Source organism: Emys orbicularis, chromosome 9 (assembly GCF_028017835.1).
Source record: "Emys orbicularis isolate rEmyOrb1 chromosome 9, rEmyOrb1.hap1, whole genome shotgun sequence".
Taxonomy (NCBI): domain Eukaryota; kingdom Metazoa; phylum Chordata; order Testudines; family Emydidae; genus Emys; species Emys orbicularis.
The window spans coordinates 60,810,669-60,932,564 of record NC_088691.1 but is presented as its reverse complement, the minus strand read 5'-3'; the positions used below and the strand labels follow the sequence as shown (position 1 = coordinate 60,932,564).

Here is a 121,896-nt window from a genome sequence, read left to right as displayed (position 1 = left end):
GGACCAGCAGGGGGAGTGGGCAGCTCCGTGTGCTGCATCTTCGCCCCACCACCAGCCTTGCACACCCAGCTCCATCGTCGGCCACTGGACCCCCATTCACCGCTGGTGGGCAAGTGGCTGGCAAGCAGGGATCCAGCCAGCAGCAGGACCCATCAGTACTGATGCAGGGGGCGGGGAGACAGAAAATACAGGACAATTTGCCTGTTTTTAAGAAAAAGTCGGGACATCTGCAGGAGGGCTTTAAAATGGGACTTTCCCTTTAAAAATGGGACATCTGGTCACCCTATCACATTGGGGGGGAGGGAGGGGAATTTCCCAGAATAGCTTCAATCAAAGAGTTGGCAACCCTAGACCACACCAGGGGAATTGCTCAACCTTACCTGGGAACTAAGCAATGCCCACCAGACGTGCCTGGACTTGTGTTCTCCAACCATGGACTAAGGATATAAAATAGAACACGGGCCCCACGCTGGGCCTTTCTCCTTCCCCCACCTATGCTGCAAACAACAAAGACAGTCAAAAGACTGAAGACTCCAACAGAGGAGACTGGCCCAGGTTTAAGGGATAAACCTGTATATTAAGGACTGCAATATCCAGTAGGGTGAGAAAAACTGCTTAATCTAGATGTTGCCCAGTCTAATAGGGTTGAGAGTTTAGACTGCGTGCTTATATTTTCTTTTCTTTTGGTAACTAACTCTGACTTTTTGCCTATCACTTATAGTCACTTCAAATCTATCTTTTGTAATCAATAAACTTCTTTTACTGTTTATCTTTACTAGTGAGTTTGCCTGAAGTGTGTGGTAAATCTGCTCAGGTTTGCAAAGGCTGGTGTATATTCACTTTCTATCGATGAAGTGGTGAACCAGTTAATAAATTTGCACTGCTCGTCTTGAGCTGTGCAAGATGGTATGTTCCTGAGGTACAAGGCTGGGGGCTGGGAGGATTTAGCTAGTGCCTTTCTCTGTGTGATTCATGAGTAGCTCTGGGAGCATTCATGCAAGCTAGCTGGGTGTGGGGCTCCACATGCGGTTGTGCTGAGTGATCACAGCTCCTGGAGGGGGTTGCTGCTTGTCACTAGCAAGACATTGTGAGAGACAGCCCAGGCTGGAGAGAGTTAAGGGGGCACAGCAGTCCCACAGTCCCAGGCTGTACCCTGGGGATCCTGTCACAAGATAAACTAAGGGTTTCATCTGATATGGTAAATTTTCTATTCCTAAAGTTTCACTGCACACCTATGCATCACTGATTTGACCTCTTCGGATATCCACTTAGAAATAGATTATTGCTTCCTAAAATGAGGTTCCTGTCCTGTTAGCCTTTAACTATATGATTTTATAGTACATAGATACTTGAACCTAGCCCTATAAGTGTCAGAATTTTACAGCCTTGTATTTGATATAGTGTGGTGAACTACAATGATTGAGTATATCACTACAAAAGATTCTGTATCATAAATTGTAGCATGATATTATGGCCTGTAGCCACTTATTACATAAAATGTTAAATTCTAAAAAAGACCAAATTACATCCCTGATGTAATCCATCAGCTTCAGTGGAGTTGCATCAGGGATGTAATTTACAGTCACTAACAAGCCCTAAATCATGTAAACTGCTGCATACAAAGTATAATACATTACGTGTTTAGATCTGGTTCATAGGCAAGTATCAAAAATATAAAATGCAAACAAGTTACGTATACTATGAATAAAAAACCTATTCTTAAATATTTCACTGAAACACATTGTAAATTAGGAAAGGATAGAAGGCAGTCCAAAGATGAAAGAAAAAAGTGGTGGGCTAATGGCTATATTATTAATTTTACTATTCCATTTCCAGTGATCTCTATGGCAGAAGTGGTTCTTTTTATAGTGTAGCATGTCAGCAAAGACCCTGGATTAACAAGAAATGGCTCTTATTGTATTGCCCAGCTATTATTTATTCTCCATATTATTTCATGCATATTATCATAGTTATAAATCATATAACAGTGTAACTACAGATTATAGCCAACCTAACATGGCAAGGAAGCAGTAATAGTGAATGAGGACGGATGGAAGCACTCACTCCTCCTTACACTGATGTCTGGGATTGTTTGCATTTTGGTGCCGATTGAGTGTTAGGGGAGAGGGATGCAAGGGGGAGAGGGGGTCCTATTGATTAAAATCGGGGTTAAAGCTTGAGGGGATCTTTTTGCGGGGGTTGGTGATGGTGACTCGGAGACGGCGCTGCAAAGAAAGGGCAGGCGGGCACTCCTGGCAGATACTGAGGATGCAGCAGGGTGGTTTCCCTTGCCCTCGGCAGACACAGCGGGCTGGGGAGTCAATGGGAGGGTGGAGAGAAGGGGGGCTGCAGAGCTCCCTGGCAGCCGCGGCAGGCAGGGATCACGTGTGCGGGCTGTCAGCCCGAGCCGGGGGTGGGGGCACTCAGCGGGGCTGGAAGGGGAGGGGCTGACACTACTCACCAGGCCGGCTGGGAGCGCACCGCAGCGGGCGAGCGCTGCCCGCCGCCCAGCCCGCTCCATGGCGTGGCCCTGCATCAGCCGCGTGTGCTGCCTGGCCCGCTTCTGGAGCCAGCTGGACAAGTCCGACCTCTCGGTGCCGCTCACCATCCACAGCTACTCCGACATCGAGGAGCCCGAGGAGGGGGCGAGCCCGGCGCGGGGCGGCCCCCGGCTGGGCGCGGCGGCGGACGGCCGCTCCCGGGCAGGCGGCGGACAGCTGTCGTCCGGGCCCCCGCCCTCGCAGGACAGCCTGGCCATCAAGCGGTCGTGGAAGCGGGGGAGCCACAAGCGGGGCCCGGCGGCGCCCCCCGACAGCCAGCCCTTCGCCGCCGAGACCCAATACCGGCAGGACTTCCGCGCCTGGCCCCTGCAGAAGCGAGACGCCTACCTCTGGGCCGGCGAGGGCAGGAGAGACGGGTCCCCCGCCCCGCCCAGGTCCGTGTACGTCCTGCCCGCCGGGGACAGCGACCAGCGGCCAGAGGCCAGCAGCAGGCTGAGCTGCTCCCCGCCCGGCGCTGCCAACACCACCTCCTACAGGTAAGCTGGGGCGGGGCCAGTGTTCCGGGGGCTCCCTCCCGCCCCACACCCCCCCCCCCCCGGCAAGGGGGCTGCAGAGCGGCTGTCGGGGAAACATGGGGGTCCGGAGAGTTTTCCAAGGTGGCCGGGGATTTAGGGTGCCCGGCTTGAAACACCTAAGAGATGCTGTTCAGAAAGAGCTGATGATCATTACAGGGTGGCTCAAATCCGGCATCCGGAATCTCTAGTTGCTCTTGGAAATGTGGCCCTGAAAAATCTCAGGTGTTAGTAATCTCCCCTCACCTTCTTCCAGGCTTTGCCAGCCCTATCGGTGCTGGAACAGGGTGCTGGGGGTGCAGCACCACCCCCTGGCTTGAAGTGGTTTCCATCATATACAGGGTTTACACTGTGGTTTAATGGCTCTCAGCACCCCCCACTATAAAAATTGTTCTGGCACCCCGGCCAGCCCTGTATTTATTTATTTATTTTGCAGTGCTAATGAGCACTGTCCTGAGGCAGTACAGTATGTGTAGTACGATTATCCATAACTGGAAGTCAAGTCACTGTGCGTATTTGATTTTGGCTTTTGCCAAAGAATAACAGGAGTAAAAAAAGCACTAGTATAAACAGACGCAGAACTCATAATGCCAACTACAATTGCAATACCGTAAGTGCTGTACTGTAAAATACAATACGACAGTGAGCATAACCAGGACCCATAGGTACCATCAACAAAATGGTTACACTGAACTACGTTAGGATTATGACATCAACAAATGTTGGAATTGTTTAACCCCTGGGGCACTGCATTTACTGTGAATTTGGGGGCCACATGCTGTATCCCCAAAACATTTGTGAAACATGAATGTAATTGGCATACGTCTAAAAGGTGATATTTAAACTGTTAATATTTAAGCCAGGAAAGTTCACAATTATTTAAAATGATGTCACAAACCACCTATATTTACATGATTTTAAATGATTGTTTTATTTTGTTTTATTTTCCTTTTGTCTTTCCTGAATTATTATAAACATTTATTTACTGGAACAAGAGATGAAACTGGCTACTTCTGAGTTCTGTTCTACTCTGGAGTTCTCCCTCCATGTCTATCCCTGGGTATATGAGCCTTTAAAAATAATGTAGGTTATTAAATAATGTACCAAGTTCACTAGAATGGCGCTGAGGAACTGTTTCATGGCCTCGAATAATCACACATATGGCAGTTTTTAAACATGCCTTTTAGGTATATTGATAGAGCAATTAATCTTATTATAACTGGGTAACAGGTATTTATACATTTTTCACTATGTGTTATTTACCCACCAGACATATCGCATTCTGTTACAACCGATTAGATAAATATGCCATTAAATGCCTTTAAGACAAAAATATTTGAATCCCTTGGAGTGATTATAGTCCAGCATGTGCATTTATATTGGTTACCTTATCACTCCATACTCTGGAGAGCTGTCACAATATAGATGTGGATATAAAAAAATTGTCTTTAAAAAAAACTGTGCAGCAGTTGACCTTAATCATGCATCTTTTCTCGCTTATTAAAAACAGCAAAAAGCCTAGCACATAATATAGAAAAAAGGCCCTGTAAAATGACAATTGTTAATAGACAAAGGCAATTTGAAACAGAACAAAAAGTACCTTAGACCAGCAAACACTATAAAATGACATAGGCAAGGTTGACCAATTAGAAACTCATCCATCTTTAATTTCTGTTTTTTAAAATATGTTTCTGGTTATTCTATCAGACCCCAAAACCAAGGGAATAGTAAGCACTCATTACAATCACAGATTTTGCATTGTGTTTCCAGTTGTCAGTGCATTTGTACCTTTCACACCATCCTTCCATCTGACTGCTTCATTCTTGTGCAGGGCCCTCAAATAACATCCTCCAAATGCAGAAAAGTGTGTACATTTTAAGACTCAGTAGGTAGACAGGGAGCAAGGGGGATAGACCAACCTGCAAACCAAAACAGCAATATTATAAGAAATCCATGTCTAGGAACTTCATAACAGCCGCAGTGATAGAGCACACTGCCCCAAAGCCACAGCCTCTTACTGTAGTAGTTGCATCAGTATGAAAACCTGTGAAATGTTTAAGCAGTTCTAGGGTTATCCACTAGAGATCAAATGGTACAAACAGACCTACCCATACATTAACCAGCACATTTGTTTACCAATATAGTCCTACAGCAAGTTTATATATCCTCTTATTAGTTTTACTCAGGGAAACACTGCTCAGCCTCCATCCTGCTACAATAATTTTCCCTATCTTCTCCAATTGTCATCTGCATAACAACTGATCACATTTTAAAGCCACTAGGTATAAAACATTCAGATCATATTAAAGATAGCTAAGTGCTTTCGAAGATAAATTATAGGAGTCACAGTAAATGACAGTAGGAGAGAGAATGAATGGTTGCTTGACAGCAGAAAGTTTACTAGTTTATGAATGTCTGGTTTTTAAAGCTAACAGGATTGGGCTTCATTAGCTTGGATGGGTTAATGACTAGTGGTCTAGTCTGATTGTTATACTCTGACTGGGGCAGTGCTTTTTATCAGTGATTGGTTGTAAAACCATGGGTGAAGCATGTCCAATCCATAGACAAATACACCTCTACCCCGATATAACGCTGTCCTCGGGAGCCAAAAAATCTTACCGCGTTATAGGTGAAACCGCGTTATATCGAACTTGCTTTGATCCGCCGGAGTGCGCAGCCCCGCCCCCCCGGAGCACTGCTTTACCGCGTTATATCCGAATTCGTGTTATATTGGGTTGCGTTATATCGGGATAGAGGTGTAGTGGAATCTCCTTCAAGCTTTGAAATACACCCCTTTTCTCCCAGTCAGGAGAGTCTGCATGGAATAGAGCAGGGGTGGTCAAACTTACTGGCACTCTGAGCCACGTACGACAATGTTCAGATGTCTGAGAGAGGGGGCACACCTGCCGGGAGCTGGGGTTAGGGACTTCAGCCCCACTCCTGTTGAAGCCTTGAGCCCCAGCAGGTGCGCCCCGCAAGGCTGAAACCCTGAGATCCCCCTCCCCGCTGGACAGAAGCCCCTACCCCACCACCTCACTGCAAGGCAGAGGTCCTGAGCAGCCCCCTCCCAATCTGGTAGGGTGGAGAATGGGGGGGGGGACCAGGGGAAGGGCTTGCAGGCTGCACTTTAACCATAAAAAAGCCGCATGTGGCTCGCAAGCCACATTTTGGCTACCCCTGGAATAGAGGAACCCCTCTGCCGTACTGCCCATCCCCTGATGCTAGGTTATTTTCACCACCATGACTCTCCAGCCTCCTACACCACATACTTTTTATAGTCGTTTGAGGGCAGCTTGGTGGCCTTTTAACTCCTTCCCCTCTATTGTCTTCAGGGCATGGCTGGCAAGCCTCATTCCCAACTCCTGACCTCCAAGATGGTCAGGTGGTCTCCTGCATTTTCTTCTTTTAGGGAGGACGATAAAGTCAGGCTTGCTCCATCTTAGTTCATAGGGTTAATTTTCATGGCAGCACTCCTCACCTGTTCCTCCAACCTGCTATAGTGGATCCAGCCTCCTGCTGGCTGCTCTTACTTTACTGCGTTTTGTAGGCTCTGCCCAGGGAAGCCTGCCTAGCAGCTCATCCCAGTGGGTGAGGTTTCCTCTAGGCTACAGGAAGCCGATGACACTAGTGTTTTCGTAGTGAAGTATGAATGGCTCTGCCGTAGCGACTGTGGGCTGAGTCAGAACAAATTCCTTGCTTCTGCTGAATGGGGAAGCAGCTCGGTGACCTGGTCACCTGATGAAGACTCACCTTGTGGATTAGATGGCACTGGACCTTATCTTCCCCCAAAGAGTTCAGGAAAGGTGAGTATTTCCTGCCCAAACATAGACAATGGGAGTGAGGGGGAACTGAGGATCACTAGGCCACCCATAGAAGAGGGGAAATGATGGGAAGAGCCAAGGATTGGAGGAGCCAGGGGAGAGTACAGGCCTGGCGTGGGAGGGATCAAAGGAGAGCCACTGACACCTCACAGGGAGGGGATTCTCTTTCCTGCTTGCCCAGGGAAATGGAGAGAAGAGGACTTTCTTCCTAGGCTTGGGGTGGGGTTTGTCTCTTGTCTCGTATTTGAAGGATGGGTTCCTGGCCAGGGTCTCTCTCTCCTCCTCGGCTTTGAAGATCGGGGTCTCTGAGCAAAGTTCTTCTCTCTCCTTCAGGGGCTGGGAATCTCAGACAGGAATAATCCCACTTCTCCCCCGCTCAGAGAATAGGGTCCCTTTCCATAGGTCTCTTCTTTCTCCTCTTCCCCCCAACCCACAGTGAACACTGTTTTGAATCATCCCCATCATAGATGCTCTAGCACAACTCGGTACCAAACCAGGTCAAACTGAAACAGACTTCACAAGGTGAGCACAGATGGCTGCTGTAAAGTGAACAAGACAAAGTCAGTAACCAGCAACCATATTGCCATTGGGAGTGACTGTCAGCTCTCAGAAGCTGAAGGCAGCTGGCTGGGCCTGCTCAGTATTGAGAGAGAAGCCCTCCCAAGGAAAGAAAAGTTGATTTGAACAGATACTGTAGAAGAGTTCAGATTCAGCTTGTTTTATTCCCTGTAGTCAGTGTGCCCTGCATTTTCTGGTTGGTTTATTATTGTAAATTTTGAAATTTTAGTTATTTTTGAAGAGTCTGAAACTTTGGCTTCACATTTCAAAGGGACTTGTGGAATTTTCACTGTAGATAAGTTTTCATACTTTTTTCAAATATATGACAATAAACTTTCAGTAAATATGAAATATTCTAAGGTTTGTTTTGTTTGCACCAGGCTGATGCTACTATTTCATCTCTTGAGGAACTTCACTCGGCAAATTCTGCTTCCATGTCTCTCCCCACATTTTTAGGAGCTCTTACTGAGTACAGAAGGAAATTCAGCACCATACCAACACAGGCTGTATTCTTTTCCTTACAGTATGAACCAAGTCATCCTGACCTACTATTTTGCAGAACAAATCAACCAATGGAAACAATGATCAATGGAAAGGCCCAATCCAACTCAGACTGACTTCTGTGAGAGTCTTTCCATTGACTTCAGTTGGAGCTGGATTAGGTCCCAAATGAACTCAAAATCAAATTGAACTTCCAGCATGTAGCTCAAGCCAGATCAATATAAACCACACAAAAAGGCAGGAGTGGGACATGCTCCAAGTTTTGAAAAGATCTTTGTGGCTACCTCATCCTATTAGTTTTAACAGAGATAAAAGACAGGCGGGATCTACTCTTTCCACTGTTCCCCAGAGGTGACTTCCAGTTTAAAGAGGGTCCTTATTGTCACAGTAAAAGTACTTCCCCACTGGCATTAAATCCACATTGACACAGTGGAGTCTTTCACACATCAGTTATTTTGTAATGTGGCATTTTGATTGCATTTTACAGGCATTTAAAGCAATGTGAATTTATTGTTTAGCTCCACAGTGTCCTGCAATGACAGAGGTTAGCAGCAGGAATGATTTGGAGTTTCAGGATTCTACCCAATATACGCATTACATTAGTCAGGTACTGGACTTCCCTCATCTTTTTAGTTTGGAAGTAACTCTCTATGTTGGGGAGGCCATGTGGTCCAGTGCCTAAGCTGTTGGCCTAGGAATCAGGAGACAAGAGTTCTAGTCCCAGTCCCAGCTTTGCTGTATGACCTTGGGCAAGTCATTTTGCCTCTCTGTGTCTGTTCCCCATGTCATCTATTTAGATTATAAACTCTTTGGAGCAGGGATTATCTCCATGTAAGTATAGTAACGAGCACATGGAGCTTCTTGGTGATACTGGAAGACAAATAATAATCCACAGAAATCATGGGAACTAAATGTTCCATCATCCTGGAGTTGGTACTTATCCGCAAACTAGCATCACAGAGAAGACTCATGCATGGGAGGGCAGGGCTGTGTGGGATCCCAGTATCAGCATGTACTTGTTGCCTATGTAAAGTGACCAGCATTGAGCAGGAACTGCCTTTTAATTTTTATATTTTTATCTTGGGAGAAAACAGAAATTATATGCAGAGAAGTAGAGTAATGAAAGCCTAAGCCTGATGCACTAATCACACATACATCAGGAATGTCAGAGTTAAAGGCCCCTCGGGTATCTGAACCCCTGCCTTCTAGTGTGGGAGTATTTCGAGTATTCTGTCGCCGCATGGTCACACAGAACAGAGCAACGTGACAAGCTCTTCAGCAAATGGGATGGAATGGAATGAGGAGGAAGGGCTTTTCTCTGTAACTATGGATGCATGGGGGATAGCATATTGTTTTACTGACTATGCTATTCCCCTGCATTTGAATACTGCTCCTGCAGTATGGTGTAAACAAGGTGAACTGTGGGGGCTGTTTCATGTTAAATAGAACATTTTCTTTTAAGTGGAAAAACACACACTGTGTGATCAAGACTGATACCTGAGAAGCAGCATTAATGTAGCTGGGGGGGGGGGGGATTTTAGCCTGATCCAGCAATACACATAAGAATATGAATAGTTCCATTATAATCAATGTTTAAAGTTGGCTTTACTTGCTTAAGTCCTCTGTTGGATGGGGCCATTAATACTAATAGCACAAAAGTGAGGGCTTCAAAGATGCAAGCTTTCAGGTGCTCTGTTGCAAGGGTTCTCAGACTGTGATCTGGAAAACCTTCCCAGCAGTCCAGGTGCACAGGATTTCAGATCACAGCAAGGCGCTGGGAGGGCAGATGGCCACAAGAGGATCTTTCTGTTACAAAGTGGTCTGCAGCGTGGAAAGGTTGGAGAACTGGATTCTATTGCATGCTGTTGGGAGGAACAGATCCCTTCCCCATTCTACACACAAAACTATGGCCTGGATTAGCCATGGGGGGATAAAAGAACCATTACAGAAACCAAACAGCAGGGGTCATCCACCCACATAGTCCTTTCATACAATCCACTGAGAGAGGTAATGTAGCTCCCCAGCAGCTAAATCCACATGCTGATCCAACAATGAATTCAAGGAAACTACCTGGTAACCCATGGGATGATGCTGTTGTGATAAAGGTAACCCTTCTCAACCACTTCTATATAACATACTTACATGGCCCCAGTTACCATAGTGTCTGAGTGCCTCACAATACCCCTGTGAAGGTGCTCAGATAGTACAGCTATGAGTGCGGTATAAGAACCTCTATGGAATAGATAGGGAAGTGCTATTATCCCCATTTTACAGATGGGAACTGAGACACAGTGAGGTTAAGTGACATGATCTAGGTCACAAAGGATGTCTGTGGCTACCCAGGGACTTGAACTCAGGTCTCCTGAGTGTTAGGCTAGTGCCTCAGCCACTGGACCATCCTTCCTTTATTGCCATCCACTTTTCTCTTCCTCCCACTATCGTCTTTCTCTGCTATTCCTTTTCCTTCTTTCCCTTCACCTCTCCTTCTTCCCACCTCCCTTATCACTCCTCCTTTCTCTCTAGCCAACCTCCCTTCCTTAGGGTTAGATTTCTTTGAAGATTGCAGCTCTACGCTACAACCACTAGAGGGCACCATGATATTTCTTACTGGAGCTGGACTGACATTCTATCCAGCAGAGGGCAGCGTTTAAGATGCTACCCAGAGTCCCAGCATATTATAGGTGGGTTTGCTACCACCGCCAGGGCCGGCTTTAGGCCAGTTCAACCAATTCCCCTGAATCGGGCCCCACGCCTAAGAGGGCCCTGTGCCCAAGCCCCGGTACGGCATCCCGGCAAGAGCCGGTGCGCCGTACCGGGGTGGCCCGGCTTCCCCAGGGAGCAATTTAAAGGGCCCAGGCCCTTTTAATTGCCACCAGACCCCCACTGCTGGAGCCCTGGGGTAGGGCTGCGGGACTCTGGGGGCTATTTAAAAAATCTGGGGCTCTCACTGCCTCTACCGCCCCGGCCCTTTAAATAGCCGCCGGAGCCCCCCTGCTTCCCCAGGGCTCCCATGGCTATTTAAAGGGCCGGGGCGGTAGAAGCAGGGGAGCCCTGGGCCCTTTAAATAGTCCCCAGAGCCCTGGGATAGTGGGGGGCTCGGGGGCTATTTAAAGGGCTGGGGCTCCAGCTGCCTCTGCTGCCCACAGCCAGCCCCTGTCTCCAACCAGCCCTGCACCTCCTGCCTGCAGCCAGCCCCTGCTGCACCCCCTGCCCTACCTCCAGCCCCGCACCCCCTGTCCGCACCAGCCCTGCACCCCCTGTCCTGCCCGCACCAGCCCCGCCCCCCGCCCTGCCTGCAGCCAGCCCTGCACCCCCTGCCCACAGCCAGCCTCTGCCACATCCTCTACCCTGTCTCCAGCCAACCCCTGCTGCACCCCCCTGCGGCCCTGCCCGAAGCCAGCCAGCCCCACACACCCCCTGCCCGCACCAGCCTTGCACCCCCTGCCCTGCCTGCAGCCAGCCCCGCACCCCCTGCCCTGTCTCCAGCCAACCCCTGCCGCACCCCCCCTGCCTGAAGCCAGCCAGTCCCGCACTCCTCTGTCTCCAGCCCTGCCAACCCCTGCCGCACCCGCCTGCGGCCCTGCCTGAAGCCAGCCAGCCCGCCGGCCCCACACACCCCTGTCTTCAGTCAGCCCCGCACCCCTTGCCCTGCCTGCAGCCAGACCCTGCCTCCAGTCAGCCCCATGTCCACTGGTGCCCTGCAGTTCCCAGGGCAGTAACCCTGCACACCTGCTTCAATGAGGGGGGCAGGGAGCAGCTGGGACCCACACATGTGCACACCACTAGGGTGACCAGACAGCAAGTGTGAAAAATCGGGACGGGGGTGGGGGGTAATAGGATCCTATATAAGAAAAAGATCCAAAACTCGGGACTGTCCCTATAAAATTGGGACATCTGGTCGCCCTAGCACACCCCCAGGGAGTGGCGGGGACCCACACGTGAAACGGAGCTCATTAATAACCGATCAACAGCATATATGACGCAATGTACATAATATATAATTTTATTATTTATATAGTTATGGAAAGTAAATAATACATGGAAGAAATGACAGGTTTTTTTTTTTTTTTTTTTTGTTAGTCATCCCTGCCAGGGCCCCGCCGAAAATGTTCGAATTGGGCCCCGCACTTCCTAAAGCCGGCCCTGACCACTGCCTATTATTAAGGTTGCCTGATACCTCCCATTATCCGACACTGTTTTCAGTTGCTTATACCTTGGTTATGGTTGCCAGAGTTTAACCATTTGGGCTGAAATTTTCCATGCTGGGTTTCTGCCTCTGGCTGATTTTTTTTTTTTTTTTTTGGAATGTGTTAGCCAAACTGGTTCAGCCATTTCTGAGAATGAGGCTAGGGGTAAATACATTGTTTTTTCAATGTTACAAACATTCTGGCAACCTTTTCTTTGGAAAGTGCTAATGCCCCAATGCTTTGGAACAGGGACTTGAAATTAGGCAGGGAGATGGTCTTTTTTTGTCAGGGATGTGCTTTTTGCCAACCCTGTGAAAATCTGCCCACATTTGGCCCAGTTATAAGCCTTTGAAAAACTGAAGTTCACACATGCTTAGTAGAGAATTGCTAGAGTTTAGCAGCTGAAATCTCTGAAGATTCCCTCCTCTCTGAGCATGCTCCAGCCTCTCATAACTCCTAGGTGTGATCAGACTGCACATAGAGTGACTGAGCATGCTCCAGCCTAGGGCTGGAGGGGCGAAGCCAGATGTTCACTGCAATAGCTGCTTCTATTTACTCCAGGCTGGGGTGGGGCTGGGCATTAGAACTGAGAGCAGGGAGCCTGATCCCACATGCTGTCAATAACCCGCGGCTGACATCCTAGCAGTGTGGAGGAGGAAGCCATCTGAATTAAATGCAGAGGGGACAAAAGCTAGACCTAGGTAGTTGTAAGGCCGACGGGGGGAGTAGATTGGAACAAGGAGCATGAGGGCGGAGGCTGGCACGGGGGGTGGAGACTGGGACTGGGAGTCAGGGGGCTGAGACCAATTGTCTGGGTGAGCGGACTAGATCTGGGAGCAGGGGAGGGGAAGACTGGGACTGGCAGGGCAAGAAGACTGAGAACCAGTGGGGCAGAAGGGACAGGAGACAGATCTGACAAGGAACTGGGATGTGGGGGAAGATCTGGGATTATCTGGGCAAAGAAACTGGGGCAAGGTGCTGAGAGAAATGTGGACACTGAGATTGGTTGAGAGCCTCGGGAATGAATGGAGATGGGGAATGTGGATGTGGACAGGTGATTGGAAGCCAGCGAGAGAAAAAGAGACAGATCAGGGAGCAGAGGAAGGACCTGGGACTGGCTTGGCAAAGAGACTGGGGATGAGATGGGGGTTGGGCTGCAGGGACCTGGGAATGGCTAGGCAATAAGATTGGGAGCAGGAGATGGGGGTTCCAGATTTGGCCCATGGTCTGCCTGTTGACTACCCCGATCTCCTGTATATCACAGGCAACCCACACCACCCAGTAGCTGCACATTAAACCCAACAGCCAAAATGAGACCTGTGTTACAGCCCACAGGAGACTAGACTATTATGTGCCCCAGGGAGAGAACAGGAGGGACCGAGGTATATCAGAGCCCCCCACAAAGGCAGGGAAGTGATTAAGTGAGCTATAGCCAGATAATCCTGGCAAATGACCTGCACTCCGTGCTGCAGAAGGCGGCAAAAAAACCCTAAGGTCACTGCCAATCTGTCCTAGGGAAATATTCCAGGTCAACCCCACATAGGATGATCAGTTAGATCCTGACTATGTGAACAAGAACCAGCCAATCAAGCACCTGAGAGAGAGAATGCTTGGTGCCACTTCAGAGTACTGGCCCACTCTGCCCAATGTCCTATGTCCAGCCTGATGCTTCAGAGGAAGAAGATTTAAAAAACACTTCCTGGGTATATAGCGTGTGGTGGGAGGGACATCCCTTTCTGACCCCGGTAGGGTGACCAAATGTCCCAATTTTATAGGGACAGTTCCGATATTTGGGGCTTTTTCTTATATAGGGTCCTATTACCCCCCACCACCTGTCCTGATTTTTCACACTTGCTGTCTGGTCACCCTAGACCCCGGCAGGCGCCCAGCTAAAACCCTGAAGCATGAGCTTTTAGGAACATAAGACATAAACCAGAAGTGAGCCCTAGGCTTCTGAGCCCTGCCCCCACCATCACAAGCAACTTTGTCATACAATCCCACTCAAACTTTTGAGTGTTCAACTTTGCAATCTTAATAATGTTCTTTTAACATAGGTTTTTATGTGTGTAATTAAGAGAGATTTTGGCAAGTCCCTTTGAATTTTACAGGTATTTGAATTAGCCTTGATAGGAGAGCATGTTAGCAAGTCTATAGTTTAGGAGTGCTCCTGGATTTCAGCAGCGGTAAGGAGTAACACTTTCTATCATCACCAATGGGCTAGGAGACTGCGTCCAATCCTGACAGACAACAACCTGACCTCAGTTATACATGCCTTTGTCCACCTCCTGTCTGTACTGTAGCAATGCAGTGTACCTGGACGTGAAACCGTCAGCCTTTAGGAAATGCCAACTAATACAGAATGTTGCAGCACGTCTCCTAAGCAACGCAGGCTACTGCCAGCACATCAATCCCATCCTCTGCTCTCTACACTGGCTCCCCACAGAGCGGAAGATCTTGGTCCTTATCTTCAAGATGCTCAATGGCCTGAAGCCAGCATATCACAAAGATCACCTAAGCTCCAGGGTGAAGACCATGGTCGCAGCTGTGCTGCTTAGGCACAATGGAATTTCCTATTTCTACCATAAGGCAAAGCTCATCTGAGCAGAAAACGGAGCTCTCTCGGGGACCAGTCTGAGACTGTGGAATTAACTCCCCCCACCAGACATGAAGGACCATCACAGACCTCGCCGTCTTCCACTCTAAGTGCAAGGCGCACTTCTTTAACCTGCTGTTGCTAATATAAACACAGACCAGTGTGTACATTTAAAAAACAAAAACAACCCCCTACACAATTCTTCCTCTGGGGAGAAGATGAGAGAGAATGAACCACAGGTGACAGATGCTAATCATGTCACTTAATGCTCTGCTGGAAGGCACTCAGATATTACATTGATGAGGCAGGGTAAGATCCTATGCAGAAGAGAACAGACATATTGCAACTATTTGAGTGTCACATTCTCCCATCTGGTATGATCTTTTCTCTTTATTCCTTAGTTGAGCAATGCTAATTTTAATGCGACATTTGTGAATGACACCGGTAAATTATTCATGCCAAGTAACCAGTGAAACAAGAACAGTGTACCTGGCATACTACTGAAAACAAATGTAAACTGTGAATGGTGTGATAGGAATGTAATGTGTCAAATCTATGCTTCAGATGCTACAGAAAAGCAATGTTAAAAAAAGACAACCCCAACATTACAATAATAGAATCCATGCATAAAATATTTCAACGTTTTGTATTTACTTTTTTTTAAACCACCAGTAATATTAAAAATGCTCTGCTCCCAAAAAGAGTGAAAACAAAAATAGACTTAACATATAGTTTTCACAGCATCAGTTTGTAAACCTTCAGGCAGTACATACAGTAGAGGATTAAAATACAGACATTGGCACTGTGTCTAAAAGCAGATGTGTAATTATAAATATCTAACATAGTATTTCAGTGGATTATTATACCTGATAAAGAAATTCCGTGATGCCCTACATTTTGAGCAAATGGTAGAACCTTCCTATGTATCTCACAGATAAAGCCTGTTTATTATTTCAAAAACATATGGTGAAATCTTGCAGACTGTTTACTAAAAGTGCACTGGTATGCAGCCACTTCCCAGGGTGACTTTGCTGTGTCAGCTAGTGTTAAAAATTCTGTTGCATGGCCACTAAATACACTGCTCACAAAGACAAGAAGGGATAATGAGCTATGCAGCAGGTATAGAAGTTGGCAGGTTCTCATCCTGGGAAATCCCTAAATGTGGGGGTTATTGAGTTTTCATTTGGCTTCATAACGGTCATCTCTTCCTTACTCGGTTCTCAAATCATTCCGAGTCCAACACGCAGCACTGAATTTCCAGTATGACACAGCTCCAAATCCCTGTTAGAATTATGCCCTGGCTGAGTCCTGCTATTCCTTGTGCCAGCAGGCCAGGTTAAGTGAAATGGGATTTGCCAGGTGAGAAAGGTGACAGCTTAGCCTTGGTGACAGCTGACTTCCAAAACTGCCCAGGACACAGTGAAACTAGCTACTAATAATACCACTTCTTTGTGGGCTACAGACCGCCTGCTTCCTAGCAGCATTAATGGCCAATCTTGCCTACACATAGGGCCATTCTGACAGCATATACTGTTCTACTGGATATGGAAGGGTTTGGACCAGATAAGTAAGAGGGCCTAATCTAAGCCAAATATAGAAATACCAATGCAGAGATGATTTCACTCATCACTGTGCTATATATCACCCCATCTCCCACCCCCCCATCAGAACTTCATGACAGTAATAGGGGAAAAACTCAAATCCCTTTTTCCAAAAGCAACCACCCCTCTCACACGGGCTATATAGAAGGTCTACTAGGTGTTAGCACCATAGTCCTATGACTCAAGCTGTGCTTGTTCTATCCAGTAGGTGGCAGTGGTACGCACTAACCAGTTTATTGAAATATTTCTAATCAGGCTTAAAATTGGAATTCACACCAACCCTTATGTAACTACAACAGTTTCTATTTACATTATATACTCTAGATCCCTCTCCGCTAGCCTATCTTATTGCCCTTTCAATCACCAGAGCGAGGTCAGTCTGTCCCAGAACAGAAGGATTCTATTTGAGGTTTCCTCCCTGGATGTAGGCCTTAGTCCATAGAGGGTCTTTCACCCCTTCAAAGTGTATTCAGGGCTCCCTCCACAGGCACCTCATGTCCTAACACATCATGACAGTACTAGATGAGTCTTGCAGATTCCCTTCTCACAATGTGTGCTAACCAAATTAAAGGATGAAGGGAGGGATAATTGTGACAGATCTACAATCTGTCCAGAGCTCCTGTTGGATAACCATTTGGAAAAACACCAGACTGGTCTCCTGAAACTCCTTTGCGGAACAACCCTTAATTTCACTTCCTGACAGCAATTCAGATGTCAAGGAATGGCAGGGAGGCTGTGTTACATTTTACAGGTGAATCCAATTATTTTAAATCCTTCCATCAACTCAAGAGCCAGTTTTCTATCCCTAAACGCAAGTTTTTAGCAATGCCTACAAATACGGTGTTGGGTCATTTCCATTTATATACCTCACCCTTACTCCAAAACAACAGAGAGTAAAACTACTGATGTTAAAGCTGCTTCAATTCTAAGGCCCAGATCCTCAGAGGTATTTAGGTGCCTAATTCCCATTGAAATCAATGGAAGTTGGGCACCTAAATGAGGATCTGTGCTTAAGTTACTGTCTCTGACACTGCTTCCTGCCTCCCCCATTATTGCTGTCACCGGTGTTTACTTTGCAGGTCTGGCTGGTGGTAGCCCCAGAAAGGTTGACACTTTATTAGAAAATACATTTCAGAGCCTATAGGTGATGAGCTGCACTTTATGCAGAATGCTGCACCCAGCAAAATTAGATAGTGCAACCATTATTTTGGTATTTGTGAATGGCTTGTTTGCCATGGCCCACTATCAGGGATTCTGGTAGTGTATGGTAGTGGGTTAAACACAAAAGAGTGAAGTGACAACACAGAATCAGCCTAACTTGGAGAGCACACACAATACAGGGACTGCTTTCACTACCTCCTTTCAAAAGCAGATGGCCAAGTAACCATTTAATGGCCATCCTCCTTGTAGAGCCTAACTAAAGCAGGTCAACAATTTTCAAATATATTTAAAAAAGGAAAGGAAAGGAAAGGGAAGGGTGCTTCAAAAAGTGTGTGCAAAATGTCCTTCCTTTTTTCCAACCAGCTCTAATCCTAGCTATGGAGGGTTCCTGGGAGCTGAGCATGCACTGTATGTTATACCCATTCCCCTACCCTTTGTGTGGTGTGTCTATTTCGATTGTAAACTCTTGGGGCAGGGACTGTCTACTAGTCTGTGATGGTGCAGTGCCAAGCACAATGAGTTGGGTCCCAGGCACTACTGTAATAAACATGACTATTAATAATATCCCTACGGATCACAAGAGATCACCTACCAGGATGTCAGTGTTTCCAGTTTAACTTAGAAAAAAAAAAAAACACTAACAGACTAGAGGCTGCAGAGAGTGTATGTCAACTGTCATATTGCAGTGGCTTAGCCAGTAGCTTTCTGCTCTCTTGAGTGTGTCAATCAAACTTTGCTTGAGGAGAGGGTGACCAGATGTCCCGATTTTATAGGGACAGTCCCGATTTTTGGGTCTTTTTCTTATATAGGCTCCTATTACTCCCCACCCCTGTCCCGATTTTTCACATTTGCTGTCTGGTCACCCTACTTGAGGAAACCCTGGTCTGGATTTGCAATCATTCATGCTAGATCAGGTAGTTCTACCGCAGGATAGCTCAGATAATTAGATGCAGGGCCAGCTCTAACTTTTTTGCTGCCCCAAGCAAAAAAAAAAAAAAGAGTGCCGCCCCCCGAAACACCCTTCCTGAGTGCCGTGCCGCCGAAACACCCCCCCAGCGTCGCGCTGCCAAAACATCCCCCCCAGCACTGCGCCGCCCCGCCGAAACAGCCCCCCCCAGCGCCACGCCGCCGAAACAGCCCCCCGAGCGCCACGCCGCTGAAACACCCCCACCCCCGAGTGCTGCGCCGCCGAAACAAAAACAACCCACCCCCCCGAGCGCCGCCCGGCCGAAACAAAAACAACAACAAAAAAAGCCTCGAGCGCCGCCCCGCCGAACCAAACAAAAAAACCCCCGAGCGCCCCCTGCCACCCCAAGATTGGCTGCCCCTTACAAGGTGCCACCCCAAGCACGTACTTGGTCGGCTGGTGCCTGGAACTGGCCCTGATTAGATGTACCAATGAGACAAGAATAGGCTTGGCAGAATTTGATTTTTATTTTTTATAGTTTTGATGGATAATATCCATGGGGTTTTTTTCTAAGCATTTTTTATTTGTATTGATTTAACAATTTTGTGACATTATGGGTTTTAAGAATTTTTTTCTGAGTTTTATCTGATTTAAATGTTCACAGTTGTGGCAAATTATGTGGGTGTCAGACAAATATTTAATAACAGTAGATGTTGATTCTAAAAGTTAAAGCTTTATAACCATTAAAATATAAATTGTCAACATCACATATCAAAATATACAAGGTAAATACCCTCAAATGAAATGCTAATAAGTTCTCAAGCAGCATTTTTTTACTTTGCCGTTCTGTAAATTTTTATCATCATCTATGGAAATATTTTTTCATTGATTTGTGTGCATACAGTGAAATCTACATTTAATGACATATTTACCAATAAAATCTAATCTTTCCAAGCCTAGACATGAGCTACTCTTTTGCAGTACAGTGAAACCAATTATTTTGCAGTACAGGGGAACCAGTTTATCATTGTCACTACACAAGCTTCTATTTCCTGTTTAGCTGACTGGTATAACAGGTGGCTGCATAGTGGAGAGACATAGATGGGGAAGAACAGACAGGCAAGCAGTGCGAATTAACTTTTATTTTCTTAGCACTGAAGCAAAAGATTCAGATTTAAAGAACAGGAGTAAATGAAAACTCCTCAGCAATTCTCCTCTATTTGTTCCACATTCACCATCAAGCCAGGGCCGGCTCTAGCTTTTTTGCCGTCCCAAGCGGCGGGAAAAAAAGAAAAAGCTGATTGAGCTGCCGCCGAAAGCGGAGCGATTGACCTGCCGCCGAAGCGCCGCCGAGGACTAGAAGTGGAGCGATTGAGTTGCTGCCGAAGTGCCGCCGAAGAAGAAGAAGAGAGGGACCGAAGGACCTGCCACCAAATTGCCACCGCAGACCAGGACGTGCCACCCCAGTAACGTGCGGAGTGCTGCCTCAGGCACCTGCTTCCTTCACTGGTGCCTAGAGCCGGCCCTGCATCAGGCAAAACTATTATTTTATTTCCTAGATATGGTGCTTTCCTAGCACTTGCCTTGTTCTTTTATATACTGTAGCGGAACATTTCCAGTCACTGAAACAGACTGATCACATGCGTTTCATGCAGCTGGGCCTGTCAGTAGGTGGGCTGTTAAAGCATTGCACTCAGCTTGGTTTCAAACAGGACACTGCCATCTTGAAATCTAACCTAATGCAAAAAATAAATGACAAAGGTACAACACCTGCTCACCCAAAGCACCCTGCTAATTGGTGTCTTTTTACATCCACATTTGCCTATTTTTAAAAATGTATTTCTTTTTCCTGTTTCTCTGGGGAAAACCCATAAGTACAACTACAGGGGGGAAAAAACCCACACATAGCTTTATCAATTGCACAAAGTAAATAAACTGAGAAAAGATAGAAACAATATTTGTACTTAGTCTCTCAGTTCTTCTAATCAGAGTGAATATTTAGTTGTGTTTTAACCTGCATTGACTGACAGGACAGTAATCGCTAGCACACAAACGTTTGTTTCTCATCGTGTTTACCCCTAGGCTGCACAACTAGTAACAAATGTGTGACCTGGAAGCTGAAAGTCAGACAGAATTTACTTTAAAAGGCAGCCAGGGAGGGAATGAGGGAGGGAATTTTTGGATCAACCACTGTTTGGGACTGGGCCATCTTAAAGCCAGTTGGACCTGTAAGAGAGATTCACCCAGGTCTCATGAAGACCTTTCCCATCAATGTGAGCAAAGGACATAGTCTGAAAATCCTGGTTCTAATTACAGAGGAAAACCCCTCTGGAGTCCGATAAGTGTCTGAGCAATAGAAAAGTGCCAGGCATGGGATAGTTATTCTATTTTTTTGCTCACCTTTCTGATTTGATGGATGAAAACAGAATGTTGCCCAGACACCATCACATTTTTTGCTCCTCGGACATTGGCTTAGGTGTACAGACTGAGCGGCAAGTTATTTGGTTTCCAGCCAAACTAAGGATACCACGATGCAAAGCCATACTTCTTCAGAGATGCCAAATCAGCAGATGATTTATTATAAAGTAATGAGACAAACTCGATCCTGGAAAGAGGAGTCTCAGATACTTATTCAAAGCTGGGAATACACTGAGCCCCTTTTCTCTTCTATGGTGTAATGATGGCATAGGACCATCATTAGGATAGATAGGTTAAGAATCAATGCAATCTGTATCCTTAAGGCAAGTCAGCCTTATGTGAGACAACAGGTTCAAGTACTTGGAAACTATTATGACATAATTAATGGTTAAGTAAGATCCCATTGGTACTTTGCCCAGTATGTCCTCCCCTCTGGCTACAAAGCTGTACAGAGCTTGAATTCAGCTAGCCATTCACAAATGTTTGAGATTCCCTAGGTTCTGTTTTGTTGTGGCTGTTCTTGGCTAATAGCATTTGTTTACGATACATATTTAAGCCTTCTATAGGGGACCTCTCCAGAGGTAACAAAGCACCAAATACAGACCAACAACAGTCTAAGGCCTGGTCTACACTGGGGGGGGATCGATCTAAGTTATATACGTGAATAACGTAGCTGAAGTTGACGTACTTAGATCGACTTACCGTGGAGTCTTCACCACGGTGAGTCGACTGCTGCCGCTCCCCCATCGACTCCACCTGCGCCTCTCACGGTGGTGGAGTACAGGAGTCAACGGGAGAGTGCTCGGGGATCGATTTATCGTGTCTAGACTAAACGCAATAAATCGATCCCCGCTGGATCAATCGCTGCCCGCCGATCCAGCGGGTAGTGTAGACATACCCTAACAGGAGAACAGGCCAGCCCAAACACACAGCCAGATATCATCGAAATATCTGCCACCAGGACAGTCCTGTTAAGTAACTGGTGCTAAGGCTGTGGAAAAGGGGTGGAGTGGGTAATAGGTGCTAAAACAAGGCAAAAGCCCAAAATCCAGTCATCAAGACCAGACCAGTTGAAATAGATGACATATGCAGTGCACACTAAACTCGGGCTCTGACTCAGGTTTGAGCCCAAGCCCCAGTTCCATCCACACACAAATCAGTCTGACTCAGGTCAGCATGCACGCAGGACCCGGGTCCTAGGACCTTACTAGGGGGGTTGGTCAGAGCTTGAGTCTGTACCCAAGTCAGAAGGTTTGTGTAGTGCAGCATGGATGCATTAGCATGGCTGTGAGACATGGGTCCAGCAATTGGAAGCCTAAGTTTACAAGACAGTGTGGACACTCAAGCACGGGTTTGGAAACAGAGATTCCACAGACCTAGGTATGCCTTCCCTGGGTGCTGGTCCTGAACAGACTTAAGAACTCATTGCAGAGTTACCTCATCTGAATAACCGCCAGGCAATGAAATGTAGGATAGCAAAGCACTGAAGTATCTTGGGCCCTAGGGCTTTATAGCATGCTGAGATTAGGAAAACATGCAGTGTTTTAAGACTGTGTCTAGATTTAAAAGTGTAGTGTAGACCAGGCAGTGTATATTTTAATCATATGCTTAGCTGAGCAAGATAAATCTACACATTCTAAAAACACACCTTTAAATCCTAATCTAGACAAAGCTTTAGCAACACATTTTAACTATCAGTATTTTAAACAGCATTTCCCAACTAATATCAAAAGGGTAGTCATGTTGAAAAAAAGGAGTTGGCTGGTTGTGATGAAACCTAGGCTCCCTGCTAAAACACAGTCTATTCTCCAAGTCCAGACACAGCTTAAGACTCTGAACTGTAGCCTTTGCTGCAGTAGCAGTTAGCGTAGTTTTTGCTTATGACTGTTGTATTGATTTTGATAGAATAAATGGGCCCAGAGAGTCCATGACCATGTCATTGTACAACTTTAAATAGTTCAGCAAGGCTCAGGGTGTTGAGTACAGACATCTTGGCCTGCTTAATATCATGGCAAAAACCACTAAAAAATCCATGCCAAACTTTGGCAATGTATTGATCAGGATACGCAGGACACACAAGGCAAGGGGTGATGAGCAGAATAGTCCATCCTCACATTATTTTATTCACCAATCAGGCTTAATTTATGACCCGCCAATTTTTGGTCCACTGATTTCCAGTTTCCCACTCCTTTGTTTACCAGGCACAATCTCAGCACAGTCCATGAGTTATATTAGTAGCCCTTTTTGTTTGGGCTAATTCAGTCTGTGTCCATACCTTTTCCCATCACTGTTCATTGTTATGTAGTGTTCCAATCACCTATAAACCGTTAGCTGCCTTTCCACAGTTAGACGCACAATTGGGACAGGCCAGCGATCTCCCATTATTACAGCAGGGGACACACAGCAGACTCCCTTAATCCTATCCCAAACAAGCAGACACATTTGGCTACTTCTGCAGCCTCCAGAATGGCCTGAGAGCACTAGTTAACCCTGTGATAAAGGTGCAGAGGACCATGGTGGAGGGCCAAGTTACTGGATAAGCCAGACACTGATAGCCATTTTTGAACACGGTTGATCACTGCAAGCAAGGTAGGGCAGCCTCTGCACCCATCTTACCAAACACAGCCATACTCCAGGCTCACACAATCTCTTCCTTGCTCTCCTTCAGTCTTAATGAGCCGAGCTTTCCAACCTCTCAGCCGCATGAAAATATCAGCTGAAGCATCAGATAGTCCATAATGGGGCAAAGAGGAGGTGCAGCTCTGACACATGAATAGGTAGAACACTGCACACTGGCAGATGTGACTGCAGCCAAGAGGGGTAAAACCAGATAAAGAAACATTAAGAAAATCATTCACTGAAAGCAAGTGAAACGCCATGGGGCGGAGGTCTAGAATCAAGATGCTCAGGGCATGAAAAACAGCTTTCTGTCCAGGAGGAAATCAGCAAGCAGCTCTAAAAGGGAGTGTGAAAGCTCCAGCAAGTAGGTGCAGGATGAAACTAGTGCAGTCAGAGCTAGTCCGTCTAGGCTGTTCTATACCCTTCATTGAGCATCAGCTTTCTAAGGAATACAGCATGCAGAGCTGGCTTCAGAGTCGACTTTTATTAGGTGTTGGAGTAAAAACGGACTTAGCAGACTGGTTTGATTTAACTGTGTTGGAAATTATAAGGAGGGTGACCAGATAGCAAGTGTGAAAAATCAGGACAGAGGGGAGTCTTATATAAGACAAAGCCCCTAATTTTGAGACATCTGGTCACCCTAATTATAAGCAAGCAGTTCCCAAACTTGCCTTTTGTATTTATTTGCTCTCACACTGAGCCGAGGTCCCTGCTGTCTGAACACTGCATTAATTCTGTATTCTGGGTCCTTCTGTTTTTACCAACTCGTTTCAGGCAGGAGTATCGTCCATGGACTGGAGCCAAGCCGTCAAAGCCCATAAAGACAAAGCAAGGCTTCATTATTCCAGAAGATCATTTTGTGCAAGAGACTAGCTACAGGGCAGATTTTAAGGTAATTCTACTTTTTTACAAACCCTGGAGGCCTTTTGAAGAGACCCCAAAGAAAATTCCATACCCCTTACATATTACCAATGCATTGTGGTTAGAAACCAAACCATGACTTGAGCAAATGCTCTTCCCTCAATACACATCAGTCACCTCTTGTTTTCAGAGAGACCTGGCAGAGGGTCTTCATAACTTTTAATTCAATGCTAAGGACAAGATTTTAAACTACATAGGAGTCAGGAAGTTCAAAATTATGGTTCCCACAGTAATCTTGACTCAGACATCTTCTTGGTCCGAAGTATTGTGTTACTGTATACAATCAATTTAATACCATCTGTAAATGTGCAGTGTGGTCAAATTATGCTAACAATGATGTTAATTGTGTTATTTGTTAATGTTAGGGGTTGCTGTGAAGCACATCTAACTTTGAACCTCCTGATTTGTGCATTTCAAATTTCAACCCTAACATTAACACTGCATTGTGTGCACAAACCTATGTTTGTAGGTATGCATGAGAGTGACTGTGGACACTGGGGCCACCACCAAAAGAATAAATAAATAAATAATAGAACTGAGCATCTATCGACAGAGATAGAGACTTCACTCTCCAGCAATATCAAGATACCTGTTCTAAGCAGGGAGTAAATATGCAGAGAAGCTGGGATCCTAGAAGTGTTAGATTCCCTGAGCATTTTCATCCTGTTTATAAGACACTGTACTGTGTTATATAACAAGCTTAAGCTTCCTTGCCGACAAAGCAATTCCAAGGGATGCTGAAAAACCTACAAGCAAACATTCTCTCTCTGTTCAGGACTTTTCCTAAGTCTCTCCTTAAATGTGCAAGGCAAACAGCATCCCACCAACTGAGAACGGATTACATGTGAGCAATACCCTACCCTGCAGCCTTCTGCAATGCTGTAGCTGCAAAGCTGGCCACAAGCTGCACCATCGACCTTGAACAGTAGGTGGACATGGTCTAACAGGCAAGACAGCCTCAACACTGCTGCAAGGCAAAACCACGCCGTCAACTTCCCTCTCTCCCGTTTGCTCTGAGGGGTATAGGAAGGTTTCCTCTGGTTTCTGTGGTGCAGCAAAATGGGAAGGACCAGTGATGCAGACTTATTAAAATGATACATTTTAAGGCTGGAATCCCTTCCATCTCACAGATGGGAGAAGATGAAGTTACTTTTTTCCTGTTCACCAAAAAGTCCTCCCTCCATGAAGCCTTGAGCTTAGAGAAGCCCCAACAACTAGAACTAGAATTAAAAGCCAAGGAGCTTGGAAAAAGAAATTTCAAACTTCAAAAATCTGCTCTGTGTTTTATTTCTGTAGGAGGCCTAGATCCATATTTCATCCATCGCTGTCGCATTCAAATACAACCAGCATTGGCCATAAACTTGAGACACTGGCCATACAGCAACAGCATGTAGAGAAATCTAAACCTGGCAGAGGTGGTAGGGGTGCCAAGAAGCAGTGCGGCAGGGTTTACATCTATGTCTGCTCTTCTGCTGAGTCCCCTGGCACGGTGGCATTTGATCATCTTAAACACAAAGTGGACCCAAGCAGATCTCTGTACGGCTCTCTCTCCCTTTCCGCCATTTGAGGAAGGGTTATTTGGGAAGCTAGGTGAAGAAATGGCTGGTGCAACGTTGCAGAATCCAGCCCTGGCCACAGAATTGCTCTCCAGCTTTGATTAAAAGTAAATAAAGACATATGTTTCTAGCCCTAATCATTGCAAAGAAAGCCTTCCAACTGTGAACCCAATTAAATAACTGCAGTAGGGTCTCCCTGGTGGTGACTGTCCCATTCATCTCCAGGGGATGTTAACTTAGAAATCAAATGGGGGCAATTTAAATGTCAACACTTAACCATTTCACTGCGGATTATTTTAACAGGAACATACGGCTAATGTGCTTATCCTTTAATCGCAAATTGCCTTCCCCTTCCCCTTTCTGAGCCGCCTAAACTTCCAGCTTGCTTCAGACAATCCCTGCAGTGCAGTTATATGTTTGCAGTACAAAATTCTGTAGCACATTGAAAATGACAAATGTAGGAACAGCATAAAATTGAATTTAATATCAAGTCCACACAAGGGACACGGTACTGCTTGCATTATTCATTTTCATATTTAATTCAAGAGCAGCCTCCAGCCCTTTAAAAACTTACTTGAAGCTGCCACTGAATCTCCAGTCTGTTGCACTGGGGTACTGCAGAATGAACAGGCATTTCAGCAGAATTTAGGTCAAATTGGACATGGGAGTACAAGGAGCCTGGACTACAGAATCTGTCAGAATAGCAGGCAAATGGTACCACAGGAAGAAATGTCATCACAAGGGGCTGTGCTATCAATGATTGAGGGGAAAAGAGAAGAAAGCATTACAGCTGAGCGCCACAGACTGTTGATTTTCCCTAGCAAGAGCTTAGCAAGGGAGAAGAGAAGAGAACAGTGCACAATACGAAGGCTAAGATTTTCAAAGCCACCTGGAGGATTTGGACTTCCAGTTTCCACTAATTAGCTGATTCCATATCCTGATTCTTGCTGAATTAGACCACCTGGTGCTTTGCTGAGAACCGGATTGAAGCTGAAACAATTTACTAACTCCCAAAACATTTCATGGGAAGTTGAGCAGGCTTGAAAATATCTCAGCCTAAAATGTCAAATAAAGTTGTGTTAGCGTCAGTCCTGTTCTCAGCAAAGTACAAAGTGTTTCAATACAGCCAAACTTTTTTTGGAAGGGAGAAGAAATGTCTGGGATGTGGTATCAGCAGTAGGACTCAAAGAGATTAAAGAAGAGCGAAAACAAGTGGATGTGGAATCCACAAAGAACTCTCCAAATGAATATCAGAGTAGTTTGCCTTGTTTGAGTCTTTCATAAACCAGAGTTAAAACTCATGGTGTGTTTGAATATTAAACTTTGGCCACAGCTTGTGTGATCCTCACCAGACATTATTACAAGAGTTGACATTCTTATGGAATGCAAAGATAAAGGGTCATAAGTTGCTGAACTGGAGAATTCTGGGCCTGCTGAAAGAGGAAAGAGATGGACAGAGACAGCAGACTTGTAGAGGGGAGAAAAGACCAGTTAGAATCTCCCTGCCTGCAAGCATAGGTTATAATACTCAAACAGAGCACAGAGCTGACCAAAATGTTGCAGTGAAACAAAAAAGAACTTCCAGTGCTTCCACGTGACCTATGATGCCATGGGATGCCGTGGAAGAGACCAGTTACAGACTCAAAACAGCACTTACTCCAGTCATAGGCGCCAACTGCATGGGTGCTCCAGGAAAAAAATTAGCGGGTGCTTAATACCCACCGGCAGTCAACTCCCCTCTCCCCCAGTGCCTCTCGCCCGCCGGCGGCTACGCTGATCAACTCCCTCTCCCCCATCCCCAGCGCCTCCTGCCTCCTGCAATGAGCTGTTCCACAGCATGCAGGAGGCGCTGGGAGGGAGGAGGAGGAGCGGGGCTGGGGCACACTCGGGGAAAGGGGTGGAGAAGGGGTGGGGGTGGGGCCTTGGGGGAAGGGGCAGAGCGGGGATGGGGTCGAGGGTGGAGCAGGAACAGGGTCAAGGGCAGAGCGGGGACAGGAAAAGGCGGGACGGGCTGGGGGCTTAGAGGAAGGGGAGGAGTGGGGGCAGGGCCTGGGACGGGGGGGGGGGGTGAGCCCCCCCGGATAGAGGGGAAGTCAGCATCAATAACTTCAGTTATTGATCTGAGGCAAAGATAAAATCTGAAACACATATGCATAGAGAGAAACCACCAAAGGCACAAAATATTGGCAGTAATGGCCCTGTCTCCCAGAACAGCAGAGTACAGAGGCTTTTCTATCATACCCAGCAAAGCAAACAGCATTACTGTGAGGAAAGCAATAGATTGGCATGAAGATGCTGCTTGGAAACAGCTAGATCAGACAGAGTGAAGATACATTTTGAAGTCACTCGTGTTTACTCAGCCATAGTAGACCTTTAAAAACCATTCAGGCTTTTCCTTTTTCCCAAGCCCCTGCTTGGTTACACGTGTGTGATTAGGTAACATAAGAACAGCCATACGGGGTCAAACCAATGGGTACATCTAGTCTAGTGGCTTGTGCCAGATGCTTCAGAAAGAATTAACAGAACAAGGCAATTATTGAGTGATTCATCCCATCATCCAGTCCCAGCTTCTGGCAGTCAGAGGCTTAGGGACACCCAGAGAATGGGGTTGCGTCCCTGACCATCTTGGCTAACAGTTATAGAATCACAGAAGATTAGGGTTGGAAGAGACCTCAGGAGTTCATCTAGTCCAATCCCCTGCTCAAAACAGGACCAACCCCAACTAAATCATTGATGGCCCTATCCTCCATGAACTTGTCTAGCTCCTTTTTGAACCCAGTTATACTTTTGACCTTCACAATATCTCCTAGCAATGAGTTCCACAAGTTGTTTTACAATAACCTGTACGTAGGATTTAGCTAGGGTTTTCCAGCTGTTGATCTCCACAGTGGCTTTGTTTGTGATATTATTCTGTTCACCAACATTTAAGACTCATCCCCAGAGGAATGCGGGGGGAAAAAAACAGATCAATAGCTAATTTCCTTTTTTCCCATATCCTGTTCTTATGGCCTTGCTCCTCTTCCTCACTCCTCCAGCAGTACTGTTAGAGTAATTAGGACCAAACAAAACTTACATAGTTATGCTTGAGGCCAGCTATCTTCTGAAGCCTGGGCAAAAGACACAAGTAAAGACAATTCCATTTAAATTCAGTTAGTCTCTTATTATGCTAAGAGAGAGGCTCTTCAGCTACCCTGCGTCAGTAGGTACCATCTGTTCACCACAGTGCTACACTTAGGGTGAAATCCTGGCTCCATTGAAGTCAATAGGAATTTTGCTCTGGAGTCATCTCTGCCATCTCTCTCACAGTCCCTACTTGAAGAGCATACAGAATATTCAGTATAGTTAACTTTTCTTCCTGAATGCTGCATGTGTGTGCCCAGATTGCAATACATACAGTACACTTGCTATTCCATAAAGCACTGAGCTCAGACATTTTTAGAGAGGTTTCTTGTTTGTGTCCTCCAAGCAGTTCAGACTTTGCACCATGCAGATCTCTCCTCCAGTCTCTTACTTTAATCAATCACTAGTCCAGTGGTGTCTTTGCTTTTATGTTTGTGTGAAACAAATGTTAGCAAGGATTTGTGAAAGGGTCAGCAGTTCACTCTGTGCACATTGGCTGGGAATCCATTAGCAACCTGCCAGCAAGAATCACTCAAAGATGCTTGTCTTGCTATTGTAGACAGCGCCTCCAGTCCTACCTGCACCTTAACCTTTAACTGTGTTGAAGGACCCAGTTACAACGAAGCAGCCCATCCAAACTGTTCTGGTCTTGCAGTGTGGATTGAACAAATTTTTTACAGTGCCCTGGAACTGTGCTATAAAAATGGTTCAGTCTCATCTACAGTTCCAGACCAACCTGTGTCAGGGGACTATTGTATGACACTGTCCTCCGACGTGTTTTATTTTACAGGAGAGGAGACCAGAGACATTTGGGCCAAGAACCCACATGATTACTGTACCCAGAAGTGGCGCTAATGCATATTATTTCCCCCTTTAGATTCCAGAAGCGAAGACCAAGTTTTCCCCCAACCCTTCTGCGGTTTTCCAGGCTCCTTCCCGTATCCTCAACGTGTGAACTTGGATCCGGTTCACGTCCAGGCATCTTAAATGTGGGTTGTTTGTAAAAATGTCCTGCTATGCAACTTTCATGCAGGGTGTTAAGATCAAAGAGACAATATCAAAAGTAGCTGCAGTGAGTAATGATATATACATAATATCTGTGAATACACAAATCGCAAAGCACTTGATTTGGAACTGGCAAAACAGACTGCAAGGGATGACCTAGTTTTTGTAGAACCAGGCTCATTACTATGCCAGCTGGTATCACATTAAGAGATTGACTTTGGGCAGCAAAGACAGTATTGCAGATAATGCCCCTACACTTAGCTGCATGGGCGGGGGGGGGGGGGGGGGGGGAGGGGGATCACAAACGGAAATAACTAAAACTAAAGCCAGTGCTATCTAACAGACCCGTCTACAGTAGGTCAGTGAAAGAGCTGGTGAATGACCCAAGCTGACTTTTGAACTTGTTTTTATTTTTTTTAAAGTTTGAAATAAACAAGCAAGCATCTCACACATACACTGAAATACTACACCAAACAGTGTAGCATCCATGACTGGCATTGATTTCAGTGGTGTTTTAGAAGTCTTTTGGCATGATGATACTCTTTTAAAAAAAAAAATCAGACAAAAAGTCACTGGGGCTTCATGGCTGAAAGCTGAATATTTCAAAGTTGGAAAGCCACCTTAGGTGGAGTTTGAATTTCTGAAGAATAAACAATAGCATGAGAGAGAATCAAGAAAGTCCTGACAAACAACGCCTCAACTTGGCTCTTGGCTGACAGCAAACTCACTAGGTCAGCTCAGATAACTACTGTGGATTGTATGGGTCAGAAACTAAAATGTTTATGGATGTAATTTGTAATGGTCATGCTTAAGGTGTATGTATATAGCGTACATGGATTTTGCATAATGGAATCTGAAGATTCTTTAATAAAAGGATATGCTTAGACTTTTATTAAATGTTAATTCTTTGCTTATGCAAGATGAAAAATATATTGCCTTGAAAATCTTGAATTATTGCCTGTATATTGGTAATGCTAGTGCTAAAAATAACCAGAGATGAATGTTACATGGATACTCTATTTTAAAAAAAAGTAGAATGTAAGTCATACCTTCATTTTTAAAGATGGACCATTTTAAATTTAATTATTCTAAAGATTACCTTTTTTAAAAGATAACTGATGTGGATTTAACTTTTACTCATTCTGTTTTAATAAACCATTTCCTAGTGCTCGTTCATCTAGATTGTGATAAACGTAGAGTTTTTATCTAAGGGGTTTATGCAATATAATTAATCTATTTCTAATTTAACATTTTTCCTAATTTTCTTCTGAAAATGTCACACAGAAAAAAGTTATAGTTTGTGTGTTAGAAATTTGTCTATTAGAATGAAAGGAATTGTTACCCTCAAACTTGAACAGTAATCAGTTATTCATTCATCTGTAATGAAAGTGACTTTGATAAAATGGGAAGTTACAGAAATTTTCTCTTAACCTTTTCCCAGCTCAAGTCAAAGGCTGGTTTAATGATCCTTTGGACTATACAAACACACTCACATTGCCAATCATCTCCGTAAGAGCGATTCTTGAACTGGGGGCTGGTGGACTATATTTGAAATTTACCTAGAAGGTACAATGCATTATATAGGGATTTAAGGGAGCCACTTCCATTAAACCTGGTACGATTGAGCCACTAAGACTCAACCATGAGTAAAGATAATATGCCCATTAATGTGGGTTTCTTTGGGATGGGGGATGAAATTTCTTGCACTCTTCAGATTTTATGTTGGGACTTATTGTCCAATGAATTTGCAGTATTTAACATCAGTACTTGCAGAAAAAAAAATCGATATTATATATATGGTTATTTATTTATTTATTGGGGGAGGAGGAGAGAAGAGAGAGAATCATAATTTTTTCTGGAAACTGATTGAAATATTCCAAACTGCACTAAATGTTTTGCATGTTAAATGTTTCTAAGGAAAAAAAATGTATAGTCTGCTTGATTAATCTATTTATAAAGTTTTTAACAGTTCAGTTTCAACAGTTCAGTTAATTTCACTCTTGGATTTTATTAGCAGAAAAACCCAACACATACTGCCTACTCAGTTTCTTTTCTTAATTTACTATATTTCTACAAAACAGTTGTAAACAAACTGGTAATACATGAAGCTTGTATTTTATCAAATGGACTGAAAGTTAATTTAATAAAATGTATTTTGGCTACTGGTTCTTTTTCTAATCTTAATTTTGATGTAAAACATAGCATTGCACATTGATCTTCAACAAAAAGATCTGTAACTATTATTGTGTAGCTGTGTACTTAGACACACACTGGTCCAGAAGACAGTCACACTAGGCGGTCTCCTAAATCACTCAAAACAAAGAGAGAAGTCCAAAATAATAGAACTGAGCTGCCTGCCTAGAACAACGACACTGAGTATTAGACTGGTTGAGAGAGGTGGAATCACTCAGTCGATGTTATCATTGTCTTTGGATGCTGCAGTTTATCAGACTGGGAAAGATTAAAAAAAATTCTGCACCACATCATCAGAACCCCTCAGAAATCCTCAAGGGGAAAAGGGAAAAAAAAAAAAAAAAAAAAGCCATCACAACTTACATGGGCAGTGGGAACAAAATCACCACTTTACAAGTCACCCAAGAGCAACCTCTCTGAAGTAGCACTAAGGACAAAAGTTATAATTTCTAGTAAGCAATATTCAGACTTAATTCTCTGCCCTTTTTGTAACTGCATTGAGCTAAAAATTGATCAGATGATTGTATATGTGTTTAAAAAAAACCACCCTGGTTAGTTCAGACTCAAGTTCAATTATATTCAGGTAACATGTTCCCATGTAATTCAGTTGCTTTAGATATTTTATACCTCACAATATTTACTGGTGAATGAGCACTGGAATACTCAGCAGTTCAAGCACTATGGGAATAGTAATAAGTTTATTTTTTTTTGCCAGTTTTGATTACCTTGAAAATTAGTTTTGTTAATGCAAATGTTGCAGATGCAGAGTTCAAAGTCAGAAGATGCAGAAGTTAAGATCCCCTGATGTCTGTTAATCTGCCTACATTGGCCATGGATACTAGTTTACTGCAGATATTTAACACAGTTCTAAAAATACCGCATATGTACAGCAAGGCCAAGTCCACATGCAGTAGGAACATCACTTCTGCATTTCTTGACTTATTTTAACTATGCAACCTTTACATCTTATGTATCAAGTTTCTTTGAAAAAGGAGAGAGGTGAAAGTCCCACCAACTTGCTATGAGGCACCACATTCACGTCAGCCATCTTAAGGTCCATATTGTTCCTCTCTGCACAGCTGCAGGAGATCTGGAGGGAGAGGGGAGAATTCAACCAGAGAGCAGAGGAGAGGCACCAGAATCCCTAGTCAGGGAAGTACTGCAGAGTTTGGGGCTGAGGTGTGTGTGTGTGTGGCTCATGCCCCAAGGAGAAGAACCCTGAACAGCCTCCCCTCCCCTCTCCCAATGGAACTATGTGTGGGAAAGTCCATGACTAGATCCTCATGGCTTTTTTCCCCTCATGTCCTCTCCTAGGGCTATTTCTGCAGGAGGGCTCAATCTGGCTCAATGTCCCTAAGGTGTGTACAGGCTTAAATCAGACACTGACAAATGTTCCACCCCTCCACTCCCTAGGGTTGCCAACTCTTCAGGATTAGCCTGGAGTCTCCAGGAATTAAAGATTAATCTTTAATTAAAGATTATGTCATATGATGAAACTGCCAGGAATCTATCCCACCAAAATGGACAACCCTACCACCCCCACAAATGAGAGAGCACACGCACAAGCAGTGAATCCTAGCATAGCATCTCAGGATGCAATTCTTTCCTGTGCATTCCCAGCTGATTTTCAATCATTCATAACAATCAACAGCCAACCAATTGTTTCTCAAGCTTAGATGCAGACCCAAGGCCGCTGGCAGAACTATTTACATGTTCCAGGGCTGCAGCATTTGTATAGTAGGTGTGTTGGGTAACAATCCTTTTCAAAAAGGAAAAACATTGAGCTGCAGAATTCGTGGCAGTTTATGGGATTTTCCTCAAATCTACTGGTGATCGTTTCAGAAAATGACGTGTGTGAACACAGGATTATCCCTGAGATTGATTTGCAGCCTCGGCTACAGCTTTGACAGCCAGAGACTCCTGCTGATAGGGAGAGGGTAGAAGGGGGCCCAGCCAGGGCCACCCCTCTGCCAGAACCTTTCTGAACCCAGAATTGTGCAAGGAAGACACGCACCCCCCACTCTGAGGGCACTAGGATCCAGGCAGCGCCCCCCACCATGTGCTTTTGGGGGAGAAGTGCAGAGAGGAGCCAGCCAGAAACTCCAGCTGGTAGGAATAGAAGCAGTGGGAGCTAGGACCTCTGGCCACGCTACACTGTTCTCTGCCCTTTGCTGATTGCTCAACCCTCCTTCCTCCCTGCCTTTTTACCTCAGCTTCACTCCACAGCTGTCCTTCCTCCCTTGCTTTCTCCCCCTTACCTTCCCCTTTAGCAGATCCCCTACTAAGTAACACCCCTCCCCCCACTGCAAATAAATAAAATCACAAAACGAAAAGTTTGCCGCCACCACCACATTGTTCCCTCTACTTGTGTGTTCGACTCCTTCCCCCACCCGGTGTCTGTCCGGTCTAGCTAGGCCATATGGTCTTCTTTCCTTGTACTACCCGGTCTGTCTGTATCCATCTGTTGTCACTTAGGGTACGTCTATACCCAGCCGCTAGTTCGGCGGCTGGCAATCGAACTTCTGGATTCGACTTATCGCGTCTTGTCTGGACGCGATAAGTCGAACCCGGAAGTGCTCGCCGTTGACTGCGGTACTCCTGCTTGGCGAGAGGAGTACCGCGGAGTCGACGGGGGAGCCTGCCTGCCGCATCTGGACCGAGGTAAGTTCGAACTAAGGTACTTCAAACTTCAGCTACGTTATTCACTTAGTTCGAATTGGGGGGTTAGTGTAGACCAAGCCTTAGACTGTCAGCTCTTTAGGGCTGCCTTTTTGTTCCATTTGGGGTCCTGGCCTGTGGCTCCTAGCCACTGCGGTAATATAAATAATAGTAGATCTAGCCCTCTATCTACACACACACACACGCTCCCGCCAGCACCTTTTCCACACTAACTACAGAGTATCACATTCCCAGTAAGAAAAAAGCTGCTTAGTTTTACCTCACAGACCTTGTGGTCTCACCTGCATCATGAGAGCACACTACCACATGGGAATTTTACAGTGGTCATTGCTTTATAATGGCGGCCAACACCACCACTCTTACATAGGACACACCCACACTGGAACAAGCTCTTGGATATTCTGCTGGGCCAGGCAGCATCCAGAACCCAATGCACCTTTGAAAGGCCAAGCCTTTCCACTGAGCCCCAGAAGCATGCTGAAGGTCACCAAAATACAGCCTTACTGCATGCCCACAGAGGTACCCTGTATGAGAGGGCCCCACGTCTTTAGGAAAAGCAGAGGAAAACTTAACAGGCACTTCCCAGCTGGAGAAGAAGGGGAAATGCAGCCAGCAGTAGTCCCTTGCAAAATGGCTGCTTTGAGACTAGAGTAGCTTGTCTCTGCCCAATTTAAAGGGCCAGCCCCAGAACGGCATGCTGGGAAAAAGTTCCTATAAGAGGGAAAACTTTCACAGGGAGAACTAGTAGGGAGAGGGACTGCTTCTGTACTGTTTGTCTCTGTTCCCCTACTTGTCTTAGCAGGGTTCTTCCAGGTGCGCAGTCACTAATTGCTCTTGGGCTTTACACCTAAGCCCTACTCCACTGAATGGTACATTTTGCTTTGAAGCCATTTGAGGTTCCATGTTCTCGCAGACAGCAGGAGCTAGGGCAGCAGTTGCTGGCTAAGGGTGGGTGTGGAGGGAAACCCCTCCCCCCCCCCCCCCCAGAGCAGCGCACCTCATGGTGCTTAGAATTGCCATGCATACTGGTGCCTGTAGAACGAGCTGCTGTGAGTTGCCACCTGCTCACAGCCTAAAGCATAATCAACAGCAGAGCTAGTGGGGGACTCTATGGGGCATCCTTCCCACCTGAGGGAAAGCCCACCAAGGAGGGGGAAAGCCAGGAGAAGAGAAAGAGGCTCTTTGAGAGGGGGTGGACAAAAGGGCAGAGGAAAGGGGGGAGCAAGGAGAGAGTGGCAAGGGGGACAAGGTGGAAGCAGGGGAGAGCAGGAGAGGATAAAGAGCGCTGTTTGTGAGAGGAGTGATGCAGGGGAGAGGACAAATGGGGGCAGCTGTGCTGATGTTATACATTATGCCACAATATCCAGATTATAAAGTCTTTAACTATAAAACCAGTGATGGTCTTTTCTCTCTGTGAATCATATTGCAAGAGTGGTTTATTTGAGTCACACAATAATATCCTTGAGGGGGCCACTTAGGGATCTGGGGCAAAATCAGTACTTGGCCCTGCTAGTGAAGGCAGGAGGCTGGACTTGATGACCTTTCAGGGTCCCTTCCAGTTCTATGAGATAGGTATATCACATTCTGCTGGCTTGTCACCCAACCTGTCTGGAGGTTGAGAGGTGTATTTCCATTTTGCAACACTGGCTGCACTGTTCTAGCCAGGAACATTTGCACTTCTGCATGTCTGAGACTTTCTTGCGTGTTCAGTTGTTTGATTGAACTCTGGTAACTTGATCTGATCACCTAAAAAGTTGAGTAACATCTTAATGATCTTTGATGTAAAAAGATTTCCTTATAGCTAAATTACTTTCCCAATGTATTGTATGAGAAATTCTCATTTGACTGGCAACAGGATATGGGGCATATTAGGTTAACAGTTCATATTTTATCCATATAGGGCACCATTGTCAGGTAAGTTGATGGGATCAGTCCAGTTCATGGTTTCAGTGCAAATATCTGTCTAAGAGGAGCCTTGTTTGCTTTCACAACACAGATGGCAAGGACCGAACGGCCAGAGGAACTGAATTGCCCATGTTTGGAGGTGATCCTTCACATCAGGAAGGAGGCACACTGGGATATGTACACTGCTGGTGCCTTGCTGTACCTGTTCTGTACCAAAACAAAGGACTTATTTCTCAAGGGCTAGCAATCTAGCACCCTTTGCAAGCACCACAGTCACTTTAAGGGGTTGGGGTAAAGCATCAATGAGAAGTCAGCGTAATGATTCCATTGCGATGTCAGGCCCTTGCCACCTGGGATATTCAGTGCTGTGAATATCACATACAATTGCAGACAGATGGCTGTTGTTTGGGAAAGACCTTCCTTGCTGGAAGGGATGGTAATAATAGAAAATCAGAAAAACGTGATAAATACAAACATGTGGTAAGTGTTCTGCATGAATGCATTTTCCATCTTCTACAACTGAGGGTTTATTTCCTGTAAATATGTTTACAAATATGTCAATCAGCATGTGGGAAGGCTTTAGCGAAAATATTCCTAGTGTGTTAACAACAGAGATTGGTAACCTGACAATTTTGTCCATTTGTTGGTTAGTCTTCCAGGGCCTGATTCTCATTTACACTAAAGACTCTACTATAAATGAGAATCAGGACTTCAGTATTCTGAAAGACAGTACAAGGCTCTCATCTTCTGAACTACATGATGATTGACAATTTTTACCATTCCTGTCAAGAAAACTGATAAATAACCTGCTCAAAGCCGGTTTGATTTCTTCCCTTCTCATTCAACTTTCACTCATTTCTAAGGGCAAATAAGTCTGCTACTGTTTGCACGGGCACATCAAGGGTAGCTTAAACCTTCCACGGGGTAGCTTAAACTTTTTTTGCTCAGTTTCTGGCTCCCTCTTTCAAAAGAATGAAACCTTCATAATAAGCCATAAAAAAAACCCTCAAAGGCAAAAACTACCTTTTGCTTTGGCCAAGTTTAACAACTGTCAGGTTTTCTGCAGAGCCAACAAAAGATAAAATTCCCATTTTGCTTCAGGGACAAGCAGTGCAATGGTGTATGCTGCAGAATGACCGTTTAGAAAAACTGTATTCGGGTGACAGTTGAAAGTCAGACAATGTCATCACAACTAATAAAAGAATTTATTGTAAACTTATGTATATTACACAATTTTACATTATAATACAGAATGTGGAGGATTTAAACACTCAACATTTCAAATATGGACAATGTTTGTAAGGAGATCTTTGACTGACATTAAGACTTTTTAAAAAGCCACAGAGCATATAGGGGAATATTTAGAAATATTCCAATTTCTTTCACACTTAACTTGGTTTACCAATTTTTACAGCCTCCCCCTTGTTCTGTGACATAACTTTCTTCCGTTCAATTCTGATGGAACAGATTATCTTCTCATGAAGAAATGTGTCTCCCACCACTCTTGAAAATTCAAAGACCTTCTTGCAAAAATGTCCTACATTTGGACTACTAAACAAATATTATTGGTAGCTGCTTTTGGTTTCAACGGATAGCTTGTTCTTAGCAAATTTCACGTTGGATTATTCTCCTAGGGGTAACTATATTAACCTGGCTTGCTTAGAAATGAATCAAGAGACTCAATCATTGTAGCTCCTTCAAACTACTACAGAATAGATGCCTTGGTTTAGGGGACTTTTTAGAACTCAAATGCTGAACACTTCATTCTCTAGTGTTACAGAAAATCATGTGGCTCAAGCAGTTGGGGCAAGATTTTGAATGGCAGGTGCCCAAAGATGGGCTCCTACGTCCATAGGAGCTGCTGGGTGCTCAGCACTTTTGAAAACCAGGCAACCAATGAATAATTTAGTACTAAGGGACGGAAATGCATGTGTCGCTCCAGAATACCAGTGCACTGGCTGCCCAAAAGGGCAACTAACTGCCACATAGGGAAGAAGGTTTATGCAGCCTGGGATGGGACTACAGAGCCTAACTTACAAATTGTGTGCAAGTGTATCTAAAAGGTGTAGGAGGCTTAGCTTCCCTGTTGGGGCCTGGCAGCCTCTTATCCTTGATGTTTTATTTGCAGCCTGTAGGGAAGTCAAGATAGGGCCTGATGTTCCTAAATTAAACTGATTCCTCTCCACTCTCAGCTCTGGCCCAGTCACTGTTCTCTAGCAAGAGTCCCCACAGCAAGAGTACTTCAGACTATTGTAGAGCAAGGGCCAGATTGTGCAGCTGTTCCTCAAGCCAGCGAGTGCTCTCTCATGCAACTGATCTTGCTGGGTGCTCACCAGCACAAGTAAGAATTCCACAGTTGGGCCCCAGAGTGTTTAAAACATCCACTCCAATGCCATCAAAGCTCTTCATCTCAGAGCCCGACTCAAATTCCCTCTCATCAGTCCCATTTTCAATGCTAAGGGCAAGCTGAGTAGTACTGTACTCCAGTCCTGTTGATTTCAATGGGGCTATCTGCAGACGAAGGTTCTCTTTGCGGTGGGCATCAATGGCCGATTCTGGCCTGAGGAGGACAGTGTCAAGGGTGTATAGTTTAAAAACTAATTTAATTTTATTCTGGTTTGTAACTGCTCCTTGAAAGCCTGCAACCACCTTTCTTCAGCTGAATCACTCTCCCTGGAGCATGCACATAGTTGTGTTTAACTGCAGAGCTCCTGGCATCAAGTTTATTAATTTTCTAGTGAAGAAAGCACTCAATAATTAGTTTTGAAATACACCCTGTTCCCCAACAAAATAAGCTTATTTAGCAGTTCTAAAATGCTTTACACTTTGAAATTGCAGCACAGATATTAATTAGGCCTCAGAACACCCCTATGAGATAGGTATCCTTATTCCTAATTTTGCATATGGGGAAACTGAGGCACTGAGCAGTGACGCAACTTCCTCCAGGCCAAGCAGCAAATGAAGTGACCCAGATGGGACCAGAACTCAAGAGTCCCCAGCTCTCAGGGCCTCATTCAACCTATTACGTGGTATTGCCTCAAAAAGACAAGGACTTTGAAAGCCTGGTAAAGTAATAGTCAAATTTTGCCCCCCCACCCAACATTGACAGCATGTTTACAATATTGCCAAATACATATCAGGAAGATTTTTATATTGCCGGTTAGACCTTCTTACGTCAATTAGCATTCGCAAGGCTGCAGTGTGCCCTTCAGATGTGGCATTCACAAGAAGGAGAACATGGCAATACTTAAGGCAGGTGAGTGGTGGGACCGGAAGTAAAGGTTCTACCCACAGCCATGGTATCAGATGCTGCCATGTCCAAAGTACCTGTGTTTTCCCCAATCCTACTGCATCTTTCTGCTACACAGAGTTTAAACCAAAGCTTTGTTGCTGTCAGTTCCTCACAATCTGTGCTGATCATCGACTAATGTTTTCCAAAGATTTAAACAAGTATTACAGAGCTAGTGGCTTGCTCTCCAGCTCAGTAATCGGGATTCTTCCAGCAGCCAAGGTCAATACTTTCTAGGCAAGCAAAGGATCTCGCCAATTAACGCCCAGAAATCTTGACACAATCCTCTGTGAAATGAGCCACGCATCCAAGTCACCCTTTAGTTTTCCCCTCACATAGGTCACATGCTCAGTTAGTCTCTTTAAATTTGACGTTATTCATTCATCTTGGCCAGGCCCCCAACCTACCATCACTGGGATGTCTGAGGTGCTCACTCAGTCCCTCCTAAAGGAAGGAAATATTTGTTACCATACAGTCAGCTGTATGGTTGGACCTGCTGTGTAACAGGAGTCATGTTCATGGTGTTCAACTATATCTGCACAAGTCGCTCACCACAAGCATCAGCCTCCAAACAAACCAACTTCCAAAGCTGCCTATTGCTTTGCATGTATTCGCAACACTGTGGGCAAATGGTCTCCAATGGCCCCCCAGCTCACAGCAAAACCTGTACTGGTCTGTGGATTGCCTCAAAGGGAGCTGAAGTGCTAAAGAATCATTTCCATCTTAAAAATGCATCACCTCAGCAAGCTATCCAGTCATCAGTTGGAGGAGGCCTATTTTGCTGCCAAGTCTTTTTCAGCTAGCAACTGAACGCAAACTGACAAAGTTTACTCATCCATTTACTGAGTAAACAACACTGCAATCTAACAACTTGATTTGGAACAGAGCATCATTTTGTTGCATTAAGGTGCATCTTTAATTGGAGGTAACAATCTAGTAGCCCCACATTATAAAATGTATATAATAGCGTCCTACAGAGACAGTGGAATTGTCATTAAATACTTCACTCTTCAATCCATTGTTACTACAGCATCTTCAGGTTATTTCACTGTTCCTCATTTAATATTCTCATATGTTTGTTTGTGAGGAAATCAAGAAAGGGAATATTGCAGATGGCTTGGTGAATATTCATCACTGTGATGTCTCTTGGAATCCTGCAGAGAACAAATCAAAGAAACGATTACAGTACGCAAAAAGCCAACTCTCTCTGAAGTGCCAAGCCAATAAATTTACTAATGGGGGGGAAAAGCCAAAAAATAATAATAGTGTTACAGTTACAGAGACAAGGTATTAAAATGCCCTAGCACAAAATGGATGCTATCAGAAAATTTGGAGGAATACTCCTTGGGTATAAGCATGTGAAAATTAAAGGGAAGTGCTGAAGTATCAGTTTTGTGGAACAGGCAGTATTTTAATTAAGCCATTTGCTTGCACATATTAAACACTAAGGGTTTTTTTTCCAATTTCAAGTTCTGCTAGAACACCATGAAAACAGGGTGAAGAAGTCCCTAAATCAACTAAACAAAAGGAGAATAGTGTTTGGATCAGGAGTTACTGTAAGAACTACTTGATTCCCATGCTACTAAGTAGGCTAACGGGGTCTTGTCAGGCCACTGGCAGAGCATTTGTAGGTCAGCTTGTTTTGATCAGGGTGGAGAATATTCCACATCCATCCCAGAACCATGAAGACAGCCGCCTCCCACTTAATTTTCACCTGTAAGTCCTTGCATTACAGCAATCCTTCCAAACGGGAACTAGAGAGGACTTAGGAGTCAGTCACTGCTGCCCCTCACTTGGCTCAAGGGCAAAAAGCAGCACTTTGCTCATTCTCCCTCCCCGACTGACTGAGGATGAATTTGCTGCTTCTACAGAAAACTCAAGCCCCTGCCAGCCCAGGAACCATGAGAATGGAATGCAAACGGTTGTAAAACTGAAGTGCTTCTGGTGAAAATACTGGGCCAACACTTACAGTCTAAGCTGATCACTTTAAAGTTAGTTTTCAGGCGACTAATAACTTTACATCATCATATGTACTGATCATCTTTAAAGGAAGACAGCCTTCAAGGGAAGTAGGACCCCTTACACAAGCCAGCAACGGAGTGAAGAGTTTTGTTCAGTAATTCTTGTAGTAATAAATTGTTTATAATTTTATTTTATTAACAAAGGTAATAGACATCCTGCAAAGACCAAAAGTGTGCATGCTATAAGACAAAGGAAAGCATAGGTCCTCTATGTAGCGGGGAAGGAGAGCTAATAATTGATGACATCAAGAAGGATGAGGTATTTAATGCCTATTTTGCTTCAGTCTAAAAAGGTTAATGATGACCTGTTACTCAACACAATTAATATTAACAACATAGGAGAAGGAACACAAGTCAAAATAGGGAAAGAATAAAGGTTAAAGAATATTTAGATAAGTTAGATGTAGTCAAGTCGGCAGGGCCTGAAGAAATTCATCCAGGGTATTTAAAGAACGAGCTGAAGCAATCTCGGAACAGTTAGCAATGATCTCTGAGAACTCACGGAGGATGGGTGAGGTCCCAAAGGACTGGAGAAGGGCAAATATTGCACCCTTTTTTAAAGATAGGTACTAAGAAGATCTGGGGAATTATAGACCAGTCAGCCTATTTTCAATACCTGGGAAAATACTGGGACAAATTATTAAACAATTTGTAAGCACTTAGAATATAACAGGGTTTTAAGGAATAGCCAGCATGGATTTCTCAGAACAAGTCATACCAAACCAACCTAATTTCCTTCTTCGACAGAATTACTGGCCTAGTGGATGGGGGAAGTGGTAGATGTAATATATCTTGATTTTAGTAAGGCTTTTGTCACAGTCTGACATGAAATTCTCATAAGCAAACTGGGGAAATGTGGTCAAGATGAAATGACTGTAAAGCGGGTGCACGACTGGTTGGAAGACTGTACTCAAAGAGTAGTTATCAATGGTTCGCTGTCAAATTGGGAGGGCGTATCTAGTGAGGTCCCTCAGGGATCTGTAGGGGTCTGGCACTATTTAATATTTTCATTAATGATTGGATAATGGAGTGGAGAATATGCTTATATAGTCTGTGGGTGACACCAAGCTGGGAGGGGTTGCAAGCACTTTGGAGGATGGGATTAGAATTCAAAACACCTGGACAAATTGGAGAATTGGTCTGAAATCAACTAGATGAAATTCAGTAAAGGCAAGTACAAAGTACTACACCTAGGATGGAAAATACCAAATGCACAACTGCAAAATGGGGAATAACTGGCGAGACACCAGTACTGCTGAAAAGGATCTGGAAGTTATAATAGATCACAAATTGAATACGAGTCAACAGTGCGATGCAGTTGCAAAAAAAAGCGAGTATCATTCTGGGGTATGTTAACAGGAGTGTAATATACAAGACATGAGAGGTAACTGTCCTACTCTATTTGGCACTGATGAGGCCTCAGCTGGAATATGTCCAATTCTGGGTGCCACACTTCAGGAAAGATGTGGACTAATTGGAAAGAGTCTAGAGGAGAGCAACAAAAATGATAAAAGGTTTAGAAAATCTGACCTCTGAGAAAATTAAAAAACAACAAAAACTGGTCATGTTTAGTCTTGCAAAAAGAAGACGGGGGGGGGGGGGGGGGGGGGGACGGACGGGACACCTGGTAGCCTTAAAATATGTTAAGGGCTGTTATACAGAGGATAGTGATCAAATGTTCTCCATGTCCACTGAAAGTTGGACAAGAAATAATGGGCTTAATCTCCAGCAAGGAAATTTAAGTTAGTTATTAGGAACAACTTCCTAACTGTAAGGGTAGTTAAGCTCTGGAATAGGCTTCCAAGGGAGGTTGTGGAATCCCCATCATTGGAGATCATTAAGAACAAGTTGGACAAACACCTGTCAGGGATGGTCTAGGCTTACCTGGTCCTGCCTCAGCACAGGGGGCTGGACTCGACTTCTCAAGATCCCTTCCAGTCCTACATTTCTGTGATTTTATACACTGAGGGTTCGTTGCTCACACAGTTTGAACCTTGTGAAGTTTTAACAATTTCTTAAAGCAGGTAAAACTTTTGTGTAAATGACAAATGATAAAAGGGAGGTCAGTCATTGTACCTGTTGTGAGGAGCTGTCTGGTACCCAACAGCCAGTGCTTGCCTTAGGATATCATTCACAAGTTGTTCAGTGGCCTAAGACAAAGGCAGTGTTAGGGGATGACATGTGAAAAGACTAAGCATTGGATTTTATTTTTATCTGACTTCAATTTCATAAATAAGCAGCAACTCAGTCAAAAGTTTGGTTTTTATTTTTTTAAAACTCCAGAATCAGTTAGCTTTTATAAAATTGATCAGCCAATAGACTATAAACTCTACCAACAACCTGAAAAAGATTCTGTTGTCCTACGACCAGCAAAGCCCTGCTAAAAGTGATTTGTATGAGCCCTAAATATACCACTAGGACTCCCCAGTTTCAAGTTGTTAAAGGGCATTGGTGATCAATAGTATATTCTTCGCTTTATCTGAAGTTGCCAATGACAGATACTGGTATCACACTCTTGTATGAAGAACTAACACTCATTTCAGGTATCCAGCAGCCTAACATTCAGATGGCCTAACATCGCAGCCAAAAAAGGGACAGCAATACTTGGGGGAAAAATATTTAGCCCTTTTCACACACTAATTAATCCTCAACATCTCTACAGGGTGGGTAGGTAGGTAGGTATCTTTTTTTTTTTTTTTTTTTTTACAGATTGGGAAACTCAAAGTGACATGTTCAAGGTTACAGAGCGATTCAGTGTCAGAATAAATAGAGGATTAGAGCTTAGGTGTTTCTAGATCATAGTACTGTCTCCAGCCCAGCAGACCATAGTTAGGAGGTTTTAAACACACACAACACTTGATTCTGTGCAAGTCTTCTGAACTGATCATTATTCTGTATTATTGGGTCTAATACAATTACAGAAATGTAATCGCTGTCAGATAATAGCTTACCTTTAAAACCATATCTTCTATTACTGATGCATAAACGTTCTTGTGCAGCTCAACAGGCTGAAAAGAAATCCCTATCTATAAAATATGAGAGAGAGAGAGAGAGAGAGAGAGAGAGAGAGAGAGAGAGAGAGATCGAAAATTTTTAATCTGACAGATTACTACATCAAATAAAATAACCAATAACAGATAATGCGTTGTTATGGATGAGGTGACAGTGAACAATGTGCTTCAGGAATAACCAGTTACAATGAAAAAACAAACACTGTAAAGTTTTAGTACAATATCATTTCAGGGCTTAGATTTGAAAGAATATCCAGTGCAGGTGAAACCTGATCATACAAATGGCTGTGGGGACATATCTAAAACACAGAAAAAGTTAAATCAATTTTGATTTGGGGGCACTTTGGGGAGCAAAAGCCCCCCTGCCATTTGTTAAATTTGTACCTATGTTTACTTGACTAGTTTCATGCTCTGCCCCCTCCCGGTTGTGAAGACTGAATCTGTATTAAATAGTTTTGTTTCAGCCCCTAACATCCTGCCTTTTGTGCTGGCCATGACTTGCATGTGGTATGCATATGGAGTTCTGCTCAGATACTGGCAAGAAGGAAAAGTTTTACCCTCTTCCCCCTCTGGTAGATGGGACTGGAAGGAGAAAAGCTCTCTCTTCTCCCCCGCTGCTACACAGAGGATCTCCCCTTTCTCCCCAATCTGCTACTATGAAGAAATACATTGCTTGCTCTTCATCAGCTAAGCACCACAGGATCCATCTGGACAAAATACACTATTATAAATGTAAGGTAATTACTAGCTCAGTAGCAGTTCATTAGTTTTGTGAATCATGTTTCACTACCTTCTGTGCCATGTCCCTCACAAACTCTGATGCAGGCAGGGAAGCCAAGTAGAATTTCATCTCCTCTTGTTTCTCTTCCTGTTCCTTTTTAATGTTTATTTTCAGTGGCTCAGTAAAGCTGAGGATATCGACTTCTTCATCATTCTCTGGTTCTTGTTTCAGAAACTGCTGCAGCTCCTCTAGTTTTCGGCAGAGTTCTTCACCACTGGTGTAAGAAGATGGGCATTCTAAAAGAGAAGCGTTCAGTCTTGCTTAAGACACGACGAGAAGAGCACTTAAAAATGGATACACGCCCAAGGTCTAGTGAGAAATTCAGGTAATTAAAGGGCACACATTGGTACTCAACGCTTAAGAACACAAGGCTGAAGAAAGAACAAATATTACCCAAGATTTTTCTCTTTAATGACATCAAGTGCAAGTTTACAGTACAAAGTGTTTTCACTCACCAGTTCCTGCTAATCATGTCACTTAAAGAGGCTGCACTTTAAATATTACCAGACTAATGTGGATTTACTAGAAGTCTTCCAGCAGTTCTTTTGTAGAAAAGTCTGATAAACTAGCGGATACTCCCCTCACCGCTTTGAGAAATGGAAATGCCACACAGCTCTGAATACTAATCATGTTGCTAAATGTAATGATCTAATTAAATAAAGGTAAACAGAGGGGCAGATTCTCAATTGGTGTAAATGTGCATAGCTCTATTTTCTCTGTATGAGAATCTAGCCACAGCCCTGCCAAAGAGGACAGTCATTTTTGCACCATCTCATTATCATTCCTCTGAACTATCCAGTCCCCTTCCTACATGTATTATTTCCCCTCACAGCCAGGCATTAGTAACTGAAAAGGTTGCATGAATTTTTGACCTTTCCTTTTCTATTCATCAGATGCTTTCCAGCCCTACTCGACATTGCTCACAGTTCACTACTGGTTTGATTTTTTGAGAATGGAAGTCACGCACTGTTCCACAGCTGCCTCTCTCTCTTTGGTAAAATCCATATCTTCATTCCATTCTTTAATCCCACTGCCCTTCTACCTCTTAAAAGCCTGACACTTCCAATAAACCCTCAGAAGCATCACAAACTTGACATTTTGTTAACTGCAGAATAGACACATTTTCTGAAAGCAATTGGATGTCCAAACTGAACTCAATTCATAACTACATGTGGAACTGACCAAAAAAAGCCCCATCATAGGATTGTGGTAAGAAAAACCCTATTTTCCAGCTCAAGCACAACACGTTACTTTCCATGAGCACAAATTTTACAAAACATCAAGTTGTAGATGCCAAAGCTGGCTCAACTGTGACCTGCTTCAGAGTGAGGAACAAAACAGTACAACCTTGCTCTTTTATTAGCTCCATGAATGTTACTGATGAATAAGGCTATGTTTTAGTCACAGGTATTTTCAGTAAAAGTCACGGACAGGTCACGAGCAGTAAACAAAAATTCACGGCCCGTGACCTGTCCATGACTTGTACTATATAGTCCTAACTAAAACTTGGGCCGGGGGGCCGTGGGTACTCTGGCAGGGGCAGCGCGGGTGCTGGGGTTGGTGGCCCAAGACCCCCAGTGGTGCTGGGGGGGAGGGTTGGCAGACTCCCTACCCAGCTCTGCGTGTCCAGCAGTTCCTAGGGAGAGGGAAGGCTCAGGGGCTCCGCGCACTGCCCCTGCAGCTCACATTGGCCAGGAACTGAAGCCAATGGGAACTGCAGCCAATGGGAACTGCGCGGGTGGTGCCTGTGGGTGGGACAGTGTGCAGTGCCCCCCGGCCCCTCCGCCTAAGAGCTGCAGGGACATGCTGACTGCTTCCAGGGAGCCCCTTCCTCCCCGAGGTAGATGCCACCCCGTACCCCAACCCACTACCTCAGCCCTGAGCTCCCTCCTACACCCAAACTGCCCCAGCAGTGGCTGGCCCCAGGGCTGCCTGATCAGCCCAGGCAGCTCCGGAGCCAGCCGCACCGGTCGCTGCAGAAGTCACAGAGGTCACGGAATCTGTGACCTCTGTGACAGACACGCAGCCTTACTGATGAGTGAAGACAGGAGTCACAGTGCAAGCATTTAAGTGACTAAGATGGGCAGTGGTGGTTAAATTCTGTGACGGCCATGGAGAGATGTTCTGTAGTAAATGATGAATACTGTATGCTGACCTGGTTATTGGGATGTTTACTGTACGAGTATGTTGGTTTAGCTGAACAGCAGGCTGTAAGGAAATAAAAAGATTTTGCGGTCCATTCAAAAGCATCTGTCGGTCCAGATTTGGCCCGCGGTTCGCCAATTGACTACCCCTATTCTGAGGAGTCTGTCTCGACCTCCTGCTGATCCTACCAAACTGGTTTTGATAAGCACGACCTAAGACTGGGAGCTGACAAGCGCAAAGGAACTGTGGCTGGATTAAAAGGGACTCACTCAAGAGAAGAGGCAGCTGCTGGGAAGTTGTTCCGGGGATCAGATTGACACGCAGACTCTGTGAGGGTGTCTGAAGAAGTTAGGACTGCCCAAGCTACCATCAGGGGATGGTAAGCTGTGAGGTAAGATAGACACATGTGGACTCTGAACACCCTCTCTCTAATGCTTTGTCCTACTGTTAAAATAAATAATACGCTGGTTTTGAGCAGGCTGTTCTGGTCACTGTATACCACTAGTCACAGACTCCCAAAGGGAAGAACCATGGTGTCTGATCCCAGTTGGACCTGCCAGGCAAGCACAGCTGATGCACAGGGCCTGTACCCCAGGGACCGGGACTGAGAGTGGGAGAACTGCAGAATTCCATGCTAGAGAGGTAAAGGCCTGAGGCCTGACACTGGAGGGGCTGTGCTCAGAGTCCATGAAAAGGACAGATGTGCACTTACCCCTATGCCCATGACAGCTGGTATTTTATCTGCACAAGTGGCATTTGTGGTGTAAAATCCAAGCAAAGTCCCACTACAGAGCCGTCCTGTAGTTATGGACAGCCTGGTGGCAGAGAGGTGGAAGGCTCATTTCTGTGTAGGTGTAAGCAGTGCCTCTCCCTGAGGCCTCTCCTGAGTTAGGCCAGTTTCATACTCTCACCCTTGGTTTATTTTCCAGCAGCAGAACAGCCTCCCATGCTCTGAACAAATCTCCTTTCAAAGACACAGAGTCTAATTAGGCAAATTGAAACCCTCCATGGAGTTTCTTTAAACCAAGAGAGCTGGCTCTGATATGCGGCACTTGCAGTCTGCTGAGGGAGAAGAGTATAAAGATTTATTAACACTCAATTTCACTATTTGTCTTGCCACCATTGGCTGCGTCCTTGCTCTTAATGTCAAATAATTGACTATTGTTTCACTGATTTTTGGACAGCTTCTTCTTCCCTGGATCACTTTAACTGTGTCTCACTCACTCCATGTTGGAAAAGCATGCTCCATTCTGGAAGGCAGAACCAGTAAGGTCTAACATCCTCAGACTACTGTCCCAGAATCATGCTGGTCAACAGGAAGTGATCGGAAAGCAAAGATCAATCTGAAGACCCGTCAGTCTCTACTCCCTTTATTCCACAAGCACATCACTTCTGTAACGTGCCTAATCATGCCGGAGGCCAGGGGTCTCAGCTGCACTTAGGCAGGCATACCCGATCCAGCACAATGCACTGCCAGGGGCACAACCCAGGATCAGTCTTTTCACAGATCAATAAAATCATTGTAAGATCAGAAGGGGGAGGAATCTAGCTTTAGGAGAGGGATTATTTGAAAGTGATACAAAGGAGCAGCACAGGAAAGAGTGGTATGAAATTCAGAAAGGGAAAATTTTGCTCAGTTGTAGGGAGAAGATTCCTGACCGTGAAATGTGTTCAGTTGTGGAATACTATCCACGATGCAGCGATGGAAGCCCCAGCATTCCCCCACTTTGTCTTAGACTGTAAACTCCTTGGGGGCAGGGACTGTCTTTCACCCTGTGCTGGTACAGGGTCTAGTCCAATGGAACCCTGACATTGGTTGGGGCCTCTCCATGCTATTGTAATGTCAACAACTAGGCTGCACAAAGCATTGAAAACAAACAGTAAGGAACAATTTGATTGGTAGGAGGAAGGGGCAGATGTACTATTAGGCCTTTCTGATCTCTAATTTCTGCAATTCCAACAGAGTGAAAATAGCTTCAAGAATGTACTGGAGAATAAAGGGGGAGAGAGATGGGGGTTGTTTAACAGGCAACATCTTTTGGGGGTAAAGGGCACTGGAGCTGGCCTCCCTTAAATGCTCACCTGGCTCGCTGTCTATTTGAGTCAGGACATCTTCTATTGAATCTTCCTCGTTCCTTAGGGCTTCAGGGTCAGGCGGAGTGTAGCCATGGCATCGACACCAATGCACCACATGCTTGGTTTTCAGGGGGCTGATGTTGTGAAATCTGGGATGCTTCTCTATGATTTCTTGTAGGATTTTTCTCACAGTCATTGCTCGTTGCCACTGTGGGAAATCAAAGTGAGAGCTTTGTTTAGCCGAGGTGTTTTATGTTTGAGTTCTAGGAGACCAGAACACGGCCAAGTGCAGTAATGTAGGGTCCTAAGAACATGGAGACTGCGACTACACCAGGTACTTCCTCAGAAAGCAGCATGACCTGGAAGAATGAGCATGGATTGGTGGTCCTGATTCTGAGTCATTCTGTAGCCTTGAACAGGTAATTTAAACTCTGCTTCTGTTCCCACCATCTGTGTCAAACTGAAAGATCCCTACTTCACAGAGGATAAGTTAGGCACATAGTCAACATAATCACACTTCTGTCTGAACTTCAGCCTTCTATTGTTATAAGCAACACCTATGATCACAGTAACAAAGCCATTAGAGCAGGGGTTGGCAACGTTCGGCACGCGGCTCGCCAGGGTAAGCACCCTGGCGGGCCGGGCCAGTTTTATTTACCTGCTGATGCGGCACGTTCGGCCGATCGCGGCCCCCACTGGCCGCGGTTCGCCGTCCCGGGCCAATGGGGGCGGCGAGGGCGAGCGATGTGCTGGCCGTGGCTTCTCGCCGCCCCCATTGGCCCGGGACGGTGAACCGTGGCCAGTGGGGGCCGCGATCGGCCGAACCTGCCGCGTCAGCAGGTAAATAAAACTGGCCCGGCCCGCCAGGTGCTTACCCTGGCGAGCCGCGTGCCGAACGTTGCCGACCCCTGCATTAGAGGGAAATATGTATCTACTGTTTTGCAGCTTGTTTAATTTTGTGCACCGGAACCGAACTGCATCTAGTCAGCCTCATCGTTTCCTTTACAGGTCCTTCACATAGCAACAAGGGAGGAAAATTATGTAAACAATAGGAAAATGCAACTGCAACACCATAAAAATAGCCCCAAAACAATTATACAAAATATTTCTCCACAATGAATTAAGAATCTAGTTCAATAACGGCTCTGCCTGAGGCCAGATCTCACTCAGTCCTTCCACAAAGAGCGAACGCGACACAGAGCTATTACAATAGAAAGGCAAATGCGGGGATAGAGAATATAGTGAAAATATATTGGGGGAAATTAGAGACAATATTATGCCACACAATGATGGCATATGGAGACAATGTATAAGAAGGAGGCTATGCAAACACTGCATTATATTGTACAGCCCAGCAATTTAAAAATATTCCAAAAAGATTTTAAGTTGAAGCAACTGAAAATTGAATGTTAAGGTTATTTAAATTTAATTTATTCTGCAACAGTAAATTGGGGTACTACATGGAAAGAAGCCAGTGCATATTACTGTGAAACATGCCTCCATTTCCAATATATCAGAGTGTTTTTTGTCATAGCTAAGAACTTTAGAGTGGCTCCAGGTTTCACCATGCAGAAGTTTCCCCAGTTTTAATCACCAGTGCTTATCAAACATGTAGAGAGCGGATTACCTCAGCTGCCCTTCGTTTTCCAATATTCCAGCTGTAATACTGTTCCACCGAACTGGCACGGAAAGAACTGACATCTTCACCTAAAGAGCACACAGCCAAAAAACTGGAGTTAAATTTTAATAACTATGAAATCTAATCTACTTTGCTGCTGGTAATTTCTGAAAACCCCAAATAGGTTTTCGTTGGATACATTGTGCTTGGTGGGGAGAATGGGAAAAATGGGCTCTCTGTGTGCAGTCCCCACAGCACAAAGAATTCTCTTCTCTTCAAAGAGTGGGTGCATTCCCTGTGCACAGAACATACGTTCTTATTTGTACAATCACTCTCTCTCTTTGTCAAGGTATCACATGTCAGCCTAACAACCATGTTTTAAACTCCCAAAAGACAAAACATGACCGAAGAAGTTCAGTAGTGCTTTGCTATTGTCAGAAGTACCGGTAATTTCCTTCTGAAAACACTTATTTGGCTAACAATTAGAAATATAAACATGAAATAGAAAATGAAACAATAAAGCAAAGGACATCAAGAAGTTTTCACTGGCACAAATTTAGGAGGAGGGTATTAACTCCCAATCAGCAGATCCGTGAGTGTTATATAGGACTCCTAAAATAAGAAGCACTGAAAGCTTTACAGCACAACCCACTACCTCCATTTTGCTCATGTTACTGATTTTATTCAGTCTGTCCTAACCAGTCTCCAGAAGCTTCTCCTCACTGAAGTACATTCGTTACTAGGGAAACATCAGTAGTAGTATGTTTCCCAACCACATATATGGGTGGTGTGTGGGTGTGCAATTAAAAAGGACCTTTTCCTGATCAATGACAGATGAAACGGACGGATGGTTGCCTAAAAGCTGCCATCATTGGTTAGATAAGTACCGATACTCTAGTGTGAACTACCCTCTCTCTCATATACAGGCAAGACAACGAATGTTAGGGCTTGTCTATACTTACGGCTTGATCTGCAGTGCTGCGATCGATGCAGTGGTGTCGATTTAGTGGGGCAGGTGAAGACCCACTAAGTTGATGACAGAGCGCTCTCCCGTTGACTCCTGTACTCCAACTCCCCGAGAAGCGTAAGAGAAGTCAGCAAGAGAGCATCTCCCATCGACACAACATGGTGTTGACACTGCAGTAAGTCGACCTAAGTTACGTTGACTTCAGTCACATAATTTATGTAACTGGAATAGCATAACTTTGGTCGACTTACAGCTGTAGTGTAGACTAGCCCTCAGTAACTGCCAACAGCAGCCGGTTTTGTTGGCAGGACTTGGCTGATTTAGATTCCTAAGTATTTTGCAACCAACAAAACCCGAAAGGAAGCTTTCTGGGGTAGCGGTTTCACTTCATTCTGTTTTGTGTAATTTTCCCACCTGCAAAGTGCCATGCACATCTTTGGTGCTATCAGACCAACAAACTGATTGTTTTCATACAGATCTTACTTTTCTCAGCAATTAATGGAACTTTCTTCACTATCGCTGTTAAAAGTTGCTGGACATTCTCCAAATGTTCTATGCTGCAAAGATAAAGATCACAGTGAAGAGTAATTACTTTTTAGAAGAGATAAATCAGATATACAGGATTCTAACATCGTTATCAATTTAAAAAAAGTCCCACTGAAATCAACGAATGGGGTCTCAATGTGGGCATAAAGTTCCACCCACCAGGATCAGGACTCAAAGAGGTCGTTGTGTCTTTTTGGTTTGCATCCTGCCGGGATGGAATCTCAGGAACAGGCCTTGCAGTAATGCCTAAGCAATGTCTACTAACAATACAGGAGCTGCATGACACCACTGCTTCAAATATGTCTGATAGCAAGATGCTATTTCTGTAAGTTCTCACAGCAGGAATGTGCTAACAGTATTGCAAGATTTATACTTTATAAAACTCTTCAATGCTGCTGGTCTTCGTATCCCTCTCCTACACTGCTTTATTACAATGAAAGACAAGGGAACATCAGGCACATGATAGCATATTTGATAAACACTAGGATGTGACAACTGATTGGCAGCAGAGCATTTACAAGTTTAGGTACAAACTTAACCAGTAAAATTAAAAAAAAAAAAAAGACCTTTCCCTAGTATTTCCTTGAAGTTATTTAAGACCAACTGGTGAAATTCAAAGAGCATATTGGCTTCTGATTGACTTACATATAGGCATCCCTATAGAAGTCTCCACCAGAGTAAGAGTGTATTACGACATTTTAAAAAACGGTAACAGGGAAATGTAAGTTATTGACAGGATTGTGAGCAGAGGGGAGATCTCCTACATTCAGGGATTTCTACAGAAAGTTATTTTGCTGGTAAAGCTCTTGGTGAAGAACTTCCAAAAAGCACTCGTGATGGCATCACAAAGAAGTCCCCAGATTCTTCCACAATGTCAGAAGTGTAAATGCTGTTAAGACACAAGGAATCAGGTACCAGGTCCCCAGGCCCACTCCCAAGTTAGAATGTGGAAAGATCTCTTGACAATTACAGCGATATGCGAGTAATAACATTCACAACCAGACAAACATACAGAGAGGTAACACACATGCACACAGTTTATGAAAGAAAAAGAAGTTGAGGGAGGATCAAATTATTCCTTCCCCAATTATTTTCAGCTGTACTCCAAGGACCATAGCCCGGCATTGATCAGAACACGCAATTGCAGTGGGAATTACGAGTGAATAGATGATATAAGATTCAAATTTTTAGCAAATCCCAAAAATGATTAAGCACCATTAAACAGCTTCATTTTTAGCTGTTCCAAGTACAAGCCCATTCACAAAATCAGTATTTTAATACTACATCCTGCAGATATGGATGTAACTGAAGTCTGAAAATGAATGTCAACCAACAGACTACCTAGATTATTGTAGGCTACAGAATGTATCAGTGGCTGTCAGATTTTAATCACTCGATTCCTCAGCCAGCATTCTGATACTGTTGTGTACTGTCCTACGACTTGCCCTAAAACTAAACTATACAGCTCTTTAGACAGGAAAGAACAATTACTTGATAACGTAATTTCCAAGTTCTGAGCTCTCTTCTGTTTTTACTGCTGCTTGACCATCTTGGGAGACCACAGAGTTGCAGTTCTGTCCCGCTGAATCAGGCTCCATCTTAACTTCAGAGAAACACAGAACAAATTTTTAAAATGACAGAGTTGTTGATAGTCAGCTGGGCAAACTGATAAAACGCAGCAGAGTGCAGTAAAACTAGAGCTATGCATTTGATCAGACCGGCTTTATTTGGGAGCAGGAGGGAGGTGGGAAAGAATGATTAAAACCGCCTGGAATACCCACATCCACATTCCAAAGACTGGTACTGAACAGGGAATAACGTCAACCTGTGTGTGTGGATGAGCTCTCCCCACACATCTGGCAATGCAACCCCACCTTGAGTGTGTATTCTACACTTTCAGCACAAGCCAACCCTGCCCTGTTGGCAATTCATCCTTCATTCAGTGGAGGGAGAGCCACTGAAATACAGCTTCACTCCATACCCAAAAACACTTAGTTGTCTTCTTGTAAGAAATATTCATGTCTGGAGCATCAGGTGCTTGTGGGTTTTGTGGAGGATGATCCAATTTCAACTGAACTGCTTGCAAGTGTTCCTTGGCTTTCTGTCAATTGCAAGGCCTGGGATGGCACAGCCACTGACATTTAGTGCTGCTGCGAAGCACTGCCCAATGATTCCACCACTGAATTGCCATTCTTAGGGCAGGGCTCATGCTTTGATTAACACACACACTGCTATGAATAGTGTAGCATTGCATACGTTTCCACAGTGGTGGGTTGGCACCATGCAAGTTTTACTACCTATGGGAACCTTTCAAAGTATCCTCTTAAGTTTTTTTATGCTCTTCTGTACATGTCTGTCCCATGGACTATGCTGTGGGCATAGCGTCTTTGTTCACTTTTCCAACCCCTAGATTCTACTCCTGTTACAACTTAATTGATGGACACAGTGGAAAACTGAATCAAACACAATGGGATCTATTAACGGGGCCAGAACACTTCCATACGGCAGCCATGTTCATTCATGCACAATCAGTTTCTTTGAGAGTCCTACTGACAAGTGACAAATTCATTTTTTTACCTTTAGTGACAGATGCTGTGGAGGGGATGGGTACAACCGTACTGGCTGCAGTTACTACAGTCGCAGCAGACACTTTGCTCGTAGACAGCGACTGTATCACTGAAGGACAACAGGAAAAAAACTAAAATGATTTGTTGCATACTTCTAGATACTCTTGCAAGCTAGTGCTTCACCCTTTTTTTAGATGGATAGTTTTATTAACCCTTGATAGCAAGTTATATTGTATGTGCAACATGAAAGCTTGGGAACAACTGAAACCCACTACACGCTTTCTTCATGGGTATTTGTAAACCTTGTATTGTTGTATGGCAAGAATGGCCGAGCTCTTTGCTATGTCAAACACCATCTAATGCCGCTGCATTTACCCTTGTTCACAGGCATCAGTATAGTCTGAACACCTCCAGGTGCTGTATTTACGCTGAGCTGTTTGATCTGGCTAGGTACCGTCAGCACAGCCTGCTGGGGACTAGACTGGTTTGAGTGGATCTTTAACAATCCTAAAAGAAGGGGGAAAGAGACACATTATACAATGCTTAGTTCCGTCTATCCCCTACTATTTTCTCTCCCTTTCTGCATGAAATAAGGTGGTATAAGCTAAGCTTTGCTATCCTCTTAGCAAGCCCATGCTCACACTGAATTGTTAAACAAGTTTTTTGTTGAGTTGGATGGCTGCCAACACACTCAGACACATTATATAACTATATTGCACAGGGCTTTGATATTTGTGAGGTAAGATTTATAAATAATACAGTAATCTTAAACAGAGACTGAGGTGTTGTGTTAATACTTAAAGAGTTTTAAAAGAACACGGCCATATACTCAAAACAAAGGACTCTTGTCAGAATAAGACAAAAATCTTGACTTGCATGTTTCTTGAATTTATCCTTAGGGATCTGATAAATGTAACCTATAAATGAAGTAAACTAAATTCTACCTTTATAGCTCCTATTACAGTAGATCTGAGCACATCACAGTCTTCCTCAAAACATCCCTGTGCGCAGGACCGTGCTATTATACAGATGGTGAACTAAGACACAGAGAGACTACGTGACTTGCCCAGGGTCACGCAGGAAGTTTGTGGTGAATGGACCTGAACCTGGGTCTCCCCAAGCCCTTTAACAATAAATACTAACTGCCTTGAGAAGCAAAGCTAATAGGAACATAAAGCATATTTACAAGGGGGATTGATTTAAATTATCCTTTTAATCATGATTCAAGTAAGAAAGCAGGAAACCTTGATTTAAATAATTAATTTTAATCTTGTTTTTCATTTGAATTTTCCTAAAGAGAAGTCCATTCTCATTGGTTGGTATAATCATTAAAACATGTTGATTTGTAACTAAGTATAGCTTTTACACTAAAAAGTTGGTATTTCTGTCTGCTAACCAGGAGAATACACTATATCTATACATGTTTATTTAAGCAATTATCTAGCTTAGAATAGATTTATTCCAATTCTTAATTTTTACATTTTTTAATGTTAGAAAATGGTGAATGACTCCTCCCTTATTTACTAGATGACAGTTTTCTTTTTAATTAGGATCTGTGTCAAGCTGCATTTGGATGGTAATTGGAGTTCAACTAAGAATGCACAAAACTGTCAGTTTAAATTTTTAAAAAATAAAATGAAACTACCTTAAATGTGCTGGGATGCGTAAGAAAAAAATTGTTTCGTGAAATGTTTTGCATTTAGGACTAACTGAATTACTAAACCAAGGAAATACAAGCCGTAGTTAGTGAACTGATGGTTTGGATACAAACTGTCCTATGTCTGCAGTATCAGTGTTCAAATCTCTTCAGTGTTTTCCCTTTTGATACAACCATGTACACCTCTACCCCGATATAACGTGGTCGTGGGGAGCCAAAAATCCCTACCGTGTTATAGCTGAAACCCCGTTATATCGGGGTAGGGGCGGCAGGGCTCCGGCCGCTGTGGGGAGCCCAGGCCCTTTAAATCGCTGGCAAGCCCCGCTGCCGCAGCCCCGGTGTAGGGGCGGCAGGGCTCTGGCGGTGATTTAAAGAGCTCCGTGCTCCAGCCGCTGCGGGGAGCCCGGGCCCTTTAAATTGCCGGTGAGCCCCGCTACTGCAGCCCCAGGGTAGCGGCGGCAGGGCCGGAGCCCCGCTGCTACCGCGCTATATGTGAACCCGTGTTATATTGGGTCGCGTTATAGCGGGGTAAAGGTGTACTTGGACAAATGGGATGCATCTTTATAAAAAGAAAAGGAGTACTTGTGGCACCTTAGAGACTAACAAATTTATTAGAGCATAAGCTTTCGTGGGCTACAGCCCACTTTTTCCTGGAAGAAGTGGGCTGTAGCCCATGAAAGCTTATGCTCTAATAAATTTGTTAGTCTCTAAGGTGCCACAAGTACTCCTGTTCTTTTTGCGGAAACAGACTAACACGGCTGCTACTCTGAAACTTGTAAAAAGAAAGTAAACTTGGCATCCAAACAGAGATTCCTCACTAACCACTAATGGAAAACTAAAGTCATTACTCTAACCAGAAACATTCAACATGCAAATGACCTAAGAAGTCGAATTTCAAATTGTTCTTTTCATTGTTCTTATCGCAACCTTCTTTCTGTTAATAAAAATGTTGTTTTACTAAGACAGATTTTAGAAACTAGGGGAAATTGCTAAATCTACAGTTAATTTCTGGTAAGAGCTCAAAAATGCAAGTGTTCTGAATTCTACTGTTTACTGTACAAGGTATCTGAAGGAGTTATAGTCCAAGTCGAAATTTCAGTAACAAAAGGCAGAAAGGAAGTTTATTACCTGATACAGCAGCTTTGCCAGAAACAGGGGTTGGTGTAGTCATCAAGGAAGCAACACTTACAACAGTAGAAGTAGCAGTTTTATTAGCTACTGATGAACCAGACTGCCCCTGGTTTATACAAATTTGATGTTGCTGTCCTGATGTCTTTGCCACAGGACCCACAGTGGAAGATGAACTGGAACCTGCACCATCCACTTGCTATATTAAAGAGAGAGATGTGGCAGTGTCAAATTCCTTTTTATTTTACTGAGCATTTAAAATAATTTGTCATACTGCTAGAGAGGAGCATTTAAGAGAAATAAAAGCAACTGCATATATACCTATCCACAATTCTACTGTCTTTAGGTAACTCTGTCATGCAAAGCAAAGCTCTTAAAAATATTTCCAAAAACATATGCATTTCGGGTCAGTTTCCCTGCAACTGCCCTGGAGTTCTGAGCAGGAATGAAACAGACCATACACGTAAGAACTACTGTGCTGCTACTGGAACTTCTCAAACAACGTTCTCAGGAACCAAGTCCCCTATTCACACAGGAGGTTTACCTCCTTGTTGAGATGAGTTAGCACAGCAAAGAAGTTTACAAGAATCTTGAATATTTCACAGCTGCTCAGAACTCTAGAGCAGTGGTTCTCAACCAGGGGTATGCGTACCTCTGGAGGTACACAGAGGTCGTCCAGGGGTACATCAATTCATCTAGGTATTTGCCTAGTTTTATAGTAGGCCACACGAAAGGAACTAGCGAAGTCAGTACAAACTAGAATTTCATGCAGACAATGACTTTATACTGCTCATACCAGTGTTTCTCAAGCTGGGGGTCGTGATTTATTTGATAATCATATGGTAAAAATAAGAAAGTCAGCCATTTTCCAGTAATAGTGTGCTGTGACACTTTTGTTATTTTATTTCTGAGTTTGTGAGCTAGTAGTTTTTAAGTGAGGTGAAACTTAGAAGGCTGATTTGTCTTGCATACTCCAAAAGGGGTACAGTAGTCTGGAAAGGTTGAGAACCACTGCTCTAGAGCCATCAGTAGAGAAAGCGAAAACATTTTGTCAGTTTCATCTTATAGCTGCCTCCACTGGCTCAACTGACAGATAATGGTTTTGTTAATGCTTTATCCACATCTTAGCAACAATACATTGTTCAGTCAGGTGACTCATTTAAAAAGGGACACTGGTAACTTAATAGTAGTTAAAGAAATTCAGACAGAAGTGTGATTTGTTCCTTTTGTGATCTTAGGGTTTTGTACTGCCACCATTCACCACAGTATCTGAGCAGCTTCAGCGTAAAATAGACGGGCAACAGCAATGTCCTTAGCGGACTTCATAGAGTCTCTGGCTCTTCTTCCTTTTGGAGACAAACTGTGGGTGGTGTTGTGAATGTAAGTCTAGCAAAGGTGGAAAGTGACGCCTAAGATTATTACAACTGAAAGATTAGAGGAAAAACACAGCTTTTTCTTTGTGCATTTGACAACCCTTTGCCTATGGCCAGTTTCACTCCTTTGTGAAGTTAGTTTGCCTTGTTTGCGTGGATCTTTCACACAGCAAGATAGAAGAGAAAAATCCTTTTAAAAAATAGGAAAATGAGATTCAACACACACACACAAAACACTAAACTATAAAATGGCAGGGGACTCAGCTCAGGGGCAGGTGAGGAGTTACTAAACTTTTTTTTTTAAACTGACTTGATTGCCAATTGATTGTGTCTCTTTCACTAAGCTTGCCAAATATCTCCCTATTCTTTCCCCAGCCAGAGTTATCACTGCCAATTTTTGCTTCAGATTTGATGTTGCTGTTCCACCCACTCAGCTGTAACATCATGTAGTACACAATGGGAATGGGAGTGTAAGGGACAAGTCAATAGAGGGGTTAAAGTTTATTTTCCTGACAGGACCATATTAGGACAGCTTTAAGTATCCTTCATAGCACAAGTACTACAATTTCAGCAGGATTGAAAGAAGAATAAAAAAAGAGGTAGAGTAAAATTTTCAGAGGCACCTAAGTGATTTAGATGGCTAAGTCTCATTTTCAAAAATGACTCAGGCAGTCAGAAACCTAAGTCCCAAAGACTTTCAATGAGATCTAGGCTCCTAAATGCCTCACTCATTTTTGAAAATAGGACTTAAGTGTTTTTGAAATTTTTACCAGCAGTGTTTAAATTACATAAATTAGAATATAACTGGCAGTGGACCACAGATACTTGAGAAAGTCCAGAGGGAACCCCAAAAACGTTCGTCCGTCTCTTTCCCAACACTTTTGGAATTTAAATGCCTTATTTCAGGCTCACTGTGCCACTATGGGATGCCTCTCTTGACAGGGCTGCATTGTTATCACTTTACTTAGGGACAAACAGAAGGGTCAAACTTTGAATGCTGCCAAATTCACAGGACCATAAACCTTGCAGGCTTCCACCCTCAAGGAGATCAGTTCACAACAGAGTAGAGACCAAAAAGCTCATAGCGAGTCAAGGATCTCAGATGACCAATACTTAAGTAACAGCTTCTGGTTTTTTGTTGCCCTGTTGTATAGAGATCTTTAAGCACTTTGCAACTTCCTGTCACCTCTCACCCACAGTCAGTATGTGTATTTGAAAGGAGAGTAACCCAAAGTCTGACCTTTTTCAGGGCATGCTGCAAGATCCTTCTTTTTGACAAACCCTTTCCATCATGACTGGATTTATTCTATATTTCAAAAATAGATACATTTAACCTATATACCCCTAGAACCTACAAAAGGAAGAGAACAAATCACTCCATATCAGTCTTTTGGGGACCTCACTATGCAGGTCTAATTTACCAGTGTGGTGCTCAAATACTACGACGGGTATTATAGAAAACCCCACGATAGAGAACAGATGACGATTAGCACTGGAACACTCAAAGGAGAGGCAGTGCAAGTTTTAACAGAAGCTGAATTAGTTACAATGACTTCTGTCCATCTTTGTGCTGTTTTCTTCCTCTTTTGCTGTCCACAGATAAAATGACAAAATATGCCCAAATGGCAAAAAATCCAATAGAAATTTGTTGAGTTTCCTGTCAAGAGTAAAATTGGGGAAGGACACAAGCAGATGTCAGAAACACAAGAGAGCTAATAACGTTGAATAAAAAAGGTTACTGATGGGAAAAAACAGCAAAATCATTTCTTTAAGATTGTATTGGTTAGGAACTAAACATTACAGATCGTTATAGACACCTGCATCAGCAGAGACCTGAATGTAAAGTTTTTCATCTTTGTAACAACACAAAGTTGGTTAGGCATGTACGTCAGTGAACACACGTCAACAAAACACCAAGTTTGTTCCTCCTCCCGTTAGAGGTCCTGAGCAACTCAACTAGGAGGAGTCCACATGCATAGCATACTCCATGCCAAATTCATACTCTACTCACGCAAGCACACAGACAAGGATAATTCGAGCAGAAGTGTCTCCAAGCATCACGCTCGCCCCTTTCCTGTGCACATTTCTTGTACGTATGACTCTCCTGGATGTTTTGCTTTGATTTATAGGTTCCTGTGACCATGTACTAGCAATGCTTCTTCTCACCTGTGAAACTCCGTTTGCAGGGAGGGACATGGCTGGGGTCGTGGCCGCAGTGATCACCCCTCCTGAAACTCTCAGCACGGTGGTGCCGGGTTTGGAGAGCTGTGAGGAAGTTGGCACCGATTTCAACGAACCATCTGATATTTTCATCAGCGACGTCTGTCCACCAGGAGCCGCCTTCGAAAGAGAGTTCAGTTTAAGGGAAAGCATTCCAATGAAGTCATTTTTAAAACATCTGCTTTTTGTACTAGAGCAGCAAAAAATCAGAATATTTCTGAGGAAAAAAGAGGTTTTTGAAGCCAGATCACTAAGTTTAACTTTGAGACAATTGTTTATAAGCTGCTCATTTTCTACATTAGTGTCTACTTTTTCAGAAGTGACCCAGTGATTATGGGTCCCCCAATTTTTGGGTCCCCGATGTGAGACACCTTAAAAGGACCTACTTTTCAGAGAGAACCTGAATTTATTTGCACCTGCAATTTAAGTTACTAAGAAGTTTCTGGGCAGGTCTACAATGCAGGGATATGGGACATTTGCAAGACGCAACCTGTGGATCCAAATAAAACAAGGTGCAATGTTGTGTCCAGTTATTTGCACTATGCATATGCAGGGGTCACTGTCTGAAAACCTGGTCTAATATTTCACATACAGTACAAGCATGTTTTTTGTTGGTTTTATTTTGAAAGGCTAAGCCTAAGGTTGGAGTTTTTTCTTCATTCGATTTTTTTTTTTTTTTATAACCAATCTGTTGCAGTGAAAATATGAAATAAATACAAAACCTGTTGCTTGCCTAACTAAATCCAAAGGAGGGCTGAACTTTTTGTAAAAGTGGTTACATTATTTCCCCCCATTACGAGACAATACATAGTTTGAACAACATGATATTTGAAAGTTACCTGGGCAAATAAAGCAGTCTTCTGTCCAGTTATTACTTTTAATGCCTGCTGTCCTTGAGTGGAAGATGCTCCAACTCCTACACTGCCCTGAACAACTGACGCTGGTGTCAACTGCTTTCCAGAATGCTGGGGAGATGGCTGACCAACTAAAAATGTGCCCTGGTCAAAAATAAAAGTTACCTAGGTTAGGCTCTCTGAGTGGAAATCAAATGGTATGAAAAAAAATTGAATTCTGCACCAGTAACGTGACAATGACATTTGGAACTGCTCTCTGTGATCTGAGATTTTATTTTAAACAAAGCTTTCTTGTCCTTCAGGTTGTACACACTAATCAGATTTGCTACTGTCATTTGGAATTAACAGAAATATGAAAGCCCATAGATCTTGTTTGCTGACCTCAAAGGGTCTTAGAGGAAATCTTCGCTCTCCGCAGCAGTGAGAGAGTACACAGGGCTCAAAGCACTTCCTACCACAAAGATTATTTTTTTTAAAAAGCATTTTGCAGTTAATTACAGTGGACGTCCTTGCTAGAGGCAGTGCTCTCATCTCACTGTAAAGCGACATTATGTAACACATTGGAAGTGAGAACCCCAGAAGAAAAGGTCACAAGCCAGGTTCCAATCTGCTCAGACACGTCCACTGTAATTTAATACGCCTCACATACTTCAGTTTATTCACTGTGACAAATACAATTTACCTCCTGAATGTTCAGACAGCTGGGCAGAGAGAAAAGGTGTGTGTGTGTGGGGGCGGGGTCAGGGGTCAGTTTCCCCTTCAGCTCTGAAGCCTAATTAATTCCTCAAAGACCACATCTAGAGCAGAGTTGAAGCCATTCTAGACCCAACAGCAGCTGGAGACCCCACTCTAACAGACTAGCCTGTGGGGCCCCCATAGTCCTTCCTCGCATACCACAATTCCATAATTGCCATCTCTCACCTGTTTTGTTTGTCCATTCTCTCTGTTAGCGTTTTTCATTGTCCTCCTTCCCCCCACCCCAGCTTTGCTTCCCATGGCTCACCCTTGCTTTTTCTCCCCAGTATCTCCCTCCTCCATCTTCCCATCTCTAGTGCTCTCCCTGCCTACAACTTTTATTATCCCCTAGTGCTCTCTCTTCCCCCTTGGGGCTGCCTTCCTGACCTCTAGCTCTTCTGGTGTGTCCCCCTCAACACCCCCTGCCCCACCTCTGTTTTGGAGGTTGCCTCTACATCTCCTCTCCCATTTTTGGGAAATATGCTTGCACCCTACAGTCATTCACTGGTGCATGTTCTCTCTCCTCCTCCTACTCCCTTGTGCTACAATAACAGTGTTCTCTGCATCATGCAGCAGCCCGCAGGGAGCAGCAAGTTGCACCACACAACTCGCAGGGGGGGGGGGGGGGGAGTGGCACAGAACATACTGTCAGCTGCAGCAGACACGAGAAGACAGAGTGGCCAGCAGAGCAGAGAGGTGGGTGTGCCCCCCAGAAGGGTCTGGCTCCCCCTTAATTTGAAACTCATCTATTACAGAACCACCGATGCTAGCACAAGGTCTGGGCATCCCTGGATCAATTAAAATGCTGTACAACTCTGACCTGTGGTGTCTGTTTGAGGATGTAGGACGTGTAGGTGAGATGCTGGGATAAGCCACTACTTGTGCTTTGGGCAGTGGCTGCTGCTGCTGCTCCTCCTCCTCCCCCCGCACTTGTAGAAGAGCCTGACTGGAGACCTGTAACAAAAATAAAAACAATGACTCTGCAGAGTTCGGCATCAGAGGCTGAGCAGCCACACCATTTCAACAGTGAAACTACACAGAAATTCACTTCTCTCCAACGACACCCCATTCCTCTTTTATGCACGTCTGTCCTTAGACGGGTGGGTTCTGTGATAGCTCTTCAAGAGGTGCACAGAGACAGCAGCTGAGGTATCTGCGTGCATACAACTTTAAAGGCTTTGTGCGATGCAGACTGCCATGTGCTTCGTAAGTGAGCATCATCTATGCACTGATTTTCCAATGCAGTGGGCACAGCACGCTTCTGGGGGTGGTATTGTGCTCTACCACCACAGCACGCTCTGGGAACAAACTGAAAGGGATCGAGGCTGCTTGTGGGCGCACAGAGGTCTTTTTTGTATTGCTCTCAAAAAAGACCTCTGTGCCGTCTCTACAGTCAGAGGCAGATGCAAACCAGCAATTTAATAGCTCTTTCAAAAGCCTCTTATAGATTATGAATATGTGAAATCCTACCAATGACCCTGCATACTACTGATTTTGCTTTTACATCAGATACACTTCACCAGTGTTTGAATATAATTTCAGAGTCGTTACAGAGCACTCACCAATGATTACTTTGCAAAGAGCGATAATCTAAGGCTGCATTCGGATACTCTTACTAAGCCTACACTGAGAGCAGCGTGAACTCAGTCTTATTTTCAGTCTCTTATCTAGCAATGAAGTGGGCAAATTGGTTACTGTTTTTCCAAAGAATCAGACATTTGCTTTACCTAAGGCCTATGAGGTTATACTGTCCATTTCCCTGTCAGTGCAGGATTGTGCCCAACCTAGCTCTGAGAGTCCCAAGCAATGGGGCTCCCAGCAATACATCACGGCCCAAAACACCTCAGTTAGGAAGGTCTATTTCAGCACTGACATTTATCTTTTTTTTTTTTTTTTTTTTTTAAACACTTCATCCCACTGTTTCTGGTTATAGCCTCATGTATTGCACTCAAACTCCTCCTCTGCCTTCATGGTGTCAATACCAAAGCTGATCAGAAAATGGGCAAACGCCCCTCTGGAAAATTTTGATTTTTTTTTTTTTTTTTTTGGTTTCCCAATGAAAATTTGAAAACTATCAAGGAAAACAGGCACTTTTCTGCAAAAAAATTTCATTTAGTCAAAACCCCTATTTTCCATTAAAAAGTTTTGACCAGCTCTAGTCAATACCCTTCATAAACTTGTCAAGGTGATCTCCCCCCTCCCCTGACACCAGGCTCTCTTAGGCATTGCATAGCTAAGATACTCCTGTGTCATCCCTTTGAGCTTTCTGTATAATTTGGTCCCTTGAGCTCCTTGGCCATTTTTGCCGATTCCCTCTAGTTGTTCTCTCTCTGTTAATTTTGTGTTCAAAACTGAAGGGAGTATTCTAGGCAAAACTGTTCCAGAGTCATATACATTACGCAACATCTTTGCATAAGCAGCCTAACAGAGCACTGGGCTTTTCTATAGCAGCCACAACACACTGCCAACTAATATCTATTTAATCATCAACCTAATACTCTTTGCAGTACTGCATCCCAGCTTTTTCACTATGGCTCTGATCCAAAGCCCACTCAACTCAATGGGAGGCTTTCCATCAACTTCACTGGACTTTGGATCAGATCCTATATGAACATTTGCATTTTAGATTATTTCCCCCTCAGCCAGAACAGCCTGCCCTTTTCCAAGATGAATCTTCTTTTTGTTATTTTCTGCTCGTGTTTCCAGTTTCTCTCAGTCCCTTTCTAATATTTGTCAGAAGTTTTCGCAACTGCTTTCAATTTAATGTCAGCTGCAGGTTTCAGGAATGTGCTGTATACTCCCTTTCCCAGATTACCAATGAAGGGTTAAAAAAGCATGCTGACTGGCTGGAATTTTCTTACTTGATCACTATTTGCAGTTATTGCTTTAAAAAAATCTGGGGGTCAGGGGATGACTTATATGAAAGAGCTCTCATGGGTCCCCTCACTGAACAGTATCATGCTGCCTTTTTTGTTTTTGGGTGAACAAAGAAACTTGTCCTATCACTAACTCCCAAGGTACCAGAATAAAAGGCAAAATGCTTAACACATTAATTACAAAATGATTACATTATTTAACTCATTAGATTTCCCTGCAAGACTAACTAGCATTGTTTGTGGCTCGCAGTATGGCTCCTTGGGGTATCAGAAGCAGTTTTCCTTTTCCCGAAGGGTTCTTGCTGTTGGTGGTAAGGTATAGTTTGGTGCCAGGTGGTAAATTTGCCAAGTTTGCCAGGTTTGTGGCTGGCAACTGCAGCGTAGCCATCACTAGAAATGGAATAAAAAACAGAAAACCATGTTAAAAATTCAGTTTTGCAGAGTGGGATTCATAATAAAACCTGGGGAATTGAAATAAAGTCGGAACAAAATAGTGGCTAACCAATGAACACTGTGCATAACAATGAGAATGCTGTGCTTGCAGCACTTTATACAGCTCTAGGTATCTCTTCTGTTGAAGATAGTTTACATATAAAGTGTTATTTATTACTACACTAGCCTAATTCTAATAAGTTTTTACTACAGATCTCTTAGCATGTTATTTTGACTAGATGTTCCCTATCATTCTGAAATATAGTTGTGTTTGGAGTAATACTGGAGCATGACAGAGTTCCAAAATGAATCTGAATTTTGTAATCCAAGTTGTAAAGTTACTTTACCTGAACCTTGAGATCCACTTTTCTGAACCCCTGCTGAAGTCACCTGAGCCTTCGTTAAAGTTTGCACAGGTTGGGCAACAATTGTTCCACCACCTCCACTCACAATGGCTTTTGCTACTCCTTGGGTTACAACCTGCTTTGGACCAACAGCTTTTGCTACTGAAGAGCTGGATTTTGCCACAAGTATCTGACCACCACTGATAGCCACAGCTTGTTTCACCGTTGACTGTAAAGTAGAACTGACAGGAACCCCAACGACCTGTAATAAATAAGCAACCGATGACACTCTTCAGGCAGGATTTCCCTGGTACAGCACCTAAAGAGAATTAACATTCCACCTGGTGGGCTACCCAAGAAGTTGGTATCTATTTCAGGGCATTTCAGAGGTTAAACAAGCTAACGGGTTACCCATTCTGAAACAATAAACTTAATGTAAGGGGGACTCAAACACATTCAAATGTAACTAAGACCAACACAGAGACTATTTAAAAAACTGATCAAACTCACAACCATTCCTGTTCAGTCCACCGGTGAGAAAATAACTATAAAACCAACCATGATTTCAGAATGCCTATTAAAGATTTGAGTGTGACCCACTTATCCAAGGACCCTCGATATTCCCCAACACAGGAAACTGCTTCATTCAGAAAGAACCTGACGTTTGCTTTAGTGAAGTGCAGAGAGCCATGCAACCCGAGGAAGCACTCAATGCCTACTGACAAAGGGTTCACTATTATGTCAGTAAACGCCTATCAGGCCGGACAAACTCACGACACCCAACAAACTGCTTTCATAGTATTTATCTAAAAAGTACCTTGTGAGGTATCGAATGAAAGCCAGTGACACCCTGGTCATCGATATCATTGTGACATGCCTATATTAACACTATAGAAGGAGTAATGTATACCTATTGATATTATGCCTTAAAGTCTGTAACCAAGCAAAGGGAGAACCAGGAGAGAAGATAGTTAGCTCTCTGTCATATATAAATTAAGTACGATAAAGCTGACACAATAGAAGCCCACGGCACATGTAGCATCAACAGGAAAAAAACAGGTCGACGGGAGGGCGGTGGAGGGGAGAATTTGGACTCAACATGGGCGACAGCACACAGGAGAGCAATCAACGGGGGCAAAGAGTCTTATCTGGGGGTGCACTTCAAAATGATGCATTTCAAAGGTTTACTGAACCATGAGAGGAAGGAAAAAGAACCTCTGTTATCCATTTGCTGAGAAAACCCCTTTGAGGGCATAGGGGTATTCACAAAAGTCTGGGTCGTGGTGATGACTGGAAGACAGCAAGCTCTGCAAAAAGCTTTGGTGAGAGACTGTATTAGACAAGGATTATAGCCTAAAGTTTTAATCTCTAGAAAGTGTTATACTTTTGTTTTGTTGGTAACCATTTCTGTTTCCATTATTCTTGCTCAATGCTCACTTGAATCTATGACACTCTGCTCTTTGTTAAACAACTTCTCTTTGTTTTCACCATAAATAGATTACAGTGCTGTATTATTACAAAGGAACCGATCTTAAGTTGTAACCTTCCAGCTGTGTGCACACAGTCTCTTTGGGGACACCATACCTGGCAATTAGTGAGAGTGTCCAGTGACAGGGGCTAGACACCACAGGGGGACGCTTCTGGGGAGTTCCGGGCCTAAGATACACTTGGTGTTAATCTGCAAGGTAAAATGCGGGCTGGCAGGGTTCTGATGAGTTTGTTGGGGTAGCTAGCTGACTGAGTGTCCAGGAACTGACACAGTTTGGCACCAGCAAGTCTCTCTCACTGAGGCAGGGGGGTAACATGCTGACCTATGGTTCTGGAGAAACTTAAGATTCAACTGACTCATGAAAATACTCTGGAAACTTTGGCCCCAATGTTGAACTAACAAACAGCCTCAGTTTTGTACACAGACAACACATCCAGGGAAGTATCACATTTGTGCACCTGCCAGACTAGGCAAAAAGGTAGTTTAAAGAACAATTAACTGATTTGTAAATATTAATGTACATTTACATATGTAAATATATTTTGCATACATTGGTCCGTGTGCGTGGCAGGTAGATTTCACTGTATACACCTTAGAGTGGGTAGAAAGGCAGGAATTAACCCTTTTGATGTCTGGATTGTTGAGCCTTTACACATGGAGCTGCTAAGCTCCAAGCGTGCCCCAGCTGCTTTGCTTCTCTCTCACTGACTCATCACACTGAAATCTACTGTAGTTCTCGTTCCACTGATGCAAAATAGAGTTTCCATTCTGGGCTAGTTTTTCCTGTTTCGCTCTCTCTTAAACCTTTGCAACGGAGGAGTAAATAGGAAGCAGGAGGTTGTTCCTTGCAGGCAACAATATGCAGCTGTTTCCACCCCCTTAACTTCCCCATGTAAGTAAAATTATTACACTGGTCTACAATTTTTGAGAAGTCGTCTGCTTCAGAGATAAAATGTGCTATTTATTATGTATTTTGATGTGCTGAATTCAAATATGACAATTAAAACAACTGATTGGCTACTGTTTCTAAGATATTTAAGTTTTTACATTTTATGTCTATGTATATTGTGTAGATAGTAGAGTTTTAATCATAAATTGTAAACCTAGGTCTTTTCATGTGTTTATGGTTGCTTTACATGATAATATTTCACCTGTCCTGTTTATGTAACACTTTAAAAATCAGCAAAAGGGTTATATAAATAAAATTTATTATTAAACAAAAGGCAAAAAACTATTATGTACATAGTTTAGTCCTATTCAGTGTCTACTCGGCGCTTCTTGGCTTGTCTCTTGTATTCATTAAATGGAGCATCTCTTGTCACTGTCCAGCAATAGTCTGCAAGCATTGATGGGCTCCATTTGCCCTGATAACGTTTCTCCATTGTTGCAATGTCCTGGTGAAATTGCTCGCCGTGCTCGTCGCTCACTGCTCCGCAGTTCGGTGGAAAAAAAGCTAGATGAGAGTGCAAAAAATGTATCTTTAGTGACATGTTGCAACCAAGGCTTTTGTATGCCTTGAGGAGGTTTTCCACCAACAACCTGTAGTTGTCTGCCTTGTTGTTTCCGAGAAAATGTATTGCCACTAACTGGAAGGCTTTCCATGCCGTCTTTTCCTTGCATGGTCAAATGCATCATCTCGAAGAAGTTCACGAATCTGAGGACCAACAAAGACACCTTCCTTTATCTTAAGTTCACTTAACCTTGGAAATTTTCCACGGAGGTACTTGAAAGCTGCTTGTGTTTTGTCAATGGCCTTGACAAAGTTCTTCATCAGACCCAGCTTGATGTGTAAGGGTGGTAACAAAATCTTCCTTGATTCAACAAGTGGTGGATGCTGAACACTTTTCCTCCCAGGCTCCAATGACTGTCGGAGTGGCCAATCTTTCTTGATGTAGTGGGAATCTCTTGCACGACTATCCCATTCGCAGAGAAAACAGCAGTACTTTGTGAATCCAGTCTGCAGACCAAGCAAGAGAGCAACAACCTTCAAATCGCCACAAAGCTGCCACTGATGTTGGTCATAGTTTATGCACCTCAAAAGTTGTTTCATGCTGTCATAGGTTTCCTTCATATGGACTGCATGACCAACTGGAATTGATGGCAAAACATTGCCATTATGCAGTAAAACAGCTTTAAGACTCGTCTTCGATGAATCAATGAACAGTCTCCACTCATCTGGATCGTGAATGATGTTGAGGGCTGCCATCACACCATCGATGTTGTTGCAGGCTACAAGATCACCTTCCATGAAGAAGAATGGGACAAGATCCTTTTGACGGTCACGGAACATGGAAACCCTAACATCGCCTGCCAGGAGATTCCACTGCTGTAGTCTGGAGCCCAACAGCTCTGCCTTTCTCTTGGCTAGTTCCAAATCCCTGACAAGTTCACCTTGTGTTATGAGGTGTGGTTCAGAGGAGGAGGATGGGAGAAAATGTGGGTCCTGTGACATTGATGGTTCAGGACCAGAAGTTTCATCCTCTTCCTCGTCTGACTCAAGTGAGAATGATTCTGGTGCATCAGGAACTGGCAGTCCTTCTCCGTGGGGTACTGGGCGTATAGCTGATGGAATGTTTGGATAAGGCACAGTCCACTTTTTCTTCTGTGACACACCTTTCCCAACTGGAGGCACCATGCAGAAGTAACAACTGCTGGTATGATCTGTTGGCTCTCTCCAAATCATTGGCACTGCAAAAGGCATAGATTTCCTTTTCCTGTTCAACCACTGGCGAAGATTTGTTGCACAAGTGTTGCAGCATATGTGTGGGGCTCACCTCTTGTCCTGATCTCCAATTTTGCAGCCAAAATAAAGGTGATTGGCTTTCTTAACCATAGTGGTTATACTGCGCTTTTGTGATGCAAAAGTCACTTCACCACAAACATAGCAAAAGTTATCTGCACTGTTCACACAAGTATGAGGCATCTCTGCTCACTTTGGCTAAACAGAAATGTGTCCCTTTGCAAAATCAAACACTGACAAATAAGAGAGCACGACACTGTATGATTTCTAGAGCTGATATAGGGCAATTTGTTCAGTAGAGTGATGTAAGCTTCGTGATGATTGCATCATCCATGACTTCTAGGAATAACACGATGCAATTCATATCATGTATGACGCAATACCAGCTTCAGATTGCATCATTCATTGTTTTGCCTAAAAAGCAAGTACTGTCCAAACCCAGTCATAGATTTATTCATAGATCCAGTCAAAGATGTATTTTAGTCATTTCTGGTTTAAATTGAGATCCCTTCCCTTTATAACTCACTTATCCTCCGCCATTCCCAAGTCAAGGGTCGTATATACTGACCCAATAGCATATCTTGAAAACTAGAGCCAATCAACAATTTTAAGCATCATTTTTGTTCTCAGTGACCCAGAATTAGTAAAGTTTGACTACATTTATTTCAGAAGCATTTTGGCTGTAGAGCAGTGTTACCTATGAAAAATAAAAGAACAAGAACTACCCCTAGAGCTGGACTTGAACCCACGGCCTAGCACTCCCTTACATATAGTACCTCCAGCATTCTAAGGTAGCAGCACAGAGATAGCTTGTTTCCTATGACCTCCCCCAAACTCAATGGCTTTAAGAGAAGCAGCACTGACTGCTGCCTGCTATCCCCCCAGTTCTGTGCTAGCAGCAGCGTGGAGATGCGACAGCGAAACCACACTGAGTCCAGGCAGTTTAAGACATCAAAACATTCAATACCTTTGATTGGGTGGTCCCCTCTCCTGTGCTCACGATCTGCTTCTGAGGTGACAAAGCTATCATGTGACTCCCCTTCACAGTGACATACTGCTGCCCAGAGGCCTGCGAGGTTGTCCCAGTCACCGGCAGCTGTGGTTGCTGGGGCAGCTCTCCAGGCTCCTGCTTTATTATCACCTTTTCAAAAGGAAAATTGGAGTAAACAAACTGCTTTGTGCCCCAAAAGAAATCATCATCATCTGCAAGCATCAGTCTTCAGAGAGAGGTAGGAGCTTCCAGGCTGAGAGAGACACAGAGGGCCAAAAGCTCCCACCGCACAGCCTCTGAACCACTCTGACTTCACTTCCTGTTTTGTCAAATGTGGTGAATACTTGCCAACTTCCCAGGGGCCTTATGAGGCTTAGTTAGTGTTTGCAAAGTGATGGGAAGGCCACAAGTGCGAAGTGTCGTTATTAATATTAACTATGTGTTTGTTCTGCTTGGAAGCTGCAACTATGCATTAGTCTGCTCAGGGCTGAGCGGTACTCTGGGCTTTTAATTCCCCATCCAGGATCCTGCCCCAAATATGGCCTGTACCCCTGACAAAACCCCAACCTTTGATAAATCCTTTTCTATCCTGCTACATTACGTAAAGGGTGTGCCTTATTCATTTCAGTTACGACCTCTATTACCAGAGGGTCTCAACATCTTGAATGTATTTATCCCCCTAACTGCTATTATCCCCATCTGGAGAATTGAGGCTCAGAGACTGAGTGACTTGGCCAAGGTCATGCAGGAAGTCTTGTGGAGCAGGGCATCATCACACATGGGTTTCCTGCGCCCTGGACTAGCATCATAAACCCTGTACCACCATTCCTCTTTCATCAAAATTAACTCATAATTTAAAGGAATTAAGGCAGCCACTCAGAACTCTGGGATAAACACCTGATTTTGGATGCCAAGGTCAGTAGTTAGAAATGGAAATCCTCTTCTATTAGATCAGCCTATTCATTCCCCTGTAAGGGGTGGGGAGAGTACTGGCTCACAAGAAGACACGTGATACTATAGTTGGTTAAAAAGAAATTTGGACAAGTGACACTTCGGGAAATGCATTTAAATGCCAATATTTGACATTCAGAAATCATGGGTAAAGTATTAGTAGGCGGGAAAATAGCCTAGAGTCTCAGACTACCGCAGTTTATTTTTAATGTACAGTAGAAACTCAGAGTTATGAACAGCAGAGTTACGAACTGACCAGTCAACCGCACACCTCATCTGGAACCGGATGTAAGCAATCAGGCGGCAGCAACAGAGACAACAACAACAAAAGCAAATACAGGACAGTATTGGGTTAAATGTAAACTACTAAAAAAATAAAATAAAGGGAAAGCAGCATTCGTCTACTGCATAGTAAAGTTTCAAAGCTGTATTAAATCAATGTTCAGTTGTAAGCTTTTGAAAGAACAACCATAACACTTTGTTCAGAGTTATGAACATTTCATAGTTATGAACAACCTCCATTCCCCAAGGTGTCTGTAGCTCTGAGGTTCCACTGTATTATGCGATAAAAGCACAGCTCTAAGATTTGCTAGAATACGACAGTGGTTCATCAAGGAAAAGGATGAATGAGATGGAAGAAGGGAGACAGACAAGGGAAAGAGGGCAGAGGAACAATCGAGCCAACAGAACAGAATGGAAATCAAGACTAATCTGCTGACAGTTGTAAAAGTTTTCATTTCCCTAATCACATAACAACGGAACTGGCAGTCAGGCCCCAAGAACACTCACTCCCAACAGTACCGTTATATGCACTAGAAAAGTTACATGCTTTGTGACAAAACCCAGTGGGCAGAGATACTATCAGAGCATGCATCCATGTACAAAGCCAAGAACATAAATCAAATACCTTTGTAAAAGCTCCAAGTCCACCTGTCACAGATTTAGGGCTTTGTGCCTTAGAATGACTCCCAATTGGACAAAGGGGCGGCATGGTTGCAAATAGAGAATCCTCTTGCTACGGATGAATACATATGGCACACAATTAGGTGGAACGTGCAATATAAAACAAAGTGATGACTTCCTGTATTCACATTACTGATAACCCAGAGTGCCCTGAATTACTTATCTGCACTGTTGTTGTAGCCATATTGATCCCAGGATATGACAGACAGACAAAAGGTAGCTAAGGTTTTATGACAGATACTGGTTTTATGGCTCATTACAACACCCAATTTGTAACCCACCCTATCGCCTGCGAACCCTTAATTACCCACTTCATTTTAAGTGGTCTCCTACAGCGTGTGTGAATCCCTTATGCTTAACAATCAGTCCCACCTTGTATTTAGCGTAGACACTCTGGTTACCCTCTACAGACCTCAGGAAGAGCTCTGCCAAGCTCCAAAGGTTGTCCCTTCCACCAATAGCAGCTGTTCCAGTAAAAGATATTACCTCGGCCACTGGGAGCTGTGGGCGGCCGTGCCTGCAGACGGTCAATGTAAACAAACTGTCTCGCGGCCAGCCAGCGGATTACCCTGACGGGCCGCATGCGGCCCATGGGCCGCAGGTTGCCCACCATTGACATAAATACAATGGAATCCTGCCAAACAATATAAGGACCTGCAAACACCAAATTCTTTTTTGTTGTAAGTTATATTATCAGCAACTAAAACAATGTTTATTATCGTATGGTAATTAGCTGATAGAAATGGATTTACAGCTACAGTCACAGGCATGATTTTTCTACTCTTTAAATGTTGTAAATTTAAATTAGGCTAAAACTGGCACACACAATCTAAGAGTTGAGAGCACATTTTAAAAGATAAACACTGGAAAACCATTTGCTGATTTAAAGCTGCAAACAAAACAAAGTTCTGTTTCAGATACATTATTCTTTCCTCTAAGTAAAAAATTCTGATGGCATGCAAGCTTCATAGTAGAACTGGTGGTCTTGCAGAAGTAGCAATATTTTCTACCTACATTATGTAAATTATGTATGCCACACATCTAGACCTGCAAAATTTTGTTTCTTTCATTCCAGCTGCGGAGGTTGGTAGATTAATCAAAAAATTTTTTTTTGACTTGTTCCATACTCTTAATAAATGTAAATTCTTATTTTCAGTCACTGTGCCAGAAGACTATTGAAGAGATGAAGAAAAATGCTGAACAGACGATGCTTTGAAATGTTAGGTTGGACTGTTTTAATACAACAGAATGTTTTTCTACCCTTACAAAATTACATGTTCCCAACCCAGTCGAAGAGACAGAGATTTACAGGGAACAGACTTCCACTTATTTTTCTAATTAACTTCCGATTCCTAATGGTGTCACCTTGAAAATGTGTAATTCATTCAATATGGGTGGTGTGCATCTCTGGATCTGCTCTGATTTATTTGACACTACAGAGAAGTAACTGCTCCAAACCAGTGAAATAAAGAGTTAATCCTTAACCTTGTTAATGGCAGTCATTGTGTACATACTTATTCTTTTTATATATATTATATATATATATATATAGAAAAGAAAGAAAGAAAGAAAGAAAGAAAGAAAGAAAGAAAGAAAGAAAGAAAGAAAGAAAGAAAGAAAGAAAGAAAGAAAGAAAGAAAGAAAGAAAGAAAGAAAGAAAGAAAGAAAGAAAGAAAGAAAGAAAGAAAGAAAGAAAGAAAGAAAGAAAGAGGTGCAAAAATCACAGTTAAAAAAAGCTGCTCCACATTTGCTGCCTCAAATATGTAAAAACTTGTTTCCTAAGAGAAGTGATACTCAAGATCACTATGGGACAAGCCTATGGATTGGATCTCTCACTATGATAAAAATACAAGATGGGAATACATGCTTAATTTTACTTAGTACACCTCTACCCCAGTATAACGCGACCTGATATAACACGAATTCGGATATAACGCGGTAAAGCAGTGCTCCGGGGGAGCGGGGCTGCGCACTCTGGTGGATTAAAGCAAGTTCGATATAACGCGGTTTCACCTATAATGCGGTAAGATTTTTTGGCTCCCGAGGACAGCATTATATCGGGGTAGAGGTGTAGATCTTGTCATATGTACACATGTGGCAAAATTCCTATACTACAGATTCTCAGAGATAGACCTGGTTGGAAAGGAACGTTCTGAATCTCAATTAAAAAATAAGAGGCTCTTCTCTGTAGACTGAATGGCAATTATCCAGGCAGCTAAAGTCGATTATTCTTGCATGTGCTGAACAGGCTAATGCTGACAAGGCTCCAGCACACCCCAGGCTCCACCAACCACTTTCAAAAGGGGTGTCATTGAAGCCACTAGTCTGCCAAAAATACCCTTCTCTGTAAAGAAAATGGGAACGATTTTGTCTCAATTAACCCAGCTCCATACCTTTATTGCTTTCCAGCTGCAAAGCAGACACTACTCATTCTCAATTTACAGTCAGTGACTCCACATTTGTCTGGGGCAAATACTTTTTTTGTAGATAAAGCTTCCAATGTCGCTAGCTCTTTGGTGTTCTTTTTATCTCCCTGTTGTTGACATGAACATTCTTCTGATGGAGGTAGCTGAAAAGCCACTGAATGTCAGCTATTGGCCTGATATGAATGTATCAGTCGTGCAGAAAATTTGGAACTGAGATTTTAAAAATATGCACCTCTTGTTAAATCTGATATTATCACCAACCAAGCCAAAAAAGATTAGTCTTTTATAGAACAGGCTCTTTGAAAGGTATTTTGACAGTACTGATATCTGTGCCCTCCAAGGATTTCCTTATACGCTAACAAAAGACTGGCACTTTTCAGAGAAGTACTCACAACTCTAATTAGAGCTGCATGAAATTACACTATCATACCATATAAACAATAGTGCTATGGCGGCTAGAGAGGAAATGTTCAAATGAACTAATGAGAACATGAAGTTGTCTGGAATCAGCATTTATGATGCTGAAAAAGCCTGCTCCATATGAAGCTATTTCTTTATGGAAACAGACAACCTAACAAGAATGTTACCTTGACAGCTGACGTTACCAAGCTGCTTCCATGGATCTTTGAGACTGGAGAGCCGGCTCCATGAGAGGCTTGAGAGACACTTGTCAGTTTGCTTGTTGGGCTTCCTGGGTATTGGAAGACAAGTTTTATGCAGTGTTGTTGTAGCCATGTTGGTCACAGGATATTAGAGAGAGTGGGTGAGGGTAATGTCTTTTATTGGACCAACTTCTGTTGGTGAGAGACAAGCTTTCAAGCTTACCCAGAAGCTCAAAAACTTGTCTCTCTCACTAACAGAAGCTGGTCCAACAAAAGATATTACCTCACCCACCTTGTCTCTCTACTGGAAGATAAGGCAGATTTCAGCATAAGGGTTCAGTCTTTGGTACCATTAAATAAATACAGCTTTTCATCAAACAAGGAAGACATGATCAGTGGAGATCAGGATGGGGACAAGTTACATTAGTGTTCTGTTATAGAAGACAACGTATAGTCAAAATCAACACAAACTAAACATCCCTTCTTTAAAGGAACAAGACCTCACTAAACATAATGCTAAAAATCTCATTTCTTCAAGTACTTTTGAATATTAAAAGACATTTTTAAAATCTGCTTCTTCCCCGTTTGAACAGTTTACATTTTGTACTCCACTCAACAGAACTAGTTTCACTTTCTGATTCTCAAAAGTACAGTTCTGCAACACGTGGGTTGCACATATAATATCCCCTTGCAGTGTTTATTTATAAACTGCTTGCATTTATATTAAAAACAAAACTATACAGATATTTCTATTGAAGGTAGGCTTTGTGAAAGCTCGCGTCTATAAAACCTTTGTTTCAGACCTCACCTGACTTAGTAGTGTCTCTTTGTTTTACCCTCTTTTAAAAAAATTAAGATATTGGGTGGGAATTTGAAAACCACCTATGTGACTCTGATGTACAAGTCCTCACTGACTTCCAATGGAACTTGTGTCCCTAAGCCACTTAGGTGCTTTTGAAAATTCCACTCACTATCAAATTGCATCGGATTTACCCAACAAGAGAGCTCAAAAACACAGATTAAAAGAAATTCAGCTACTGCAAACATACAGTGGTTTCCCACCATTCAGTTTTCCTCCCATACAGTTGTAGGGGGGTGCTCATTGAAAAAATGTTATTTTCTGATCAAAAAAGGGGACATTTTAATGAAGATCTTCCCCCTTTTTCAACTATGTCTAGTGAAAGGCACATACTACATGGATCACTGTAACCAGGATGAACACACTATGTCAGCTCCAAGTGTCATTTTGAGAAGCTACTATATACACCTATATGTAATTACGTATACGTGCATTTAGACAGGAAGTTCTTAGCCTGTCTCTAATAATGGACTCACAAGCAGTTATTTTTCCTCCAACATGTAGGCAAGGGTTTCCAGCTGGCTCACATTGCCTTCCACCTGTTTCCTGCAATCTGTACTCCCCATCGACAGACTGCACCGGTTCCCCTAGCGTCACCTCTGAAGCACCACGGGAATCTAGTTAAATGAGTCTGGGGTGGGCCTGAGGCCAACCAGCTAGAAGCAGCTGAATGAAGGTTCACAGTAGCACAAAGGTTGATTCAGCTCCTCTCCAGACCATCTTAATCCAATTGACCTATTGTTTTGATACAGCTAGAGAAATGCATGCTGGAAACTCTAGTACTGGCAGGTCACACTTTTGGGTTAAAGATGGGGGGTGCGGGGGAGCACTTCGCCATGGCAAAGGCACAGCTTCATTTTAAGTGTCCTTGCTTTTTATCAGTGTGTAGCACAGCCTCACATTCCTTGCTCCTCATCTCTGAAATGCGTACACTCCCTGGGGAAAGGAATGTGAGATTTCTATTTGGCCTTGCTTTTTCTGTCACGGCCGAAAGCCAATTCCTTTAACGTTAAAAAGACACATTCTGTACATTAATTAGACAAACCAATAATACTGATCTTCCTTTGTAAAAGGCTTTCAGATCTTCACAGATCTAAGTGAAGATAGGCTTGAATGTATAAAACTAACCTGCTACCTTCTACGGATCAAATTACGCACCTGTGCTTGTGGCTGCTGCTCCGACCATCTGTGCCGGCTTGTCCACAATAACGTATGGATTATTAATGACTGAACTAGCAGACCCCAACTTCATGTGCACTGGAGTGGAGGTTGGGGTACGGGGTAGTGGAGATGGGCTTGGGGTTGATATTGGAGAACCTTAAGGAAAAGAATCCAACACTTCCATCTCAAATTTCATAAGGGCATAAAAATGCAATAATAAAAAAAACGACTTGTAGTTTGGACATTTAGCTGACGGTGCACTTCCAGCCTGAGCGGGGTGCCAGGGCTGCAGGGATAGGTAAAGCTGCATGATCCCAGACCTCCCCACTCGCACTGTCAATATGCTTCTGTAGATGAGGGTGAAGTGCTGAACAGCTCCTTGAAGCCATTCATCTTCCTTCATCTACAGCCCCCCCCTTTACAGCCAACCACAGGAACAGCTCATGAATAAAGGGCTGTAGGCTCAGGTAGTCAACCACTAGGCCAAGCCTCTATTTTATCCCACACTCGGCTCAAACGCAAGAGCCCCTAAGAGCCGTTATGGTACCACCATGTGGACTCTTGGTAAGTGGAAAGGGGATTAAACTGGGGGTGAGGGGAGGGGAAGACAAAAAACAAAAAAGCAGATGAGTTAAAAGGGTAGCAGAGACAAAAGGATGGAAGAGTGAGAACATAGACAGAAAAGAGAGGGCAGCCACTGCATCAGGGAACAGATGTGTGGGAGAAGGCAATCCTCCAATAATCTGCTCTCTTGGGAGAGAGGGAGGGAGGACTGACAGCTAACAAGGAGCAGAAACACTCAATCCAGGAAGACCCTGATGATTTACAGCGACTATCACAATCCGAAAGGTGTCGGGGTCTTAGCATGAAAAAATTAGCAGAGCCTAAGAAATGTTTAAACAGGGGAACATCTGGAACAGCAAAGCTTGATATAGAAAAGCTGAAGGGTTTCAAGGAAGGCAAGATGGTTCTGTAACTCTCACCCACTGGAAAGCATCAGAGTCTCACTCATGCGACAAAGAAAAGAAGAGCAGTGGGACAGTACGTTAGGATGATAAGAGCACTTTGCACACATTCAAACATAAGCTGCTAGTGCCCTGGGTACTACTTTAAGATGGCAAGGACAACTATTGGCAGAAGAGAAATTACAACCACGCACAGGAGAAGTCAAGTTGGGAAGAGATCATCAGTAGCACCCAGCTTGGTACCCTGGCTCTTCATTCTCTATATGAACTTCAGATGAAGGTGGGGCTTTACAGGCAAGGCTCCCAGTTTCCCAAGTGACCCAGTAGGGTTGGCCATTAAAGATTTTTGATGCAACAATACAGCCCGGTGCAAGGCATTGCATCAGTGAAGAGAATGCACATTATGTTTGGCAGACGAGGGACTAGAGGTAAAAAGAGTTAACAGTACAGGCAAATGTAGCATGACCGTGTCTGGCTGAGAAGTTACTAAAAGGAAATCATTTTGCCAACAGCAATCAGCTGCTTATCTAAACAAACAGGGAATTACTGTTAAGGGAGAAGGGAGGAAGCGGCTTGATTCTAAGGAGGGGACTTTGTTACTAGGAGAATAACAATTTATATACAAGTTTAAACCCTGGCATTTCCCTGATAACATAAAAGGAAAAAACCTGCACCCACTTTACCCAGCCCAGTAGTTTGGCAATTTGCAAAGAGAAGAAGCCCTTCTTCCCATGGACATACCCTTACATGCAAAATGCATTTCAATATTATGTTTTGAACTAACAATTTTCACACCTGAGCCCATTAGCAGCAGTAGCAGTCTTACTAAAGAGTGATCTCTAGTGGGTTGCTGGTAGTATTTATGCCCAGTGAGAGACTAAAACTAGTTCCCATCCTGCTTTTAATCTTGAATTCACAAATTAAATATTTTGTATAGGTTTGTTATTTTTTAAGAGGGAATTTTGTTTAGTGCATTACACTGGATCTCCCTATTGCCTAACATGTAATGTTAGCATGAAAATTGGGAAAGGACACAAAACAAGACCAACTAGTTCAATCTCATTGTTCAGTATGAAGTATGATACTGAAACTAAAATGTACCTGATACAATCTTGCAGCTCATGGTGATGGGCTGGAAGGATTTTCCTGGAGATTCTGCGGGGCTCGGGATCTGACCCTGAGGTACTATTTTGCAACTAGCTGCAATTGGCTGAAAAGCTGAATTTCCATGAGAGCCAAAGGTTACTTTCTGTGTTGCCAATTTGGTGGGAGTCCGTTCTATTGAAGATGGCAGGGAATAAAAAGTGGTATGTCTTTCAGTTTCAGCATTCACAGGGAATCCTGATTAAAATATGGAAAAGAGAAATGTTTCTCAGGCTGACTCATCAAATTCCTTGTAGCGTTTCTCTACACAGACAAAAATTAAGATATGACAAACATGTCCACAAATATAAAGCATAAGAAAGTGGGGGTTCGGTTATGATTTTTTGCATTTTCATGTGTTATTTTGCTGGATACATCCTGAACAAAAAATTAAGACCCGGACTAGCCATATACTGTCTTACCCAATATGCAGCCATGCACATTCGTTTTTGGCATATTTTTCATAAGTCACATTGATTTACCTAAAACTATTAAGTTTTGAGTGTCCATAAGACAAATAGATCAATGTAGCTGAGGGGAAGTTTCCCCTGAAGAAAATCCCTGTCCCTGCATATTTAGGAGTGATTACCTAGAGGTAAGGGGGCTGACTACCGCCCTCTTATATTAGCCCATAGTCTACTCTGGTGTGGCAGAAGCTGTATTACTGAGGAGCTCAGGTACTCATGGATAATGAGCCACTAACAGAGAAGCCAGTGTAGAGGCCCCAGAGGCTGAAAAGTAGGTTTCCTCTTTTCAATTTGTTTTATGGGCTGTCCATCCAGATGTACTTAGTGTCTTTGTTCAAGTCTGAAAAATGCTAGTGTATTGATAGTTCAGAAGCCTGCATTTTCCTTTTTTGGTGTGAGACCATCAAAAGCACTCACTGAAACCTTGAACCTTCTCCCCTTCGCCTTCCCCACCCCCCTAACTCAGAACCACTGCCACAGCACACTGCAGGAGTAGATGACATGGGTGGAAAGGACGGCTGTGCCACATAAACACAAGCATGCCCACAACTAGAAGAGCTGCATCAGGAGATTTTACCAGAGATGTCAGGGTAAATAAGGCCTCAGAGCTACAGCCACCAGAGCCAAGCCAATGCTCCATATTCTAGCATTTTGTGGGGCATAAATTGCTCCCTCTCACTACACGCTTCTGCGCATCGGAATATAGATGCTAAACAGGAAAGCAAAGGGTCTCTCTCTCTCTTTTCATCCCAGCTAATAAAAATAATTGTCCCACAAGACCAGATACCACAACACCCATGAAAAAGTAAAATGGCAGCAGGGTCGGCCTTTGTTTTGCTATGCAATCTGAAGACCATACTGCTGGGCTCAGATGGCCTCAGAATGGTTTGGTGCCCCCAATTCAAATGATTTTAAAATCTCAATTGTTGGAACACTGCAAAGGGCACACATGACAATTAAAGGAAGACGCTTAAAAGAATGGAGGCTCAGGTGATCTTCAGTGGGATTCTACCTGTCCCTAAAGGAAGACAGCGAAGGTGAGACAAGATTATGATGATCAACAGATGGCTCAGGCAGTGGTGCTATTAAGGAGGGCTTCGGGATGTTTGACCACTGGGAGGCATTCGGGGACACAGGACTGTCTTCATGGGATGGACTCCACCTGAGTAGGGAGGGAGACAGACTTCTGGGATGGAGGCTGGCACAACTGACTAAAAGAGCTTTATACTAGGAATCTGGGGGGAGACGGTTGGGAGATGCTCATCTAATCTCCAAGTCTGATTCTAAAACCCGATTGGGAGGAAAATCAAGTAAAAGCGGATACAGCAATGAAGAAAGGAATAACAGAGGGCAGGAGAACAGATAAGCAGAAAAGACAATGTCAATATCACTGTCAGTAACAGTCAGGTAGGCAATACTCGTAGTCAAATGACTGTCTAAGCAAGCAAAGAATCTGGGAGAAGCCACACAGGAACAACTAAGATGTCTGTACACCAATGCAAGGAGCCTGGGTAACAAAATGGAGGAACTAAAACTACTGGTGCAGGAAATGAAGCTAAGTATTACAGGGATAACAAAAACATGATGGAATAGTATTCATGACTGGAGTACAGATATTGAAAGATATGTGCTGATCAGGAAAGACACTGTACGTTAATGACAGGGTAGAGTGTAAAGCATTTAGAAGTGATGGAATGGGTAAAACTGAATCTTGTTCAAAATCAGCATGGTGAAGAAAGGCAACAGAGACTCCACCAGGATAGTGCTCAGGGTCTGCTACAGACCCCCAGGATCCGACCTGGATATGGATAGAGACTTCTTTAATATTTTTAACAAAGTAAATAATAGTGGAATTGTGTGATCATGGGAGACTTTAATTTCCCAGATATAGCGTGGAGGACAAGCGCTACTAACAATGGTAGGACTCAGATATTCCTGGATGTGATAGCTGACAGATTTCTTCACCAAATAGTCACTGAACCACCAAGAGGTGATGCCATTTTAGATTTAGTATTGGCAGGTAGCAAGGACCTCATAGAAGAGCTGGTTGTAGAGGACAGGTTTGGTTCGAGTGATCAGGAGCTGCCTAGTCCAGTTTAAACTAAATGGAAGGAAAAACAAAAATGGTCTGCAACTAATGTCCTTGATTTCAAAAGGGCAAACTTTAAAAAATTAAGGGAATTAGTTAGGGGAAGTGGACTGGACTGAAGAACTCAAGGATCTGAATGTAGAGGTGGCTTGGAATTACTTTAAGTCTAAGGGCTGGTCTACAGTACAGATGTAAGTAAACCTAAGTTACACTACTTTAGTTATGTAAGTTACTGTAACTGAAGTCGACGTAACTTAGGTAGACTTACTGAGGTGCCTACATTGAGCTGTGTTGACGGGAGAAGGTCCCGCCGACTTCCCGGGAGCTGGAGTACAGGCGTCGACGGGAGGGTACTCTGCCATTGACTTCACCAGACCCACTAAATCAACACACTGCCGATCTAGCTGTAAGTATAGACAAGGCCAAAGTTGCAGAAACTATCTGGAGCCTGCATCCCAAGCAAGAGGAAAAAATTAATAGGGAAGGGTTGCAGACCAAACTGGATGAACAAGCATCTCAAACAGGTTATTAGGAAAAAGCAGAAAGCTTTCCTTGCTGATCCATTCCTTGTAGGCGCTCTCTTGGGGGTATTTCTACACTGCAATTAAAAACCCATTGCTGGCCCATGCCAGCTGACTATGGCATGCAGGGCTCAGGTGCTGTTTAATTGCAGTGCAGACATTTGGGATCAGGCTGCAGCCTGAGTTCTAGGACCCTCGTTCAGACATTCAGGCTCAGGGAGGGTCCCAGAGTTCTGACTGCAGCCTGAGCCTGAACATCTGCACCACAATTAAACAGCCCGAGTCAGCTGGGACAGGCCAGCTGTGGGTGCCTAACTGCAGTGTAGACACACCCTTGGAGGTCAGAAAGTGTACGGAAAAAGTGAGAACTGCCAAAAGCCAAACAGAGTTGGATCTTGAAAATGAAATTAAATACAACATAAAAGGTTCTTTAGCCATATAAATAAAAAGAAAACGAGGAAAGAAGAAGTGGGAGTACTAAACACGCAGGATGGGGTGGAGATTAAAAATAATCGAGGTATAGCCCAACACCTAAACAACTACTTTGCCTCAGTTTTACTCAGGGTAATGAAGAGCTTGTGGGCAGTGGCAGGATGGCTAATGGGAACGAGGATACAGAAGTAGAAATTACCTCACCCGGAGGGGAAGCCAAACTAAAACACATTAATGGGACCAAATCAGTGGGCTTGGATAATCTTCATCCACAAATATTAAAGGACCTAGCACATGAAATTACAAGCTCAATAGCATCCATTTTCAATGAATCCGTAAACTCAGGAGTCATGCCCTATGACTAGAGAATTGCAAATATAGTACCTATATTTAAGAAAGGGAAAAAAAGTGATCCAGGAAACTACAGGCCTGTTAGTTTGAACTCAATTGTATATATGGTTTTAGAACAAATTTTGAAAGAAAGTAGTTAAGGACAGAGGTAAATGGTAATTGGGATAAAATACACCATGATTTTACAAAAGGTAGATCGCACAGAATTCTTTCCCAGGCATCTGCTGGTGGATCTTGTCCACATGCTCAGAGTCTAACTGATCACCAAATTTGGGGTCAGGAAGGAATTCCTCTACCCCCCAGATTAGACTGGCAGGCACTGTGTGGTTCTTTTGCCTTCCTCTGCAGCATGGGGCACGGGTCACTTGCTGGTTTGAACTAGTATAAATGGTGGATTCTCTGTAACTCGAAGTCTTTAAATCAAGATTTGAGGACTTCAGTAACTCAGCCAGAGATTATGGGCCTATTACAGGAGTGGGCGAGTGAGGTTCTCTGGCCTGCAATGGGCGGGAAGGTCAGACTAGATGATCATGATGGTGCCTTCTGGCCTTAAAAGTCTAAGCCTGAATGTAGGGCAGGATCACGGTAGCTTTTGTTATATAACAGAAAATAACTCTGCTTTAATGGTGCAAAAAATTGGTGTTTAAATAAGACTAAACCATGTTTAAGGAAGAGTGTTTTAATTTAGGCTATTTGGCCTATGGAAGTTTCTGTAAGATACACAGAAGTAAAGATTGCTCAAATGTTCAAAGAAAAGGTGGCAGCTATTTTTGAAAGTGCTCGGAACACTTAAAAGTTTATCCCAGAGGAACAGCCCCTGAAAGTGGGAATTATGTTCCTGCTCAAGCAGTAACAAAAGTCTAGGTCCTTACTTTGAAATCCCCTATCAACAGTAAGAGAGTCATGACTGACACAGAAGGTGCAGACAACGTGGAGGGTAAGGCAAAAACTGCTCTATTTAAGCCTAGTGAAGGCATTTGCTTCAAAGGGGGAGGATCTTCTGGCTAAGGCTCAGACTGGAAGTTAGGCAATCTGAGTTATATTCCCAGCTCTGACACATTTCCTTGGACAACTCTCTTAACCTCTGTAAAACAAAAAGATAATAATTCCCTGACTCAAAGGGGTGTAATGCGGCAAAATTAATGTTTGTGAAGTGTTTCAGCATCCCTGGATAGAAGGCCCTAGATCAGTGTTTCTCAAACTGTGGGTTACGACCCCCAGATCGAAGGGAGGTGATGGTACGTTTGGGGGGAGGGGGGGGATGGGGAGGGGAGAAAGAAAGAAACCACCACCAAAGCTTGACACATCCGCCCCTCCACAGACGGAGAGGGGCGAATGTCCCAAACCTGGTGGCACTGAATCACCATGCGCTAGGTTGCAACACCAATCAAATTCAGAGACAGAGGGGCGGAGGGCTACGTTTGATTGGCACTGTGACTTACAATATGGGGTCGCAATGCCACTTTGGTTTGGGACATCAGTCCCTCTGTCTCCATCTACGGAGAGGCGTATGTGCCTAACCTGGCTAGGATGAAACACCCAGAGTGGAGAGCTGGGCCCAGCCCTGCAGGACAGGAGCTGCTGTTGTGGGGTGAATGCAGGGTAGGGTCGTTCTCCAACAACCCCCCTCCTTTCTGTAACCACTGGGGGTTGTGTTAACAGAGGTGAGCGCCAAAGGGGATCATGGCATGAAAAAGTTTGGGAACCACTGTACTAGAGGATGGTCCAGTGGTTAGGCGCTTGCCAGGGAATCAGGAGTCCTGACTTCAGTTCCCCTGTTCCACCACTGACTTCCTTGGGGACCTTGTGCAAAGTCACTTTGTCTCTCTGCCCCCCAGCTCCGCAAATGTAAAATGGGGATAACATCACTTATTTCACAGGGATGTTGTGAGGATAAAAGTCCTTAAAGATGGGAGATGCGCAGATACTAAAACAACAGGGGACATATAAATACTGCAGCCTTCCCACTCCCCTAACACCTTCATAGGCAGTCCTTTTCTGCAGCCAACACAATTGCAGATACCAGACAACCCCAGCACTCACAAATGTACATTTATGCCTGAAATGTTCACACATTTAAACAGGTTGAGAAGATCACCTGGCTAAATTATCTGAAGTGCACAGATCAGAACTGAAAGCACTATTCACCAAGTCGCCCTTTCCAAGTGTATGTGCTGCATAAAGCTTTTTCTGTTCCTGAGTTTGGCAGAACGGCCTACTCAACGAACTCGATAAATAATACTTCTCTGAATTCAATTTCTGTCACAAGCCTGTTGCTTCCTCAATACACTTGGCAGCCAGGTGCCAGTCAGATGATTTATGGTCTATTTCAACACAGCTTGAAGTAGGTGTGTGGTAACTTGTAAACCAAAAACCCATTAAAAGTGACAGCCCCAGCATCAGTACTAGCCACGTATTTTAAACAAAATCAGAATACACAAATACCAGTTTGCTTTACCTTTTTCCACAGAAGCATCTGGAATGGACTCAAGTAACTGTTTAATTGGTGAAGAAGCTTTCACTGGCGCTGGTATACTTAGTGGTAATGGTAAAGACGTGGGGACATCAGAAAGGTCAGATTCAGAAGACTGGGAAAAGAGATAATCCTCGCCAAGAGAATGCCGATGTAGCTCAACATCCACTACCTTCCAGAAAGAGGTGAAAGGATTATGATAAGTTATGCACTTGGCAGCCCAAATATCATGAGTTAGGATGCCTTAATTTGACCAAAGCCTGCAAGACCTCTGCACATGGAACTACCATTGATTTCAAAAGAGGCTGCATGGGCAAATGTCTTGCAGGATCAGGCCTACAACAAAACCTAGGAAAATACAATGATTTGTGATATTAAATATCCACAACAAAACAGCACATATCTACCTCTGCACAGAATTCCGAACAGTAAACATCATCAGGCAAAGTTCCCACAAACTCAGGATCCTGAACAACTAATCCGCGTGATGTCCCATTAAAGTCAGTGGGATTCCACATAGGTGCAGGGGTGCTTATCAGATCTCAATGCAGGATTAAGGGCTAACCTTGTACGCTTGGTTTGGAAATCCCTTGAAGCATACACTATAGCATTTGTTTACTCTTCAAAAATGTTCCTCACTATCTTGAGAAAACCCATATTAAAATCTACTTCGCTGAGTGAAAAGCTGAGATCATGCAACTCCACAGAAAATCTTTTGACTTAGTAAAACAGAGGGGGAAAATCAAAATTAGAGATAGTAGACTATGATTGAGGTTAAGTGACTTATCCCAAGTCTAAAATAGAATCTTGTCTTTAATCCCACAGTACTGAGCTCTAACCACTAGATTACATTGCCATCTATACTGCAGAAAACAGTCAACTAAGCACAACAGGAAGGAGTTTACCCAACTATGGCTAAAAGTGAACAAGTCATAAAATCATTCTGAATCAACAGGATAGTTCATTTGCTGGCCACTGACTTCACTATTTTCTATTTTGGCTATTACCTCTACATTCATTCCTTTCTATAACTCATTTTTATACTTGTGTGCTAGATTTTCTGTGTGTTGTTTTTATGTTAAGCTCATTCAACTGATCTTCTAACAAATATACACATACACTATTTATATGTGGAAAGTTTGCTTCTCTTAAAAATATCTGAATGCATTTCTCTTGAAAATAACGAAGATGAAACATCAATGACTTAAGGGAATGAGCACTGCATCAAGCCAAGTCACTTCCCAGAATTGCTTTATCATTTCATGTTGTAATACAAATCTAATCTCTGGTTACAAGAAAAGGTAGTTTGCAGGGTTGTTGTAGCTGTGTTGGTTTCAGGATATTAGAGAGACAAGGCGGGTGAACTGATATCTTTTATTGGATCAACTTCTGTTGGTGAAAGAGACAAGCTTTTGAGCTACACAGAGCTCTTCTTCAGGTTTGGAAAAGGTGCTCGGAGTGTCACAACTAAATAAAAGGTGGAAGAGTTTGTGGGTTCACTACAAGCATAATATTTTTTACTTCCTACGCAGCCATTTTTAAAGAGTTTCCATGCTTTTATTATGAAAGGTTAAAACTATGGTAAAATTTTACTTGGCTACAGTCACTACAATTCCAGTACTAAACTTCTCACTTTGCAAAGTGTTCTGGGACACACAGTCCATGAAAGATTTTATATAACAGCAAGCATTTCCATTCTACAGCTCAGTAACTCACCGTTTCTGCACCAAGTGTCTGCAAGCCAGTATAGGTTCTGTCCAACTGTGGAAAACAATTAGATGAGTGAGTACATTACAACATGTTAAAATATTAATATTTTAGCTGAAGTTTACAACTAATCTTTTATGAAATAGTAACACAGCAGCAAGTTCCCAACTAAAATAAACTGTGATTCTGTAGCAGAGCAGTGACATATCAAATTTACCAAAGCTAGAGATCACATTCTTTGGCAAGTAGCAACATTTGCACTTTGTTGTGAGCAGAAAAACCATGCTGCTGCTGGGGGAGATGGGGGGGGGAAGGTGTGTGTGTGTGTGTGTGTGTGTGTGTGTGTGTGTGTGTGTGTGTGTGTGTGTGTGTGTGAGTGTGTGAGTGTGAGAGAGAGAGAGAGAGAAATAAAATCTGTAGGGGGAGGGGAGATTGGCATTCTGCATTAATTAGAATAAATCCTAATTAATTTAAATTAATTACATAACATTAATTTAAGGTATAAATGACTAGCCTTAGACAAGTATCCTTTTTATTCTTTGCATAAATCCAAATAAATATGAAACAATCTCAATTATATGCAGCAGGATCATTAAATGGGATTTTTGTTACTGCTTAGCTAGTTTATCCTCAGGCCAACTAAACCACTGAGGTCACCTTACCCAGTGTACTATCAGTAGATAAGAGACAGGAAGTTTCAATGAAAACTGACACCAGCCAACAGAAGAACCCAGTAGCAGAAACTGCCTGAGCCATACAAACTTCAGAAGAACTCATGCTAGCAGACTAAGGCCCTGTCTACATTAAGGACATATGCACCAGGGTGCAAATTCTTAACATAGACACAATCTACTGGCACAAAGCAGGGTTTACACCAGGGGTCTCAAACTCAAATGACCGTGAGGGCCACATGAGGACTAATGCATTGGCCCGAGGGCCGCATCACTGACACCCCGCCTCGCTGCCCCTGGCCCCGCCCCCACTCCACTCCTTCCATGAGGCCCCGCCCCTGCCCCGTCTCTTCGCCACCTCCTCCGCCAAGCAGTTTTAATAATATATATAATACACACTCAGTAAAGCCCCCCCACTGCACTGGGCTGCACCACCACTCCACCCCTGCTCTGCCTCTTCCAGGGGTGGCAGGTTTGTAGAAATTTTGGTGGTGCCCAAAACCTGCCCCCCCCCAAACTCCGCCCCCACCTGCCTAAGGCTCTGGGAGGGAGTTTGGATGGGGAAGGGGGTGGGGGTGCAGGCTCTGGGATGGAGTTTGGGTGCTGGGTGCAGGCTCCAGGCTGGGACAGGGAGTGGGGGTGCAGGCTCTGGGATGGAGTTTGGGGATAGGAGGGGGTGCAGGGGTGAGGGCTGTGGATAAGGGGTTTGGGGCATTGGAGAGGCTCAGGACTAGGGCAGGGGAAGGGCAGCCTGCACTGACCCTAGTAGAGGGGGGCACTAGGACCCTGCAGCAGCAAGTGATGCCAGAAGCCGGCAGAGCAGAGCAGAGGGTGAGCTGCAGGCTCTGGGGCAGTGAAGGGGCAGCAAGTGAGGCCAGGGGACACTCGGGGGAGGTGCGTGGGGGCAGCAGGCGGGGCTGGGGGAGAGACCCGGCCCCAAACATTGGGGAACAGCGCAGAGGGAGCTTAGCTGCCACATAAAATAACTCGGGGGAGGGGGGGGTGAGGGGAGTTTGGCAGCGACAGCAAGTAACTGGGGGGGGGGGGGGCGCAGGGAAGAGCTCTGCGGGCCGCATGCGGGCCGCGGGCCACGTGTTTGAGACCCCTGGTTTACACTGATGCCAATTAGCTGGTTTATTTACCAGATTAAGCTGCACCACCATAAATTGCACTTTTCAGCAGCGTAGCAAGTCTACTAGAGCTAGGTGGAGATGAGATTTTGTTGGAAAAAGTCAAATCAAGAATATTTTGGACAAAGCCAGAAATATTTCAGTTCTGAAATACCGCCATGGTGCCTCAAGGGAGTTGTAGTTCAGTTGCTTCAGGCTCCCATTCACTTCTATAGGCCAGGCTCACTGGCCAGATGACATTTTCCAGAATGCACCAGGGTCTCTCCCCAAGGTAAGGGGAGGCGGTGCATAAGGGCAGTCACGTGGCCAGGATCCACTACCGTGATGCAGTGCAGCTGGGGAGCCCACCCACAGAGAAGGGGAGCATGGGGCATCCCATCTACAGCTCCATTGCAGCAGTGGCAATTCAAAATTGGATTATTTCAATTTTCCAGGATTTCAGCGAAAACTTTCATTTAGTCAAAAAAACAAATTTTCCATCAAAATCCAGTCGGGATGGAAAGTTTTCAATCAGCCCATATGCCTAAACCATGAGTGTGCATCAATGTAGTTACACTGGTGAGACTTTTCTTAACATAGACAAGACCCAAGTCAAACTAATAATAGTGCAGTGACAAAGTTCTGACGACAACTAAAAATAGTGAAAAAGGAAGGGTAATAATTGAATTCTTCTGGGGTTGAGCTCAAGTAATTAAAAAGAAAAGAAAAGTAATGGCCATCTTCAGAAGTGCTGTGCACCCATTAATCCTCTGCACTCAAGAGCCTTTGGAAGAGTCAGGCCTATAAGAAACAAATGAGGATTCTGGATTTTCCCTCTTCACCCTTCAGGAACAGGATAAGCCAAATTGTCAGGCTGCAGATCCTTGGTAGCTGCAGGTAAGACCACGGGAAGGAACTAAATAGAACAACCACTCCTTATGTAGAGAAAGATGCCCCTACTAAAAGCCTAGCAAGTTAAAATTGATGAGAAGATGATAAAAATCCAAAATCACAGGGGAGAGCAGCTAAACACTTCTCTTCTCTGGGCAGAATCAATTCCAACTTCTTAGACATTGGAAGCCCCCCAATGGAACGCCACCTCTTATATGGCTGATGTCACCAACTTTGCTGCATTTTCTATCTCCATCTCATATGCTCCCTAGTCAGATGTCAGTGGTAAGCAAACACAATAGAGGAAGGCCACAAACACAGCACATTCCATAGGTTCTCTTGCATACTCTATCATCCTCTGTACCAGCCATTCTATTTAAGTACCTTCAGATTGTGTATGATATCGATCCTTTTGTTCTGACTGTCCTTAAAGTGAATCTGAACCCTCACCGGAAATTCTCCCCAGCCTCGTCTGGTTAAATGAAATGGAGGCTCTCTGGAAACAAACAGAAATTCACATTACAGACACCCGCACTACAACTTCCACATTCATCTCTTCAAACAAAAGAATGCTTTCCCGATTGGCTGCTAATTATCCTCAATCCCACTCTCCACCAGAGAGAGAACATGCAGTCTATGTAGACAGCCACAGAGACATCTTCATTGTGCATGGGGGAAGGTAAAAGAAAATGATGCCAAAATGGTGAATGTTGTGCCAGAAGAGAAAGTAGTAGAGTCAGTTCCTTAATAAATAGCTGCATGATGCCAGATGGTCAGTACCAGTGAAAATCAGTACCGTCACAAGCTGAATTTCCAATGCAGAGTTATCATTCTTTCCCTCCTACAATCTATCTAGTCATAAAAGACATTATTATAGTGTTGGTAGATAAGACCAAAGCAACATTTTGAACACCACCTTCCCTGAATACTTTTGGACCCATACTCTTGCCAGTGCAGGTTTGTCCCAGCTGAAGGGATGCACGTTAGAGAGGTTATTATAAAAGAAGAAACGATAGGAATTTATATCAGCCTGGGATTTTATTTAATTTATATCAGTCCCTGAGGTTGGGACAGATAGCCAGCCTTGCCCTCCCATCCCCTTTCAACCCTGACTGCTCAGGAGCAATGCAGTCTCAAGGATACTGGCATGTATGCAGATTTCCAGGTCATAAATCAATGATGGGAATGAGGGCTGTTAATTTATTAGTAGGGAAGGAATGTAGGGAATGAACAGTGCATGCTATTTGCCTAAACCTCATTTTCACAGCACTCTCACTGAGGGAGTGTGAAAAAAGGGAAAATAGGTGTCAGATAGTTCTTTCTAAGGGCAGGTCTACACTACAGCCGGGATCGATGCTCTGAGATCGATCCACTGGCGGACGATTTAGCAGGTCTAGTAAAGAGTAAGGTAGATGAGAAGAGTAAGGTAAGTTGACTGGAGATTTTCTCCCATCGACCCCCCATGGTGTAGACCCCGTGGTAACTCGACCTAAGGTACGTCGATTTATTCACGTAACTGGAGTTGCGTAGAGTAGGTCAACTTACCACGGTAGTGTAGACATAGCCCCAGACATGGAGAGAAGGGACAGGGAGAGGAACAGATCCTATAAAAATCCCATGTACAGTGGTTTCACACCAGTGTTTTAAAATTTGCTTAGACAAGTCCTGCAGAAGGACTGAGGCCAATGTACATCGGAGTTACTTTCCTAATCAATCTGAGTGTGTTATGCCCATAACTTAGTGGCAGAAAGTTGAGTGGAAATCTACTATGGGGGGAAAATCCTGTAGTTTACTCTGTTGACCTCAGTGGGGCAATATTTTTCAACTATGTTTTTGGGGAGGGAATGTTGACACTGCTACATTTGGCACTGTGTTTCTCTAGTGTCAACACAGCCATGCTGTTATTGTAGTCATTCCTCAAAGCATGAGGTTAAACCCAAGATTATGAGTTGGCCACAAGAGAGAGCAGGAGAAAGGCATTTGAGAAAAAAGCTCTTTACTGAAACACACAAGTATCTTTAAACAAATGGGAATTCTAAAAACTCTGGCAAAGAAAATGAACTTTTCACATTGGACTGGGTGGGCAAGAACATGTTTAGTCTGGCGTGCAGCCAAACTTGCAATGTAAGTGATGTAATGAAAATAACAGATACACAAGTCCATGCTGCTAATATGAAACACAGCATTTCAAGTTTCTCTCCAATAGAAAAGGCTCTCTTTAATCTGTTAAAACAACCTGGTATGTGTTTCGCAAGCCTGCAGCATAACAACTAGCAAGTGCTGACAAACACCTGGAGAATTAGCTAGTTAAGCCAAGTTAGAAGTTAAGCTAAAATACCAACAATGCAGCCATAAAAAGAAGGTGCTATTCTTTCTGAGAATTTCAGTATTTCAATCCTGACAAACTCAAAGACTCAAGTAGTTCTTGATTACCTGACTTCCACCAGGTCGTTAGGTTTGTAACTGGGATGAAGGAAGAACCAGACTTTCTTGACAAAATGATTTATGCTGGGTTCTCTCCGAGAGCCTCGTACATACACCATCCATTTATGGGTTGACTGATCGTTCTCCTCTCTCTTGTCAGGAGGAATATACCTGTCAGAAAAAGTAAAAATAAATAAATAAATTTACATTCCAAAAAGAGCGGAGCAAAATCTTTTGTGTAAGTTTTAGGAACAGTAAAAGGCTAATTTATGCCTATACTATTGGGAATATTTGGAGCATTTTAACTGCATCGTCCAACATTTCATCAAACCCTCCAAACCCCCTCATCCAGAAACAAATCTGAATGGCTCTTACGTACATTTATACTCTTTGCTTTAACTGCACTCCTTGGTATCTCAATATATACGTGCTACCCTTTGTGTGAAATAGCTCTTTGTAAATTTCCACCATCTAATCCTGGTTTCCTAATTGGGGGGGTTAATTTTAATCCCTCACTACTGAGAGAAATTTACCTATCAAATCCTCTGCATACAGTTTTGGAGATGTAAATCACCTTGAAGAATCTTTTTCAAATACCAGATTGGTAAGAGTCAAGCATAATATATACATAAATCTTAATTTATAATAAACTACAGGGCTTGACCCACAAAGTCAAGATCTGGACCCAGATTTCTCGTTGTTTACGGGTGTTTTTAGAACCCATCTCTAATAGTAAGAAAAACAACATCCAACATTCACCACTAATTTGATACTTTCTACTCTGGGGGGAAAAAACCTGACATGTGTACTGCTGCAGCTGGGGCTGATGGTCAGAAGTAGAGCTGTTCAAAGATTTCCAAAATGAAAACATTTTTTTCATCAAAACTCAGCCTTCAATGTTGAGAAAACAAATTTCTTTTTTAAAATTTCCCATTTTAAAAAAAATGTCTCCAGAAACTCTAGATAAAAAAAATGAGACTTTTGGTGATCCTGCTAAATGAGGTATATTCTCTCCCTTCCCCCATTTTGGGGCTGGTTTCATCCTTTTTATACTGTCAATTTTTGATTGGTCATCATAGTCACATGGGGGAATTTGCTAATCCAGAATAAAGGAATCCCATTTTTGAAAATTTCTGATTTTGGAAAAAAATATTTAACATGTTCTGGAAAATGAAAAATGGAATGGTTTTGGAAAACAATGGAATTAAAAAGAAGTTGTGAGTTGTCAAAATTTCTGTGACTGTGTTTGTTTTTTTAACTAGTTTTTGCCAGAGGTGAGCTGCACTAGCAATAGGATGCAAGGGTATTCGCACAGTGCATGCCTGCACTATGCTTAACCACACCCATTTCCAGAACTTTACTGACAAAATTAAGTGGCTTTGCAAGAGTTTTGACAGAAATGATGCTCAATCTGACACAAAAACCATGAAATTACATTTCCTTAATTTGTCTTCACCTTAATTCAATGACATTTCCAAAAATTACTATACAGCACTATGGTACTAACTAAGCCTGCATCTCTTACCATGGTGGGAAGCACGTAGTAGCTCAGTGCTACTGTCTTAGGCTAGGTCTACACTACCTGCCTGAATCGGCGGGTAGAAATCGACCTCTCGGGGATCGAATTATCGCGTCTCGTCGGGACGCGACAATTGATCCCCGAATCGACGCTCTTACTCCACCAGCGGAGGTGGGAGTAAGCGCCGTCGACGGGAAGCCGCGGAGGTCGATTTTGCCACCGTCCTTACAGCGGGGTAAGTCGGCTGCAATACGTCGAATTCAGCTACGCGAATTTGCGTATCTTAAATCGACCCCCCCCTGTAGTGAAGACGTAGCCTTAGTCCAGCTCTATCCTGGCTTCATTGAACCACATCCCATCAAATACTGACTCCTACCTTCACCAAAGCAGGGTTCTGATCCTGCAACTGGAGCCTGTGGGGTCTCAGGGGCTTCCCAGGCAGATCCTATTGCAGGATCAGGGCCTAGTGCTGCAGGTGGTGGGGCTGGAAGAACTGAAGGGGTCAAAATAATTTCTAAAAACTTAGTTTTGAAGCAAGTGCAGAATCAAACTCCACAACTGTTATTACGACAAGCACTAGCCCTGGGTCCCACAACAGCTATTGCTCACACCCCACAGCCAATAAGGAGGGACTGGACTAGGAGTGCTGGTATAGCTATCATTTGGAGTGTGCCTCAATTTTAGCTGCTTCCTAATTTTAATCCACAATTCAACTCAATGGCTAACAACTAAGACAATTAGTAAGACCTTAGATACTAACTTGGAGACGTTGCCAACCACGATTGTTTTCTTCACATAGAGCCGTGAAGTTTCATCATTTAACAGACCGGCCTTTCGCTGGCCTGTTTTATGAGAGCTTGTAACACCAGAAGTGTCCTGAAGGGCGAAAAAAGCAAAAATCAACTTTGCAAACACAGACTTCTTTGGTACTAGAAAGTAAGCTGATGTTTAAAAAGAAACCCACACAATTAAAATGAAAGACCAATAAAAAATCATTCTAAAACAGACACACTCAAATTGCTAACTGCCCATTTTCAAGTAATGTATGTATACAGCAAATAAACACTATATGGCAAAGCCGGAGTCCAGTTATCTGACATACACAATTGGTCTGGGCCAATATTTTATAATAGCAATTAATTAATTTGGATGGCCACCTCAAGATACCTTAAAGATACTTGATTTTCAGAAAGTGCTGAGCACCTGGTGTCTGAAAATCAAGCCCCTTTCAGGAGTTCCAACTTGGGCATCCAAAAATCACTAGCTGTTTTTTAAAATCTTAGCCCTGATCCCTAGAACCAAATTCTGACCCCCAGGGCCTCTACAATTACTTCAATGGAAGTGCCAGATATATGTCTGGTGGAAGAATTTGGCCCCACCCCACTTAGAATGATGGTCAATAACAACAGAGTACCAACATCCAGATAAAGCCAGTCAATATGCAGCAATCATCAGGTATAACAAAAACAACCCAAGTGACCTTGTACCAAATCTTTTATTAACTGAAGGACAAATCTACACGAGAAGGTAAGACTGTAATCAGGTCCAGGACCAGTATGTGCTTCGGTGTCATTTGCAAAGGGACTAGAGATACTTTTCTGGGCTCTGACTGGCTGAAAATGTTGCCCTGAGAATATGATAGGGCAGGGGTTCTCAACCTTTTTCTTTCTGAGGCCTCCCACAACATGCTATAAAAACTCCAGGGCCCAGCAGGGGAGGGGGGACTTGGGGCTCTGGGCCAGGGTGGGGAGCTCAGGCATAGGTGTAGTTTGACTTTTATTTTGGGTGGGCACGGGCCAGCAGGGATCGAGCAAGCTCCGCATGGCAGGGTACGTGGAGAGAGTGCCACTTCCACCCCGACTCACCTCAGGCCACCTACCAGTCTGATTTTTTTTTTTTGTGGGGGGGTTGGGGAAGGAAGAGGGAAACACAACCAAAATCTATAACTCAAAGGTGGGGGACTCAGTTCAAAAAGTTTGAAAACAGTTCAGGGTGCAGGGAGAGGGGTAGCTAGGGACTGTGTGTGGGCAGGGGGGTAGCTCAGGGTGCATGGAGAGGTGTAGCCAGGTGCTGTGTGTGGGCAGGGGGGTAGCTCAGGGTGCAGGGGAGTAGCTCAGGGTGCGGGGGGGGGGGTGTAGCTAGGGGCTGTGTGCTGGGAGGGCTCTCTTGTGGTCCCTGCTCCCCGAGGGCTCTGCCAACCACAGGTCCTCCACGCCTGTGGCTCTTACTGGCTGCGTGAGCAAAGGGGGCGGGAGCTGAGGAACAGCTTCAACCCCCTGCACCAGCAGTAACAGGAGACAAGGGAATGCCGCAGCTGCCTGCTCCATGGCACCCAGCCAGAGCAGCAGCTATCCCACACTGCCCGGCTCTGGCTTCCTGCCTCCGACCTGGCCAGGGGGCAGAGAGAGAAGGAGGTGGAGGGGAGCATGGGGGGGGAGGGGGGGATGTGTGTGGAGCTGCCCTGCTCTTGCAGTGTTTTTCTTTTTTTGGCGGGGGTGGGGGTGGGGGGGAGAGAAACATCCCCATGCCTCCCAACTCTGCCCATGGGCTCAGAGCTTCTGCTCTGTGGGGAGCACCGAGGTTCCAGCCCCGCTGCTCCTGGCTTCAGCCCTGCGGGACGTGCTGGGGATCAGACTCTGGGTTTTAGCCGCAGGGCCCCACAGCCCCCTTGAAAGGGCTCACGGGCTCCCCTGTTGAGAACCGCTGTGGTAGGGTCTTCAGTAATCTGACAAACCACATGTCTGCAATAAAAATGGATTCTGTGCCGAGTTTACTGGAGAACAGACCAGTGATCCCAGAGATCCTGTCATGGAAAGTAAGGGGCTTACTGCAGCCTAATTGGGGGGCACTCAGTCACCATCTGGCTACTCTCTGGCAGTCAGTAACTCTCCAAAACAGGGCTGGGGCCCTGCTACTTGACTGGTGGTGCTGGTCTGCCTCCCTGCATGCTCAGCATACTACTCCATTCCACTGGGCATTATTCAACTTCATGTGCGATACAGAATCAGTTATTTCCATCACTGGTTACTGCTACTCGCCAAACTGCAGAATTCAATTATCTTCAATGGGTCAACCCATCACTGGTATGGATTAATAAGATTCTGCTCTAATAGTAACTACATGGCTCTGATTTTTTTCCTGCTGGAAATGGAGAGACTCTTTACATGACTCTTCTGGCGGATCTGGATCATTTCTATTAGTCTATATGTTATTAAACCATCATGCCTTGGTTTAGGCAATGCTGTGCAATGGTTAGGGCCGGGGAGTGGGAGAGGGGAATACCAGGAATCAAGACTCCTAAGTTTCTTTGCCAGCTATGCAACCAATTCATTGTGAGGCACTGAGCAAGTCTGAGAACTCCCTTCTGTAAAATGGGTGCAGTAATAAGTACTGCCTGCTTCGCAGGTATGATGTAAGTCTTAGTTCTTATTTGAAAAAGGGCTGCGAGATCCTCAGGTGAAAAGATGCTATTGATTCTTCATAAGCTTAAGTCCAGGAATTTATAAAAGAGTTGAACATTTTCCTGGGAACAGTGGGAAAAAAACAGATCCCACCCTGCTGGCAGCATTCTGGCTTCAGCCAGAAAGGAAATGGATGGCAAGTTAGGCTAATTATGAATTCCTAGAGGAGCAGCTGGGTACAAACAAGAAGATTCCCCTTTCTCCTGTGCAGGGCTGTTAACTGGGGCTGCTTACGAGGAATCTGTTTCTCTGGAGGAGAAGGGACCGTTTGCTACTGTTCAGAGAAGAGTTAATTTGTTAACTTGCAACCCCAGAAGCAAGGGAATTAATTTGTTTCTATTCCTCTGAAGGAAGTGAGCTGACAACTGACCACATTGAAAACAGGGAACAATTAGTGCTTGTTATAGGAAAGGGAGCTTTTTCCCCCTTCCCTCCCTTCCTGAGGGAAGGAGATGATTTTGCTTTAACACCTTCAGGATGATTTAATCAATGAAGACCCCCTGCCAGTTAGTATCATATTATCTGAAGGGGGTGCTGAGCAGACCAAACCTCAGATACAGTAGATGAAATCTTCAGAATTGCTGTAAGTAATGCAATTCCCATAGCAGCTAGCAGCCAGGCAGCTGCACCACTGACAGACACAACCAAAACAATGAGGGTCCCAGCAATGTGCCAACAGAAAGCCACCGACTGGCAAGACAACTTGGATGCTCACTTGGATACAACACTGCTGGGAGCCACAAACTTCCCCCTCCCTCTCAGGGCTTGTCTTCACTGCACAGTTAACTCAAGTGTTGCCACTAACTTGAGTTCCGTTCACAAACAAACCTTCTAGCTTGAGTGTGATGGTGCTTTTAAATCAAACTGGCTGACTCCTCTCCCTGCCCCCTGAGCTATCCCCCTGCCCGCATACAGCCCCTAGCTATCCCCTCCCTACTCCCTGAGCTACCCCTGTGCCTACACACCGCCCCTAGCTATCCCCTTCCTACTCCTGAGCTACCCCTGTGCCTGCACACCGCCCTTAGGTACCCCTCTCCCTGCACCCTGAGCTGTTTTCAAACTTTTTGAGCTGAGCCCCCCACCTTTGAGTTATAAATTTTGGTTGCAGCCCCACCCCCAACAAAGACTGGTAGGTGACCTGCTGAGGTGAGTCGGGGGTGGAGGTGGCGCTCTCTCCACATATCCTGCCATGCGGAGCTGGCTCGATCCCCGCTGGCCTGTGCCCACCCAAAATAAAAGTCAAACTAGACCTATGCCTGAGCTCCTCCCCACCCCAGAGCCCCCCGTTCCCCGCTGGGCTCTGGAGTTTTTATAGCATGATGTGGGGGGGTATCAGAAAGAAAAAGGTTGCAAACCCCTGCCTTAGAGAACATGTGCTAACTGGATCTGTAGCCTAACTCAGTGGTTCTCAACCTTTCCAGGCTACTGTACCCCTTCAAGGAGGCTGATTTGTCTTGCATACCCCAAGTTTCACCTCAATTAAAAACTATTTGCTTATAAAAATCAGACATAAAAATACAAAAGCGTCACAACCACACTATTACTGAAAAATTGCTGACTTTCCTGTTTTTACCATATAATTATAAAATAAATTGATTTGGAATATGAATATTGTACTTACATTTCAATGTGATACTTGAGCCTGTTTTTCACTTGTGAACCTTGTCTGAAGCCTGAACCCAGGCAGCGGGGCTGAAGCATGTGACTTAGCTTCACGGGGCCCTCTCTGGCATGCAACCCTGGGGCCTCGTGGGTCAATTACCTGCTTGCCACCCCTATTGCTGGCCCTGCACTTGTGACCTCCCTTAAACCCAGCCCTCGACCCCTGTGGGGGCTGTAACCCCCAGGTTGCGAAACACCATCTAGATGAGTTGGGTACCCCATGGAAGATCTTTGAGTACTCCCAGGGGCACATGTACCCCGGTTGAGAACCACTGGTCTAACTTATTAGCTGCCAATCCGATCACTCTGCGCAGTTCAAGCATTATTTTGCAGCGAGGCCGCTCTCACTGGAACTAGACTAACTTGAGAGGAGTTAACTCGAGTTAACTCTGCAGTGAAGCCCTATCCTCAGTGAGTCTGCACCATCAGCTAAAGGCAACAGAACAAGTTGCTGGTGGGGCATGGAAGGACCCCCAGGGTATGTCTACACCATGATAAAAAAATCTTCCCTACTGAGTGTCAGCGCTCGGGTCAGCTGACGCAGGCTCAGAGGGCTCGAGCTGCAGGGCTATAAAATTGCAGTATTGACATTTGGGAAGAAGCCTGGGCACCGAGACCCGGGCTCCAGTCCCAGCATCTACACTGCAAGTTTATAGCCCTGCAGCCTGCCAACCTGTCAGCTGACCCAAGCCAGCCATGGGTTTTTATTGCAATGTAGACATATTCCCAGAGAGCAGGGTTGAGAAAAATATACTCCTCACTCTGCTCCCCTGCCGACGCTGGCACAGGCACCCCCAGTAGTTGGGAAGGAATTTCTGGGACCACACACACCTTCTGTCCTTCTGCCCACCCCCCCTTTTCACAGCTTTACGTTACCCTTCCAGTATTTCTGCTTGGTCTCTGATCCAGGTTGTTTGCCAATCGCTCTTCCATGTCCAGATTGCCATTGTCTTTCTCCAGGAGGAAGTCATTGTGCTGAGATAATGAGTCACTTTCTGAATGGTTAGCAGATGGCGTTTCTGATCCATGATTAGCAGGAGATGAGGATCTGGATGGCGATTCCAAGAACTTCTTGATTGAAGGATGATTAAAAACCATAGAGTCACATGTCTTGGCTCCCTGCAATAATAAAGTCCAGGCAGATCCATTATTTTTTCCAGCTCAAATAAAACTGGGCCTAGGCCAGAAAATAAGAGCAGAGTATCAGCATAAAGAAACAAAGAACCACTATTTAATCACAGGTAAAGCATGCACCACAGATATTGAAAAACTGACTACTGCTCAAGGAAAGAGGGCCAAAATAACCTTCTCCAACACTACAGATGCCTTGGTCCCCCCAAAAAATAAAAATAAAAAAATAAAAAAAATATCTATCTGGTCCCTGAACTGAGCACTGCAACGTACCCAGACTACTTTGCAGGATGACATTAAACCAAGACTGGCTTCTTTAGGCTTGCAGGCATGTACTTTCTCATAACACAGGTGGTAACGTCACACCGTGTATGCTGCTCAATTCCTGTGGTCAGGCAGGGTATTTAAATGCATTAGACTCCTATTTTTCATACAACTGGCATTCTGCAAACGACTAAGAGACAAGCTGCATGCATCAGTGCCCTGCCTGCTCACGGAATGTAATCAGAGGGTCACGAGTCACATGCTTGCTCATGCCTGCAAACCAAACCAGGCATACTAGATCTCATCTTAGACCTACCTTCCTTAACAGAGTCCCTTTATAGGTGACCTGCAAAGGACAACAATGGGTTAATGCCCCTCTTTTGGCTTTTTTATTATGTATAAAGGCAGCCTAGGAGGTTTTTTCCTGCTTGCATTTAACTTTAAGCATATAAATCTGCCTCATCAAGGAGGTCTCCTTGGAAAAGAGAGAGAACTGGAGTAATAACTTTCTCAGCCCTGAACTGAAGAGGTGGGGGTTTTGAATCTTTGGGGGATAGGATTTTCCACAGTGCGTAAGGGCAATGTTTTCGAAAAATCCCATGGCTAATAAAGCTCTTTCCTCCCAACTGTTTGTTAGGCAATTGCGTTAAATAGAATCATAGAATATTAGGTTTGGAAGAGACCTCAGGAGGTCATCTAGTCCAACCCCCTGCTCAAAGCAGGACCAACACCAACTAAATCATCCCAGCCAGGGCTTTGTCAAGCTGGGCCTTAAAAACCTCTAAGGACAGAGATTCCACCACCTCCCTAGGTAACCCATTCCAGTGCTTCACCACCCTCTTAATGAAATAGTGTTTCCTAATATCCATCCTAGATCTCCCACACTGCAACCTGAGACCATTGCTTCTTGTTCTGTCATCTGCCACCACTGAGAACAGCTGAGCTCTATCCTCTTTGGAACCCTCCTTCAGGTAGTTGAAGGCTGCTATCAAAAGCCTCTTCACTCTTCATTTCTGCAGACTAAACAAGCCCAGTTCCCTCAGCCTCTCCTCATAAGTCATGTGCCCCAGCCCCCTAATCATTTTCGTTGCCCTCTGCTGGACTCTCTCTCCAATTTGTCCACATCCCTTCTGTAGTGGGGGGACCAAAACTGGACGCAATACTCCAGATGTAGCCTCACCAGTGCCGAATAGAGGGGAATAATCACTTCCCTCAAATACTCACTAATTAAAACAAACTTTTTAGACAGTCTGGCCATGTCTACACTAGCGAGTTTACAGCGACACAGCTATACCGATGCAGCTGTAAAAGCGTTCGTGTAGCCGCTGTATGCCGATGGGTGAGATCTCTCCCGTCGACACAATTAAACCACCTCCAAAGAGCATCAGTAGCTATGTCGGTGGGAGAGATAACTCCTGCCAACAGAGGACTGTCCACACTGGTGCTTCTGTCACTGTAACTTATGTCGCTCCGAAGGGTGTTTTATTCACTCCTCTGAGCAACTAAGTTACACAGACAAAAGTGCTAGTGTAGAAATTGCCTCTGACTGGCAATCTCTTCCCCTCCTGAACCCTGAGCTTTGACTTCCTTGGTATTTGCGATGTAATAATCCTACTATTTCTCCAGTTACCCATAAAATATTCCATGAAAAAACTTTTGGGCCTTCTCTGTGCATCAAAAGAGCAAATAACCAAAAACCCGTTTTGTTTGTTCTCCTCTAAGCAAACAGATTATACTAATTTTCAGGAAAAAAAGTTAAGTAAATAACTGAAACCATATTTAATTATAAACTTCAAAACCCATCTGTACTGCAGTAAGTTCACATGGTCAGAAAAGCTGGGTTTTGTTTTTAAATTACAGCAGATCAAGCATCTTGTAAACACAACTTGCTGGAAGTTCATAGGTATTTAAAAAGTGAACACAATGAATTAAACTACAACAGACTGACACACTTTACTAGACATGAAAGTGAAACTATGGTAGCTGCCGATAAAACCAAACTGGTATTAACCCTTACTTAAAAACATTGCATGGATGGCAAAAAAAAAATCTATCAGCCTTGTAAAATTAAAGGAGCTTTGGTCTAGCCAACATGCAAATTAGACCCGTTGAACAAAACTCGAATTCAATCAGAAATGTACCCGAACTTCAGCACCCAGCACAAACTCAAAAGCTGTAGAAAAAAACAGGGACAATAGCTGTACTTTTGTGAAGATTTCTTAAGAATAAGAGCAACTTTTGAAGTGAACGTAATATGTGTGAAGCATGTAAGACTCACAGATAAATTGGGGGGGAAAACTCTCCATCTGAAAGAGCAGATACAGAAACTGATAGAGCAGGTACAGAAAGCAGGAGGGGGACAGTACAAACCCCTTGCTAATGTGCCTTCCTGTGGTACTAGAGGGAGCACTTGAAGATCAGAAGTAGCTCAGTCATTAAGAATAGTCAACACAGAAATCCAGAAAAAACATTCCTCCCATCACCACCAGATTCTCTGTCCATACCAGTTGACCAACATGTGTTTGAAGAGGCAAAAAGTAAGTTAAGATTTTAAAAAGAAAACTTAAAAAAGCCTTGTGAAAGTGCTAATAGGATACTAGTGTAACACAAGAAACCCCTGCTGAGTAGAACCATGCATCTGAGTATTCTCTAGGCAGGTAAGGTAAACCCATGGCTTCCATCCACATGCCTGAAGTTTGACACAGCAGTTCCATTTTTTATTAGAACTCAGATCAAAATATTAGCAATTTAAAGGTGAACTGCAAGTCAAAAACAAAACTTGTGCCTGGGTTTAACTCATGTCCTGACACTCCAACTTGCTAGACCATAGGGGCACATAGCATGGGTTTTAACTAGCTGTTTCTAAATTCATTTTCTCCCATTTATTACATCTCCTTGGTACTCCCTGGTTCACTGCAGGTATTATTCTGTGAAGTCATAAATACAGTGGGCTCCATGTGTGAAAGGAAGGATGGTTTTGAAGTTAAGGCACTGACTGGGACTCAGGAGATCTGGGTTTCTGTTCCCAAGTCTCCCAGATTCCCTGTGTGACCTTGGATAAATCATTAATCCCTCTTCTACCTCAGTTCTCATCTGTAAAATGGGATAATACTGTCCTACTCTAAAGAGTGCTGCACAGATAAATTCATTAATCGTTGCGAAGTCCTGTGTACTAATACAGTGGTGATGAGCACTGTAGAAAAGACACTAAATTTCAGAAAATAAAACAAGGGTGGTGATGGTTTTTCAGGGAGAGGAGGCAACAGCGTTTCTGGAATGAAAGAATTTAACAACGTAGTTAAAATCTGTCTGTGCTGAATGCCCCTGCAGCCCGTTTTGTGGCAGCACAAGTTGTGTGCAATTCAGTTACCACGTTTGTTTTGCAGTTCAGCTTTCAAGCATTTACGACTGTACCACAAAAGCAAAACAGGAAAGCTACACAGCGGCTAAACTATGCAGTCTAACTTTGCAAATATTCTCCAGTCTTATTGTTCCAAAAATAAATTTTTACCTCTCCAACTTTAAGGAGACCAGCAGAAGCATAATAGTTAGCCACAATGCAGGCACGAAGCTTATCCATCATCCTCCTTGCCTCAAGCAGGCGCTATAAAAAGAAGAGAAACTGTATTATAAAGTACTGCAATTGCAGCACTTTTCAATACTTCCTGATCCTCTAACTTCTCTCTTTTTAAGAGAGAGACCTTTATACCTGATCTATGACTTCAATCTCATGTTCCTTATTCTTCATTTCAACAGCAAACTGCTCTTTAATAATTGTCTCAATCTTCTGTACAGCAGCATCTCGAGCTGTTCAAAAAAGCACATTAAAATAAAAGGGTAGTTCAATCCTAAAGGTTCTACGTGAAAAGAAATGTTAAAGAAGGAAAAATAAAGGTTACGGTAACTGAGCACAACACAATGGAAGGGATCTCTAGCACTGAGTGCCAATTTGTTTTTATTTCTGGTCTGCACCAGAACATAATTTCTCTTAAAATAGGTATATAAGTTGGTTTTTACGAGGTTTTTTTTATTCTTGTAAGCACTGAGGTGGGAGACCAGTCGAGACATTGTTTACTATTAGATCTGAAAAGAAGTAAATATTAAAAGAGAAAAAAATGCCACCCACACTGCAACATAGCCATTAGAATACAACAAACATATGCATCAATATGCAAACACAATACAGAGAGGATGAGGGGGCAGAACCACACACACACACACCAAAAAGGAAGTCTATAGATGGGAAAGGGAAGGCTGTATCCTACTATGATAAACAGCAGGGGTGCCCAACCTTCGGCCCACCAGAACATTTCATAAGGCCCATGGCCTGCTTCAACATAATATATTAACGGCTGATTTATTAGCATTTCTTGTCGTGTATATATCATTTTAGTTTACACAAGGAAGTATCAAAAAATGCAATAAAGAATGGGTTTAATAAAAAAAAAGTGTCATGTTTCATATAAGCACAAGCCTGTAAATAACAACACTCTGCGTTCACAGCTCAGCTGTAGACTAACCAGACCACTTAAACATATATTTCTTTAGTGATTGTTGCTACAAAAATTCAGGAAGACACCTTCAGACATGCACAGGTTAGCTGTAGTCTGCCACAGATGCAATACTTTTGATTGGCAGGTAAATGCAGATGATGAGTGAAAATGCCTCCAACAAAAAAAACGGACAGTGAATGTTGAATGTCATGTTTTTCAAGGTAAGTGGACCGATCAATTCTTTTTTGTCCTCATCAAGGCAAATTATTATGTCTCATTTATAAACAAACAGTTGCCGTGTGGAAGGAATATAACATCAAGAGACACTATGACACAAAACACAGGGAAAAGTATGATGCACCACGAACTGCAAAGATCATGTCTTTGAAAAAAGAGATTGGAAGTTTACAGCAAATGCTAAGAATACAAGAAGAAGAAAAAGCAGCAGCAGTGAAGGCAAGCTACCATATTGTGTATTTACTGGGCCCTAAATGTAAATCTTTTTCTGACAGGGAGTTCATAAAAAATTGTATGAATGTGGTTATGGAGGAAATGTGTCCTGACAAAAGGAACCTTATTGAAGCGGTAAGTCTGTCTTGCCAGATTTTTACTTGAAGAATAGAAGATATTGGTGAAGATTTAAAATAATGGCTCTGTGAGAAAATCCAAAATTGTGAGATTTTTTTCAATGGCTTTGGATGAAAGCAATGACATTACTGACGGTGCTAATTTTCATTCGTGGAATAGACAAGGCATTTCAAGTCACTGAGGAGTTTGCGGCGCTCCAGACACTTCATGGGAAAACTACTGGTGAAGACTTGTTTTGGAGATTTGCCCATACTATTAGGGAACTTGGTCTGTCTTGGAATCAACTTGCTGCAATAACAACGGACAGCACTAAGAACATGGTAAGCAACAAGATTGGACTGATTGGGCTGGTGTATAAGGCTGGTGATTAGTGTAACGCTGAAAGGACAATGGTGTTGCATTGTATTATTCACCATGATGCTCTGTGTGGAAAACTTCTGAACTTGGAAAATGTAATGACAACCATGGTGGCCATTGTAAACTCGATTAGAGCACCTGGGTTGAATCACTGCTCATTTCAAACATTCCCGAAGAAAACTGAGTCAGAATACGAGGATGTGATGTACTATAGTGAGGTACATTGGCTTAATCATGGAAATGTGCTCAAACTTTTCTTCACCTTGCAGAATGAAATCAGTATTTTCAGGAATGAAAAGTCTAAAAATGTATCTGAACTCTCAGATCCAGTGTAGTTGTGGGATTTGGCAACTCTAAAAGATTTAACAAGCCATTTGAATTATCTCAATTTGAAATTGCAAGGTAAAAAAAGGCTTGTTTCCCATTATACTCAGATGTGAAAGCCTTTCAAGCAAAACCAAAACTCTTGTGACAACACTCAGAGAGAGGAACACTGTCTCACTTTCCTTCCTGTGAAAAACTTAGTCACGATGAAAACATTAGTGTTCCGGTTCCGTGTGCCCGAATGGTAAAATTACTGGACCTCCTGGATGAGAATTTTGAGGCCAGATTTTCCGAATTCAAGTCACACAGAAGTGATGTTCGACTATTTGAAAATCCTTTTGTTGCTAATGTGGATAATATCCCTGCCTCTCTGCAAATGGAACTGATTGAACTGCAGTTTAACGGACATGTTTCACAAAAAGAAACTGGTGAAGTTTTACTCACTACTGCCCAATGATCAGTTAGAACGATAGTTCACTGTGAAGCCAGAGACCCACTCAAACACCTTAATCTCTAGTATGGCATCAGATGCTCGGTATCACAGTAAGACATCCATGTCAAAGTAATTTAACTTTGGATATAAAGGGCAGCGTAGTCTTTCATTAATGCAAGTCCCAGCATAGCATCATCTAATTTTTGCAAAGCCTCAAATACTAAGAGTTACTCTCCTTGAAACTGAAAGTTAGAGACGTCAGCCACAATGGTGATTGAGTCCATCAAGGAAATACGGTGCCCACAAATTGGGCTGTTGTGATCTCCTTACAGGTGCCCTTAACTCCAGCTACATCAGCCTACAACTCAGTTTCTGCAATATGTTACAAACGGAACACGGCACTCTTGCCTGGCTGGAAAATTAAACTACCTTTTCGGGAAAAGTAACTGGGTTCAAGTTAACTGACAGTAGCTGAAAGTCCAGATCAATCTCTCCTCCTCCCACTCACCCAAACTTCGGATCAGAACATTCAAACTTTGTCTACATTCAAAGCTGCACTAGTTTAATGTAAATCCATTTAAAACCCAACTTAGTTAACCCAGGGCACACAAACATTCCTAAACTGACTTCAACTGACACTGATTGCTTACCAAATTAAGCTAAAAATCAATATAAGCCAGGCTTAAATAGATTTAGGAGACTGTCCACCCAGGGGTTTGCACCAGTTTAACAAAGTAGACCAGACCTGACAAGTACATTCAAACTAAATCTCTGCCTCAGGCATGCCCAGTAGTGCACTTCCCCCTAGTCTCACCTCCAAGGCATTACTTATATAGCTGTCAACATCTGCCCCCCCTCCCGGCAGCTCAGTTCTGTTGCTCTGCTCCAGCTCCTTAGCTTCCTCATATCCCAGAGACAGTTCTGTTCCTTCTGCTCTACTTCCACTCATCCCTTCTGATCCCCTGCCCTCCCACTAGCAGCTCAGAGCTGCTATGCCTGATGCCGCTCAGCCCACTCCACATCCTGTGACATTCACCTGCCCAGAGAACACTTCAACTTGTCCAGAGCTGCCAGGCAGTAGGATTGTTCCCAAATTGAGCATTTTCCATTGTGCTGAATGAAAACCCATTCACCCTGTTGCTTCCTCTCTACTCTCCACTGTATTCTTCCATCCATCCAGCTTTCCTCCATCAATTTTACCTTCCTTCCCTGTCTGCCTCTTTCTCGCAAGTCTCTCTCCCCTACTCTGCTTCTCCAAGTTTCACTTCATTGGCTTCACCTGCCCAAAATTATGATCATTTGTCTCCCCTTCTGCAAGAGTCAGACCTCTAAACATTGGCAACAACCTTCTCTTCCCAGCTATGGTTTGCTGCCCAATTACATCCTGTGAGCTTATGCATTGTCTGTCAGCACTGCCTTGTTTCTTTACTTAGGCCTGGTCTACACCTAAAACTTAGGTCAATCTAGCTACATCACTCAGTGGTGCAAAAAAATATACACCCCTCAGAGATGTAGCAAAGCCGACATAAGCCCCAGTACAGATAGCACTAAGCCGACAGAATTCTCCCAGATTCTGTGCATTCATTACTTGCTTCCTTATCATCTGTAGTCACTATAACTCTAATGTAATGCTAGTTCGTCGGCTCAGCTAATAGAGCTCAATGCCTGCAGTTTTCCATAGGGTACAGTATATGGAGAGTTTTATCTTCCATAAGATTCCATGACAGGCAGTTCCTACCTGACTGTTCTGCTGCTTTGTGACGTTTATTTGGATGTGTGACTGAAATCTCCTCATAGTCCGGGTCCTTCTCCTCAATCACTCTCTTGATTCCAGACATGGTAGTTTGACTGCTTCGCTGAAAGGAGAAAAAAAGAATCCCATTGACACTCGAACTGACTTCAGGCCTCTAAAGCCACATGATTTAAAAGGGGAAGTCTGCCCTACAAACAGTAAGAGAGGAAAGGCTATGTTTTGAATGGCTGTTTCCCTTATTGCTCCTAGTTGTGATTTATCAAACTGCTCAGCTGGTCCCAAAACTCTGCATCGTTCCTGTTCCAATTTTGTTACGCACCGCTATACAATCCAAGAGTGCAGCTCCAGATTTGTTTCTCTCTACAAACACAGGCAGTAATACCTTTTAAAAGTAAATTTTATACTGAGATGGCAGGCCAGAAAGCGGACGTTATCTATCTTGCCACTGAACAGCTACAGCAATTCAAGATAGCTCATCCCTCACCTGGAGGAAACATCTTTACAGGTGAGAGTGGAGCTCACTTTCCATGCTGTTTTTTTCTTGGCACCTTTGCCAAGACTGCTAACAAAGAAGCCAGTTGTCATGGACTTGCAATAGGGACATTTGCCCAGTCAGACGTAATCTGAGACCACCAACTTTTCTCCCACAAGCTAGTGAGGGATGTTCGCTACCAACTAAAGTGAAGGCACCAAATCCTGTTTCTAGTCCTCTGAATCATCCAATCCCTTATCACTGGAGTGTCTCCTTCTTCAGTGTTTAAAGAAGATCCAAATTTGTCTGCATTAACTGATTAATACCCAATTCTAGTAAAGCTAGGATTCTCATCAGCATGTCAGTTGTCATCCCCTTTCTTTATCACTTAATTATTATACAGTAATTTGTTCAACGCAAATTGATTCATTCTTTGGTATCAACAAACTGGGCAAGCATAATTGTGAATCCGCTGAGGTCCAAATAAGCAACAAAGATCAAAAAAGAGCAACACCAGTAGAAAAAGCTAGGAAAGTTATACAGGTATGGGGGGGGGGGGTGAATTTAAGCCACCTCAGATATACAAGTATAACTCTCTAATTTGATACTTTTATTCCAGAATGAGAATGCCTTTTTCCAGTTTCACTTATGTTGCTTTGGATGGGGCTTAAACTAAGCCCAAAAAAGCCATTCTTATTCCAGAATAAGAGAGTTCACAAGGTGAGTTATACTTGTATAACTAGAAAAGTTTCCCATGTAAACAAGCCATTAGACATCTGAAATTAAATCTACAGGAAAAAATGATAGGACAGCATGTATGCTTGTGTCAGCTGTAACTAAGTCTAAAATGAGTGCCCTTTCACAATCAGGTACAGTTGAGAAACATTTTGCATGTGCTTTTATTTTTTACCTTTGAGATAGCAGGAATGTAAAATCTGGTTTCCCCTGCCTTTGCTAGGGAACGTGTGGGAGATGTCCAATGTTGATTTTAAACTCTCTGCCCTTTTTCAAGGAGTGGAGTGTTGAATCTCGAACAGATGTCCCCTTTGTTGCCGCAGTTAAACGGACATTAACAAAAGCCGTTTTAAACAGTCAGAATAAAAGTTATTTTCTTTCAATTCCTCAGCTTTCAACTGTGATTTGTGTTACCACTAGTCTTCCAGGTGCCTTTAGAGGTTGCAGGGTAGACAAGACCTGAATTTGAAGTGAGAAAGGGAAAAAAATTCTTAGGTGATCTTTATGTGGAAAGAGCGAGGGCCCCACGAGGTTACCCGGACCCCTGGATTTGGGGAGAACATGGCTACTTGCAAACAGGGCATGACCCTCCCCCGCCACTCACGTCGCCCGTTGAGGAGGCAAACGTGCCACCTTTGTGTCTCCTGGCTGCGGGGCGGCATGGGGTGCCCAAGGGCTCGCACATCCCCCCAGCTGCACGTACCGCAACCCCCCTGTCCGTTCAGGGACCCGACCCGCGTCCGACCCAGACTCAGGGGGGAGCTAGCTCTGCTCCAGCCAGCGCGGCACAGCCGCAGCCCCAGGGCAAGAAGGGACGGGAGCCGCGGCGCCCCCTGGTGCAGGACAGCGGCCCGGGGGCTATTGCCCCTGCAGAGCCTGCACGGGGGGCAGGGCGCCGGGCAGGCCCCGCCTGCTGCCCCCGAGCCATGCGGCCGCCCCCGCATTGTCCCCTTGCCGTGCTACCCCAGCCCCGCGCCGCAGCCTCGCCGCCTACCGGGGTCCGCTGCTCGCCCCGCCCGGCCCCGAGCGCTCAGCGCGGCCCCCGGCCGCCCTGTGCAGCAGCCGCCGCAGCGAGCGCCGCCATCGGCCCAGCGACCTGCTCAGCTCGGCTCGGCTCCGGCTGCCCGTCACTGCGAGGGGCGGGAGCCGCGCAGGCGGACGGCGGCGAAGGGGCGGGGCGGCCTCCGCGGGGCTCCAATGGGAGCCGTGGCGCCTGGGCCGGGCGTAGCTGAGCCGCTACCAGCCCCAGCCCGCCTGTGGCTTAGGGCAGATCGAGCCCGGCCCCAGCTCTCCCCTGACCCGCTGGGGCCTGGGCCGCAGCCAGGTGTTCTCCAGCTGGGCCGCTGCTCCTGGGTGACCTTCGGGTTGCCCAGCTGGAGACCCTGGGAATGGGTCAGGAAAAGCCCCCAGACAGGCACTGGGTGGCCGTGGCCAGTGTAGAGTTTGGGGACCCAGTCTCTTTGTTAGGAAGGGCCCTGCAAGGGGTAATGCGGCTCTGCACAGCGCCTGGAAGGCAACGCGCCCTTGTCACACAGGAGACTGATTTTAAGGGAACTATTAAAGTTTCTCTCTCTGGGGAGTAAACATCTTGCTGTGTGTATCAACGAGCCATCGGCAGATTGGATTATCCCTTTTTAACTCTACCTCGTTCACTCTGGCTGACCTACTACAACCAAGTGACACACTGATCAAGTGAAATGCTCCTTTAAAAATAACGGCTCCACAGTCGCATACAGTTTTTTCTCTCTAAAAGCAATCAATACTGGTATTTGGGGAGAGCAAGAGGAACTCTGCTGGAACAGGCTGGAGGGATTAGGAGACTTGGGGATTTGTTGTTTGACTGAAAGGCACAGTGGGAACTAGTAAATATTTTGCTCAGAAAAGAGACCTTTGGCTTATATGCAGGGCTGCCAGCCAGACATCTGATTTTGACCTGTCCCATGTCTAATCCACCTTTGTATTGTTGGGCTCACACTAGAATCAATGGTGTGCAGTGACAATTGTAGGACTGCTAACCGTCGTCATCCACTGCTTCCGCTGCAACTCTGCTCTCCTGCTCCCCAGCGACGAGCTCGGGGGATCCGTACTCGCTTCCTGGGTGCTGCTGGCAGCAGACGATGCAGTAGGGCTGCTAACCGTTGTCATCCACCACTTCCGCTGCAACTCTTCTCCCCAGCGACGAGCTCGGGGGATCCGTACTGGTCCTCATGGGTGCTGCTGGCAGCAGATGGTGCAGTAGGACTGCTAACCGTCCTCGTCAAACATGTAGCTTGGCCGGGGGTTCTGGGAAAGTCTTCCCTGCCCAGCTCCTAGCAACCTCCAGGGCATGGTGTACGGCTCCATCACTTCCCCTGCAACTCTGCTCTCCTGCTCCCCAGTGACGAGCTCGGGGAATCCGTTCATGAAGCCTGGACAGCAGTAAGGAGCAGTTCAACTATAGGCTGAGCAAGTGCAGAATGGTGGTAGAATGTGCCTTTGGACGTTTAAAAGCTTGCTGGCGCTGTTGGTCAGACCTCAGCTCAACCAACATTCCCATTGTTATTGCTGCTTGCTGTGTGCTCCATAATATCTGTAAGAGTAAGGGGTAGACATTTATGGTGGGGTGGGAGGTTGAGGCAAATTGCCTGGCGTCCGATTTTGAGCAGCCAGACACCAGGGCGATTAGAAGAGCACAGCAAGGCGCGCTGCGCATCACAGAGGCTTTGAAAACCTGTTTCATGACTGGCCAGGCTTCGGTGTGACAGTTGTGTGTGTTTCTCCTTGATGCAAACCTGCCCCCTTTGTTGATTTTAATTCCTTGTAAGCTAACCACCCTCCCCCCTTCGAAATAAAGTAGCTATTGTTTTGAAAACATGCATTCTTTCTTTATTAATTAAAAAAAAATGAGAGAACAGACAAGGTAGCTCGGGTGGGGTGGGGGAGGAGGGAAGGACAAGGCCACATTGCTTATTGTAGCCACACTAAAAATCAAACTGTTTGAATGACAGCCTTCTGTTGCTTGGGCCATCCTCTGGAGTGGAGTGGCTGGGTGCCCGGAACCTCTTCCCCTCCTGCCCCCATTCTTGAGCGTCTGGTTGAGGAGGCTATGGAACATGGGGAGGAGAGTAGGCGGTTATACAGTGGATGCAGCGGGGCTCTTGTTGGCTTTCCTGCAGCTCCAACAGATGCTTCATCATGTCCGTTTGCTCCCCCATTAGCCTCAGCATCGCGTCCTGCCTCCGCTCTTTGCGCTCACTTAATTCTTTCCTGGCCTCTGCCACTGAATGCCTCCATGCATTAAACTGTGCCCTATCAGTGTGGGAGGACTGCATGAGCTTGGAAAACATGTCATCGCGAGTGCGTTTTTTCCGCCTTCTAATCTGCGATAACCTCAGGGACAGAGATGATGAGGGAGTGTAGAAACATTCTACGCTCTACGATTCTGGCGGGACTGCATGGTCACCTGTGGTGCTGAGTTCGCCACACTGACCAAACAGGAAATGAAATTCAAAAGTTCCCGGGGCTTTTCCTGTGTACCTGGCTAGTGCATCAGAGTTCAAAGTGCTGTCCAGAGCGGTCACGATGGAGCACTCTGGGATAGCTCCCGGAGGCCAATACAGTCGATTTGCCTCCGCACTACCCCAAATTCGACCCAGCAAAGTCAATTTTACCGCTACTCCCCTCGCCGGGGTGGAGTACAGAAGTTGATTTTAAGAGCCCTTTAGGTCGACGGAACGGGGTTGGTTGTGTGGACGCATTCATTTTTAAATTGACCTAATGCGGCTAAATTCGACCTAACCCCACAGTGTAGACCAGGCCAAAGAGAAGTCATTTTGAGAAGCTGGTTAAAAGAGTTTAGGACTGACAGCATGGGATATGTTTTCTCTAAAAGGATCAGCAGCATAGACTGGAATCATATGGAATTGATTTATTGGGAAGTAGGAGAGACAGATGATACATTTCAGATAAGGATAGTAATTTATGTTTTCTTGTCAAGAGGGAGAGTTGGTGGAGACACCAGGCAGCACAAAGGTTTTCACCATTCTGGAAAATGTATGTATCTACTCCAGAGCGGATCAAATTAGATGAGGCTTGTATTTCTGCACTGCAAGTTCTTCCCAAAGAAAAACTGTATACCTTTCTGCTTTCTCCATGCTGTCCCTCACCCATGGAAGGAGCTCCCTGTAAACGTCTGCAAAGCTATTTCATTGTCCTTCCAATCCCTCCTTAAACTGTCTTCTGACATGATGCATACAAAAACAGGACAGTGGTTAGACATCCGCTGTGTTGTGACGACTGTTTTCCATTGTTGACCAGTATTGTCTCATTTTGTAGCACTTGTCTATTTGTTGTAACCACTCGTTGTCTCTTTAGGGCAGGAATAGTCTCTTTGTTCTGTGTTTATACTGCACTGTGGGGCCCTGATCCACGATAGGGCCCATCAGTGTAATCACAATGCAAATGATAAGTATGAACAAATTTTAACATACATCAGTGGCACATTTTGGTTATTTGGTAGCCTCTTGCCAACATGAAGAATAAATATCTGTACTAAGAAAATGGTATTCACCTCATAATATGTCACGCTGTCTGGAGTGGTTCAAGATTGTGAGTGCCAACCTGACAGCAGACTGTCAAAAAGCAGGGCAGACACCCCACACTGGTGGTGTGTTCTATAGTTAGATTTCACCAACCCAGTAACAAATGTTAACTCCTGGATCACTGTAACAGTTTTACCATGGAGTCACAGACAGTCCCCTTGGGTACTGCAGACTATCTTGCCAACCAGGCAAGCTGGACGTAGTGATAAATGGTCACTTACACCAAAAATCACAAAATACTGAGGTTGCTCCCAGTCTCAAGAGGCCAGTCACTTTCCCAGATCAATTTGTACCTTAGATTTCACACCAAAGACAATGCTGGTAGCCAATTCTATAGTAAACGATTTATTAACTAGGAAAAAGAAATGAGAGTTATTTACAGGTTAAAGCAAACAACATATAAGCAGGGCTGGATTAACTTTTGGTGGGCCCGGTGCCAAACATATTTGTGGGCCCCCCTGGGGAATGATTGTAAAAGGGGCCGGGGGTAAAAGCACAGTGGGGCAGGAGATAGGGTTGGTCTCTGGAGCAAGGAAGGGGTCAGGGGTAAACTGCAAGCGCAGCAGGGCTGGGGAGGGGGTAAACAGGATCCCCCCCGCCCCTGCCCACATAGAGCTGGTACCTACCTGGTTCTAGCCCATTCTCTTTGTCTCTCTCTGCACTGAGCTGCCCCTCCTCCCACAACAGCAGGACAGGTTCTCTTCCAGCTCTCTGGGATGGGTGTTGGAAGTGGGAGGAGCAGAGGCTAATGTGGTTACTCCTTTAACCGGACATTTAGTTTCCAGTCAGCACTGCTAACCGGACACTCAGGTCCCGTTTTCTACTGGAGTTTCCAGTCTAAAACTGGATACCTGGCAACAGGGCTGCCAGAAAAGCCTGAGGGGGGGGGAGAGGGGCAAGCAATCATTTTTAAAAGTAAGAGGGCTAAGCCTTAAGGGGGGGTGCAAGTGGTGGGTGGGCTAGGGAGTGGAGAGGAGCTAGTGGGCAGGGCCATGTCTGCTGTACTGCCCAGGTAGGTTGGAGCCTGGGGGGATCAGCTGACACAGTATCCAGGGCCGGTGCAAGGATATTTTGCACCCTAGGCGAAACTTCCACCTTGCGCCCCCCCAACTCCCTCTCCGGAGCATCGCTTATTATAAATTTTCAAAAATGAATACAGTGGAGTCACATCTTACGCGGGGGTTAGGTTCTAAGGTCAGCGCGTAAGAGGAAAATTGCATATAGTGAAAATTACCATAAAGTACAGTATACACTAGAACAGGGGTCCTCAACCTACGGCATGCGGGCTAAAGGTGGCACGCAAGCTGATTTTTTTTTTTTTTAATGGCAGCCTGCAGGTCCTGGCCACCGCTGAGCCTGCTGCCGGCCTGGGGTTCCGTTACTCAGCTGCCAACTGGGGTCCCAGCCGGTGACTCCGCTCAGCCTCCTGCCGTTCACCCAGGCCGGCAGGAAGCTGAGCAGGGCCGGTGGCCGAGACCCTGGCTGGAAGGGGCTGGCAGCTGGAACCCCAGATCGTCAGCGGGCTGAGCAGGGCTGACGGCCGGGACCCCAGACCGGCAGCGGGCTGAGCAGCTCAGCCCGCTGCCGGTCTGGCATTCCGTCCACTGGCTCCTGCCAGCCGGGGTCCCGGCTGCTGGATCCATTCAGCCTCCTGGTGGCCGGGACCCCGACTGGCAAGGGGCTGGCAGCCGGAACCCCAGACCAGCAGCGGGCTGAGCGGGGCTGGCGGCTGGGACCCCGGCTGGCAGGAGCCGGCCCACTGCTGGCCCTGCTCAGCCCACTGCCAGCTGTGTGAACAGAACCCCAGGTCGGCAGCAGGCTCAGTGGCAGCCGGGACCCGCAGCCTGTCATTAAAAAAAAAATCAGCTTGCGTGCCACCTTTGGCATGCGTGCCGTAGGTTGAGGACCCCTGTTCTAGTGTATACTGTACTTTATAGTAATTTTCACTATACGCAATTTTCTTCTTACGCGGTGACTTTAGAACCTAACCCCCGTGTAAGATGGGACTCCACTTTTTGGCACCCCCAAATCTTGGCGCCCTAAGCGGTCGCCTAGTTCACCTAGTGGTTACACCGGCCCTGACAGTATCCCCAGCCCAGGTGGCGTGACAGCCAGTGGTGGATTTAGAGTTAGTGGGGCCCCCCAGCCCTGTGCTCAGCTTCATTTTTGGGGCTCCTCCTTGGGACCCAGTCAAGAAAAAGAACATTTTCTCTTATCTCCCCCTGCCCCCGTTTTTCATTCTTTTTTCTTCATCCTCCTCCCATAAGTAATAGCAAGTAAATGAAAATAAAGTGAGGTACCTTGATTGTTCTTGTAGTCTAACTTATTTTTCCACAGACCACTTGAAAATCACACAGGGTCTCGACGGACGACTTAATGATCTTTCCAAATATTGTAAAAAAATGTTCGGGTGCAGGGTCTGGCCAGGAGCTAGGGCGAGGGAGGGGGCTCAGGGTTGGGGCAGGAGGTTGGGGTGTGGAGCGCTTACCTCGGGCAGCTCCTGTTTGGTTCTCAGGATGGGGGTGGGGATGAGGGGGGGTGCAGGAGTCAGGGCAGGGGCCTGGGTGTGTGTGAGGGGAGTGCAGGTTTCAGGGCAGGGGCTGGGGGGCGTGCGGGGGGGATGTAGGGGTCAGGGCTGGGGGCTGGGGAGGTGTAGGGGGTGCAGGGGTCAGGGCTGGGTGTGAGGGGGTGAGAGAGGGTGCAGGGGACTGGGGAGGTGTGAGGGGGATGCAGGAGTCAGGGCAGGGGGCTGGGGAGGTGTGGGGGGGTGCAGGGGTCAGGGAAGGGGGCTGGGGAGGTGGGGGGGTGCTGAGGAGGTGTGAGGGGAGTGCAGGGGCAGGGCCAGGGGCTCAGGGGGCTGGGGGGATGCAGGGGTTAGGGTGGGCAGGGGAATGAGGGGGTGGGCTGGGGTCGTGGGGGTGCTCACGCAGGGGGCTGGAGGGGGTATGCCCCAATTCCAGCCCCTTCCCCAAGGCCTCACCCTGCCTCGTCTTCTCCTCCTCCCCGGAGTGGTGTGCTGTGGCTCGCTCTTCCTTCCCCCCTCCTGCCTGCAAGGCTGATCCAACTGACCAGCGGGGTGTGTGTGTGGGGGGAACATAGCACGCTGGGGAAAGAGGGGGGAGAGGCCTCATCCCCGCCTCTTCTTCTCCTCCTCCTCCTCCCCCCCGGAGCAGCGTGCTGCGGCTCCCTCCTCCCCCCTCCTGCCGGCTAGCAGCTGATCGGCAGGGGGGGGAGGGAACGTACATAGCACGCTGGGGAAAGGGGCGGGGCAGGAGCTAGGCTGCCAGCAGAGGCTGCCACGGAGCCGCAGCAGCCCGCAGCGTCAAGCTCTGACCCCACAGGAGAGAGCGGGGGGGGGGGAAGGAGGCGAAGAAGAGCGCGCCGGGGCCCCTTTCGACCGTGGGCCCGGTGCCATGGCGCCATTATAAATCCGGTATTGAAAATAAGCACAGATGAGTCACAGTCTTATGTTCCAAAAAGTGACAGAGATGTAGTAGTCTGTCCACTGAATGTCTTTTACCCAGGCTGATCCTCAAGAACTCTTCTTTTGTTTCTTAGCTCCAGCCCTTGTGAGAGTCCAAACAGCAAAGAGAGAACCATTTCTTCTTGTCAAGTATCAGAGGGGTAGCCGTGTTAGTCTGGATCTGTAAAAAGCAACAAAGAGTCCTGTGGCACCTTAAAGACTAACAGATGTATTGGAGCATAAGCTTTCAGACTAACAGATGTATTGGAGCATAAGCTTTCGTGGGTGAATGCCCACTTCGTCAGATGCATGTGACATGCATCTGACGAAGTGGGCATTCACCCACGAAAGCTAATGCTCCAATACATCTGCTAGTCTTTAAGGTGCCACAGGACTCTTTGTTGATTTCTTCTTGTGAGCATCTTTATATGCCCTTCCCCCAGGGTTCAAACTGATGGAACGAGAGCTCCTGCCCATAACTTCATGGGTGGATGGGGCAATCAACAAAAGTTTTTGTTCTACAATTGCCCATTTAGTCTTGATAGTCCTTCTTGATGGGAGAGGGAGAACCACTCTTCCTGCCTAGGTTCACAAGCTCAGAGGAGGCATTTTTACAATTATAAAGCAAAACGTTCATATTACCTTATAGCATGGGATACAGACATTACAAGTAAGATTAATGCATGCAGCAACTTACAAGCATTTTATAGAGTCTACACACATCTTTACGAGTCTAACGCCTAGCTTGAACAATATTAACACAGGTGAGCTGGTCTGGTTTCCAGCTATGAATTTGTCAGTGCTCAGCTAACACCCACAGCCTTGGCAAGAACTGACTCCTCGTTTACCAGCATCACAATATAAATATCAAATTAAGTGCATTTAAATTTCCATTTTTGTTTTGGAATTTGGTTTGGTGTTTCTTTTTTAATCAGTGTTTGGAAAATAGAAAAAATACATACATAAAAAGATTTCTTTATAATTACAAAGGGTATTTAGGACCTATTATCCCAAATTAAAAGATACTAATTTTGCACAGTGTTCAGACTTTATTGTTTTAAGTCCTTCTTAGCATACATATTGTCCACCATTACTTGGGAAGGGAAGGTAAAGATTAGTAGTTCTGTAGCATAATAAATATCCTTCAAGACCAGAAAAACAAAGGAAAAATAATAAATAAGCATATTTGGTTTAGGTATTTTACATATCAGCATAATTTCAAAGCAACACTGTCAATTTTTTTTTTAAACAGGAAATAGTGAAAGCGCATGATTATTAAAAAAACATGATTATTACAAAAAAGTACATAACATAGGAAATAAAGTATAAACAGATCAAGATGCAAGACAAAAAACTCAGGAAATGAAAGTAAAATCTTATTTCACACACTATAATTTGCACAAAAAGTAGCACTCTTAGCTTGTCTGCAAAGACTTACTAGCAGTGAGTTGCAGCAAACTCATATTACAAAGATTTTTTTCCCTTATAAAATATACTACACTCTGTTTACTGTTTATAGTACTTCACAATATGCTAAATGAGAACTTGAATTGTCAAAATAAATCAGCAAGATTAATTTGGCAGTGTCCTCTTCTTTCTTTCTTTCTTTCTTTCTTTCTTTCTTTCTTTCTTTCTTTCTTTCACTTATTGCCAGATTCAGATACCAATAATCATATCAAACAGTACCTTGCTCCACAAATAATCCCATTGACTCCGGAGTAAACGGTTACCCAACAGCATTAAAGGTATGAGAATTGGGCCCTTATTTTGTAATTTGC

The 121,896-nt window shown here is 44.3% G+C and overlaps 2 protein-coding genes across 2 annotated transcripts; one reads left to right on the top strand and one right to left on the bottom strand.

Annotated features, from left to right (window-relative positions):
- Positions 1-2,519: 2,519 nt before the first annotated feature.
- Positions 2,520-29,991, top strand: MAP6D1 (MAP6 domain containing 1). Its single transcript, XM_065410245.1, has 3 exons — positions 2,520-3,037; positions 24,214-24,331; positions 29,914-29,991. The coding sequence occupies exons 1-3, from the start codon at positions 2,520-2,522 to the stop codon at positions 29,989-29,991; spliced, it is 714 nt and encodes a 237-aa protein (XP_065266317.1).
- An 11,161-nt stretch (positions 29,992-41,152) lies between these two features.
- YEATS2 (YEATS domain containing 2) lies at positions 41,153-112,303 on the bottom strand. The gene is made up of 31 exons (XM_065410945.1): positions 112,251-112,303; positions 110,854-110,971; positions 106,630-106,727; positions 106,432-106,524; positions 102,402-102,644; positions 97,163-97,278; positions 94,893-95,054; positions 92,844-92,955; positions 89,798-89,842; positions 88,067-88,253; positions 81,707-81,946; positions 79,638-79,796; positions 77,606-77,709; positions 74,537-74,644; positions 72,655-72,828; positions 67,462-67,720; positions 66,911-67,072; positions 64,627-64,760; positions 63,057-63,215; positions 62,164-62,337; positions 58,625-58,823; positions 56,215-56,346; positions 55,850-55,948; positions 54,764-54,875; positions 53,210-53,283; positions 51,769-51,848; positions 50,148-50,349; positions 45,930-46,156; positions 45,080-45,154; positions 44,205-44,278; positions 41,153-41,261 (listed from the first exon to the last, which is right to left on the bottom strand). Exons 2-31 carry the CDS (start codon positions 110,951-110,953, stop codon positions 41,153-41,155), a joined length of 4,212 nt encoding a protein of 1,403 aa, XP_065267017.1. The 5' UTR covers positions 110,954-110,971; positions 112,251-112,303.
- Between the last annotated feature and the right edge of the window lie 9,593 nt (positions 112,304-121,896).

Excerpts from the sequence above, each read along its gene's own strand:
- MAP6D1 (XM_065410245.1), top strand. The coding sequence starts at position 2,520 with ATGGCGTGGCCCTGCATCAGCCGCGTGTGCTGCCTGGCCCGCTTCTGG. Across the intron at positions 3,038-24,213 it reads GCCAACACCACCTCCTACAG|GCAGGAGTATCGTCCATGGA; the intron begins GTAAGCTGGGGC and ends AACTCGTTTCAG. Across the intron at positions 24,332-29,913 it reads GCTACAGGGCAGATTTTAAG|ATTCCAGAAGCGAAGACCAA; the intron begins GTAATTCTACTT and ends TTCCCCCTTTAG.
- YEATS2 (XM_065410945.1), bottom strand. The coding sequence starts at position 110,953 with ATGTCTGGAATCAAGAGAGTGATTGAGGAGAAGGACCCGGACTATGAG. Across the intron at positions 106,525-106,629 it reads AGATTGAAGTCATAGATCAG|CGCCTGCTTGAGGCAAGGAG; the intron begins GTATAAAGGTCT and ends TTCTTTTTATAG. Across the intron at positions 67,721-72,654 it reads AGGGGACCACCCAATCAAAG|GTCGTTGGGGTTCCTGTCAG; the intron begins GTATTGAATGTT and ends TATTTATTACAG.